Source organism: Rhinolophus sinicus, chromosome 14 (genome assembly GCF_057876585.1).
Source record: "Rhinolophus sinicus isolate RSI-liver-muscle chromosome 14, RSI-T2T, whole genome shotgun sequence".
Lineage (NCBI taxonomy): Eukaryota > Metazoa > Chordata > Mammalia > Chiroptera > Rhinolophidae > Rhinolophus > Rhinolophus sinicus.
Window position 1 is genome coordinate 137,543,066 of NC_142514.1, and position 140,530 is coordinate 137,683,595.

The 140,530-nt window shown below is 54.7% G+C and overlaps 3 protein-coding genes across 9 annotated transcripts; all 3 read right to left on the reverse strand.

The window, feature by feature from the left end:
* Positions 1-738: 738 nt before the first annotated feature.
* Positions 739-69,938, reverse strand: MYO7A (myosin VIIA). Of its 6 annotated transcripts, XM_074335726.2 has the most exons (50): positions 69,585-69,936; positions 64,759-64,872; positions 59,603-59,755; positions 53,971-53,988; positions 52,464-52,648; positions 51,832-51,953; positions 51,609-51,751; positions 51,253-51,366; positions 49,943-50,096; positions 48,787-48,863; positions 48,069-48,188; positions 47,134-47,276; positions 45,868-46,078; positions 45,222-45,357; positions 42,411-42,517; positions 41,609-41,662; positions 36,570-36,707; positions 35,080-35,238; positions 34,537-34,629; positions 32,352-32,446; positions 31,449-31,533; positions 30,680-30,898; positions 30,082-30,189; positions 28,896-29,105; positions 28,303-28,506; positions 27,904-28,080; positions 27,359-27,448; positions 25,906-26,033; positions 23,626-23,752; positions 22,762-22,881; positions 22,068-22,241; positions 20,970-21,197; positions 19,477-19,647; positions 18,255-18,372; positions 17,412-17,538; positions 16,032-16,201; positions 14,900-15,090; positions 14,194-14,318; positions 13,363-13,520; positions 12,261-12,414; positions 10,801-10,956; positions 10,152-10,257; positions 8,932-9,045; positions 7,813-7,900; positions 7,558-7,664; positions 4,754-4,939; positions 4,207-4,323; positions 3,029-3,112; positions 2,012-2,131; positions 739-1,393 (listed from the first exon to the last, which is right to left on the reverse strand). In XM_074335726.2, the coding sequence occupies exons 1-50, from the start codon at positions 69,732-69,734 to the stop codon at positions 1,304-1,306; spliced, it is 6,738 nt and encodes a 2,245-aa protein (XP_074191827.1). In that variant the 5' UTR covers positions 69,735-69,936; the 3' UTR covers positions 739-1,303. The 6 variants fall into 6 exon arrangements, with proteins under 6 accessions (XP_074191827.1, XP_074191825.1, XP_074191824.1 ...); XM_074335724.2 differs by lacking the exon at positions 41,609-41,662 and having other exon boundaries at positions 16,032-16,315; positions 69,585-69,938; XM_074335723.2 differs by lacking the exon at positions 53,971-53,988 and having other exon boundaries at positions 16,032-16,315; positions 69,585-69,937.
* A 13,404-nt stretch (positions 69,939-83,342) lies between these two features.
* On the reverse strand, positions 83,343-131,938 carry CAPN5 (calpain 5). 2 transcript variants are annotated; one of them, XM_074335730.2, is made up of 13 exons: positions 131,813-131,938; positions 117,982-118,225; positions 109,850-109,981; positions 95,030-95,238; positions 93,787-93,979; positions 92,730-92,923; positions 92,043-92,120; positions 90,180-90,375; positions 89,397-89,519; positions 88,055-88,251; positions 87,064-87,179; positions 86,352-86,488; positions 83,343-85,367 (listed from the first exon to the last, which is right to left on the reverse strand). In XM_074335730.2, the coding sequence occupies exons 2-13, from the start codon at positions 118,144-118,146 to the stop codon at positions 85,185-85,187; spliced, it is 1,923 nt and encodes a 640-aa protein (XP_074191831.1). In that variant the 5' UTR covers positions 118,147-118,225; positions 131,813-131,938; the 3' UTR covers positions 83,343-85,184. The 2 variants fall into 2 exon arrangements, with proteins under 2 accessions (XP_074191831.1, XP_019581974.2); XM_019726415.3 differs by lacking the exon at positions 131,813-131,938 and adding an exon at positions 131,426-131,636.
* On the reverse strand, positions 101,043-105,943 carry OMP (olfactory marker protein). The gene has a single exon (XM_074335731.2). The coding sequence runs from the start codon at positions 104,005-104,007 to the stop codon at positions 102,988-102,990; it is 1,020 nt and encodes a 339-aa protein (XP_074191832.2). The 5' UTR covers positions 104,008-105,943; the 3' UTR covers positions 101,043-102,987.
* Positions 131,939-140,530: the final 8,592 nt, after the last annotated feature.

Sequence of the window (140,530 nt, forward strand, 5' to 3'; positions counted from 1 at the left end):
AGCTGAGGAGCACAGGAAAGCAGTTCCTGTGGAGTTGTTGGGCATCTAGATGCAGACGACCTAAGACACTTGAGTGTGTGAGGGGAAGCAGGACTTAGCTATGCTGAAGTATCAGGGGGAACTTGAGGCAGATCACAAGCATGCCTACCTCAAGATTCTCCATGGTCACTTTTCTAGGCACTCACCCCAGCCACCGCGTCAAATCATACCTTTGCTGTCTGCAGTCCCCACCCCCAGACTTTCCCAGGTCATAGCCAAACTTGGCTGTTCCATCCTGGTCACAAAGTAATGTTTTACAGGGACCCACTGGATGTAAGGATTTAATCCAATGAGCATTGTTCTTGGGGTTCTTGGTGGTCTCTTGATCAGCCAAGGAGATGTTTCTGGTAGGAAGCAAGGGCCTCTCTGGCTCCACTGGCCCTAGTTAAGGCCTAGAAGCCAGTCTCTCCTCTAGATCCCCAGCCTATGCATGTTTAGGTCCTCACCTCCCAGGCCAGTGTCCAGCATTTTTCCACAACCATCCCCTTGAAGCCCCTTTCAAGCACACCTTGGGTTCAGGCATCCTTACCCCCAAACCCAGACCAGTCTGGCCCTGTACACACAGACCAAGGAGATAGTTACACAGACCACACACACACACACACACACATACACACACACACACACACACAGCCCTTTCCTGGCTCCACACACTCTTCCTTTCCCTCTTCCCTTCCCCCAAGAAAGACACTCCAGGGCCAGAAGGTGAAACACATGCTTTATGCCCTGAGGTGATCAGGGAAGCAGGGGCTCAGTACTCACACTGCAATATATAAAAGTGGTCTGTCATCCTCAGCTGAGGATCCTGGTCTCGGGGGAATTAAACCAGTTCCTTAGGTTTCAGAATATTCTTGGTTTGATCGGTTTGGTTTGGTTGATCTTAGTATGGAGAACTAGGTTGTCCTCTTGATTCCCTGTCCCAGTGGTACATAGAAAGGCAAAGAAGGTCGCCTGGTAGGGCTGGTCTGAGATAAGAAAAGCATCCAAGGAGCACAGGCTCTTACAACTGGGAAGGCCACAGCAAGCCAAGACCAGATCCTACCCAAGGGCCTCAGGGATGGCTGGAGGGGAGCTCTGTATCCCTGTGAGGCCACCTCACTGGACGAAGGGCCAGAGTCCAAGTTGGTGCAGTCACTGGTGGCGAGCCAGCCCAGCCTCCCTGCCCGATGGCCAAGGTCTTACCCCCGCTGCAGAGGTAGCTGATGGGCCTGAGCCAGCTGCTGCCTAGGGAGCCGGCACAGAGCCAGTGTCACCTCCCCACTGTTCACTTGCCGCTCCTGGAGCCCCGCTGTTTGCTCATGGCTGTGAGCATCTGGCTAATATAGGAAGTCAGGAGGTCATCCATCTTGTAGCCCTGGAAACAGTGGCAAGAAAATGAACTGAACACAAAGTGGGATAGGGCCAGCCCACTCAGACCCAGAACACAGCTCCCAGGACACTGCAGTGGACAGAACCCTGGACAAAGGCAAATCCTGTCCCTCTTTGGACTGTCTCCCCAGCTGCACAGCTGGAGAGCTGGACGCATCCAGCCAGATGTCTGAGGTTCTAAGCTGTTCTTACCCTACATTAAGGCCCTAGTTTGTGGGTCCCTCACATCCTGGATGCCTATGTCCAGGAGTGACTCCAAAGGCTCTACCAATTGAGTTATGTCTTGGAAGTTGAGCTCAGTCCAGGAGGCCTCACTACTAATGGTTCTGCTGTTGAACTCAGGGGCTGAAGGCTCAGTCCCCAGATACGGAAGACACTCAAACAATAGTTAATGAATGAGGGCTCTGTTCCTCAGCCCCAGATGAAGCCCCTCCCCCCAGACCTAAGCTAAGCCTCAAACTACCTGACCTTGACCCCGACCTGACCCTTGCTCCTGACCCCAGGCCCACCCACGCACTCCTCATGTTTGTTCCAGGGGCTGGGAGAGTGGCTGAAGCTGCAGGTGAGGCAGCGCAACCCGCCAGTCCTGGAAAGCGGCTCTCACCAGTGACGTCTCACAGAGCAGTTTGCTCCCGCGCACCAGGTTCCCAATGGTGATGTGGAAGTAGGTGTTGCCACTGCTCCAGTTGGAGATCTTGGTGAAGGGGTGAGTAGTCAAGATGTCCTAGGGGAGCAGAGAGTCTGAAGCTGCACAGCCTGGACCCTCTGGCCTCACTCCCCTCAGCGCCAGCACGCAGACACGACCCACTAGGAAAGGCCTCGGGCTCCCAGATGAGAAAAGGAGCAGGAGCGTAGAGGCCAGAGGAGCTGCCACGGAGCTGCCATGGGAGGCAGGTGCTTTGCCCCTCCGTGCCTTGGACCAGCTGGAGGGACACTCAGGGAAGTCCAGGAGACTGCTGGGTACGTGGGACGGGAATTGGAAACGTGGGAGGCCTGAAGGACCTGAAACTGTGGTCCTGGAGGAGCTGTTTGAGGGAAAGTTTGAGGAAACAGACAAGACAGGACAGAACCGTGGGGGACACAATATTTATGGGCTGGGTAGAGAAGACATCCACGAGGAAGGACCGACGGAGAGATGAGGAAAACCGGGAAGGTGGGCACATGAAGCCAAGGGGAAGCTGGTGGTCTCTGGCACCTGTCACCAACAGTGCAGTTGTACTCCTCTTGGGCACGTGGCGGATTGTGCTTCCTGGCCCCCTTGGTGAGGACAGCTCTGGCCCATAAACATGAGCAGCAGTTACCCCAGCCCAGCCTGACGTCCTGGCCGAGACGGGCAGAGAGCATTTTGGAAGGAGGGAGGGGATGGTAGCATCTGGTGATGCTGAAAGGCCAAGTACTAAAAGGAGTTCATTGGATTTAGTAACAAGGTGTTTGTTATAACTCTAGGAGAGCTATTTTGGTGGAGCAGATGAGGGGTAAGGAAGTGGAGCAAACGCAGACAGCCTGTCAAGGTGTGTGGCCAAGAGGGCAGATGAAGTGAGAATGGTGGCTGGCAGGGGCTTTTGTTAGCGGTACACACAGAGACGCCCGCCCCCACCTGCTCTTCCCTGTGACTGCTCACCTTGCTTCTGGGATCGATGAGGCTGACCCCATACTTGTTGATGGCAATTAAGAGGATCTCAGGGAAGTTTGGCTCTGTAGTTTGCTAGTAGAGAAAGCCAGAAATCATCAGCTGGAGGGTCCGGAGCAGGAAAAGCTGTGTATATTTAGGGCAGGAATGATGATGCCCCCAGCTAGGATTAAGCTGACCTTTCCTGCAACCTACTCGGTGCCAGGGGTGCAGCGCTGCTGGCAGCCCTGCCATGATCTCATGCTTTCCACCTCTGCTGGGCGCTCAGTGCTATGCCAGAACCCTTGCTGGGTCCCCAAATGACCCCCTCTTTCACTCAGTTTCATCGCTTCTCTCCGGCTTCTCTAGGAATCTCTGCTATCTCCTGTCAGCCCAAATGTCTCTCGTCTTCAAAAACCCTCCTTAAACCTTATACCTGCCTCCAGCTACCTTTCTACCTCTGTGTTCCTTGTATAGCAACGCTTCTCCAAAGGCCTCCCATCCTAGGTGTGTAACAAGGCCGTCCTCTCCTCTCCACCCAGACCTATCGTCTCATCTTCTCATGCCAGCCTCTTCACCATTCTCCTGCCTCTGGTCATGCCCCTCAGATCCACCCCCAACCCTACAGTCAGAATGGGCTTCTGGCCCCATCAGAACCCTCCAAGGCTGGCTGCCACCTGTAGGAGGAAACCCACTCCCCTCGCCTGCTTGCCAAACTGCCTCTCATTGCTGTCTGCTCACTTCACACCGTATGTGCTCGTCCTGTGCAGGCCTGAGCTCTCACACCTCTGGGTCTTTCTTTGCTCATGCTAGTCTCTCTGCCAGGAACACTCTCCCCAGGATCTTCCTGGGAAGATCTGGTGTCGCCTCCTCCAGGAAGCCTTCCTAGCCTTTCCAGTCTGAGTGGGCCTCCCGGGCTCTGCCGCCTGGACGAGAGCTCCCCACAGATCATCCACCATGATTCCGGCCTATTCACACAGCTGCCTCCCCTGCCAGGCTGAGCTTCTGGACCCTCTGTGTCCCAGGACTGAGCCCAGGGCTCAGCACTTAGCCAAGACACCTAAGGGGGCTTCCCTCCTTTCCTGGCCAGGCAGGCAGCAGAGGCCACAGTCCTAGGGAGGAGTCTCTGTGCCTTCTCGTCCCCTCTCCTTGGCCCCTTCCTCCTCTCTGAGAAGCTGCCCACAGCCTACCTTCACCTCGAAGAAGGCTGAGCCAAAGGTGGGCCACTTGAAGATGAGCTTCAGGAAAGCAAGCTTGGCCTCCTCCCTGGACTTCCCGGCGTGCTTGTTGAAGTAGGCGACGATGGACTGCAGGAGGAGGGGGCGTCAGTCCTACCCCGCTGCCACTCCTGCCCCATCTGCATGGTCAGCAGCTGTCAAGCTGGCATGGGCTAGGCACAGGGTGGGGGTCCTGGAGGCCATGAGGGGCTCCCCACTTTATCCCAGTTAGTAGACTCCTGGCCTCCCTTCCCGCCCCCAAGCAAATACGCCAAAGAGTATCAAGTAAGTCAGGTTACCATGGTAACCAGGACGGCAAATTACTGACCAGCTGAATCTTTTGCCTGAAAGACTGGAGACAAAAGCAGGTGGAGGGGAGCGTGGGAGGGTGACCTTATCACATACAGGCCACAGGAGACACTTCCCTGGGTTGCTGGCCAGCACCTGCCCCCTTCACCCCTGGGGTGCCCAGAAACCCATTGCAGGGGGACCCTATTCCCAGTGCCTCCCCCATGCTCACCCGCTTCCAGTCGTCAGGTGACACCTGCCGGATGAGGTCCTGAGGGACCAGCTCCCGCAGCAGCTTTGGGATACTGGGGAAGTAGGACTTGTCTTCCTCGAACTTGACCCTATAGATCAGTGCCCCCAGCTGCAGCACCTCCTCCCGCGTGCACTTATGGTAGCCTCGGAGATACTTGGGCAACTCCTGCCGGGACAGAACAGGTCACAGGTGGGGAGGGACCTGCAGGAAGGGGCTCCTTCCCTCCCCCCCAAGATGGGGTCTACTGCCTTACTCCACCTTGGGGCCCACCCACCTCTCCAGCCTCAGCTGGCATGCTCCTCAAGGGGAGATGGCACAGTACAGGGAATAGGCAACTCTGCCCGCCCAGATTCAGCATGTTGCAGTTTGAAAACAGAGCAATGTGTGAATATGATGTCATTTCCCCTCAAACAGTCCGGGGAGGTGAGCAGCCCCATTTCAAAGATGAAGAAACTCAGTGACCAGCTGGTGAACCTGAGACTATTCCCCTGACTTCCCAGATCTGTCCTTCCTTGGGAAAAGCCTCTCAGGCGGGCCTCCTTCCGTAGCGTTCCCTTGAGACCAGCTGGTTTCATCAGCAGTGTCAGCCCCTTCCCCACTGTGAACTTCCAGACCCAGAAGCAGAGTAACAGAATGAGGACTTACGCTTGTAACTCAAAAGCAAAGAAGAAGCCTCTAAAGGGCCAGTGCTGCCCACAGGCTCCTGGAGCCTTACAGCTATCTTATGTGGAGCATAGGGAAACTGAGGCTGGCCTGAGGACACACTGAAGATCAGACACCTGAGTCAATTATTATCCACCCACCTTTTCATCTACTCACCCATCTACTCATCCACCTACCCACCCCCACCTCCTCCCTGTCCACACCCATTCATCCATCTCCCTACCCAGTCATATGCATCTAGCCACACGCATCCATGTCCCATCCATTTCCCCATTTGTCCATCCATCCACCCACCCATCCTCCTACCCACCTACCCACTCACCCATCCACCAACAACTCATTCACCTTCAATCCTTCCACCCATCCATTCACAGAGTCACCCATTCATCTATTCACCCACCCACCAAACCAAAAAATATTTATTGAGCATCTACTATGAGCCATGCCCTTTAAGCAACAACATACATCCTCCCATGGAACTTGTAGTCAAGGCAAGACCAGACATCAGTCATCACACCAAATGAATGCATAATTCCAATTGTTGACGGAACTGTTCTCTGCTGTGAGGACATAAACCAAGGTGACCTGATCTACTCTTGGGGACAAGGAAGACCCCTTAAGATAAGATGATTGAATTCACATCTAAAAGTTCAGGAGGCAAAGAGGGAAAGAAATGAGGGAAGAGCATCCCAGAAGAGAGAACATTATGAAAGTCCTGTGGTGGACTTGAGAATTTACCATGTTTCCCCGAAAATAAGACCTAGCCGGACCATCAGCTCTAATGTGTCTTTTGGAGCAAAACTTAATATAAGACCTGGTATTATATTATATTACATTATATTATATTATATATTATATATAAGACCCCATCTCATATTAAAGACCGGGTCTTATATTAATTTTTGCTCCAAAAGACGTATTAGAGCTGATGGTCTGGCTAGGTCTTATTTCGGGGAAACACGGTAGAAAAATGCAGCTGGAGTGAACTGAGCAAAGGAGTGCCGGGTACAAGACGAGGCAGCAGAGGAGGTAGTGGCACCCACATGCAGGGCCACAGTCAGGATTTGGGGTTCTACCCTAAGAGCAGCAGGAAGCCACTGAGAGGATCTGGAAAGTATGATGACCACCCTGTGGAGAATAGATTGAAGGGGGACAAAAACAGAAGGGGGAGAGCAGATGAGAGAAGATGGAGGACTAACCCAAGTCTGCAGGGGTGACGGAGAGATCTGGATGGATTTTAGAGAAATTCAGGAGGTGAAGTTGTCAGGTGAATGATGTGGGACACGGAAGGTGAGGGAGAGGGACATGTCAAGGCTGACTAGGGTTTCTGCCTTGTGGAAACTGGTAGTTGGCGGTGCCATTCACTAATGGGTGCACAGGGTGGTGGGGGAGGCGTGGGGGACAGGCAGATCCCAGGTTTGGATGAGGGCAGCCCTTCTGACTGCCAGGCCAGGTTCTCTCTACCACGGTAGCCACCATCCTGGCTCCCCCGCCCTTCCCAGCATCCTGGTTTGTCTCTCGCACAGAATGGTAAACCAGCTAGCCCAGAAAAGATCACTGAGTCTGCAGTCACGCAGGCCTGGAATCAAACCCAAGTTCCATCAGCCCTGTGGTCCTAATTACATCACTTGATTGCTCTAAGTTTCTCCCTCAGTAAAATGGGAACAACAAGCCTAGTTGTTGGGGTTTGTTGGGAGGACAGAATGAGTGGAACGTGTCAGACACATAATAGAGGCTCAACATGTAAGCCTCACTCCCACTTCCCGCAGGCTCGTGTCTGTGCTGGAAAACATTTAGATTCACACTTGGATACACTCCAGTGCAGCAGCGGGACCTCGGATTCAGAAGACAGCCCCTCACCAAGGGAAGGGCCTGAACAAGTGGGGCTTGGGAGCGCAGAAGAAACTCTCCAACCCCTGAGGGACAGAAGGGGGAAAGGAGAAGGAACGGGAGGGCTGGGCTACCACCACGACCCCACAAGCCCCTGAGGGCCCCAGCGGGAATCTCTTGGAGGTGGTGCTGTTACAGGTTGCTCCCCTGGCAAGGACAGCAGGTGTCTGCTTTCACACGGCCACAGTGCAGGGCGTGGAGGCAACAGCAGAGAGGTGCTGGGAGCTCACCTGGTAATAGTGGAAGATGGAATCGGCCATGGGGTCCTTCCCTGGCACTGTGGTGGTCCACAGCTTCTTCATGAAGAACACCTGGTAGGTGAGCGAGGGCACGATCCCTGGGGCAGAGGGCACTCAGTCACCCAGAGGGTCGCAGCACCAGCCCCTAGCTTGGGTCCCACCCAGGGAGGCCTCGCGGTGTGGCCGTGAGACGGCACCTGCCCTGCTCTGAGCCTCAGATGACCCCCGGACCCAGCCTCACGTTACCATCCTTGACCGGCCGTGCTTTCTTTATCCAGTCTGTCAGGTGGCGAACAAAGTCAAAGAAGAAGTCATTCTCAGGGACGCTGATGACCTAAGGACATGGCCATTCTAGTCCACTCATTTCAGTTCAAGTAATACTGAGTTTTCTGACTTTCCCACCCAAAGCCTTCCCGGGGACCCCTTCACCAGAAAGCCTCCCACTGGCACCAGAAGGGGTGTCTTGTACCAGCCCACCCTGCACCAGCTGTGCCTGCCGAGAGTGACAGTCATTTGCATTCAGTCATCAGGCAAAGATGTACTTTCCCTGCCCTAAGGCGCAGGAGAAAGGCCAAGAGCAAGGCCCAGCCCCTGCTTTGGACGTCCTCCAGCACCCATGTCCTGCTCCTCCCACAGGCTCTGAGCAGCCTGGGCCAAGGTCCTCACTGGGATCGCCTCTGGGTCCCCAGTGTCCGGCACAGGGACCATCATGAAGTGAGGAGACAGACATGGATGCAGAAGGAACGGGGACGGAAGGGAAACCTGATCTGCCTGAGCTGGTCAGAGAAGGCTTCCCGCGGGAAGGGGCTTTAATGCTGGGCCTCTGACTGCCGTGGACAGAAAGTGGGGTGGGCAACGTGGGATGGTGGCAGGGGCGTGTACTTTGAAGTCAAACCCACTGAGACCCAAGTCCCTGCTGTGTGACCGTGGGTAAGTTAACCTTTCCAAGCCCAGGTTTTGTGATCTATTAGCTGGGGATGATCACTGTCTCTTCAAGGGTTATTTCAAGGGTTAATTGGCCTCTGCATGGCAGCTGGGGGACCAGTCAAATCAAACCTGTAAAGTATGTGTGTCGGGGCAGGGTGAGGAGCCTGGCATGTCCAGACATTGAGTGCCACACGGCTCCTAAGGGGTCTGAGGCCGTGCTGTGCCATGCCTTAGAGGAGAGATCTCGGGGCAGCTGCTACATGTCGGGGCCATTGCAGGGATGTAAGAAGGAGATGGGCACAATCGGGTGCTCCACGCAAGAATGCCTCTCTCTTCTTCGCTCTCTCCTCTCTCTCGCCCTGCTGCCCATGAGCTCCTATGGCTCCAGCACATTTCCCAACAGACAGACCCAACAGCAGGCAAGCAGCCCCCACCCACCTTGTCTGCAATTTTGACAAAGAGGCTGAATCCCTCGGAGGACTTGAGGAGCAGCCGGGAGGCAATGTTCTGGCAGAAGTCCTTGGCCTTGGTGCTGGACTCCACCTCGAAGGCCTGGGGGTGGGGTGGGGGGGCTCGCTTGGCTCTGGCAGGACCTCTGGAGACCCTCTGGCTGTGCCTCCAACTAGACCAAGCCCCCTCCCATGCAAGACACCCCTCCTCTTGCATGGGGGTTTCCCCATGGATCCAGAGCTGGGCACAGCATTTAAGAAAAGGAAAAGGCAACTCCGACCCGGGTGTTCCCAGATCACGTCCTCCCCGACCCTCCACGTGGGCCTGGCTGTACAAGCATGAGTGGTGGCAGAGGCCAAGGGAGCACAGACAGCACAGGGAGATTGGAAGTAGAGAGGCTGGAGGAAGAGGAAAGCAAATTCCAGAAAGGGGGAGGAGAAAAGAGAGAGAGGAAGCAGCCCAGACTGGGGTGGAAGGGATTGGAGTCTGAGGGAGTTTAGATGAGGGAGGAGGGTTGGGGGGGTTCCATTCTATGTCACCTTCCTCTGAAGGGGACGGGAAAGGATCTTAGAAAGTTTTTCTGTCCTTGTCACAGGAATCCTATCGTGGCATTTCTGAGGCTAATCTCCAGACAAGTTTTAAAACTGCTTTTCAAACTAAACGTTTTGATGTTATCTGAATGAGACGCTGTGCTGAGATGGGGTAAGGTGTGGGGATCCGGAGGTGGCCTGACCGAATAGGCGTGACAGGAAGACAAACAGGACCTTCGGACAAGGGGACCAGGGCGGAGAGGACACCCCAATCAGGTCAGGTGAGGAGGAGGGAAGGGGTCTGCAGGAAAGTGGGCTCCGGGCAACAGGGGAGGCCTGTGGCAGGAACAGAGCTGGCATCAGGTAGGTGGCACCAGCACAGAGTTCAGCTCAGGGGAAGAAAGCACTTTCCTCCAAGGCAGAGCCTCCTCAGAGAGAGGGAGGGTTGACCTTGTCAAGGAAGCTGCTCAAGGAGACTGCAGGTTGGACCAGGAACCGAAGGGCTCCTGACCCAGGGACTCTGTGGCCTCTTGACTGAGCCCTGACTCCACTGAGGGGCAGGAGGATGAGGGTAAATGAGGGGATACTGGGGGAGAGGCAACAGCACTGCTCCCTCTGTCCCCAGCGGTGCCTGGTCATTCAGGGGCATCCACAGACCAAGAAGCCAGCAGCCCTCACCTCATCGGTGTCATCAGGAAAGTAGACCTTGTGGAAAATCTGGGTGGTTTTGTGCTGGATGGCCTCCACCTCCACCAGGTGTGGGGGGTACTTCCGGGACCCATTTCTAAAAACCAGGGGTCAGGGTGGGAACAAAGTCAGGAACCATTGGGTTCATGGGGCCACGGGTAGTGAAAACAGAGGGAACTTTTGGAGACAGACCGACCCCACTTCTAATCCCTGTCCATCACTCCCCACCAGGGGACAGTCGCTTAACCTCTCCAAGCCTCCAGTTGCTCATCTATACAATGAGATGTTAATAGCACCCACCGCATAGGGCTGTGCAGGGGACGCAATGAAGCGGAGGATGCAAGTGGGCTTTGCGGAACATGAAATTCAGTCAGGTGCCTGCCTCCCCAGCAGACTTGAAGGCATGAACCAAGCCCTCCCGATCAACCAGACTCTAAAACTGCATCTAGAATGGGCACTGGGCACTGCACCCTTTGTCAAGCTGGCAGCTGTGGTACCCCAGGGAGGGCCCCGATTGCTGTGTGGTCATGTCCGCATCCCCAAGGGCCTTATCCTACCAGCCGGTGTGAGCCGAAGCCCATCCCAGTGCCTGCCCCCTAGCACTGTGTCCACTGTCTCTGCCCCTTGCAGGCTGCCGTACCTCAGGGCTTTCTGGAGCCGCTGCAGGCAGTCAATGGCCAACGGGCAGTGCTTGCGGGACTGCAGGAAGCGTTGCACGTGGGGCAGGAGGATGTTGCTGGGAGGGAAGAGACCCGTGCACAGCCAGAGCAGCTCCCAGCCCCGCTCCTCGCTGTACCTGCAGGAAGAGGTGTGGTGTTCAGCAGGGGTACCACAGGCCAACCACAGGGGTCTGAGCACCCCTGGTGGCTGCACACCCCTCGGCTCCTCACCATGGCAGCAAATGTTCTCCCTGACCCCCTTGCCAACCCCTGCCTGAGAACCAACAGGGACCCACCTCCCTGACAGCCAGATCCAATTACTGCTGTTAGGTTGGTGCAAAAGTAATTGCAGTTTAAAAGGTTAAAAATAATTGCAAAAACCGCAATTACTTTTGCACCAACCTCATCCTTAAGTGTGGTCAGCCAACTCCTGCAGGGCCCATAGTTACCAGCCACATGGAGATAAGGTGCTCATGCCAGAATGAAAACCAGCTGGTCACCAAGGACTCTGATTCAGCTAAGATTTTTTTCTAAGCAAGACTTTCCTATGAGGGAAGCAGTGTGTGATTTACATTCCGGCAGTTCTGTAACTCTTCTGTTCTTTGAGTAGCACTGAGTTAGTCAAGCACCTGGGTTTCCTCAGGCACCACTCTGAGCTCGTTGGGCCTGAGAGGGGGGAAGCTTGGAGGGCTTTCAGGAAGAGGTGGCGTTTGATCTAGGCTTTGAAGGATGAGACAAATTCTGATATGCAAAGGAGATGAAAGGTTTTCCTGGCTGTGGACACAGCATGTACAAAGGTTTGTCAATGTGAAAAGATATGGTGGTGGATAGATACGATGGTGGATTTGAGTAAGCGATGTAGAGAGTGACAAAGATGGGGCAGGAGTTGGGGGTCTGGGCTTAAGGGGCGATGACGGGGCTTCTCTCAGGCTCTGAGACTAGCCTGTGCCTGACTCCACACTCCTGCTGTGGTCTAGCCCAGCAGGGAGGAGAAGGCAGTCCCCTCCGGGGCCCAACGCCTTCAGCCCATGAGAGTTTTCAGCTAGAGCTTCCTACTGACAGCCAGCTCAGCTCAGCCCGAGCCAGGATGGAGATGTTTGCTCATGAGCTGAACCTGCAGGCAGACAGTGGAGTCTGGGCTGGGTGAGGAGGGAGATCCAGGCAAGGAGTGACAGGAAGGAAGTTAGGAGCTAGGGCTGTAACTAAGAGGACAGACTCGGGGTGCAGCCGCCACCTCTTGGATCTTTACCATCCTTGAGGCAGAGCTAGAATGTGAGGGGGCCTGAGGGCAGCTCCTTGCTCTGAGTGAGAAAGGACAGCTCCCAGGCAGAGCCAGCTGCTGCTTCCAGAGGGAGGGAGCCCCCAGTCACAACGGGTGCATGACCTTTAAGATTCCCTTCAGCCCCTCTGCCCCCACCCCACCCCCCACCCCCCGGCTCACCTGATGTGGTTGTCGGTCAGCTGCTTCAGGATCTGCACGTACACCTCGTCCTTGAGGGGCTCAGCCTTCAGGGAGCCCTCAAAGATCTGGTCGGTGAGCTCGTTGACGGAGCGCACCCTCTTGGATGGGTAGTCGCCCATGTACTTGAGCACAGGTGGGCAGCCGTCAAGGAAGGGCTCGTGGCTGATGGGACAGCACGGACCCGGGAGGCAGGAGGCTACACTGTCCCCCAGGGCCTGCCTCCGGATCGTGTGGCCCTGGGCCTTAGGCTGCTCTCTTAGGAAATGGGCATGACCTGCCCACCCTCTCTCCTCACTCCTCAGGACCCCAACCCACATCCCAAGTCCTCACAGCAACCAGGGTGCACGGTCCAAATCACTCATCTGACTGCCACCCCCTGCCCAGTGGCTCCCCACGGCCTTGGGACATGGCTCAAGCTTCTTAACAGGGCTTGGGAACCCTTTATGAGTCATTCCCCCCCATCTTCAGGTTCCCTCCTTGAATCTGCCCTCCAGCTGTGCTGACTTATTTTGGGCCCTTGAAACAGCTGTGCTCTGTTTTGCCTCAGGGCCTCTCTGCATGCTGCTCCTTCTGTCTGGAACACTCCCCAGCCCTCTCCCCTTTGACTGGCTAAGGTCTACTCAGTTTTCAGGTCTTAACCTAGACACCTCTTCCTCCAGGAAGCCCTCCCTGCCCTCTTCGAAGGCTGGGTCAGGTCACTGTGCTGCCGGCCCCATTAGAGCATGACCCCAGTCAGCATGTCTCCTCTCTTAGCTGTAAGTACCATGAGCCAGAGACTGGGTCAGGTCACCACTGTTGCCACACCTGGCCCAGCTCATGGCACAGTACACATCTGTCAACAGAATGACAGGGTCAGAGGAGACTATGGGTGAGGCAGCCACTTGCACACGATGAGGTGCTGGGTACATGGAGGGAGCCACTCCATCGGCGTCCCTCCACGTCTGCCCAGGACACAGCTGGGACCTCAGAAGGAAGTAGGCATCTAGATGAAGACTAGAGGCAGGGTCCCATCCCCCGAGACCCCCTGCCTGTGGCCCCTGCCCTGACCCTCTGTGTCACCTGCGCTCATGGGTTCGGATATCAATGAAGGCCATGCAGGCCTCCTGCGAAAGCTCCTCACTGCCCAGAATCTTCTTGAGCAGCGCCTGTTTGAGCGGCTCCCGGGTGTGGCTCCACAGCCGGTCCTTGCCTCTGGCCTTGGACACCATCACGCGGCTCAGCGTGTGCTTGGGTGGCGGCCTAATGCGGCACAGGGACAGTCAGCACTGATGCCCAGGTTGTGAGACCTCATCCCCATCCTCCCTGTGCCTGGAGGCTGAGCGTGGGGCACAGGCTCCGCGCTTCCCTGCTGCACTGCGTGGACCTGGGGTAGGTAAGTCACCAGCCCACCCTGGGCCTTCTCAGCTGGAAGACGGAGACACGCTCAGCTAGCTATGCCCCAGCCAGCCCTGCCCCCACCTCCCCCAGCTTCCTCGCCCAGGCTCCCCTCTGCTCTCTCTGCTCCTGCCTTGGCACATGCGGCCTGCAGCACTCCTCCACCCAGGTCACCCCCTGCCCAGCTCAACTCAGATGCCACCTCCTCCAGAAACTCTTCTGTCTGCAGTAGCCCCATCCCAGCACTGGGCACAGAATCACAGCTGCCTGGCTTTGTGCCTGTCTCCCCACCAGGACTATGAGCTGTGAGTGCCCAGGACCCCACCTGGGGTGGGCACAGTCATAATCTCTTACATGAAGGATAAGATGACACAACTCGAGAGGGGTCATCTCGGACAGAAACGGCCCTTGGGGTCCCTCTGACCCAGCCCCTGCTCACAGGTGGGGGCATAACAAGCAACCCTGTCTAGCTACCAGAGAGAATCACAGAAGCCTGCAGCTCACCATACCGGGGCCCTCTCTCCCCTTTCCCTGTCACCTGAAGTAGTCATAGGAAAATTCCTCCAGCGTGTAGGGCTTGGCGCGCACCTCGGGCTCTGGCGTTCGCAGCTGCAAGAGCCGGATAACGTCCTGCCTCTGATCAGGGGTCATGGTGACCAGGGCCTAGAGACCGAGAGATGGGGGAATAAGGTCAGCTCTCTGCTGGGGGCCCGTGGAGTGAACATAGTGAAGCCTGGAGCCTTCCCTACTGGGGCTGGGGTGCACACTGTGCTCCATTCTGACCCTGGGAGCCCCTTTTCTTCCATCGACCTCTGAAGTTAATGCTGCCTCCATCATGCTGGGATCAGCCCTGTGTCTGAACTAGGTTGGGTTAGTCCGAAAGCTTGGACAAGGCACAGGGACACGTATGAGAACTTCCCAGTGAACAGAGCCTGGCTCAGGGGCTGCCTGGAAAGCTGGACTCTGTCGTCAGTGCTGCGCTCCAGGCAGCTCCGGAAGAACCAGGACCTCTCTTCCCAGCTCTGCCCTCACTGTCCTTTCAGCCAGAACAAGGTGATGCTCCTCCCCCGCCTTCCATCTCCCACCACTGGGCAGTTCCTCATCTGATGCAGCTTCTAGGCTCCTCTCCATCTGGTACAGGTCTGACAGTTGCCCCAACTTTAAGTTTGTGGTCCCGCAAGGCCCCCAGATCATCTTCACAGAAGCTGAGCTTCCCATCCATCTGCCACCCCCAAGCCACATACCACAATCTCCCGCGGTGGCAAGGTGACAGTGGGCATGACATAGACACAGTCAGTGGGGAAGTCCCCACGCTGCTTGGTCCGCTCATTGATGCCATTGGCCCAGCCCGAGTTCATGACCTGCTCGCCTGTGTCATGGTCAAGGATGATGAGGTCTCCCTTGGCAAAGCTGAGGAAGCCAGACTCCTCACCCGCTGGGAGGCAGAAGTGAACAAGGCCATATGGGGGCAGAAGAGAGAGGCCGGGTTGGAACATCTTTATTTGGGTTGATGACCTATCAGCCGCTCCTCCCCACTAGAGAACTAAAGCCCTGTCCCACTCATGTCTGCTCACTGGTCACCCTGCCCTCACCGTGCCACAGCCCCCCACACAGACACAGCCATCGGAGCAGGCCACTCCCTTGCTCCAAAGCCTTCCTTGGCTCCCCATTGCCTTTAGGAGAACGCCCACTCTCCCTGACATGCTCGTAGGCCTGTTGTGAGCTGGCCTTCCTGGCTTCTTCACCTCACTTCTTGCCCTCACCTCACCCATCCCAGCCCAGCCCATCTCTCTGCAGTTCCCAGCCTCTGTGCTTGGTCCTGCACTCCTCTCTGCCTCAAACACTCACTGACACATATTCCTCCCTGAACCCCAGCTGCCTGGTGCCTCTCCTCCATGTTCCCACAGCTTCTGCACTGTCACAGGGATGTCACTGTCTATCTCCACCCTGTCCCCACTGAGGGCAGGATCCATTTCCTATCTCTCTCTTTTTACCGCTCTGCCCAGGGCTCAGGAGGCCCAGGGGATGGCCCGTCAGGGTAACATTATTGCTGCCATCATTTAAAGATGGTGGGTATTTAGAGAACACTTGAGGAGGAACCTCTGATCTCACTTGGAGAAGGTGACAGGTAGTAAGTATTGAAGAGGAAGGAAGTATTAACTATGGAGGAAGAGAGAGTAAGGAAGACTGCGCACAGAGTACAGACGGGAAGGCACACAGTTTGGCTATTTGGTCCAGCTGGAGCCAAGGGTGCCTGGGGAAAGATGGGTAACAGGTCCTAGCAGCCTTGAACACCAGGCTAAGGCCGAGGCGTGTGATCTGCCTGATATCCCCTGACCCCCCAGTGCCTGGCAGCCCATGCCAGGAGCCACTCACCAGGGTTGGGGTTGTCCTGCAGGGCCACCACGTACTTAGACCTCTTACGGAGCCCCTCCAGGAAGGTGACCACTAGGTCACGGATGTCCTCGGCATTGCTGGAGGTGAAGGTGTACTCATCCCCCTTGATGGTGGCCAGCGTGAAGCTGGGGGCTGTCAGTTTGGCTCCCCTGCAGGACCAACACGGAGAACAGGGCCCAGCCGGGGTCAGTCCTGCCCAGCCCGAGTGAGACGCAGCATAGCCCAGGTCAGAGCAGCCCAGCGAGAGCAAGACACGGCACTCCCTGAAGGAGAGCAAGGCCAGCCCAGTCAGACGCAGCCCAGCGAGAGCAAGACATGGCACTCCCTGAAGGAGAGCAAGGCCAGCCCAGTCAGACGCAGCCCGGCCAGGGTGAGACTCGGCCCAAGTCAGATAAAGCTCAGCCTGAGTCACACATGGCCCAGCCAAGGTCACACATGCTCAGAGGGAGGCCTGCAGGGACCCAGCTTACTTCCCCTTTGCTGCCTAATTCCTATTAACCCTCTAGGTCTCAGCTTAGATACCCTTTCCTCCAGGAAGCCCTCCCTGCCATCCCATAGCCCTCATCACACGAGTCCTGCTTTAACATGGCCTGTTGAATACTCATCTCCTCTCTCAACTGAAGCTTCAAAAAGGCGAGGACTGTCTTGTCACCACTGCATACCTTGTGCCTGGCACGTGCCTGCTCAGAGCTGGTCACGGCCCAACGCTGGCCCACATGGGACAGATCCCAGAGACACTCCTACAAGCCCCGGATAGTGCTGCTGAGGACGCCAGTCTACCCCAGGAACCTACCCCGACCCTTGCTCCCAGGTGCACTGCACTTTTCAATTTACAGAGAACTCGCCTATTGATGGTTGCGTGCATTCCTCGCCACTATCGAGGAAAGTATTAAGACCTCTATTTTGGGGATGAGGATGTGGAGATGAGTCCACCAGGCCCCTGAATCCCAGGCCAGGCTCTGTCTGTACACCCTCGACGGTTCCCGACTGTCCTAACGACCCACACCCATCTCAGAACCGTTAATCCACTGCAAGACCCCCTCCATCCCCGTGAGGGGGGAGGCACAGTGCAGCACAAACTGCTCAATGACGCGTGACCAGGAGAGGCCACTGCGTGCCTCTGCATCTCGGGGACGTCCTCCGTGATGCGGAGCCCCCCCCTCAGAGGCCCCATGACCCATAGGAAAGGTCCGGGCGCCCTCTCCTTCCCATCTGTCTGTCTGTGCCCCCACCTGCTGCTCCTCCCGTCAGACCGGGCTGAGTCAGGACGCTGCACGTGAGTCCCACGCCTGCCAGGGTCTCTGCAGCTTCACTGTCTCCCTGCTCCGCCCTGGGGGGTGTAGGGGGGCTGGGACTCACCTACTGCTGGACACAGCCATGATCTCAGGGAAGGACAGCTCCAGGAGCACCTGCTCCTGCTCGTCCACGAAGTAGACGCCCGTCCAGTTGACGGCCACGATGACGTCGTTCTTGGGGAGAATGGGGCCTGGGGCAGAGCGAGGCCCTGAGAGGGAGGCCTCCCCCGCCAACATGCAGCCCTTTCCCATCCTCGCAACCACCAGGGTGGAGGGTCTACGGATCTCCATTTTACAGATGGGGAAACTGAGCTTTAGCGAGCACCACCTCCCTGGAAGCCCAAACCCAGTGCGTGGTGGGAAGAGGGTGCTGAAACCAAGACACTGGGTGTGAGTCCATCCCTGCCACATCACTGCCCTGCAGGGAGGTGGAGTGTGGGGAGGGCTTGGGCTAACCCAACCCCAAGGTTCCCTCCAGCCTGATACTGGTGATTCTGTGAAGCCCCGCAGGAGCACGGGGCCTGGCATGGAGCAGGTACCCCAAAGTGACAGCCCGAGGATGGCTGAACTAAGGGCCTGTGTGGGCTCATGTCAGCCACTCCACTCTCAGCTTCACAGTCAGCCCAGCCTGTACTCTGGGCCACCCTCTTCTGTAGGTGCTTTAACAATCTCAACACTCATTCAGTTCAACCTAGTATGCCGTGGAGCACCTACTATGTGCGACAGAGCCCAGCTACACTGCAGGAGGCAGGACCCACTCAGCGCACTGGCCTGAAGAGACCAAGCAGCCCCGTGGGCAGGAGCCTGGCTGGGGCACCTGGGTCAGGCCATCCTCTCCCCCTGCTGTGAGATGGAGTCGTGGAGTGACAGTGGGAAGAGCGCATCGAGGCAGGAGAGCGGGGGGTACCTGAGAATTTGTAGGCTTCATAAAACCTGGAGAAGAGCAGGGGCCACTTGAAGCGGGCGTAATTGACCACATCTTCTTTGACCTTCTGGGAATCCGTTCTCCTCTGGGCATAAATTGCCTGGAGGGGGACAGACAGGAACAGGGGACAAAAAGACATCACACGTGCTCTGTCTGGAAATCAAACGTCCCTGCCCCCAGGCTAGAAGCGACCCTGGGCTCCGGTGCCCTCCTGTACAGCATGGCCTCGCCCCATCCCATCAGCCCCCCACCACCCCATCACTTGCCTGCCTCTTACTCAACATCAGTGAGCGCTTACTGAGGAAACATGGGTCCCTCCCATATGGAGCTCTCAATTCAGCAGAGTAAAGAATTACAATTGTAGCCCGCACAGGTGCAGGGGACGGACGGACGGGCTGTGGCAGCGACAGTGTGTAATGGAGAGGAGATTGCCCAGGACGGAGAGAGACGGGGGGTGGGAGGGAGGGCAGGGCCTTGGGGCTGGGCCACGCCGAGATACAGAGGGGTGCAGGGAGCCTTCAGGGAAGGATGGAGGCTTGTGGACCGCTCACCAGAGAAGGCAGAGGGCTGAGTGGGAGGACGCTGTGTGGGGAGGGGGTTCGAGACAGCTGATTTGTGAAGCTGTCTCGCAACTTGTGTGCAAAGATGATTCTGCTCTTAACACAACCAGGGCCCGGAGATGGGAGGCCTGGGGGGTCCCTTCCAGCAGCCAGGGTCTGCCACACTCTCCCCCACCAGGACACTCTGCTCTACTTGGCAGCTCCTTAGCCTGGAAGGGAGCTACTCAGGGCTGGTTATGGGCCTGGGGCCTTAAGCAAGGAGGTCGAGGGGGCCTGTACACAAAGTTCCGCAGGCAGGAAGTTGGGCCAGAGTTCTTGTAGGCAAAAGGAGGGTGCCTCTCCTAGAAGCTCCTCCAGCATGCACCAACTCCTGAGCGTCGCTCTGGTAAGCCCCTGTGCAAGACCAGAAGTGGGGACCCCCAGGACCCCTGGGCCATGGCTGGATGTGACCCATGGCTGTGTCCCTGGCAACTGCCCAGAGCAGATGACGAGTGAACTGATGTCCATGGTGGAGAAAGGCGGCCATCCTGTGCCCCCAGGAGCCCATGGACAGACACGTCAGGTGAGAGCTGTGACTCCTTTGACTGCCCGGGTGCTTACTCCTTGGCCCAGGTCTCGCCGAAGACCCCTGCCAGTCCTCCTACCTTTTTGTGGGCAGCAATGGCCAGCTGGGCCCACTTCTCGAGCGTCTTCAGGGGCGTGATCTCGCGGTCGGGGATGTAGGTGGGCACGAGGCTCAGGAGGCGCTCCAGAATCATCTCGGAGCCGTAGTCCACAAAGTACTGCTGGGAGGCCAGCTCAGCCAGCTCATCCTCCTAGGATGGGGTGGGGGTGTGTGTGATCTCGTTCATACACCTTCTGGGAAGCCCTTCCAAACCACCACAGCCCCCAGGCCCCTGCCTCCTGTAGCTCTCAGACCCATCCTCCGGGCCCTGTGCTCTCTCTCATTTACCAGGAGCTCTTGTCTACTTGGTGAAACCATGAGCTCCCTAAAGGCAGGGCCACACTCCTGGGTCCCTTCAGCATCAGGGGCACCTGAGCTGACCCGGAAAGACCCGCCAGCCCATCAGTAATGGGTCAGCCACTACCCCCTTGGCCCAGTGAGATAGCAACAGGGGCTGACAAACGTGAGAAAGGGAAAGGACAGCCCTGACAGTGGGGGACCTGGGTACCACTGGACACTGTCAGAGTGAGGAGTGCATCACCATTCCCTACTCCATCACCATCGCTACACCCCCTGCAGACAGTCAAGTATTGAACAACCCATAGGCTATAGTGCAGAGGCTTCATAGAGTCAGCTGGGCCCTGGGCATCTGTGCCTTCTTTGCTTGCGGCTGGCGCATGGCAGCCCCCGTGATGCCTGCCCGGAGCTCCCCAGGCTCTGGGAGCAGGGGCATTAGAGAAAGGCTCTTGGGTGCCTTGAAGGCAGTGGGTATTTCCCAGCTAGTTCAAAGTACTTCGGAGTGTTAGCAGCTGATGTGGCTGTACTAATACATTCTGCCTGAGTCTCAGCTCACCATCACCATTATCATCACCACCACCACCACCACTGTCCCCAACGACACCACTGTCACCACCACTAAGGTCACCAACACCATCGTCATCATCACTGCCTCCACCACGGCTACAGCCACCACCAACCATCCCCTTCATTTCCATCATCTCCATCCTGCTTCCTCCATCATAATCACCAACGGAATCGTAAGTGTCAGGAGAACCATCACCGCCATCATCAAAAACAAAACCACCACACCACTCCTGTCCTCAGAAAGAGATAAAAGGATACGCACTTGCAAACGCTGATCTAAATGAGTGGATCTCCTACTCCCTTAGAGCAGAGAGTTCTACACTAACTCAGAACAATACAAGCTTTGAAGCCTGTCCTCTGTACCGGGCACAACCACCACCGCAGTGTCAGAACACCTTCCACTGGCAGGACACAGGCTGTTCTTCAAAGCCCTCACTCCTGCTTGTAGTGAGACATCCAGGAGGGGCCTGGATCATGCTGGCCTCAGTCAGGCTAAGCTCTGCATTAGCTGATGGTGGGTGGGTCACAGACAGCAACACTCAGCCCAAACTCAGAAAACAGGTGGCTGTGAGCCAAGCAAGTTCAGCCAGAAGATTCGCTTGCACTCACCTTCTCACACCTGTATTCCCCAAACTTGACCCCTCGCACCACCTGCTGGTAGATGAGATTGGTGGCCACGTTGTCTTCCGAGGGGTTGTGCCAGGGCGTGAACACCTCTTTGCGGAAGAAGAGGCGCCACGGGGCATTGCGCTCCTGGGCACCCTGCTCCTTGGCATACTGCTCACACTGGGAGATGGCATCCATGACGTGGTCACTGCCACTGCCCAGGGAGGACACCTGTGGGCACAGGGCTGGAGGTCACCCAGCGGAAAGGTGAACAGGCAGGGAAGGACTACAAAGAGCCATCGGCTGTGCCAACTGTTCTCATCTGGATGCAAAGCTGAGGGTCAGAAAGAGGTAGGGAGGTGCCAGGTCCCTGAGGAGGCAGGTCAGCATGGGACCCCTGGATGCCAGCCACGGGTGTGAGCGGACTTGGCCACACGGGAGTTCCCATTTCCTAATGTAAGCCTTTTCTGACGCCAACAGACAAATGGTCACTGGAAACACAAGGGGTATCTATCTGTAGGAGGGGAAAATCCAGGCAAACTGCCGGACAACGTGGTTCTGCCCCTGGACCTGCAGGGTGGGGGGCACCTCTGCTGTGCGTGACGTTGCTGGGTGTAGAGGCAAATCACCTACCCCCTGGTCCAGCTCCACAGAGAGGGCTCCAGCCTGGATGTGCCAGGAATGCACACACTCCAGGTCGTCACTAAGGAGTGAGAAGAAACTACCACAGCAACCTGACGAGGAACTATATCCTCATTTGTAAGTGAGAAAACTATCTCAGAGAGCCAAGCGGCTGCGTGCTCCTGCAGCCCATCTGCCGTGTTCTCTCTGGCATCAGGCGAGGACTGACTTCACCTCACTGCATGACTGACGTGAGCTCTGGATTTCAATCTACACTGTACTGTTGGATTTCTCTTTAGGGATTCAAGAGCGCTCCAAAAAGGAGTTGGCCAGAGCCAGGGTTACTAGCTGCTAACAGAGAAGCCCTGGAAGCCAAGTAACCGCCCAGGTCACCTGAGCCAATAGGTGGCAGCACTGGGCTGGGAGCCGGTTGGCAGCTCAGAGCAGTGCCAGGACGAGGCACTTCAGGGCAGGCCATACCTTATCGAACAGGGCAATGTAGAGAGAGAACCCGAAGCGGTCCTTGAGGGAGATCTTGTCGGCAAGCGCGTTGCAGAGCTCGCTGGCCGTGGTGGCCGAGTCTGTCAGCAGGGTCTTGGTGGTCCCATCCATGAATGTCACGGGCAACATAATGGGCTTCTTAGACTTGGTGGCCTGAAAGTGACCAAAAAGGGTTTGTAGGAATCCTCTCACTGCAGACCAGCTCACCCCTCTGTGCTCCTGACTCCCTGCTCCCTATGGGGTTGGAGCTGCTCCGGAGCCCCCAGACCCCAGCATCCCATCAGGACGTTGCCTTTTCCTGGTCACAGGTGCCCACCACCCCAATAGGACGTCCATAGTCCCTGAGCCAGAGCATTGGGGCTGGGAGGTTGGCACTGCCACATGCCACATAAGTATCACAAGACCCTGTGAAATGAGTATTGTTACTGCCGTGCTGTCAATAAAACCATAGAGATATGGAGGGAACAACACCCAGTCCGAGTCATTTAGACCACAAAGCCAGCAGAGTCAATCATCCACTGGGGGCTTTCCCTTTCCAGTAGGCCTGGGATTCCAGAACTTGGTGGGTGCTTGAAGAAACACAGAATCCCGAAGCAGGGAATGTTTCTGGGGCACTGGAGTGCACTGTACACACACACACACACACACACACTCGGGGGGCCGGGGGCCACACCTGCAGTTCCAGCCAGCTGGGCGGCTGTGTCCGTGTCCCATTGACGAAGGTCCTCCTGAGCCGCTCCTCACAGTACGGGGCGTAGCCCGGGGGTCCCCCGTGGATGAAGTTCCGCAGGTACTACAGATAGAGGACCAGATGAGGGCACCCCCGCTCTGGCCTCCCCCACCTGGACCAGCAGAGCAGCTCGGCAGGTCTCCTGCCTCCAGTGCCTCCACCCACACTTAGGACCTGCTCCTCAGTGCACGTCTGCCTACGCCCCTCCTCTGCTTTCCATGGCTCCTGGCTGCCCTCAGAATCCAGACCCTGTAACTCAGCTCGGCGAGGCCACCACACCCCAGCCCCGTGTCATCTCAGCGGCGCCTGCTGCCTCCCCCCACACACCATACCCACTCTTCACCTAGCTGAGCTGTTGCTCCTCCTCCAGGGCCCACCCCCCTGACTCCTCCTGACCGACCGGGCAACCGCTTTTTTCCTCACAGCACTGACCAGCCGGGTTGGTCCTGCTGGCACCTGTGGCCATAGCACCCAGAGCCTGGCACTGAGAGCAGTCAAGAAAGAGGCTGAGATGAACTAAAGTACCTGCTCCAAGACAGTATGTAGAGGGCACAGGAGACATTTCTGTTAAATTCAGTCTCCTCATAAATAAAATAGGCTGAGGGGAGAATAGCATGAAGTGCTGAGTGCCTGGCAGGAGGGACCAGGAAGATAGGCCTGGTGACAGGCTGTGAGGCCTGAGAAGAGGTGACCCTGGTGGGGCCTTGTTCCCAAGCTCCTCTGAGCTTCTTCCCCTGCTCTCTCCCCACCATGCTGGGGACATGGCCGGCTCCCCTTCCCACCCCAGGGGCCTGGTGCCTGCCCTACCTTAACAAACTTCTCAGAGGGGGCGAAGCAGCCCACGCAGAGAGACACAAGGATCCAGCCCCGAGCGTAGCTGCTCTTGGAGGGGTTGTGGGTGAGCTGTTTGCTGATCTGGCAGTAGATCTCATCCCTAGGTAGGTGAGGAAGCACGGAAGGGGGGCTGCCTCAGAAGAAAAGCCTCCCTGCCAGCAGCAGGTGGGACACATAGGCTGCCCTCTCCTACTTGCCCAACACCACCCAGGAGGAGGCGGAGTGGGGCAAAGTAGGGAAGGCTGGGCTAGGGTCTGTTTTGGAAACGGGCTCATCAGGCATAAAGCACCTTCCTGGCTCCAATCTAGATCCATGGCCGGGGCCCCATGATCTGGGGGGTAGGGTGTATCTTGCTCTGGGGCACAGCAGCCACAGCCACTGGTGACCACTTTGGTGAGAAGCACAGGTTCCACCCCTGCCTCTTCCCTCACCAGCTGGGTGGCCCCAGCAGGTGAGTTCACTTCTCTGAGCCCAACCCATGGTCATGGCAGCAGGTAACAGTTTTTACTAATGCAACTGGCACTGGCAGAACGGAAACAAAAACATCTGGGGAGTTTCTCCGGGGGGATGAAGTCTTGATACATTTCCGAAATGTTTGAAATGTAAGTGGCCCTGTATCCGTTTTGTAATCAGATTAAAGCAATGAAGGTAGTTTTTTGCTTTCATTTTAAAGGGAAATAACAGGATTGCTGTGAAGAAAAATGAGTCCAGGCTTACAAAGCACCTAGCACAGTAAACCCTCAAACAATGCTAGCGCAGTTATTATCCATTGCCTGACTGTTCAGGGCCAAGAGCAGAACCCACGATGATGCAGTGACCACCAGGGGGCGCTCACTGCTCCTTGTCCTCCTCCCTCTCAGAAGGGACTAATTCAGGGGCTCCCCAGTGTGACCGTTGGATCAGTGCGTTTACAAAATAAATTCTGGAGGTTGCTAACTTTTTATCATGACAACTAAGGACATTTAAAACACACCACACACACACACACACACACACACACACACACACACACAACCAGCCCACTTTCTACATCATAATCATTTCATAAAACAAAGATAATTTTAATATTCAAAAAGTAGGAAGGATGAAGTCTCCGAACAAAGAACAGTCCTTTAAATAAATCAAATTTAGCTTTAGAAACATCCTTATTTTCCCATCTTTGTCACAGATCGGTGAAAACTTTGTCAGCTGCAGCTGGGAGCCCCTGACCCCGGTCGTTTTTTTGGATGGAAAGACTGAGACCAAGAGAAGGGAGGGGTCAGCCTTAGTACCTCAGGGAGTCAACCCCAGCCTTCCGGTTCTTGGTCCAGGCCTCCTGCCTGGCACCATGTCCTCCAGAAGTGACCACTTTAGGTCTGATTGTGAGATAATTGGGAGACACATTCTTGCCCCTTAACCACACCTTGGATGACTACCTTTTCTTCCTGGAGGCAGGTAACCCTGGTTACTGTGACCATCTCTGATAGTAACTGACCTCGAGGAGCAATGAGAGCAGGCCTGGCAGCAAGGCAGGTGGTCTGGAAGGCTAGTGAGCCCTGGGCAAGTCTCTCCCCTCTCAGAACCTCCGTTTTCCCATTGGTAAAATGGGGCTCAACCTTCCCCGCACCCACCCCATCCTGCTGCCCTCCCAGCCAGCATACACAGCTTCGTGGGATCAGCTCTCCTACTGACCGTCCTGTGCAGACAGAGTTGTCAGAAAGCCTATGTTTTCCCTCCACTGACCTAGCGGAGCTGATTCCTTAATGACTCCTGGTACCCCCTGAATCATCCCAACACCCCCAACACCCCAGTGAACTTCTCCTGGGCCCAAGCGGGGAAGGAGGCACTGTCAGGATTCCAGGCATGCTGAGCACAGGAGCCCTGCCCATGGCCCTGGGTCCGGGGCACTGACGGTGAGCTGGCAGGGATGGGGTTAAAGCAGAAAATGTACGCCAGATAATGATAACAATAGCTACCGCTTACTGAGTGCCTCCTGGGTTAGCTCCATGTAGTTTTATCTGCCCACAGCCTAGGAGGCAGGTACTGTTATTATCACCCCTTTACAGATGAACAAACTGAGACAGAGATGAAATAACTCAAAAGTCATACAACTAGCCAGCCCCAGAACTAAACCTAGGGCTATTTGGCTTAATCTGTGGGAAGGTGACAGAGCCACAGCTCAGCCACCAAAAGCCTTTCAGGGCTGCACTCCAGGAAACGCGGGGTGCCACCCAGCCAGCCACCACCCCCGCAGCCCTGCCCGTCACCGCTGACCGGAGCGCTGGCCGCAGGATGCCGTTGCCAATGACGAAGTGCAGCTTCTCCAGGTTGGAGGTGGGCCGGTCCTCCAGCATGCTGTTGCCCTGCACCGTGGGCTCCCCGTCGTGCAGCCTCTTGGTCACCTGGGCCACGGGGAGGGGAGAAGACTTGACCTGGGGAGGGTGACGTGAGGGGCCCTGCCTGGTGCTTGAGTCTGCCCACTCCTCCGGAGAGCAGAATCCTGGGCGTGCCCAGAAGAGCTGGCTCCCAGCACTGTCACACCCCCAAGTCCTGTCATATTCCACCCCATGCAGAACAGACATTAGATCAATGAGTGACCCACAGAGCTGGGAGCACTGGCCTGGTGACACCCACTTCTGGGGATAAGGCTCCTTGACCCCGTATCCCCACCCCCTACCCCAGAAAAGCCCTTTCAGCTAGAATAGGGACCTGCTCCTCCCACTACTGGCGGGACCCCTATCTCTCCAGGGTGGGTCCCCCACCCACAACTCTGACACCCAGAACACTTCCCAGTCACCATCATCCATCACCAATGCCCTGGCCCCTCTATGGGAACAGCCCCTGGCCCAGGTTCTTACAGATGCATTTATCCTCTCTGGTCCCACACAGCCCACAATGCCAGCCCTGTGCCTTGCCCAGAGACGCAGAGTGAGTGAGAAGGTGAGTGGCGGGATCGTGCCCCTACAGCTGGGAAAGGTGTGGGAGGCCCTCACATCTACTGAGCACCCACGGCCATCACCTTGTGCCATCCTTCCAGGAACCCATGGAATGGGCATTTTCTTCCCTGGGTGTCTCAGATACTCAGTGGCAAAGGTGGGATTCGAGTCTGGGGCTACGTGATTGCAAGACTGGATTCAAGCCTCAGATGGGGAACAGGACAAGGGCACAGGCAAAGTTGGCTGTGGAAGCCCCAAGGAGAAGTCTGATGGCTGTAGAGGGGTTCAAGGAAGCTTCCTGGAGGAGGTGACCCCCCCAGGCAGAGAAGAAGAGGAATTTTAGGCAGAGGGACTGGTGTGAGCACATGTAGGGGAATGGGGGAGCCAGGCTCCCTGCTCTGTAATGCTGTGTTTGGGTCTGTCTGCCCTCCCAGCCTGGACAATCCTGGCGCACAGGAGCAGGGTGGTGCCCAGAAAAGGCAACAAGACTAAATCCATGCGTTCAAACCAATCAGTAATGTTAATGCCCATGGGCTCTTATTCCACAGAAAGGTCCTTGGGTCAAACTCAATGGGTCCATGCCCTGGCAGGAAATGTCCTTCCACTCACCATCTGTCACCAGCCCTCCCCAGCTCTCAGGTCCCCTCCCCTGAGAAGCCCTTCCTGACATGGCCTCAGCTTGAGCTCACTGCCCTCTTGCTGTCTTCCCGATCACCCCCTATGCTGTCCTGCTGCCAGCCGTCCCAGACCCCGGGGGTCCCAAGACCAGGCAGCCCAGGGTCTGCTCTAACCTCCTCGGTCAGCTTTGACTTCTTCTTCAGGGTCAAGTGCACCAGCTTGTGCCTCACGCTGCTCTTCTTCTGCCCCTCAGGGAGCTGGACCTGAGGATCGATGGGGACCAGGGTCAAGTGATTGGGCCCAAAGTAATGATGAGAGAGTGGACAATGGGGCTATGGCTGGAGAAGTGTCTTACTGCCACGCTAATGTGTATGAGGGAGGCTCCCCACATTCCCACCTCCCTGCACCAGACAAGTGACAGATGGGAAAATGGAGACTCAGAAAAGTGCAGTGGCCTGCCCAATGCATCAGTATTAGCCCTGGTTCTGCAAAGCCCGTCTGCTCTGCTACGTGGCCTCACTCACTCGTGGCAGCACGTTACAGTTTACAAAACGCTCAGACATTTGTTTCCATGAGTAGACAGAGGAGAGCGGGCAGTTGAAGAGGTGAGGCAGAGGCAAATTTTAGGATGCTTCTTCTACACCCTGAGGCTGGGGTGCCAGGCAGCCCTGCCCACTGTCCTGGGAGGGACATCGGCTGGAGGGCACCGGGGCCTCACCTCACCCTCGCCCTGCAGGGTCTGCAGCTCCCTCTTGTACGTCTTCTTGCCCAGGGTCTCATAAATCTTGGTCATCACTGGGATCTTCTCGCTGCCGTCACTCATGGCCGTGTGGTACTTGGGCTCCGGGAGGTCCCCCATGAACCGGAGGATGGTGATCCAGACTGCCAGGGCCGCCTGGGGGCAGAGCCATGCGAATTAGAACGCCCACGCCCAGGGTATAGCTAAAGCCATCAAAGGAACCTGGGGGTTTGGGAGAGGGCTGGAGAAGCCCACCGGAGGGCCACTGTGTACACACCGTGTTCCTCGGCTTGGGGCTGGGTTAAGTCAGCCCTGGACCTGCCCACCAGGGACCCGCCACCTCAGTACCTGCACTGGCAGCACAGCCCCAGCCCTCACCAGCTGGTCGCCCTCGTCGTCATGGAACAGCAGCGGCTGCTTGAGGGGCCGCCGGCTGTACGTGTGTGTGGTCGTGCCCTGGAAGTAAGTGGCAGCGAACTTGGCGAATTTATACTCAGAGAGGTCCTCCTCATCCTCATCAGGCAGGGGCAGGGCTGCGTCCAGGTCCTCCTCCACCATCTCCCTCCGCCCGCGCTCCAGGTCCTGAGGAGATGAGAGGGGGTCCCTGCCATGGGGGCAGACTCGGGGCCGGGCTGCAGTCCCCCAACCTGTCCCTGGGGGGCCAGCTCTTCCTCCACAAGGGTGGCCTGGGTTCATCCTCTTCACTATCCAGACAGAGCCCGGTGCACGGTAGGTCCTCAATATACAAATGAATAAAAGTTTGTGAGTGGCCTGGAGGAGGACAGTGACTGACACAAGGTCACATGACAGGCTGGTGGCCAGACAAGGCCTGGGACCTGCGGCCCCTTGCTCAGGTCCCCTTTGCTCCTTCTTCTCAGAGGGGACCAGGTGGACTTTACTGCAAAGGGGCACAAGAGGAGGGAGGGCCATTACACTGGGGCTATCCCGAGTCCCTGTCCCCAGCCCGGTACCTCAAAGCCACTAGGTGCCTGGCCCTCCTGGCCTGGCAGGCCGCCTGAAGTCCCCAGAAAGCCAAACATCTTGTCCACCATGTCTGAGTGATTGATGGGCTCGTGGCGGGCCCTCTCCATCTGCTCCAGGAGCTCCTTCTTCCGCCGAGCCTCTTCCTTTTCCTTCAGCTCTCTCTCTGCGTCCTCACGGGCCAGCTGGGCCAAGCGCTCCTGGGAGGCGAGGGTGATACAGAGGAGACAGTTTCAGGGAGCAAGTCCTCCCTGGGGAGCCCAAGAGAGCCCCTGCAGCAGCCAGGCCATAGTCCCAACCTTCCCCTGGGCCTCCTGACCGCTGAGAACTGAGCCGCGGGCTTTCCCACCCTGGGCCACACCCTGCTCAGAGCCCAGTGCAGACAGACGCCCAACGGTAATGCCGCCTGCCCTTCAGGACTCAGCTGGAACGCCTCCTCCAGGAAGCCTGCTCATGCCTCCCCAGCTGGAGGGGACCAGCCAACCAGAAATCCCAGCTTTAGACCAGCACTGTCCAATGGAAATGCAATGCTGGTGATGGAAGGAGAACTGACTCTGGGTGGTAAACGCACAATGTATTACAGACTTGTATACTTAAAACCTATGTAACTTTACTAACCATTGTCACCCCAATAAACTTTAATTTAAAAAACAAAAAGAAAAAGAAATATAATGCAAGGCCACGTATGAAGTGTCTACACTTAAAATAGTGAAAAGAAATAGGTGAGATCAATTTTAATAATGTATTTAATTTAACCTAATATTTCCAAAATGTTATCTCAACATGTAATTAATATTTTAAAAATAGTAAGTGCTTTACATTCCTTTTTTTCTTACTGTCTTTAAAACCTAGCGTGTATTTTACACGTGGAGAGCTTGGTTATTTCAAGTACATCATTAGCCACACATCGCCGGTAGCTCCATCCTGGGCACTCTCACCCCAACTCAGGCTTTTTATCTAGGTGTTGTCTCCCTGCTAGAAAAAGTGCTCCTGAGGACGTGGACCCTCTCACTCTGGAGCCACAGCCCTCTGTCCTTTGTCCTGCCTGGCCCAGAACCAAGCACCCAGTGCACGCATGAAGGAAGGTTGCATGGACAGAGGATAGACAGCCTGTGTTGGGTGAAGGCTGTTGAACCAGTGAATGGACATCTAAGCGCTGGGACATTCTCGGCTCACCTGATGCTTGCGTTCAGCTTCCTCCTTGGCCTTCTTGGCGCTCATCTCCTTTCGGAGCTTCGCCTCCTCTGCCAGCCGCATTCTCTCAGCCTCCAGGCGCCGCCGATACTAAGGGTAGGGGCAGCCCGTGAGCACGGAGCCCGTGAGCACGCAGCCTGTGAGCACGGAGCCCTGACCGGGCTCTGGGGCTGGGAGATACTGTGTTAAATAATTTGGCAGATAGGGAAACTGAGGCATCTGAGAAATTATCCAGGTCACAGAGTGGGCTGGGGGCACCAATGATCCCAAAACCAAACCAGGTTTGCCTTGGCCGCCCAACGATTCACAAGAATGACTGGGGTCCCCAGCCCTGGCCTTGGCTGGGATGGAGAAAATGAGAGGTCTGGCACCAGTTTTGTCCTTCTTCAGAGGAGGCATAGCCCTAGCTCCCCTCCGTGGGCCTCAGCCAACAAGAGGGGGTGATTTGTCCTCCTGAGATGGAGCAGCACCCCGCAGAGGACACTCTCCTCATGGTGGTGGGAGCTGTGGGTCCTGTGGACTCAAGACCCCTCACCCCCGGGCTGGGACACGCGCGGGCGCTGTGGACTGGACCCCTCACCTCAGCTCGCAGGCGCCGGTGCAGCCTGCGGGCAATCATGCCCCGGGCGTAGGCCTGCACAGTTAGCACAGCCCAGAGGCGGTGGCGGAATGCTTTGCGCACCAGGTAGGCGCGGCAGCGGGCCTGGAACTCGATGATGCGCCGGCGGGCCAGGCGGTACTGCCGGTGCAGCTTCCGGGAGCGGTGCAGGGCCTGCAACCGCAGGAAGCCCAGCCGCATCTGCGAGGACAGAGCCCACTCAGAGCCCTGACTCCAGGCGGACCTTCACCCTGGGAGCCTCACCACACGGGGCCCACTCTGAAGGCCCCACTCCGTCTCCCTCAGACTAGGACTCCCCAGAGGTAAGCTCCACCCCTTTCAGGCAAGTTTCCCAGGGAGTGGCCTTGGCTGCCCTTGAGAGGGGCTCCTGAGAGGGTCCCCCTGAGAGGACCCCATCCTCAGACCACAAGCTGGTCTCCTTCCTGTCCACCTCCCCAGCCCCAAGTCCCGGCTACAGCCCAGTTGCTCCTCTGAGATCCGTGAGACACACCTGCTCCTGGCCCCCTCTGAGCTCTCTGATGACCCAGTGCTCATACCCACCAAAACATTCCAGAAGTAAAGCCCAGACTTTACTTCTGAAAGAATCAGACTTGGACTTTGGGCTGGAGGAATGGTAGGGGCAGGCTAGGGCAGTGGCAGGAGGCCACCCGGTCCCCAGGCACAGGTACGTCCTACTGCTATGGCAATGGGGCCAGGTTCAAAGGCCTTGTGGGGCCAGTGGCAGCCTCACCAGCCCATAGTTCTTCCTGCAGTTGTGGCCCCTCCAGTGCCTCTGGATGAGGGTGGCAGCGTTCTTCATTTTCAGAAAGTTGGACCTGAAACAGCAGCATGATGTAGGAGATCGTCCTAGCAGAGACTCGGCACCAAGAGGCAGACAGGGTACAGGCAGTGTTGGGAATCAGGAGAGCAGGGTGAGTCCCAGCTCTGTGTCTTCCAGCTACATAACCTGGGGCAATGACACATCACCTCTCTGTGCCTCAGCTTTCTCATCTGTAAAGTGGGTAGAATGATACCTGCCCTGCCTGCCTCACAGGCTTGTCATATGAGCCCCATAGGGAGCCTTTCCAAAGTGTTTATTGAATGAATAAATGTACGACTAATAAGTAAATAATATGATGGATGGATGGATGGAGGGAAGGAGGGAGGGAGGGAGGGAGGGAGTGACCAGATGAACTGCAAAAGCAGAAGGTTGTGGGATTTCTGTGGAGCCTGAATCACACTCCAAAGTCAGTCCTTCCCATTTGTGAATTGTCCCAGCTGTACACACGTTCCTTATATCAAATATAGAACACACTTTGTAATTTATAAAATCTCAAATTTCCTCTTTGAGAAATTTCATCAGGAATCCGAGACCACAGAGTGTTCACATGTACATGCCTCATGTATCCACATGTGCGTGTTTGTGAATAGGTGAGTGTACTGTGTTACTGAGTATACGTGGCACAGACGGGATGTGTGAATCATGGCTGTATGTTCATCCATGTGCTATCCATGTGTGTGCTGGTTTCTGTGGTGTACATGGATGTGCACGCTTATTCCCAGTGTTCACATGCAGGGCACAGAGGTAAGCCAAGCAGACGCACACGCACCCATGTGTGGGCTCCGGTGGGGAGGAGCATTTCCGGGCATGTACCTGTCTTTGAACCCCCGGATGACCTTCTGGAGGAGGATGACTCTGTCGGTGATGGCCTTGTCCCGCTCCACCTCCAGCAGCATGTCGTGGTGGTCCTGGAGGGCAGAGCTCGTGAGCAGTGTCCTACCAAGCTCTCCAGTCCTGGGGCTCGGGCTACCCCAGGTAGGCTCTCTCTTCTTTCACTCAGAGTCCAGGCCTAGGGCTCAACTGGGCCCCACAGGCTCCCAGCCCTGCTCACGGGGCAGCCTCTCACAGCCACCAGTACAGAGAGAGGTGACTGTGGCTGTTTCCCAGAGGCCTGGGTGGGACAAATGGAGCAGGAGGAGCCTAATTTGACTGGGTGGGATCAGCTGGCTTTACCCCTGTGGCCTTCCCTGCTGAGCCCCTGCCTTTCCTGATGTCACTGTCGCATCAGTTTCTGACCTGGGCCAGGCCACTTTCATAACCCGCCAGGATCTTGGCAGCCATGTCCTACCCAGTCTCCTGGCCTCTGTCGCTCCCCCTGGCCCTCCCTAAGGAGGTAACTTCCTCAAACAAGTCTGATGGTGACCTTACAGGGATACCCCCAGGTTCCCAGGGACTCCTCCCTGGCACCCAGGCCCTCCATGATCCAGGCCCTGCCGACTTCTCCAGGCTTCTCTCCTCCTCACCCCGAGCTCCCAACCCTCACTCCAGTTAGACAAGACTTCATCATTTATTCAATACATATGAAGTGAATGTCTCCATTGTTAGCACTGTGCTAGGAGTCTCAATGAACCAGGGAGACAGGGGCCTTGCCCTGGAGAGGCGGAGTCTTGTGGGAGGAGCCATATCCATCAGCAAATCACAGACCACATCTCTTGTGGACGGGGCTCAGCACAGATGAGCTGCTCAGCCAAGCCTTTCTGAATGAATGAATGAATGAATGAATGAGAAGTGGACATTGAGGCTCTGGAAACCACTGCCCATTTCTGAAGAGCCAGAGAGGTGAGGATGGGTCGATGATAGTCCTATAGGTGCCATTGTGCTGCATGCCTTCTCTCCCTTACCCACCTGGGCTGGGCACCAAATCAATTCAGGCTGGAAGCCCAGCACCTGACCTTGGGCAACTCCCTTCTCCTTTCTGAGCCTCTGAAATGGGCATAATAATCCTACCTCACTGGGTTGCTGTGACAACTAAATGAGATCATGGATAAAAAGCCCACACTGGGGTCTGGGCAGTTGTGAGATGCACAGGCAGGGAACAGTGGACACATTTTTCCAATAAGGAAATGAAGGCTCAGGGAGATGAAGGGACTGGCCCGTGGCCCCTCAGCCAGGAGGAAATTAGACCGGACCCCAGGACTCCCGCCAGCTCAGGGCCAGCTCCTCCCATCCCTCCACCCAGATGCCCTGTACTGACAGGGCTCCACCCAGTACCAAAGGAAGGAGCCCTGCCCCGTCACCCAGGACAGCCAGAAATGCAGTACAGCGGAAATGGAAATGGGGAAGCTGGGGTACTGGGAGCTCACACTCTCCCTGCCGCAGCTGCCCCACCACCATCAAATCCCAGCAAGCTCTGGACTCCCCATGGCCTAGTTTCCTTCTCTTAGCCCTGCTCCCTCCCCAACTGCCAGGCTCCAATGTCCTGCCCAGGTTTCTGTGGGAGCCAGAGAGCTCCAGGCTGCGGGGGTGGGGGGACACAGAGGGTCCTCCACAGCCCCAGATGAACCCTGCCTGACAGGAAATCGCAGGAGGAGACGTAAAGATACACTCAAGAGGGCTCCCCACTCCCAGGCACATCCCATTTTACAGATGGGGAAATGAGGATCAGAAAGGGCCATGACCTGCCCAAAGTAGGGAAGACAGTCCTCCCTGGATTGAATCCAGGCCTCCCTGGTGAGCCCACCTTGATCTTCTGTTTTCTCACCCTGAGTCAGTGCTCTGACCCCACCCTCAGGTCACAGATGGGCTCAATACCAGCTGTCCCTCCCCCACAGTGATACCCCAAGGTTCTGGAGAGGTGACGATGGGTCGATGATGGTCCTCAGAGCTGAACGAGAAGGCCTCATTCCCCACCTGCTTCTCCTATTACAAACTGCAGGGCAAGAGGATCCAAAGGCCCAGCACTGACCCCATCTGATGCTGTAGCTTCTCTAAAGCGGCCGCTTAGGGCACATTCCCACCCGTGATGGGACGTTCACAGCGAGTCAGAGGCTGTGCTCACCTTCAGAAAGATCTTGGTTTTGCCGATCTGCCAGTCATCATGAGTGCCCAGCACAGCCTCAGCCATGCGCTTGCATGTCCCCCGAAGGTCATCCTGGGGGGGGAGGTGCACAAGGGAATGGGCAGCCCCGCCAATGAGAAGGTCCCCTGCGTGTCCCTCCCGAGGCTGGGAGGCAGGGCTCTTGCTCCAGTTCTGCCCCTGACTCACTTTATGACCCCAACCCGGTCCTGCCTTCTCTGATCCTCACTGACCTCCTCAGCTCCACAGGATAACTGCAAAACCCTCTTCCACAGCTGACATCCAGGGCACACTTGGCAGCCCTGGTTTCATCCATTACACCACATGTGTGACGTCCACCCCTACCGAGCACAGCCATCAAAGCCTGCGGAGGCACTCCACTGCCTGAACCCCATTTTCCCAGCCATAGCCAAGGTGGCTGAGCCAATGTCATGTCCAGTATACTGTCCCGATGAGAAAACTGTGGCCCTCGCCCAGCCCAGAGTTGGGACTCCCCGTCCTGCCATCTATGCCCCAGCTCTGTACCTGCTTGTAGGCCGGCTTCACCCCGGGCAGCAACACTCGGTATCGCTCCACAAACTCCACAAAGCTGTAGCGGATGGGATAGCCAGCTCGACGGATTCGGATGGTCTCCATCATCCCTGAGTACCGCAGCTGGCGCACACACAGGTGCCGGTCGAACAGCTGCAGGCACAGAGCCAAAGCCATCAGCACGGGCGGCTCCTGCTGGGAGGCCAGCGCTGCTCTGCATTTCCCCAGCCCCAGACCAAGGCCACACAGCCCACAAGGAGCAAAGGTGGGACTGAACCTGAACCTGCAGTTCAAACCCACACAGCAGCACGACTGAGACCCTCACAGGGGGTGAGCTGGTGCTTGGGGGGCACAGAGGAGAGATGGCTTAATTCCCCCTTGGGACCTCTGGAGGGGGCTTCAGGGAGGAGGCAGTCTTTGCTCTAACCCTGACAGGAGAGAAGGCACTGGAGGTAGGTTAGAACATGTGCAAAGGTGTGGAAGCCTGAAAGTGCAGGACATGTTGGGGGACTTTACAGGGACTGAGGAGGCTAATTCACACCAAGGTTATGATAGCGCAGGTAGTGGGTGCCTTGCACAACCCCAGGGGGTGCCCTTCTTGTTGCAGGAATTATAGACTTGCAAGTATTCAGACAACTTTCTGGCTGCTGACAGTAAAGAGCCTTAAGAAGGAGACACATTTTTCTAACTGGCGCAAGTCATATTTGTCATGACTGCAGGGCAGAGCAGGGCCGCCTGGGGTTCCTGGAGGGGCTGGGAAAGCTAGGGAGGGAGCAGGGAGTCATGGGTTTGATTTGCGTTTGAGAATCTTGTCTCTCACTGTAGTGGGAAGGGGGCCTGGACAGGGAAGATAGGCTGCAGGAAAGCAGGGGAGCATCGAAGACATCCTGCTACTGAGGTCCACGCAATAGAGGCTGACATGTGGGTCCAGAGAAGGTTCCAGAGGCATCTGAGAGTGAGAGAGATGGTACCTAACTGCCTTGGCAACGCCCTGGCCTCAGTCCCCTGGACCTCCTGCCTTAGCCGGGGAGCTCGCTGGAGCCCTCTGTGACCCTCATGCCTCTGCAGACCTACCTGGTCCTGGGTCCAGGGGGACTGGCCAGCCCACTCTGAGGAACGTTTCCAGGCAGGGGACAGGGACAGTATGTGGATGGGTGGCTCCCGCCACCTGTTTCCTTTCCCTCCATGCACTTTCACTGGCCTCTGCTTCCCCAGACCCTTCAGGCCCCAGCTTCCCCCCAGGCCTCTGTGAAGAGCCTTGTGGTACCAACACCCTCCCCCCCAGAACCCTGAAAGGAGGGGGCGCCCAGTGAAGGGCTGCCCAGGCTCCCGGCTCTGTAGCCTCAAGCCCCTTAACTCCCCTGAGCCTCCTCCAGTCCCACATCTCAAATGTGTGAGCCATGGAGCACCCTGCCCCCCATGGCCCGCCCCCATCCCCACCCCCGGGCTGGGCCGGGACTAGCCCCCTGGCCAGGGCCGCTCACCATAGGCTTCTTGAACTCGTTGGGCTTGATACAGCGCACGAAGAAGGGCTGGCAGGCCCCCAGGGTACGCATGAGCAGCTCCAGCGACCGCTTGAACTGGCTGCTGAGTGTGGGCGAGCGCTTCCTGGTCTCCGCGCCCTGGGGGGACGAACCACAGCCATGGGAGGGGCTGACCTGCCCCACTCCAGCACTCCAGGAAGGGAAGCCGGAGGGAAGGTCGTGAGGTCAGGGCCTCAAGGAGAACCGCCCCGGGAAGCCGCTGGCCAGCACTGCACTTGGGGTTTTCTTGTGACTTGTCTGGTCTGGGCTAGAACTTGGACCCCAGACACCCTCCCGCGCCGCCCCCTCCCCTGTAGCCTCCTGGGACCTGGGCCAGGAGTACTACACGGGGAGCTGGGATGCCCCAGGTCCCCCACCCCCCTGGTGTGCTGGATGACCCTCTCTGAGTCTCCATCCTTCCTTTCCCAGAGTAAATGAGTGACCTAACTTAGTCACCTCAGGGCACTGGGATCGTCCATAGAGAAAGGTTAGATAGACCTAAATTCAAACCCTGGCCCCACTGCGTCCTAGCTGTGTGATCTTGGGCAGGTCACTAAACAGTGCTGACCTTCCCTTTCCTAAATGGGAATAGTGCCATCTGTCTAGCTGACAGGGCTGCGCAAGGTTGAGCACAGAGTATGTAAACAGCAACCTGGGATGTGGGGGTGTGGGGTTAGGGGCACGGAAGTGTGCTGCCTTTGCCCTCCCCTCCTGTGGGACTAGCCAGTCAGCAGCAGGCTGGGTGGGGCACATCCCCCCACCCCAATCAGCCTCCTAAGAAGGCACACAGCTGGCCGCCCACAGGGCTGGCCCAAGACCCAAGGCTCTGTGCTCCATCAGCTGCTCTGAGAGAGCAGGCCACTGACCCCTGCACCTCCCTGCCCTGTGGGGTCCCCTCTCAGAATACTGTGAGGGGTTTGTTGGGGAAGGACCTGAGCAGCAAACAAACAGGAAGCGGACCATCTCAGACTGATACCGAGGAAAGGCACATAGAACCCAGATTCGTTTCCAAAACATTTTGATGTTACTGTGTCCCTGGTGAAGATTTCTTATGAATAAATTTGATTCTCGTTATAAGATTTTATACTTTAAATGAATTTTAGCTGATCTCCTGTAGCACCAAAAACCAGGGGTACAGATATAGATGTGTGAGGCACGTGGGGGAGGCAGAGGCATTTAACCCGTAGACAATATGCCCCAGATTAAAACGAAACTTGCCAAGAACAGCAAACGCTTGCTATTCTGAAATTTGCCATGTTTTCTGTTTTAATTTTATTTGCAACATACTCTCGAGTTTTGCCAAGAGAAGCTGGGAGTATTTGCATCGGGGTAGGGTGAATGTCAGGTCTGTGGCCCCCACAGCTGCCCCCAGACCTGCCCCAGCAGCAGCGCTGGGTGACCCCCACTTAGAGAGGGAACTGTCCGGGTTGGGCTGTGCCCAGGCTACGTTAGAGCCCCTGCCCTAAGCACACACACAGCAGAGACACAGACACACACTCATACACACAGCACACAACACACTGAGCACACAGTGCATGGACACAGTACACACGTCCTAACAGCACACAAAAACACAACAGAATACAGCATATATACACACACAGCACACACCTGCACAGACACACAAAGCGCACACGTACACACACATACAACACACACTCTTCTTTGGGGTTGATCATCGCCCTGGGACAATTTCTGGTCTGTCTTCCCTGCTGGGCTGAGTCCTGTGAGGGCAGGCGGGTCTGCCTTGTTTACGGCTGTGTCCCAGGTCTGGCACGGTGACCGTCAACAACACTGCTGACCTGAAGTGCTGCTGAATTGGTTCCAAGTAACCAAGGGCTCCCGAAAATTGTCCACCTTCCAATTGCTCAAGCCCAACATCTAGGAACCGTCCCCAACTCCTCTTCTCCTCGATCCAGTACATCAGCAAACCTTCTTGGCTCCCCATCCAAAACAGATCCCGGATCTGACCACTTCTTACCACGTCCTCCACTGTCAGCCTGGTCCAAGCCTCCCGCATTCCTTTCAGATTACTGCAATAACCTCCAAACTGGTCTCCCTCCTTCTGTCCCCACACTCCACATGGCCCTCTACTCCGCTATGGATGCAACAGCCCGAGTGAGGCTGTTAAAACACGAACCCAGTCGTGTCTGCCCGCTCAGAACCCTCCAAGGCTTCCTGAGTCACCTGCATGAACACCGAGGTCCTTGTAAGGACCGACGATGTCCCACAGGACCTGGTTCTAGTGACTGCTCGTCTCCTGCACCCTGTGCTCTTCCTACACTGCACCAGGCAGGCTGAGGGCTAAAGATGCACCTTGGGGCTTTGCACTTCTGTTCCCTCTCTCTGTAACGCTTTTCTTCCAAAACGCCTGTGGCTGGCTTCTTTACCTCTCACCAGCATCTTGGTAAGGCCTTTCCTGATCTCCCTATTCAAAACTGCGAAGCCCCACCACCGGCATTCCCCACTCCTTCATTTTTCTCCATATCATATATCACCACCTGACATACTATATATTTTACATATTTATTTGCTTATTAACTATTTCCCCGTCTGCTGGAATGTAAGTTCCATGCAGACAGAGATTTTTTTTTTCTGTTTTGTTCACTGTTACGTCCCTGGGACTGAGGACAATGCTTGGCATACTATGGGCACTCAGTAAATATTTGTGATTGAATGAAGGAGTGAGTAAATGGGGCTCTGCAGCTGCAGAGTCTGCGGTCACTTCCCTGGCCACCTGGGTTTCTGTTTTGCTTTATTTCATTGAGGGGAAAGGTGCTCCTTTCGGATGTTGCTTGTTTTCTGGGATAATCTAAAGATATCTGGGGATGAGGTAAAGGCAGAAGTGAAAAGTCCAAAAGTCAATGTTAAATGACTCCACGGAGGGATCTGAGGGGCGGACAGACACCTGAGCATCATGGGAATGAGGCTGGGAAGTCACAGGCAGGAGAAGCCACTGGCACAAAGAGTGAACAAAGTGTCCTGTGGACTCAGGACCCTGGGAGCATGTGACTGGAGTTAGATTAACGGCGGTGGGGGTGGGGGGTTTGCTCAATGCCTTGGAAGAACTACCATCTTCATGGCTCAGCGGATCCCTCCAGCAGCAATGGACACGAACTCAGAACACTAGGGGGAGGCATCTGCGCTTCCACCCTGAGGAAAGCACTGTAGCTCATACACTGTATCGAATAAACTGACTTCACACTTCACCAAGCTGATTTCCACGTTCCTTTAACAGAGCGATCATGTTTCCAGCCGTTACAAAGCACTTTTTCTTTCCCAGAGGTGAAGCTTACAGAGACAGCATAGCACAGTGAAACAGAGCAGGGACTTGAAAAGCCTCACTTTAGCCCTCACTTGAATGGGACCTTGGACAAGTCCCTGTATCTTCCTGAGACAGACGTGGATCAAATCCCTGTGTGTTATAAGCTGTGTGACCCCCGAGCAAGGCCTCTCTGGGCCCCAGCTTCATTAGCTGTAAAACGGGAGCAACAGCAATTACTCGCAAGGTTACTAGGGGAGTGACTGAGGTGAGAAATGTAAGTGCACAGCTCACAGCCTGGCCCAGAAGAGTACATGTAATTGGTATCAAAGTGTCACGCTGTCTAATTCTGTGCTCCAATAACTCCCTCAGAGGTGGGCCATTCACGGAGACCTCAGGGTCTTATACTTGGCGCTCTCCACGGTTGCTCAGCAAGTAGATTCTAGTCCCAGGTCCAGGGGAAGGAGCCTTAGAACGGGAAACTTCACAGTGTCGTCTCCTGATACTTTGGAATGAGAGGAGAAGGGTAGGTGCAGAAGACGGGGTTCCGTGGTCTCCCAGAACTGTCCAAGACCAGGAGGAATGGGTGGGTCTGGCAGGGGGTGGTCTGGGGACCAGAAGAGGAGAGGAAAGAGGGGAAGAGGGCCCAGAGCCACACCTGTCCCCAATGCTGTGAACCTGCGATAGGTGTGTTCAGGGGTGGGCCTGCTGGGTGCTGGCGCTTCAGGCACCTGGAGCCCCTCTCTGGCCCTTCATTCACCCCATCTGCAGGAGGGGCCACAGTGTTGGCCTGGGGAGTGGGGTACCAGGGCCAATCCATGGGCAGAGGATAGAGACCACCGTGCAACAAGCTCCCTACTCCTGATATGTGGCTGCCCTGCTCTGCTGTGGCTTTTGGGAATTGTCCCAGAACTCTGTGAGGCACTGGGCAGCAGCGGGGTGGGGGGGTGGGGGGGGCAGATGTGCAGAAAGGAAGAGGGACTCAGCACTAAGACTAAAAGTAGGGGGATGTCAGTAGGCGGAGAGAAAACTGAGGGTTGAGAAAAGGGAGGCAAAGGGGATGGCAGAGCTATGCTTCTGCGCAGGGGTCCCCAGCACCTTTGGGACCTCAAGTGCCTTGGGAGGCGCAGCCTGAAGGTGGTGGTTTAGGACGTACAGGGGGTGATGTTCCAAGGCCTTAAGGCAGGAGGTCTGGGGACAATGACTTGTAGTGCCAGCTCTCGAAGGTGCTGGGCCTTGGGGTGAGTCACACCCATCTCTGAGCTTCAGTCCCCTGTCTGCAAAGTGCAGACAATACCACCTGCCCATCCTGCCTCACCGGATTATCACAGGATCTAACCAAATCGCAATGTGGAAACACTTAGCAGGACTTGGCTAAGTCAAAGACTCAATTCAGGAGAGGCTGTGGGTGACATGGGTTCGATTCCAGCTCTGGCCCTGGCTCACAGGGTAGCTGGGCCAGTCTTGTTTCTTTTTCTAGGACTCAGTTTCCTCCTTTAAGAAACCGAGATGCTTGCAGTACACACAACTCAAAAAACAAAAAAACAAAACCACTCCACAAACCACTCCACAAAAAAAACACATTCCAAAAAAAAAAAGAAAAGAAAGAAAAGCACCAGCAGTAGCAGCCAGCCCTTTCCCCAACCCTCAGTGCCACGGGAGCCAAGGACACAGCCCAGCCCCAGGGGCTGCTGAGGCCTCTCCCGCCATCCTCTGACCCCAGGTCTGGGTCTTTTACCTTCGCGGAAGCTGCTGACTGGCGGAGAGTGCCCGATGAATAACCACAGAGAAACTATAACAGGAACCACAGTGCAGGGGGAGATGGGAAGGGAAGGGGGCAAGGAGAACGTGGTGGGTCAGAAAACGGGAGGCAAAACCCACAGGGAGAGAAAAGGAGCCTCAGGGCAGAGGTCTGAGCTCCTGGGGGCCGGGGCAGCATGGGCATCTGAGTGAGCCCCAAGGGGGCAGTGGCTCCGCCTACCCGTGAGCCCCTCCGTGTACCCTCCAGGAAGCCACGGGACAGGAGGAGAATATGAAATAAAAAGGCATCTGATATGATCCTGCAGGAAAAAGTCCACCAGACTACCACTCTAGGGACAAAGGAAATGTAGAGGGTGGGACATTCTCTACCCCCTGGATGGGGTCCAGGGCTACCACAAAAATGGCCTTTGTGCCATTTCTTGGAACACCCACACCCATCCATGTCCTTGGGGCTGGACGTGCTCCCTTTGCCTGTGCTCCGTTAACGCTAGAGGTCCAGGTATGGGGACCCCACCTTAAACCGAGTCCTGATCTGGCTCCTCGTGCCCCCTCGTGTGACCCTTCCTTGGGCCTTGCACCCCACCTGCACCCCACAGTCAGTACAAGAGGAACAGATGGGAGGACCTTGGGGGCCCCCAAGTCCCTCCTGGAACAACAGCAAAGCACTGCGGCTAGAGGGGCTCAGCTGAAGCAATTAGACAAGGGTAGAGGGGTGTTAGACTCAGGCCTGGCTTCTGAGGGGCCCTTCCCACCAAATGACAGCCCCGTCCTGACATTACCATGGCGACGTCAGCTTGGAAGATCTGCTTGATGAACTTGTTCCTGGAGGAGTGGACCAGCTGGATGATGTCTCCATGTAGGGTGTCCCGGTTCTTCTCCAGGAAGCCTGGGCAGCGGCAAAGAGTGGTCACACCTTGCCAGCTCTGGCAGCCTCTGCCAGACAAGATTCAGCCCTTCCCCAATCCTCCCCAAGAGCCAGGTGGACCCTCAAAATTCACTTAGTTCAACCACATCCATGCTATAGTGGGGGATACGGAAGCCTGGAGATAAAAGCAGCTTGCCCAAGATCACAGAGAAAGTGAGGCACAGAGCCAGAACTGGAATGCTGTCTCCCCCAACACAGAGCCCCTCTCTTCCAGACCCCGTCAGAGAGAAGGGCAGGAGGTCTCAGTCCCCGGGAGGGAGCAGGCCCACTTTCCGGACTGAGACACCCAATGCCTGAAATGCCAGCCTTAGTCTTTTGAACGAAGGTGTCAAAAGCCCTTGTTAAGTAAATGTATCACCTGAGAGAGAATACATGTTGATCTAGTACCAGCTAGTAGTAAAGGAGTTAATTAAAAGTAGCTTGTATTTATTTGGACCATGCCTTATGTCTTACAAAGTGTTCTCACAGCTCTGATGATCACTGCCCCTGGAGACACGGGACAGGCAGGAATTATCTTCTCCTCACACAAAGGAGTAAACCAGTGCTCAGAGAAGCTAAGCAAGTTGTCTAATAACACACAGCCAGACACAGGCAGAGTTAAGACTCAAACCCAGGACCCTTGGCACTAGCCCAGGGAGATTCCCCTGCACCACACAGACCTCAGAGAGGCTGCCATTCCCAGGAACTGAGGACTTAGGAACTGGTTAATGGGGGGCCTTACTCGGGTGGGGCAGGAGACAGGGTGCCCAAGGGCTGGGGATGCCTGGGGAAAAGGAACCCTGCAGAGAAACAGCACCTTCTCCCCACTGCCCCAGCTGGTACCTGGCACAGAGACCCAGTGCCAGGCTGCCCACTGGCGTCTGAGGAGGGCAGAGTTGCAGGCAGCGCTCGGTAGGGCAAGAGTGGGCTCTGGAGTTGGGATGGAATTGTAGGTCTCTAATTAAAGCTCTGTGACAGACTCACTATGGGACCTTAGGAAGGTCCCCTCTGGGCCTCAGCTTCCTGTGAAATGGGAATGACAGTACCCATAAGCCCTTGCTTCTCTTCAGATCACCTAACACCACACCCATGTCATAGATAAAATGCTAGATTAAAACAGTACTTTTTGAACCAGAAAATGCTGGTAGAATTGTTTAAAGTGATTAGGGACTTAGGCAAGTCCTTTCCCTCTGTGGGCCTCAGTTTCCAAATTCATTAAAATAGATGACCCATATGGACCCTCCAGATCCAACATTCTGTAATTTTATAACTTCATATAGAGTTCGCTCATTTTCATTTCTGTATCCTCAGCAACAGCATGAAACCTGCTATAGCATAGATGCTTGGTGAAAGTTGGTTGAACAGAACTGAAAGACAATCCTCTATTACTCCAAACACAGACCCTTTGGTTTGCCCAACAGGCCTTCAAACTTAATGTTGGCATCCGACTTTGTAACAGCAGGGTCAGATCACGCATCCAATAATTTAGAGAGGGCTGGGCAGCCTTCAGATTCCATCCCTGCAGCATGGCTCACTGATACTGCCTTCTGGACCAACGCAATGAGGAAGTATGACACCAATGGTTCTTGGCTTGGACTGTGCAGGGGACCCTTTGAGACTGAACGGCAGGAGCTCAGTGTTGACAGATTCCACAACTGATGCCCATTCGCGGTCAGCCCTTTATTCTACAGTGGGAGGGGCGGGGTTGGCAAGGGCAGATGGCAGGCTTTTGACAAACCCTGTAAGAACTCCAAGTGGGTAGACTTGACTGTGTTCTGACCTTCTCTTTATTTCTAGCTTTAAAACAAACCCAACTGCAGTACAGCCTCTTTAAAGCTCACACTTGGTCTTGCTTGCTGAAAGAGTCCGGGCTGGTTCTAAGCCTGGCTTAGCCCCCAACAGACTATGTCATATAAGGACAGTTAACCTCCCTTCTGAGTGCATGTCTCCCATATGTGCAAAAAAGCATTGAATCCACCCAAAAAAATTGAAAGCAGGGTGTCAAACAGATACTTATACACCCATGTTCATGGCAGCACGATTCACAATAGCCAAAAGGTAGAACCAGCCAAATATCCAGCAATAGTTGAATGGATAAATAAAACACACACACACACACACACACACACACACACACACACACACACACACAAATATTATTCAGTCATGAAAAGGAAAGAAAGTCTGACACATGCTACAGCATGAATGAACCTTGAGGACATTATGCAAGTGAAATAAGTCAGACACAAACCGACAGATGTTGTATGTTTCCACTTATATGAGGTTCTTAAAATAGTGAAATACTTAAAGACAGAAAGTAGAGTAGAGGCCATCGGGGCTGGGGGAGGGGGAGGATGGGCAGTGACCGAGTAACGGGTACAGAGCTTCTGTCTGGGCTGATGATTAGGCTGTAGAAATGGATAGTGCTGTTGGTGGCACTGTATTGTGAATACACTTAATGCCACTGAATTGTAGACTTCAAAAGCGTTAAAATAGTAAATCTTATATTACGTATTTTACTACAATTTTTTTAGTCTCTTCTAAAAACAAAAGGGGAGCAGTGAGCCCCCTTTGCTGTTTCCTGAGGCCCCCTCTCTGTCCGTATTCCTGGGGTCCTTGTCCTGGCTGGAGCCCGGGAAGGGAAGGAGGGCACAGACAGAGACAGCCCCCAGCCGCCCGCCGGTACCTTGGGTCTCATAGTAGACGACACCAGCAAAGTGGTTGATTCCAAACTGGGTCTCGTAGTTGTTCTTGGGAGGAATGTAGTTCGTGTTGAGCTTGTGCTGGGAGTTCAACTTATGCAACATGGTGGTGTCCGTGCCCTGTGGGAACCAAGCAGCGGCGGCTGCCGAACCCCCCCTGTCCCCACCCTCCACCAGCCCCACTGCCTATCCTGCCCCACGTCTTCGCACCCTCTCTTCTGTCTTTCTCAAGAGCTTCCCCTCCCTTTATTTAAACCCCATACAGGAACCCTCCATTACCCCGTCTGTGAAGGGGCTGAAGTGGAACCACACAGCCTTGATAATACGTCCCAGTTTAGAAAATTAGTTCCACGAGTGACATCACTAGGTGTCTGAGCACCTAGTCTGGGCCGGCTACGTGCTCAGATCTTCATTGTTTGGTCCAGGACCCAATAGACTGTAGGTGATTCCCAAATGTCAGATGCATGCACTTGAATTGGCTCCAGAGCCACCCCGAGAGGCAGGTATCATCGGTCCCATTTTGCAGATGAGGAAAGCTGAGGCTCAGTGTGGAGGGGATTTGTGTGCCCTGCCCATTGCCCCCCTGGCCTGTATGCAGCCCTGGAGGACCCCACCCTGCCGCAGGCCCACCTTGGGGAACTTGCTCTCCTCGTCGATGAGGGAGATGATGTTCATGGGCTTGTTGGCGATCATGTCCAGGGCATCCTGGTTGTCGGTGAACTCGATGTGCAGCCAGTCGATGCTCTCCAGGTCGTACTCCTCCTGCTCCAGCTTGAACACATGCCGCACGAAGAACTGCTGTAGGTGCTCGTTGGCGAAGTTGATGCAGAGCTGCTCGAAGCTGCGGGGGGAGAGGGCATGGGGGACACAGGACAGGAGAGATGGGTGGGGTGTCACTCAAGCCCTGATCCATGGCCCAGGGGCCCAGCTCTGCCTCCATGGGCAGCATGCCCTTGGGCACTGGTGCCCATCGTGGACTCTCCAATCTCTTAGGTGGGGCGGGATTGTCAAGTCTAACTCCCTCAATGTGCACGAGAGAACCAGAGAGGGCAAAGCACTCACCCAAGGTCACTCAGTGAGTCAGAGGGAGAGTTAAGGCTAGGGCTGGGGGCTTGAAACTCCCTGTGCAGGACCTTTTTCCCTGCATGACCAAGCCCTGTAGGGAGCGCTGGCAGGGGGGCCCCAGCCCTTGGCAGAGCACCTGGGGTGAGGACAGCCAAGGCGCTGGGCAGGTGGACATAGAGAGGGATCCAGTGTCAGCAGCACCTGGGAAGGGGGCTGACGAGAGTTGGAAGCAGAGCCTTGATGGCTGATATCTCTGATTCACCAACTCTGTGCTCTCCCAGGTGACACTGTGTTTTCAATGTGGGTATTTTGGCAGTGGGGGAGGGCTTTGAGGCATGCAAGCATTACAGGAATTGAAGTGACTTGCCAGGGGTCACATAACTAGGAAGTGGGGCAGGGCCAGCTGTCTCCAGCCCCAGGATCTACCTGGGCCTGCTCCATCCATCTTGTCTGCCTCTCACATGGCCCCCAAGAGTATGGGACCTCAAGTGTGGCCAAGACCCCCATGTTGAGCTTGGCCCAGGCCTGGCCTCACCTGCTTTGAGGCACCTTGCAGTGTGGACACTGGGCAGATGGAGCCCATGATGGTATTACAGCCTCACCCCTTGCCTACCCGTCCCCTGCCCCCAGCTGGCCTCAGCTGACTCCTGGGACTGGAGGGGATGGGAAGGAAGGGGAGAGGGCCCACCAGACTAACTGGAATCAAATTTTCCCACGGCCTGGCAGAATGTGTTTGGCACCAACTAAATGTAGTTTAAAAGGAGAGATGTGACATTTCTTATGTCTGTGCTATGGAAGAAAATTCCCACAAGGCAGAGCCCCGCGTGGTACCTGTTCACAGCAAAGTTCTCGAACCCAAAGATGTCCAGAAGGCCGATGGAGCGGCGAGAGTTCTGCACCTCCTGGGAGGGGGGCTTGTAAATCGCTGCGTTGATCTTGTCCACGATCCAGACAAAGAGCCGCCCGTAGATCCCCTGAGAGGCAGGGCAGCCTCATTGGCCACTGGGCCCAGCCACACCCTCCCAGGGAGATAGGCCTGACTCCTGGGCCCTTCGTGGCCTCGCTCCCGCCCCTTCCGTGAAACAGCGTGCTGTTGGAAACTGCCAAGCCTTTCCTCAAGCTGTTCCCTCTGCCTGGAGCACCCTTTTCTGCTTGGAAAATTCCTACTCATTTTTCAAAGCTCCTCTGAGAAACCTTCCCTGACCTCACAGCTTGGGAAGGAGCCCTCCTTTGGGGTCCTATCTCTCCATCCATCTCTGTCTCCCCAGCAGCTCTGAGTATCTTGAGGGTTCCAGAGCCCAGCCCAGGGCCTAGAGCAGGGAGGGGCCCAATGGACAGCAAACACACGACTGCGGAAACAGGCAGGACTTGGTGCCTCCCCACCCGACCCAGCCCCGTTACTGTCTTCTTTGAAAAGATGGGAAAGGGTGGCCCCTGGGCTGGGAACAGCACAGCAGACTGAGGACCCAAAGAATATGGCCTAGCATGAGGCCCAAAGATGGTGGAGATCAAAGTATGCAAGGGTGGAGGGCCTGAGGGGACCAGAGCTGGCAGGGCCCCTGGAGGGTAAACTGCCCAGCCCCTTGTGGGACGAGTGGAGCTCAGGGGAAGACAGACCCAGAAAGAGCCAGTGGCCAGAGCCCGGACCTACGGGCAGACCAGGGTCAAGGCCCTCCGCCAGCTGTGTGGACTCCTGGGCTCCTGCCCGTTCAAACCCAGTCTCCTGATGGGCAGGGAGAGCCAGTGGCCACTCCACAAACGCCCACCTTGACGAAGGCATCTCGCACGTCCAGCGCCTGCTCCCTGCTGAGCGGGGTGGACACCGTCTCCCCCCGAGTGATGAGGGTGCGGCTGGTCAGGCAGTTCATCAGGTCTGGAGGGTTCACCTGTGGGGTGATATCCAGGCTCTCACCCAGCCCCCCGCGGGCCTGTCCCTCCCTCCACCGCACCAAGAACCCCCTCCTGCTTTCTACCCAGGCCTCGCGCAGACTGTTCCCTCCACTAAGAATGCGCTTCCCGGTGGCCTCACAGCCAAATCCTCCCAAGCCACTAAATCACATCCAAATGCTGCTGGGAAGGAATTGCTCTCTCCTTGACAGGCCTGTCCTGTTCCCCTGGCAGGTTACCTGTCCCTCCCAGCCTGGCTCTGACTCTGGCTTTATTTATCCCAGTTTTCCAACCCAGAGCAGAGCCTAATGTTTGCTATACAACTGACTGACTCACTCACTCAGGGCCCCGGGCCCAGGAGCAGCTGGGCTAAGACAGGCAGTGGGACTCCCAGACTCTGGGCTCTATTCCCCCACAGGCACCGTGCCCAGCACAGATCCTGCACACAGTTGGTTCTCAGGGTTGAACCTCTAGGACTCTTCAAGCAGAGGATCCAGCACCTTGGTCCGCACGTGTCCAGGCCCCTGAGCCTAAGGTCAAAACTCTCCCTCCGACAGAATCAGAAGCCGTTGTGGAGACAGAAGACCAGGCACTGACCTCGAGCAGGGATGCAGTGGTGGCCAGCGACGGGGAGAAGAGAACCTCACAGGCATCCAGGTTTTCAAACGTGCGGGCTGTGAGCAGCAAGAGGGCACAGTGTCAGGTAAGGGAGGGAGGGCATGGGGGAAGGGCGTAATCTAGGAGGACCAGGAGCCATGTCCACTCTTAGGGGGCCTGTCCTATTCACAGAGGGCATCAGCACTATGAGTAAATGCTACTCTGGGTCCATATATGTTGATGAATGTCCTCACCATGAGCTATGGGCACCATGAGGGTAGGAACCGTATGTGTCCAGCACCTGGCTTCATGCCTGGTGGCATCCACGTAGCAGACACTGGCAGTGACACCCATCTCCCCCAACCTCCACTCCAGACTCCCAGAGCAATCCGGGGCTCCTATGACACAGGCTTTGTGAACTTGCTTAGCTCAGTGCCTCATACCATCTGTCCTTCCCCAAATGTGCCCTGCTTTCTCAGGCCTCAGGGCCTTTGCACAAGCTCTTCCTTCTGCCTGATGCTCCCTTTCTCCACATCTCTTAGTCTTTCAAGACTTACTAGACTGTGAACTCCTTGGATCTGGGATTATTCATGCATTCACTGAGCAAACTTTCCCAGAGAGACAGTTTTGACGTAAGCTCAGGCTCTTACTCGTCTAGGGACCATGTTGACTACCCAGGGCAAGAGCAGAGTGGGACTGGTGGCTGCCTCAGAGAACCACCTCCCAGCCTGGCACATAGTAGGTGTCCAGGCAGTGTTAGACAAGTGAACATGTTTTCTTCCCTAGCCTTCCCCCTTTTCTGAAGATGGCTGTTTAGTCACTCACACCTTAGTATGAATTAATTCAAAGATTTATCCTCTCTCCAAAATATCTGACCTTAAAGAAGAAACCAGATTTAAAAGGGGTCTTAAAGGGCCCATAGTGAACCCTAGTATACTTTACCTGTACATCTCTATTGAGGGATTTCAGCACAGTGAAAGCACACCTGAGGCTAGCAGATCTGTTCAAATCTACCACAAGTGAACTCTCCACCCCAAAGAGGATATGTACGGGGACAGAAACTGAGCCACCTGGACCCCCTGGACAGCTAGTTGTTGTGCTGCCCTTGGAGTCAGTGCAGGGGTGGGGTGGGGAGTGTGCCATTCGGGCCCCTCACCCTCATACTGCAGGTTGCCCAGGTGCAAGATGGTGGCCAGGAGCTTTGAGATCTCCCAGTTCTCCGTGTCGGTGAACATGAGCACCTTCATGGCGGAACGGATGTTGGCGTACTCCTGGCTGTCCTCCCGGCCCTCACAGGTTATGCAGTTACCCTGGTGGGCAGGCGTGGGAGAGTGGGTGCAGAAGGGCATCAGGGGGGCCAGGGGTATCCCCCGAGAGGCCGTCCCTGGGCCGAAGGGCCCTCACGGCCAGGCCAGGCGAGCCCAGGGCTCCTAGCGACTCCTCCAGAATATCTAGAAAGCTCCTGCCTAGGCTTCTCAAGAACATGTTTCCCAAATCTGGAGACCTTGGATGCCCCCCAATGACCAAGTCACTGCTGTCAGGCCTGGCCTGTCACCCTGCCTGGCAGTCACAGCACCAAGGCCCTACCATTCTCCCCCCTTCCCCGATGCACACCCACCCTCAGGGATTAGAACCCCTCACCAAGTATAGCCTAGAGTGGAAGGAAGAGGGGTAACTGCAGACGGGCAGAGCGCTGACAGTCTGCCTTCTTATGTGTGCCTATAAGGTCTGTGTGCGAGTGTGTGTGTGTGTGTGTGTGTGTGTGTGTGTGTGTGTACAAGTGTGCCAGCTAACCATAGGAAGGGTCCAGGAAGGCGTGTCACACATACAACACACACACACACACACACACACACACACACACACAGCCTCCCTCAGGTGCCATAGCCCAGCCCAGCTCCAGACAACCAGTCATAGGCTCTCCCCAGGGCTAAGGAAGCTGGTGCCCCCCAAGCCAGCCTGCTGCGTGTATAGCCCCCCACCCGGTGCTGGGTGGTAGCAATGGCCCTGGGACTCACTTCTCCTTGGTGGCTTGACAGCAGCACGAGGCTGGCACCTGAGCCTTGCAACCAGCGAGCCCTTGAGGCTGAGGCCACAGGAGCCTGTACACCAGTCTCGGGAGCCTGGCAGAGGCCCCAGTCTTCACGTCCTCACAGACTGAACTAACACAGGGCTGTGTGCGTGTACACGTGGGTGCGTGTGTGTCTATGTCCCTGGTCTGGGATATCTATGCACATTTGTATGTCTGTGGTGAGAATCTGTCTGAATGTGTGTGCGAGTGGGTGTGTGCCCAAGTGAGGAATAGGCCTATGGCATATGCAAGCCCAGGGTGGGCTGGGGCAGGTCAGGGGACAGCAGAGAGCACATGGGAATTTGCCACCGCGCATACAGCTGGGGAGGGGCTGGGCTGCCCCTGACCTTGCTGGGATGGGTGTCCCCTCCCTCGGTGCCCCATCTCAGCCTCACCATGGCCAAGTAGTTATAGTCCGTGGCCTGGCCCAGGCCCAGCTTCTTCTTCTGGTCCTCACTCATGCCCTCCAGCATGCAGTAGAACACGTGGTAATTCCTTTCATCAGGGGCCTAAAAATGTGGGACAGGGGCAGGAGGGCAGGAGGTGGCCATCAGGAGTGAGACAATCAGGAAGACTGGAAATATAGTTTGCTATTTTAACGACTGGGTTTCATGAAAAAGCCCCCACGGTGTTTTCATGGTGGGATTTCAGGCACAGGCAAGCAGGCAGCCGCCTAGGGACCCCTGAGGCTATGCACAGTGTGTCTCACATGCAGCCTGAGGCTGGGGTCCTGTGCAGGGTTCGGGCCCACCTGGCGACAGACGCGTGACTTCTCCAGCAGGTACTGCTCAATCTTGGCGCCCTCAATGGCACCCCGTTTGTTGAAGTGAATGTCAATGTACTTCCCGAAGCGGCTTGAATTGTCGTTTCGGATGGTCTTGGCATTTCCGAAGGCTTCAGGGTGGGTAGAGGGTCACGGGCAAGGTCAGCCCCCACCCAGCCGCCCCGCCCCACTCTGAGAGCCCTGGACCTACCTTCCAGGATGGGGGTGGCCTCCAGCACCTGCTGTTCGATCCACGAGTGCTGCCCACTGATGGCTGCCAGGAACTGCAGGATCAGCTTCGTGCTCTCTGTCTTCCCTGCCCCAGACTCCCCACTGCAGAGCAGAACCAGAGAGAGGGAAGGGCCTCTCACAGTCTGCATTGTCCCCTCCCCACAGGGCTTCAGCCTAGCTGCTTTCTCTACCCATCCTCCCCCATCTGTAAAATGGGCTGACAATATGGACCTTTCGAGACTGGGAGACTAAAGGAGCTCAGTGCTCTGCCACAGCCAAAGGTTACTTTCCTTCCCCTTCATTCAGACATGCACACCCCTCCATCCACACTTGCCATAGACCATGGCACATATTAGATGCTTGATCAATGTTCTTTTACCCTCTGCCAGAGAGAGAACAGCAGCCTGAGATTTCAACTGACTATAACTTGACAGAAGCCATCTGCAAATAAGGTTGGCTTCAAAAGCTAACATGAGCTTTGGTAACATTAATAGAGATATAAGGCCTGGGAAAGGGGAGGTGATTCTCTACATTATGAGGCATCAGCAGAAACACAGAGCTGGAGCTCTAGAGGCTAAGCCTGGAGCTCCACATCGGTCCTAAGCCACTCACCTGATGATGCAGCACTGGTCACGGCTGTTGCGTTTCATATTGAAGTAGCAATTATCAGCAATGGCAAAGATGTGGGGCGGCATCTCCCCAATCTTCTTGTTGGTATACTGGCGAATGTGTTCTGGTGAGTAGATGGAGAGCAGCTGGTAGGGGTTCACAGCCACCAGGATGGAGCCCGTGTATGTCTGCAGGTAATAAGGAACAGAGAGCTCACCTCTTCCCATATGAGAGGCTCAGACTCCAGGAGCTCTCAGGCTCTATCCCTCTGAAAGGGAGAGCATTGGCTTTGGGGTCACATCGCTCTAGGGTCTGAATCCTGCCTCCCTAGGAGCCGGGGGTGGAGCCTTCAGACTAGTATTGGGTCTAGTTCAGAGTAGGTGCTCCACAACATTTGATGAAGGGAGGAAGGGAGGGAGGGAGGGTCTCTAAGACTCAATTTCCTTATCTTTATCTAGAAAATGGGTACAAAATAACTGTTTATGTAGATTAAAGAAGATGGTAGACTTTAAATTGTATAGCACACTGTAGGTTCGCCTCAAATGCCATCTCCCACTTTTGTCACCAAGCCCTGCAGCCCAAACTTTTGGAGCAAAATTCATAAACTAGACCTTTCCAGAGCAGAGGATGGGTTGGTGCGGGGGGAGTAAAACCAAGGTATAAAGAGCTGAAGGGGCTGGGGTATGTGGTTTATAGGCGCTGGGTGGGCCCCAGTCCCCGCAGCACTACCCATGTGCTCTGGGGACAGAGCACCTCCAGCCATCCTGGGCAGTGTAGGCTCAGGGGCCAGATGTACCTCAGGGAGCCTTCTGAGGGCTGTCTCTCCATGGGCTCCTCTCTTAGTGCACAGAATGGCAACCGGTGTGCAAAATTTCCTGCTCTGTGTCCGGGCTCTGCCAAACAGGGGACAACAGGCCTGGCCCTCTGGCCACGAGGGCACAGTGAGGCGCTCAAGGGTAACTTCTCCATCTTCCCTCCCCTTCCCATCGAAACTTGAAAAGGTCAGGCCCAGCCTGTAATTGGTTATGGATGCGTTGACATTTGGGCCAGGAGAGGCTGAAGGAAGATGTGACCACACAGGGAAAGTGACAGCCCCACCCATCCCTTCCCCTCAGGGCTCAGTGCCTCTACCAGAGCCACAGCCATGCCCCAGCAGCTTCAGCTAAGACTGCCATGCAGGGAAGGCACTGCTTCCGGCACTGCCACTGCATGCCAGGGGAAACGCCCACCCCTGGGCCAGGTGTGGCCATGCAAAGCAGCCCTGGGCTGGGCATCCAACATCCAGGCTCTAGTCCTGGCCAGACACTGCCCTTCTGTGGGCCCTGGAGGGCCCGCCTCTCCCACCCAGGCTGTTCCTCCAAGCAGCCCACTCCAGAGCAGCTGGGCCTCACTGTGCTGACCGCCTGCAAGAGCCCAAGCAGGAAGAGATGGGGCCGGATGGGGAAGTGGGCAGGAGAGGGGTCAGGCGGAGCACATATGGAGAGATGGAGCAGCTCTGTGCCACACTCACCTGCCCGCCACAGCTGGTCTGAAGTCGGAAAGTGAGGAGCAGGAGAAAAGGAAACTGGTCAGTGGGGTACGGGATGATGACGGTCTTCTGTACGAACAACAGCCCAGGGCTGGGCTAACAACTTAGAGCAGAACTTGCCCACCTCCAGCCCTGGGATGCCTCAGCCACCGTCTCCTACAGCTCAGCCCTGCCCAGCTGTGGGACAAGCTAGACTGATCCCGGGTTGGGGGAGTGACCACAAGGAATATCCCTTTGGCAGATCACTTCACTTCTCTAAGCCTCAGTTTGCTCATCTGTAAAAGGAGGATGGTAACGTCCACCTCCCAGGCTTTGACAGGCGCCTGGTGCAGACTGGCTGTCCATGACCACCACACTTCCTTAAAAACGTAACATTCAACTGCCTGGCCCATGATCACCATGTGGCATGAGACTGGCTCCAGGCAGCCACTCAAGAACCCTTCACTGAGAAATGAGGGGAGGTTGACAGCTGCTCTCTTAGGGGCAGGGAGGGAAAGCCTGGGGCTGTGGGAGCTCAGAGGAGGCCCCCTGGAATCTTCAAAGGGGGCTGGGGCGTGGGAGGTGGGAGAGGGAGAGTAGAGGGCTCTCAGTGGAAATCAAACACAGAGGCGTGGAAGGGCGTGACGTTTGGGAAGTCTGCTGGAGAAAAGTAACCCTGGCCGCTGTGTAGCTTTGGGAGGCTCGATAGCCGCTCCAGAGACTGGAGCTGGAGATACTATTTCAGACCTAATGAACCACTCAAGGGAGGGGGCGGGGGAGACAGGACCACACGGAGGTGGCCCTGAGAGCAGGCTCTGCCACCAAGCGCGTGGCAGGGGCAATACCAGAGAGGGCCAAGGGCACCATGTACATGGCGAGAAGCATTCCGAGGACTGGGCCTCGACACTCTTCGCTCACCCACGTCTCCCACAGTCCTCTCTGTTCTGCCCACAGCTCAGAAGGCTCTCCCGTGCCCTAGGCGCCTCAGCCCCCGCCTCCGCCTCCCGGACCTCCCCACTTAAGGTCCACCGTCTGTCCAGACCGGAACTCACCCTGCCCTTCAGCCTCTCAGCTCAGCCAACAGTACACGATCATTTTCACCCAGGGCCGGACGTGGGAGGTACCTTGCTTGATGCCTCCCTCTCCCTCACACCAGCCCTCCCCTCTCCACTAGTGCAGCCACCCCGCTGGCCCAGTCCTCCATCAGCTCTCAGCAGACCATTGCAGGCACCTCCCCCCTGGACTCCCCACTTCCACACTGTCCCCTACGATCTATCCTCCACTGGGAGCCAGGGTCAGCTTGTAAAATATCTGATCATGTCATCCCTGCCTCTCCCCCCAAAAACCCTCAGGCAGGTTCCTGTGGCTTCAGGACAAAGCCCATGTCCTTTCCCGCCTACAAGCGCTGGCCCTGACCAGCCACATCCCTCAGCCAGAGCTCCCTCTATAGTAACCCTTCTGTTAAAAGCCCCACAATCCATCCTCTGCCCCTTCACCAGCTAATGTCTGCTCATCCTTCGGGTCCAAGCTGAGATGACCACCCTGCAGGAAGCGGGCCATCCTCCTGTGTGATCCGTCACAGCCCACATGGTCCCTGCACTTGGCTCACCTGACTCCTCCATAATTCTGGTTCAAGGGCTCTGCCCCCAGCCTCGCTGTCCCCCAGAGCCAGGGCCAGGCACCCTGCACCGCATGTAGGATACTCAGCAAATCTTTGCTGACAGACTGAAATGAATGGGTGGAGAAGAAATGAACGGCTGCCCACAGGAAACAGCAAGGAAGGGAGCTGAGGGGATAGGCCCATCAGCAACACTGGGGCAGCCCTCTACGCTGACAGGAAGGACGGCCCGGGCATGCGGCTAGTGGAAAAGCACAGAGCAGCATGTGGAACAGTGCTACCATTTGTGTAGAAGAACATTTTTAATTATATCTCTATATAGTTTTATATCATGTATATGATTTAGTCACATGCACAACGGCCCTCTATATCTGTAGGTTCTGCATCTGCAGGTTCAACCCACCACGAATCGAAATCATTTGGGACAAAATGTTACGTTGTGGTTGACGTGTACTGTGTAGTTGGGCCTACAATGGTTGCATCTGTACTGAACGTTTTTTCCTTGTCGTTTTCCCTGAACAATGCAGTATGACAACTACTTACATTCATTAACATTGTATTCAGTATTGTAAGTAATCCAGAGATGATTTAAAGTATAGGACAGGATACGTATAGGTTACATGCAAATGCTACATGCACCGTTTTATACAAGGGACTTGAGCATCTGAGGATTTTGGTCCTGGAATCAATAATGAATCCTCCACGAATACCAAGAGGCTATTATATATAGTATGTAGTCTTTCTTCTGAGGATAGATTAGAAAGTAATAGCAGCAGTTCTCTGAGCGGCAGAAGGAAAACTTCCAATTTGTAGCACATATACCCATTTCCAAATAAATAATAAAAGCTAGGTCTCTTCCTTCAGTGAGAGGACCCTCCCCAGCAGAAGGGCAAAGACACACCAACTGCCAAGAAGACCCCTGTGGGGGCAGGACTTTGCAGCTTCCGCTCCATGTCCCCCTTTCCTCTTCAGAAGGCCACTGTGAGGTGTGGTCACATTCCTTCTCAGACGGGAGAACTGAGCCTCTGAGAAGGGGAGGGACTTCAAGCTCATATAGCAGCAGATAAGCAGGGAGTGGGATGAGCAAGGGACCCTAGCACCAGAGGCCCAGCTCCTACCTCCCCGCCTGGACTTCCCCAGCTGCCAGGTCTGTACCTGCGGGACTGTGGAAAGGGTGTAGGGGGAGTGGAAGAAGCAAGGGGCTTGGCCACTGTCCGTCTCTGGTCCTCGGTGCCCACCCATCCCCTGGGACTCTCAGCACGGCTTCCTGAGCCCCCTGGCCCTCTTTCCCTGAGAGTCCACAGTCAGCAGAGGGTTAATGCCCAGCTGCCCAGTAGAAGCCTCTTGCTCAGATCTCCAGTAATAAAACCTGCTCTGTGGGGCCATGGGCTGGGGTGGGGGAGAGATAAGGACTATTCCCAAGCACCAGACACAGCTCACAAGGTCCCCAGGGGCCTCTAAATGCCCAGGAGGAGATCAGAGGGCCTCCTTAGGAAGGAATCCATTTTACCCCAAGCTCCACCTCCTCCAGGAAGCCCCCCAGGCCTGCTAGCCTGGGGCTTCTACCTTAGCAGGCCATGAAGACCAAGACACATATCTTAGGACACACATCTTCCCAGAGCCACAGAGGCGTCCATCCAAGGAGTCTCCCCATTGTGCCAAAGGGAAGGATGAGACCAGAGAGTAGCAGAGGCTCTCCAAAGGCCACATGGCAAGACCAGGACTAGGCCTCCCAGACTGGGCTCCAGCCTCTGTTCAGCACTGGGGAGTCCTGGGTCCCTATCAGCCTGCCAGCTGTTCCCTGCAGAATCCAGGGATGGTCCCAGGCCTCTGGGACCACGCAGTGAGAAATTGCTAGGTGTCCTCTGAGGTCCCTCTCCCGCTTGGGGTGCCCAGGGCTCATTTGTGGCTCTCGGTGCTACCCGTCAGGATCCTGGGAGCAGGCCAGCTGGAGCAGGCAAACACAGGGCAGACAGCGAGGGACAGAGTGTCCGCCTGGCTCACGGCTGTGAGCAGCGTGGTAATCTGAGGAATTCCTGGGTGTGCGTGGCTGTGCCCAGGGTAACCCAAGCCATGAAGTGACCAGGGGTTGCCATGGTTAGGGACAGGTATGGTTTCTGGGTGGGACAATGGCCTGGCTGCTTCTTCAAAGCCCTGCTCTAAGCCTGCCTCCTCTATTCAGTCACAGAATCATGCAGTCAGCAAGTCGAGGGAACTTCCTTGAACCCTGTAGTTCCTGAGCATGACTCTCCAAACCAACAGACATGCAGAATCAGGTCTACGGATTGTCGCAGCTGGGACCTTCGAGGTGCCATGGCTTGGTTTTCGGACCACACGGCTCTGAATAAGAAGGCAGCTAAGACACCTCTGCTCAGTTCCATCCCATGTCCCCTCCCCACCCCACCCAGAAAAGTGGTCAGAAATCTTATTAGTGACACTGCTAATAAATGGTATAGATCTCCAGGTTTTCTGGAGAACCCATAAACCTTTGGAATTCTTTTCTTTGACCCCCTAGGTGGCCCCAAGAATACAATGTCCAGGCTGATTGCTCCACTAGCTGCCAGCTTATCAGTCTACCCCCCAAAATTTCACAAATAATATTCACTGATCCCAGACTGAAGTTTCTTCCTCCCCTCATCCTTATGAATTCTGCTTTTGCCTTTGCTCCTTGATTCGGTCTATTAACCATCTCCTCCGGACAGGAAAATGGGCCAGGATATCAGCTCTGGTTGTGGCCTCCATGGAAGGAAGGTGGGGGCTCCTCGTTTACCTCCAGATCCAAGTGTCAGACTTCACTTGGGTCTGGGCAAGCGGCCATAGAGAGCTCCAGGACCCCGCTGTGTCCACCTTCCATCCAGGGAGGGAAGCAGAGACAGAACTGCCAAGAATTGGGATACAGACACCAGTGGGTCCTCATGGGGTATCTCTGGCCTTGGCTCAAGTTCTAGCCGCACCCCCCAGTTAGGGGACACTGCTCTAGGTGGGAGGTGCTGTCTGCATCCTGCCCCACTCTGGGTGAAGGAAAGAGTAAGAGGGGCTTTGTCAGCACCAAGTGCTCCCTGTGGAAGCCACTTGCTGTACCTATGCAATGCACAGACGTCAAGGGCTTGGACACAGCCTCTCCTTGGGAACCCAAAGTCGCAGAGGGACCCAGAATGGGGAAGGTAGTGGAGGGCCTCCCAGGCAGCGGAGGGGTCACAACGCCAGGACTTCTAAGGGGATAGATCCCTGGCCTGAAAGCATCTTACTGTGATTCCTCAGGGACAACCCCCCGGGCTCCCTCACACTCTTCCAGCTCTGTCCCCCTGACTCCCCTTCACATTCCTGACAACCTGGTGACTCCATGCTGCTCACCTGCCTGGCATGGTCTTGCCTCTGGCTTTCTATTCACGTCACGTAGTGCCCCTTCCTGAATGCCATCTCTACCAGCCAACCTCACACACCTAAGGCCAAAAAGTGTGAGAACCTCTAGACTCAATGATCTCTGTGGTCCCTTCTTGTTCTGATGGTCTCTGAGCCCACCTCTTGGGATCAGCTCAGTCCTAGCTGCGTGAGACCGTATTTGTCCTGAGTTTTCAAGGTGAAGTGTGGGGTATGTGTATGACTGTTTCTACTATCAAGGTTTTGGCGGGGGGGGGGGGGAGAGGGGCAGCAAGGGTCATGTTCCCTCCTCTATCCCCTTCCTGAGGCAGGCCCCAGCCTCACAGCAAACCCAGAGACGGCAGCAGTTCCCCTTCTCTGGGCAAAGCACTGAGCCTCTCACCGACCCCTCCCTGGACGCCCAGTGGTTTCAAGGCCTGCAGAGCTACATGAACCTGCAGTGGCACAAAGCACAGAAGCTATGGCCCGAAACCACAGACCAAAGAAGCTATGGCTCGAAAGAGAAGATGAGCCAGATGGAGGGATACAGCCAGATGAGTCCCTGGACCCCAGTGTCCGGCAGCAGACCTGGCAGTCTCAGGAGGCGGGGCCCCGGGTGGTGCGGGTGGGGCTGTGGGCCGGCGGGGTGTCACTCACGTAGATGAGGTGATCCCGGTAGCGGATGAGCAGGTTGCGCAGGATGCCAGCCTCATTGAGGTCCCCCAGGCGGATCATGTCCTCCACGCCGTGCACCGAAGTGGGGTGCATGGGCTTGATGTGCGTGGCATTCTGTGGGGAGATCCAGTGTTCCTGCGGGGAGGCCCAGCAGCTAACGTCAGGTTACTCTCCTGGAGCAGGGACTGTGCACTGCTGGGGAAGGGGCCCAGGAAAGGAGGGGACCCCCAGTCTGTGAGACCCTGGTAAGGGCCTCGTCCTCTTCTGTAACCAAACGCTATCAGTTTTAGCAGGTTTGAGTCTATGAAGATGGTCTGCCCACCCCCAACCCCATGGACCGCTCCTTCTCCTCTTAGGGGATTCTCTCTGCAGACCTAAGAGGTGGATGGCCAGGGACTTTGGCCCCACCTTACAGTTATCATAAAGGGGATTAGAGTTCCTCGGTCACACTGCAGGATGGAGTGGAAAGTGTAATAATTAGAGGTAGACTTGGCTTCAAATCTAGGCTCTGGTAAGCAAATGCATAAAAAGTAATGCCAGCTAATGCCAAGAATAAACAGGCACACGGGATGAATTACCAAGGTAGCTACATTAGACAGGGTGGTCAGTGGCCACCTCTCTGAGGAGATGATGTTTTAGCTGAGACCTGGATGATGAGAAAGAGACCCCTGTAAGACGTGGCGTTCCCCGGGAGAGGGAAATCGAGGTCTAGGGAACAACAAAAGCAAAGGACCTGAGGCTGGGGGAGACCAGGCAGTAGCAGTGGGGATGGGGAGAAATAGACCCACTTGGGATATATTTCACAGGGCTTGTTGGTGTATGTGGAGCAGGGGTGAACTTTCAGTACTGGTGAGCTGAAGGGGCAAATAGGACAGGTTGTCCTCTGGCTCCCCCTACTTTCCCCTGCAATATTTCCTGCTGCCACAGGGTGGAGCATGCAGCCAACAGTACTGACGCAAACAGCTTGCAAAGCCCTGTTTCCTTCCAGCACTGGAAGCCTCCCCTCCCCAACGTGGTCTCCAACACTGCGCACAATCCCAGCTGCTCCGGCAAGTGAGAGTCTGACCTGTGCTCTGGAGTGTGGCTATCGCCTGAGTCAAGCCCCCACGTCCTCTGGCGCCCTCTCCCCCTTTCCAAATGACAGAACCCAGAGAGCCTCAAGACCAATAGGAACCTGAGTTTTGGGAAGGGGATGTAAAGGGGACCCCTCTGCCACCTTCCAGCTCAAGCCCTCAGACTTGCTGAGTAGGTGTGATGCACTTGTCATGAACTCTCACACTTGCTTCTCCTCCGGGTCCCCTCTGGGATAACCAACCCCAATGGCTAGATACTAGCAGGAATCTGGGCATTGGTCCCCCCATCCCATCCCACCCCCAACCCCACTGTCACCCATTCCTACCCATTCAACCCTCTAAAGCGCTGCTGAGTGGGCAGTGTCCTCACCGACCTTGAGTCCCTACCCTGATCCAGACCAGCATCGCTCTTCTGGCCCCTGCCCCTTGCCGCCCTTCACTTTACCTCCAGCTCTCCCCTGCCCCCAACTCGTCATCCTCTGGGGGTTTCCTCAAGCACCAGTATGATCCCAGCACTCTGGGGCTTTGAGCGCTTCCCTGACGCCCCCCCCCCCCCCCCTGCTCTTCAGGCTGGCATTCACGGGCCCACATGAGCCGGACACAGGGACTGCTAACGCTCGCTCCAGTTACCCTTGTACTTCTAACCAGGGCAGGTTGGCCTCCACTTCCCCAAACACCTCTGTGACCTGCTCATGCTGTTTCCTCTACTTTCTTTCCACTCAGCCTTTGAGGCTCAGCTTTCTGAACCTTCTATGACAACCCTGCCCACTCTCACATGGTCCATCTATGCCACCTCTACGGCAGGCCAGGTGGGGGGTCTCCCCTGGGTTCCCACGATGACTGAGTCTCCCATTGCAAGGCAATGGTCACCCTGGGCTGCTGTTGTCTGAGAGCAGTTCCGTCCCTGACCTCCCGATTTGCCCCAAGGCTGGGAGTTCCTGGAGGCCAGATTCCATGTCTGCTACATCCCTTCCACAGTGACCAGGACACAAATAACATGGCAGGGAATCTCTAATGGGACCTATAGCCAGCTGGTAACTACAGATTGAGAACCAGGTATGAATTAGAAGCAGAAGTCCTAGTCCTGGAGAGGCCTTACAGGTCCCTATTCCAACCCCTTCACTTCACATGAGAAACTAGGATCAGAGCAGGGTGACAGCCTGCACAAGGCCCTCAGAGGGATCAGGGACAGGGCCAGCCATTGCCCACAACTCCAGTTTCCCCAGCATTTCAAGACATCTCCAGGGCCAGAAGCATCTATATACAGGTCAGGCCCTCACACAGCTCTTCCTGAGGCATGAATGGGCCAAGTGGTGAGATCAAAGAACCCACCTAGACTTTCCAATCCCAAGCGGAACATTCCTCTCTCCCAGGCACCCTATTTCTTGACACAAGTTGATCCAACTGGAAAATTCCCTCTGCTTGGTCCCTGCTCACTGACTGGGTCCCAGGCCCCAGCGTGGGCCAGAGGGAGAGGACTCCTGGGAAGGCTGTCTGCCTTCCCCACTGAACCGCAACTCTGGTGCCATCATTTCCCTCTCCCTCGCAGTTCAGCACAGAGTTAAGAGGAGGCTCAGTCACTGCATGACCCTGTAGCCCTGTGCTTGTCACTTTGCTTCCCTGGGCCTCCATGCCCTCATCTGTGAAATGGGAATTAGAATAATAGTTGCTTCTGCTTAGGAGGTTGGGAAGATGAACTGATATAATAAAGCCAACCTTCGGTTTACACCTGCCAGGTCTAAAAAGCACTGGTAATTGCTCAGCCAGTGCTGGGTATTATTATTTGAATGCTTTCTGGTTTTACAAAGGAGATGTATGTTCTCATTTGCTCCTCGTAACAGAAATACCGGCCCTGTTTCACAGTGAGGAGTCACACTCAAGAGGTAAAGTGGCTCCCGCAGTAAAATGGCGGAGCTGAGCCTCTCCCACCCCTTTCCTGAACGGAAGGTCTCCCGGCTGAGGTCAGCACCCCTTGGGTCAACGTCCACAGGCACCTACAGCAATGACTAAAGTGTAACCAGGGCAGAAACCGAGGCCTGGCCCTGAATGGATACCAGAGGGAGGGAGGGAGAGAGAACGTGGCCAATTCCAGGGACTGGGGACACATTTGAGAAAGAGCTGGCCTGGCACTGAGCTCAGAGAGACAGGGACCACATGCACTGAAGAGAAAGGGAAGGAGGGGTGCATCTGGCAATGGGAACAGCTTGGGCAAAGGCAGATATTAGGATTCCAGTAAGGACTGGAACCACAGCCTCTCATTCATTCATTCAGCAAGTCTTAATGAAGAACACCCTCTGGGAAGACCCTTTGTTGAGCTCTGGGGAATGAGATGTGACTTACTGGGCCCTGCCCTCAAGTTGAGGGAGTCTATGGGAAGACAGAGGAATACAAGAGATGGCCTGAGGAGAGGAGGAGGGCATGGGAATGAGAAAAGCTTGTGAAAAAGGAGGCCAGAAGCCCCGGGGGCTCAATTCCACTGAGGCAAACGCAGCCTCCCTCATCTGCTCGAGGCCAGGCAGTCATGGCCCTCCCCACTCTGTAGCCCCCACTGTTAGGGCCTTAGTGGGGGTATGTGGGAGGGGACCTCTGGGATCCGGTGACACAGTTACGGGACACCATCTGACAAGCAACATGACCCAGGTGAAACTCAAGCCTGCAGGCAGAGTCCCTGGGCCCCACCCTGGGGGCTGTAGGAGGTTCATGGGTCTATTTGTGCAGCCAGCCCCCCTTCTGTGGCTGCAACCTCAGGGTGGCTTCCTAGAGAGTCCTCAGACTGGAGCCTCTGGAATGACATTGCAGGCACTCCAAAACCCAAGGGACAAATGCATGGTTAACAGAACTTGAGCCCCCAAGTTGCCAAGGTGATGTTGGGAGGGGAAATGCATGCAAAGAGGCCAGAGGGCGTGGGTCCTAATCCCAGTCCGGTCACTTACTAGCTGTGTGATTCGTCCTGGTGGTCCCTCTATGTGCCCCAGGTTCCCATGGGATAACACTGGCTTCCCTCCCTGCTTTCTCAGATGCTGTGAGGACCCAAAGATGGAACTGGGGTAACGGACACCCTGAGGGTGTGTCCTTGCCCCCAGCAGAGCCTCCTGCTCCAAGTGGCTGCACTGTCTTTCTCCCTGTCAGACTAGGAAGCTAAAACAACGACTCGGTTCCATTTCTACGTCCCCAGCGCTGGTGGAACTGAATCTTCCTGGGCACCTCATGTCCCTGCTAAGCTGAAATCGTGTTCTCTGTACCACATCCACATGTCCCCACATCCACATGTCCCCGACACACACACATGTAATACCTGTGCACATATGTGCAGAGGGCCCACACGTCCCCTCTGGGCCCTCATCCAGACCACCCACCTGCTCCAGGGCAGGCCCCTGACTTCAGGCCTTTCTTTCCCACCCCAAAGCCCCACTCTCACTACCTACCAACTCAGACTTCCTGTGTCCCTTTTCTTCAGGGCCATAAGCGATAAAGGGTTAATCTTTTAGGCTGATTCCCAGGGCAGCACCAAGGTAGACAATGAATTCACATGAGGCCATAACCTAAGTGTATTGTCAGTCTCTCACTCTACGGAGGTGTTCTCCACGGGTGAGCTCACTTGTGGGTCAACGTCCTATGAGATCGTTCCTATCATCCCCATTTTACAGAAGGGGAAACTGAGGCTCGGAGGAAAAGAGACTTGGTGAAGCTTGCATAGCTAGTAAGTGGGCAGGATCAGATTTGACTCTAGTCTGTCTGACCCTGGAGCACCCCTGTGCCGGAGGAGCTACCAGCGCAAGCATACACACACACATGCCCACACAGACATAAGTCTCTAATACTAGGCAGAGTGAACTGAAGTGCTAATGGAAACAGAACATGTAGCCTGGGACAGAAGGGGAGGCTTCCTCTCGCAGGGGTACTGGGGAAATTTCCATGGAGGAGGGGGGTGAGAGGCAGAAGTGGGAGCACAGGCCCCGCCTCTACCCCTTTCAGGTAGGTCACTGCCTGGCCCCTGCCTCAGGTCGCCTGTCAGCCTACGGGCTCCCCACGGCATGGGGGCGGGGGTGGTGGGGGGCTACTCACATTGCCTTCATCGTCTACCACTTGGATCTGCCCAGAGTCGCAAAGCTTCACCACCGCCCCGATGGGCACATCAAACTCCTGTCCAGATCTCAGGTCCATCCAGACATAGTCCCCCTGTGGGTGAGAGAGAGTGCCAAGACAGGTGAGCAGGGACAGGGCTCAGCACCCCTTCCAGGCAGTCCTGGGCCATCATGCTACCACCACTAGAGGCTCTCATGCCAACCCCAGGAGAAGCAAGAAAAGGGAACTTGACCTTGCTGAGTCATCTGGAGCCAGATCCTGGGTGGGCACTTTACGCAATGTCATCTACCTCTGCTCTGTGGTAGCCATTCGTGTCCCCATTTTACAGATGAGTAAGGAGAGACTCAGAGAGAAGAAGGGCTGAGACCACACAGCTGGGCAGCTTCAAACCCAGGCCTGTCCAAAGGCCGGCTCTTCCCAAACTCTACAGCCTACACATGTACAGCAGACTCATCAAAGTTTAGGCTGAAACACCAAGACATCCCTCTGTCCTAAAGGAGGCATTCCCACAGGACACCCAAACCGCTTCCGTGGCCTCCAGGATTAACTCTCCTAGTCGTAGTTGTGGGTTCCTCCCAGTGACACCACTCTGTACCGGGCGGGCCCTGTGACACAGGTTCAGCCTCACGGCCTCCTGCCTTGTGAGGAGAGCCCCGACCTTGAGGGAGAGAGCTGTCACATTTACATCCCCTGCAGGGCCTGGCACAGGGCCTGGCTCTTACTACACGCTCAGCAAGGACACCTAGAAGACAAATCTAAAACCCAGAGTCAGAGAAATGGACTTAGAGCAACCACTTTCAACAATGATGCATTCAGTAAACATGCATTGAGCACCTGCTGAGTACAAAGCACGGATTGATCTAAATGCTGGGGATTGAGCAGTGACCATGGGGTCTACATTCTTGTTGGGAGGAGACAGAAAACCAACAGCTGAGTAAGTATATTAACATGATCACACTGAATCGTGGTGAGTGCTGTAATGGCAATAAGCACCCCAATAGTGGAGAATGACCGAGAGGCCAACCACAGATGCAGTATCCAGGGAAGCCATTCTGTGGAGGAAATCTTGGGAGCTGAGACCTGAACAGCAAGAAGCAGCCAAACAAGGAAAGAACAAGGGTAGAAATCTGGGCAGAGAAAATGACAAGTGCAAAGGCCCTGAGGCAGGAAGGAACAGCAAGGTGGTTATTGTGGTAGGACCTGATGAGAGAGAGGAAGGTCATAGAGGTGAGCAACATTCAGGACACAAAGGCTCTCATTGGCCTGGAGCTAAACATTTGGATTTTATTCTAATCCTAATAAGAGTATTCTTTGTGGGTGGTGGTTCCCAAATTCCCCAGGAGGGTTATAACAAAAATGTAACTTACTATCAAGCAGCAGTTAGAAACAATAGCTGATAAAACTGATTCACAATGAAATCAGCCCATAGGAATAGGCCAGTGGAAATAGCTCTGGTCTGAGAGTCAGGAGACAGGGTTCTAGGACATGTTTGGTCTTAGAAAGTCACTGACCTCTTTGAGCCTCAGTTTCTATATGTCTCAGTGAGGGATGGGCTCAGTGGGTCCCAAGGCCAACTCGTCACTATTTCAGCCCCGTCCTGTTCCCATCAGAACCAACTATTTTTCAGCCACAGCTGCCACTATGGGCCATTACTTCATGAGAGGTTAGCGCATGTTAGAGACAAGCTTGCTCCAAACCCAAGTTTTCTCCCAGAAAAAATAGGAAAAATCAGACAGCCTCTGGAAGGGGAGGAGAACTCACGTGTTCACTGAGCATCTGCTGTGTTCCCAGGGCTGCATGGCTGCTCTCATAAACTGCCCCGGGCAATCCTCATGACGGCTTTAGTCCCGAGCCCAAGCTGCACCCCATGCTACACTTCTCACCGACTCTAAGTGGCCCTTGGACCACCAGTCACACCCCTACTTGGACTGTTCTTCTCTACCTGCCCCCTACCCCGCCCCACCTTTCCACTGACTGAACACCCACCCATCTGTCCAGACCCAGAGCAAATCTCAACTCTTCCCTAGATCCACACCCTTCCCCTCTTCCTCCTCTTCCTCCACAGCTCCTGAAGAGTTTACTCATCCATTCAGCCCCTATTTGTGAAAAGCCCCCTGTAGGTGGGTCCTATTCCAGACTAGGGGGACACAGCAGTGAGCAGGCAGCCTGCTTGGAGCCGTGAGGCAGCCCCAGGCTGGAGCCAGGTGAAGGGAGATGTGGGCAGGCGCCAGGTCACACAGGCCCTGTAAGCCACGGACAGGAGTTGGGCTTTCTTTTAAGTATAAAAAGAAGCCATTGGGAGGTTTTAAGCGGGAGAATGGTGTGATGGATTTACATTTTCAAAACTTCACCCTGGCTGCTCAGTGGAGAATGGAGCCACCCTCCGTACAGTCAGCACCACGCTGGTCCATTGGGTCATCACCATCTGTGTCCACTCCCCACTAGTCTACAGCCTCCTGAGGGTGGGGCTGGGTCTGAGTCTTTCATCTGTGACTCCCCAGAGTCAAACACAGAAAAACAGAATTTGTCTTTCAGAGAGAGAGAGAGAGAGAGAGCATATATATGTGAGAGAGCGTGTATGTGAGTGTGTAAGAGAGAGCATGTGACAGAATATGTGGAGAGAGAGAGAGAGAGAGAGAGAGAGAGAGAGAGAGAGAGAGAGAGAGAGGAGAGGAGAGGCTGACTCCTGGAGGCCCACCATGGACTGCCGTGGCCCCAGGACATTGCTCTGTGCTAACTCAGTTACCCTCACAATGGGCCAGGTTGTGAGTTAGATGCTTCCCTGAAATTAACTATGTCATCAAACCTCATGATATCTCTTAGGCAGAAGATTCTACCTCCACTTCATCTCCTCAAGGATGTCAAGAAATGTGGCCAAGTTCACACAGCTGCTTTGTGGTAGAGCCCGTGCTCTACCCAACATCCAGTGCCCTCTCCCAACATGCCATGGACCCAGCCCTGAACCCAGCTCTGTGAGCAGAATGGGAGGCTCTGTTAGGGACCCTGGCCATAGATGACTCATAGGCCCAAAAGGCAAGCTTGTAGCTTGGGCTGAGGGGAACAGGAGGGCGGGGTCTCTGAGTTACCTGTATCTCCTGTCCCAGCACAGAACCTGGCACACAGAAAATGCATCCCATTCAGGGAACATAACATCATCGAAATAAAAGACCTTGTGTCAGCAGGAAATGGAGGTTCAGAGGGTGAGGAGCTCAGGGCCACATAGCAAACAGAAGTGACTAGAACTCTCCTACCCAAGGAGTGACATCAGGAGGGCAGTGACTTCACTGTCTCTGCTTTAGGTCAGAACTTGAGGAAAGGGGCTAAAACGACATCTAACGAGCTTCAGTGAGAATTCTGGGGCCTGAGGGTGAAAGCCCCATGGTCCCAGGGAAAGGTTTTGGACATTTGAATGCAGCCAGGTTGTTAGGGTCTGCATTTTACAGATGAGGAAACTGAAACCAAAGACAGAAAGGAACTTGGCCAGTCACTCATCAGATCAGTGACCCATAAGACTGAGCATCTGCAGGGCAGAGCCCGAACCCAAAACAGCGCGGATCAGGAGTCAGTGGTTGGGGGAGGGAAGGAAGGGAGGAAGGAAATGTAAAAGAAACGACATTTTTTTGAGGGGCAGGGATGAGAGGAAAGGGGCACTGGGCCCCAGGTTAACCCCAGCAGCCACTCTCATCCCCATGGCCAGATTCATGACTGCTTCTGGCTCCATTCCTACCACCCCACTGGGAGGGGTGCCCCACTAGGTACCTCATCTTAAATCAAAAATCTCATTTGTGGTGTGACACATACCTCAGTGTGGCTGTGTAACTTCGGACAGGTTCCAGCTTCTCTGCTGTCACATAAGTGGCTGGAGCAGAGGGTCTCTCAGCCCCAGAGTGGTGATTTCCTTGAATGGGTCTGTCTAAAAGTTCTCAAGGGTACCCCAAAACCCCAGTGGGCATCTCATCAAGGAAACTGGCACACATCCACAGTTCTGCCACTAACACTGTGTGAGACTTCTGGTGTCTCAGTCTCTCTGGGCCTCAGTGTTCACTATCTTTAAAATGGAAGGAGTCAATGCCTGAGAAAATGAGAGAGCCATGCAAATGCAAGTTTCTCTGGATTTCTCCACCTTCCCTCCCAGGCACGCGCCCAGTCTCCAATCAATATTAATTCCCCAAGGGGGCCTCAGCCTTTACGCCTCTTCTGTCCTCTGAAGCAGGGCCTACCTGAGTCCCCGTTTATGGAACAAAAAGAAGTCTGTTTCAGGACATTTTCCTCTCTCACTTATCCTCATAGTCACTCTGGGACACTGGTTTTATTAGCCCCATTTTCACAGATGAGAAAGGTGAGCCAACCAACTTGCCAGGGGCACCTGTGAGCAAGAAAGTGCCCAGTTGCTAACCTTAGGTGATAGAGGGGACCTGTGGGCGATGTTTTCCTTTTACTTGCCAGTTCGCAAATGTCTACCCAGGCCCCTGGGGCACCCGGAGGGCTCCCTGCCCTGGGGCATCTCGAGGGCTCCCTGCTCTGGACTCCGGAGAAGGCAGGGAATCCCTGTCCTCAGGCCTGACCCGTCCACCTGGGTGAATACAAAAGCTTCCTGCCCAGTGAGAGACAGCTGGGGCCAAGTTCACGCAGGGAGTCAGGGACCCCACGCGGCACCCGGAGGCCTCCATCTGCACGCACCCTGGGGCTTTGCGAACCTGCGGTCCTCCTGGCGCCTAGCGGGCGAGGAAACTGAGGCCTGAGCCAGGAACTGAGGCCCGGGCGGTGTCCTGGGCGCGCCCTCCCCCTCCTGGCCCGGGCCTCACCGGCATGACTGCGAAGGTCTTCAACATCTGGTTCAGGTTGCGCACCAGCGCCCACTTGCCGGGCTGCTTGGAGCGTTCGTCGTCGGGGGTGGAAGGGTCATCGGGGGCGGAGGGGTCCGCGGAGTCCGCGGGGTGGGCGGGGGGCTCCATGGCGCACAGGGTCTGGCGGCGGCTCCGGCGGCGGCACGGCTTGGACTCCCTAATTCACCTAATCCGGTGCGCACTGCCCGCGGGGAACCCTAAACCGGGCCATCTGCCGCGGGCCCATGGCAACGGCGGCTTAGGTGACGCCCGCGGGCCGGAACGGGGAGGGGGTGCCCGCGCCGCCCCGGCCCCCTCCCATCTCGGCGGGACCCCCAACATCCCAGCATCGTGGGGAATACTCTGCTGGCTTCACCGGAGACCGCAGCAGGTGGCAACCGAGCTGCAGGCCTCAGTGTAAACTAGGCACCGGGACTCTCACCTTGACTGCAGTTTTGGAGGAAATCAGTATGTTTTCTATGAAAAGAAATGTGCGGATGTTATGGAGTAGAACACAATAAACTTTGTGAATTTTTAAGACTAAAAGGAAGGTGTCTCAAAGATCTTTCTAGCTCACTGGCTACCTCTGCGGAGTGAGCGCTGATACAAATCTTGAGGAGGAGGGGGAAAGCCCCCAAGAGACTGTCCCTGTGATCCTCCCCAGCCTCCGAAGCCAGCCAGCCAGTCTGTGATCTCCAGCGCACAGAGGAGGCACTGAGGCCTGGGGGAAAGGAGGCTCCTGGCTCCTGACTACATGAAGCCACCGTTCATGGGTCAGAGCTCACCCCACAGTGAGAACCAAGCCACGGTGCCACAGCAATGACCCCATTTGGATCTATGCTGGGCGGTGAGCCACCTTCCCACCCAGAGGGGGTGGAATGCCCAGGCCCTGTGACTCCTCCCACCTTCACCTTCTCTCCTCTCTGTACTTATCTTTCCTCTTCGTCCCTTCTTCCCCCCTTCTTTGTCTTCTCCCTTCAAAGCCTCTTCTTCCTTTTTTTGGCCCTCAGCATCGTCTGGAATCCTGGAAGCCCAACTGCTCCTGGCACAAACAAGCTAACCACCTCGGGGAGTAGAAGGAATGGCCAGGAAGTAGACAGTGATGCCTCCCCCAGAACTCAGAGCTGCCCTGTTGGACCCAGGCTCCCTTCCACCCTAACACCTGTCCCAGCCTCTGAGACCCAGTGCTCTGGCACCCAACACCAAGTGGACTGACTGCAGTGATTCCCAGCCACTTCCTGGGCGCTCTCAGGAATGCTGTTCTCAGGAGGGGTCCTTCCCCCAGTCACACCCTGAACAAGCACACCTACCCCTGCCCACCGCCCACAGGTGGGAGTCCAGGGGAACAGGAATCAGACACAGGGAGGTGCTGGTGGTGGGCTTCCAGGCATCCTTCCATCTGTCCATTTAACCAACCATCACAAACTTAGACTAAAGCTGGGCTACACTGTCCTCAGACCTCCCAGCCTGGGGGTGGACAGACCCAGACACAGATAAGGAAGATACCACCAGATAAGGCACAGATTAGCCCTGAAGAGACAGGATAGCATGCCAGTAAGAGGTTGGACTCTGGAGCCAGATGGCTTAGGTTCAATCCAGGCTAGGCCACTCACAAGCTGTGGGACCTTAGGCAAGTTCTTCAAACTCTACGTGCCTTTGTTTCTTCATCTGTCAAATAACAGGATTAAACAGGTTAACATATGTAACTCACTCAGATTGGTACCTGTTAGAGCAAATGCTATAGGAGTGTTGGTTGTTATTAACTGAGCAAGACACATTAGGGGTGGCACCTGGGTATCGTGAATTTTTTGGGAGGTATGAGGGAGGACTTTCCAAATGAGGGAACAGCAAAGCACAGAGAAGCAGAAGGAAGAGATGATAAAAACAAGTCTGGTGGATGGAGAGAGGCCTCCTGGGGAAGATGCAGCAAAGGACTGAGAGCTTGGCCCTGCCAGACCCAGACCCACTGCTCAACCCCTCAACCCCCTGCAACCAGATGACCCTTAGCTAAAGCCTGGGAATAGCCCCGTTCCCTTCAGGTGGCCTGTGTACCAGGCCTGGGAGGCAAATCTAATGCCCCTGTGACCTACTCTGGCACCACACCAGATCCTCTCCCAGAACCAAGGCTCACTGCTGCTCCATCTTCATCTTCTGCTGCCCTGACCACACAGGATAGGGTCTCCCACCTTTGCTTATGCTGTGTCCTCTGCCAGAAATGCTTCATCCCACTATCCTCTTCCTGCCCCCACCCAGCCACCAAGGCTCCACTGAGCCATGAGCTTCCTCCCCACTACCTTCCTTTCCCTTGATGACTCACACAGATCCATGGTGCGCCCCTCATTGCACTTCCATCCAGTCCAATTCTGGCCACCCATTTTACAGATGGGGAGACTGAGGTTCAGAGGGGGTTGAAGGAACTACCCAAGGATACATAGTATGTTGGGACTAAAAGCTTTCAGGAACTAACTGCCAATTGTCATCAGTAAGTAGTATCAGTGAAGATGGCTGAGTAGGGAACTCCAAGAACCCATCCTCTACAGAAGCACACCAAAAAAATGGCAAAATCTGTCAGAATCAGCTTTACTGGAACGCTACAAAATATTCAAAGATTTCCAGTAACCAACTAAACATTTAATGAAGAGAAAGGTGACTGAAATCCCGCAGGTGAGCTTTGTGGTATTTTAACCTACCCATCTCCCTCACACCCACCTTGGTGGCAATCTTAAAAATGGCAGCCTGCATCCCCAGTGTGGGCATTTGGGGTCAGAGGGAGCAGAAGAGACCTTATTATCAAGGTATTATGGTTATTTTAACCTGTCTGAGGGCTCCCTGAAGGAATAATGCAAAGGGTTTGCCTTTATTATCCTAACTTAGAACTCCCCCAGGGCAGAGAAGCAGATACAAAGTTCATTGGTCAAAAACATCGAAAGGCAAATGAACTACCCACTGCTGCCTGGGGGAAAAATATAATCAATTGAAAACAAAAAATAGACACTCTGAAAAGCCTGGAGGAATGGCAGGGGAGTGAGATGCTTCTGGCAATAAGGGCTTTGAAAAGCTCCTACACTTTTCAAAGACCACATACATGCCCAGGGTTGGAAAAATGGTCAGAACAAGCCTGAGAAGACCCTAAGCTCTCACCCCCACCTGCACTTCAAGCTCCATGCGGACAGGAAGTGAAAGTTAAGGCAGAGTTGTAAATGCCCTGACTCAGCATTGAAGGCACGCCCCAACACACACACAGGGCCCATTCACAAAGATCTGGGGTTTTGTTTTGTTTTGGCTCCAGGTGTTTTAGCAACGGCAGTAACTACACACAACAAAGAATACAGTCTTCACAAAAACAATTTAGAAAAGGCACTAAACAAAACTAGAACTCACAACAAGCAGCAACAAACCCTGGGGAGAGGAGAGAATCTGACTTCCAAAGGTATCACGTTATAATATTCAAAATGTCCAGTTTACAAAACATCATGAGGTATGCAAAGAAAAAGAAAATATGGCCAGTCACAGAGTAAAAGGAAATTAACAGAGAATTTCCCTGAGGAAGCCCAAACTTTGGATTTTTAGACAAAGACTTTAGTCAACTGTCTTAGATATGCTGAAAGAAGTGAAGGAAACCATCTCACCAAATAGAGAATATCAATAAAGAGACATAAATGATCACAAGGGACCAAATAGAAATTCTGGCGTTGAAAAGTACAAAAACTGATATGAAAAATTCACTAGAGGGATTCAACATAATATTTGAAGAGGAAGAAGGAAGAATCAGCAACTTGAAGATGGATTAGTTGAGATTATCTAGTCTGACGAGCAGAAAGAAAAAAAGAATTAAGAAAAATGAGCAGCGCCTAAGACCCCTCAAAAAAATCTACACTGAGACACATTATAATCAAAGTGTCAAAACACAAAGACAAAGAGAGAATCTCAAAAGCACTGAGAGAGAAATGACTCATCATATACAAGGATCTTCAATATGATTAACAGCAGATTTCTCTTCAGACACCGTGGAGGCCAGAAGGCAGTAGGATGGTATATTTAAAGTGATGAAAGAAAAAAAACCCGTCAAACAAGAATTCTATATCAGGCAAAATCGTCCTTTGAATGTGAAAGAGAAACCAAGACATTTCCAGATAAACAAAAGCTGAGGGAGTTTGTCACAAATAGACCTGCCTTACAAGAAATGCTCAAAGTAATCAGCTAAAATTAAGGGGCACTAGACAGTAACTCAAAGCCATACAAGAAAACAAAGAATCTTGATAAAGGTAACTACATAGGTAAATATAAGCCAGATTATTATTATTTTTGGTTTGTAACTCCTCTTTTTTACCCCCGTTTTTCCTATGTGATTTAAAAGACCAATGCATAAAACAACAATTACAAATCTATGTTAATTGGCACAAATGTATGAAGATACAGTTTCTGATAATAATATAAAGAGAGAGGGATGGAGCTGTAGAGGAGCAGAGTATTTATATACTATTGAAGCTAAGTTGGTATTAACTCCCACTAAATTATAAATGTAAAGTGTTAACTGCAAATCTCAGGGTAACCACTAGAAACACACGTGCACGGACACACAGACACACACACACACGCCTCCACACACACAGAAGAGGAAATGAGAAAGGGAATCAAAACAGAACACTGGGGGGGAAATCAATTAATCACAAAACAAGGTAGTAACAGAGGAATTGAAGCAAAAAGACATAACATATTAAAAGTAGCAAAACAACAGAAGTCTTTAAATAGAAATGAATTAAACACTCCAATTAAAAGGTAGGGGTTGGCAGAATCGGTTAAAAAAATTCTAACTATAGACTATCTACAGGAGACTCACTTTGGATCCAAAGATACAAATAGGTTAAAAGTGAAAGGACAGAAAAATATATTATATGCAAATAATAACCAAAAAAGATCTGGGATAGCTATACTTAGGAAGTGTGACAATTAAGTTCGTGAACTTGTTGCAACAATGTTGTTAACTTTTATAGAGGGATTATTCATTATGAATTTGTACCAACTGGACAAACAGTTCACCAAGCTTACTATTTGGAAGTGCTGAAAATGCTGCGTGAAAAAGACAAAAACGACCTGAACTTTTCGCCAACAATTCATGGCTCTTGCATCATGACAATGCACCAGCTCACAGGGCACTGACTGTGAGGGAGCTTTTCGCCAGTAAACAAGTAACTGTATTGGAACACCCTCCCTACTCACCTGACCTGGCCCCCAATGACTTCTTTCTTTACCTGAAGATAAAGGAAATACTGAAAGGAAGACGTTTTGATGACATTCAGGACATCAAGGGTCATATGATGACAGCTCTGATGTCCATTCCAGAAAAAAAGTTCCAAAATTGCTTTGAAGGGTGGACTAGGTGCTGGCATCAGTGCATAGCTCCCCAAGGGGAATACTTCGAAGGTGATCGTAGTGATATTCAGCAATGATGTATGGAGCACTTGTTCTAGGATGAGTTCGCAAACTTAATTTTCACACCTCGTATATCAGACAAAATGGACTTTAAGTCAAAAATTGTTGCAAAAGACAAAGAAAGACATCATATTTTAACAAATGGGTCAATCCAACTGTTATCAACAGCCCACAAATTTATCTTCAAAATTCCCTTCGCCTGTGAATCTGGGCAAAGTACATTCAGTCCCTACTCTGGCCCGACCACGGAGCCAGAAATCATATCATATTGAAACACAGCAGCCCTCACTGAGGTCCTTAAAGAAGTAGATCATATGCACCGTAGAACTCTGGGTTCTCGCAAGCACCAGCTGGCCTTGCAACCTGGGGCAAGTCCCCCCTTCTGAGATCTCAATCTGGACCTAAGGGACTAGTATAAAAGCCTGGGCGTCTTCCCTGGCACACCCCTCACCACCTCAGGCATGGCAGAAGCTGCCCCCATCCCAGGTTCCCTCCCACCCCCCTCTACTTCTGCCATCACAGTTCCGCTCATGGGCACCCTTGCTGTGTTTCTGAGCCACCTCCCCCTTTCCTCTGGTAACTCCTCTAGGACAAGGAGCAGTCAATTTATCTCTGCAACCTTGTGCCCAGCCTCGTACAGAAAAGGGGCTCAGGGCCGCTTTGCTGGGTAGGTGAGTGAGAATGTGGCTGGAGGACTAGGAATCGCCAAGCGCCCCCCACCCCACTTCTGAAGCCGTCAACACGATGGGTATTCCCAGACCGCCACAGGAGCCCTAGGAAAGAGCACATGTTCTGCAAATGCCACCCAGCAGGGGCAGTCTGACTTCTCCTCCCCCAAGCCCTGTGCCTGCTCCTGTGTCACACCCCCGTGCCCTGCTGGTCTCTCCCGGCCTGCTGCCCACCCCTCACCATCATGGCTCCCTAGCCTGTGTGGCCCTGCCCAGCTTATGTCTAAATTACCCTATCTGGGCTTCAGTTTCTTCACCTGTGATATGGGCATGACGATCCCTACCTCACAGACTTGTGGCAACAAAATGAGATCATGGATGGAGACTGCCTGGGGATGTTACTTTGAAGAGTTAGAACTCTCAATAAATGAATACAATTCTCTCTTCATGACTGAAGAGTTTTGGATTCTTAGTTCTCTTTGTGAAGGTGTTTCTTGTGCCTGGTGCCCTGTGGGGGCTCAGAAAGGGTGGGAGGGAGGGAGGAGGAGAGGGAGGGACGGATGGGTGACTTCCTGTCACTGATATGTCCCACATGGGGACGCTCTATACATGGGAAAGAGCCACTATATCCTTCAAGGTTTCCTGAGATTTTTATCCCAAATAAAGTGAGAGAGAAAAAAAATGGGGGAATTCTCATACATAGGAACACGACTAATATGGTTTTATTAGGAATAGTCGCCATGGCAGGTCCCCTTTGGTGAGCTGTGCCCAGCATTGGGCTAAGCAGTGTATATGTGTTATGATAGTTTATTCTCAAACGTCCCTTTGAAGTAGATACCATTGTCCACTGTACCCCCTCAGACCAAATGAGGGTGTAATGACCTTCATTCATTCAGCACAGAGCTCCATCTCGGAGCAGGCTGAGGAGACAGTGGGGAACAGGACAAAGGCTGTCCCCCATTTCCAGGAGGGCTCACAGGAGGCCCCAGGTAAGCAGGGGAAGAAGGTGGGCTGATTGGGACTGTAATATGGGCAGTCCAGTGAAAACTCCTGAAGGGAGCAGTGGCCATGGTGAGGTCCGAGGAGAAGTCAGCCTTGAAAAGGGGAGACAGAGCACCCTGGGCCGATGTCCAGATGTGAGAGGAGAGGAAGGGGTGGCAGGAGACGGGGAGGAGGGAGGCAGACCGGGGAGGCAGGTGAAAGAAGCAAAGAAGCTGCTTTGACTAACCCCCTCATGGCATTTTATCTTTCCAACGACTATCCTGGGCAGGGAGGGTTTTATCCTCGTTTTACAGGTGGGGAAACTGAGGTTCAGGAAGGCTGAAGACCCTGCCCAAAGTCTGCCCACTTGTCAATAGTGGAGCCCAAGGGAGCCGAGGTGCGTGGGCTTTGCCGGTGGCACTGCATAGCTGGCTGGCTCCCCAGAGGTGGGACCATTTCAGAACCAAAGAAGGAACAGCGATGTACTTTCTGTGTGCGTGGTGGGCAGAGCTGGCGTTCACCTGCAGACACCTGCTCCCAGCAGCGGCCACTCGCAGGGTGAAGTGGGCCAGTGTTCATGGGGAGGGGGGTGGCGGAGAAGGGACAGTCAGCCAGAGACCTGCCTCAGAGGTCCCCAGAGGAAAAGCACCCTTGGAGGGCTCTGGATGGCCCAGGCCCCCCCTCTAGGGGACTGCACATGCCCCCGCCCATCCAGCCCTACCTGCAGTGCAGGCCCTGGCACACAGCAAACACTCAGCGACAGTGACTTTCCTTCTCTTATTGGTCCTGACTGTCCCTAATGAGCCTTTAAATAGCCTCTCAGGCCAAGGGGACAAGGGGACGAAAGGGGGTCTTCTCTAGCCCCAGGAGGGAAGACTGTCTATCCTGATCCTGCCCTGATGCCTGCCTTCTCACATACACAACACACACGTTCACACACAAACACAGAACAGCAGAACAGGCTACCCCTCGGCCTCCGACGGTCCCAGAGGATGTGAAGCCACTGGCCAAGCCCCCACGGCACACACCAAGCCTCAGGCCTGGTGCCAGGCCAGCCTGGCCCAGGGCCCACATTCCTGGCTCTAGAGACCAAGAGCTCATTAGAGCTTCAGGCTGATCACGGGGAAGGGCTGAGGGCCAGGGGCCACTGTAGCCCTGGGGAACACGGGGGGCTGGCGGATTCAGCTGGAGGCAGCACCTCTGTTTCTTCCCCATATTACCCCCAGGGGACTTCCGCTCGGGCTATGTCACCCTCCACTCACTGCTCCCCAGTCAGGCTCAAGCCTCTTTCAATCTGGCTCCAGCAGACTTGCCAACTTCCTCTTCCCTTTCCCCAAGGGCCTTCCCACATTTTGGACTTTGCACATGCTGTTCTACTGCCTGGAATGCCAAAGGATTCAGAGATGTACGTGAGTAAATAATTGCTACCCAGTGGAGTCAGTGCAACGAGAAATAGAAAGCCCATCAGACACATCAGAGGGAGCAGTTCCAGGCTGGGCCTGGGACAGTCAGGGAAAGTTGCACAGCTTGGTTTTGAAGCATAGCTCGGAGTTTTCTGAAAGAAAGGATTGGGGAGGTTGTCCTACAGGTCAGCGTATGAATGAGTCACCCAACAGGGTTATTCCTGGCACAGAAAGATGGAGGCAAACAGGGTGTGGTGAGCACTCACCTGCTGAAGAATCACCATTGTCCTTTGTCAGATGCTCCTGTTGCCCGTTTGGCCAGACACGGTTCTGCAGGGGAAAGACTATGTCAAGCCTCTGAGCAGACCACCTCCAGCAGCCTTGAACCTGGCCGGGGTCACCTGGGCTCCTCCCAAAGGCCCAGCCCCTCCTCCCCCTGGGGAACCCTCTCAGCTTTTCCTCCTCTGGTCACAGCCCAGCCTGGGTGACTGAGTCTCACCTGCCGCCACCAGCTCCACTGCCTAGAGCAGCTGAGCTCTTCTGTCAGTCACTGTTATTAGAAATTCCCAGAGGACTCCTAGGAATTAGGGAGCACTTCCTTTCCCTAAACATATGGGCAAAGGGGACCAAGATTTGCCCAAGGTCACCCCGCAGGCCAGGGCAGGTTAAAGTCTCAGGACTCCTAATTCAGAGCTGCCCCAGGAGTGTTGGGAGACAGGGGAAGCCTGGCCCAAGGGGAGGGGTATGGGCTAAGCATGCCTAAACCCTTCGGGAACCCCCAATACCCTCAGGATGAGGGCGCGAAGCCCCCAGTCTCCTCTGGCTTTTAAGCCCCATCACTATGTGGCTCCGACAGATGCCTCAGTCTTTCCTCTCACTGCTTTCTTCCTTCTCCATCCCTGCACTTGGGCCATCCTCAGTACTCACTATTCCTGAAATATGCCAGCCCTTTTCATATGCTTGGCCTTTGCCTACACTGGCTCATCTGCCTGGAATTCTGGCTATTAAATTTCCACCTGTGCTTCATTGCTCAGTTCCTATGGCACCTCCTCCCAGAAGCCTTCCCTGACCACCCCTAGGCTGCAAAGAGTCACGATGCTTCCTTCTTTCCAGCCCTGACTCTATGCCTTATGTTGTCTGGTTGGGGTCTGTCCCTACCTCTGTCCCCAAAGTCGGGGAGTTGATCCAGGGCAAGGTGTGGGGTTCAGCCATCGCCTCACACAGCACAGAGCTAGACCTGGAGATGGTTCAGGAAGTACTTAAGGGGCTGAGTGTGGTGACCCAGGGCAGCCCCAGCCCCCAGGCCCTGGCATGAGGCCCCTCCAGCCCCTTACTCACCCCCCAAGATGAGCATCAATTTTTCACAAGGCCCATTCAGAGGCCTTGGGCCATTTGATCCTCTGCCCATGACACTGCCTGACACCTGAGCCCTGACCCCTGCCCCAGAGCTGGAGACCTGCACCAGGTCTGGGTGCCTGGCAGGGAAGGGAATTCAACAAGGGCCAGCCGGCAGCTGTCACAGGGATCTATGCCCGAAGAGCATGCCTGGCCATCAGGCTGGCATCCTGCACCAGCGTGAGCCACAAGAGCCAGGGGGCCGAACCAGGGTTTTCATTAAGATTCAGCGCTTTGGGGAGGTGGAAGGGGGTGACGAGGGCATAGAAGTTAAGGGCTACCACAAGGAAAAATCTACAAGATCGATTTTTTTGTCCTTCTAAAAATAAGAATTAGTCCTTGTTCAAGTTAATTGTTTTTTCACATTGACAACAGGGAACACAAAACTGCATTTATATTTCAGTGTCATGTCTGATTTACTTTGTTCCCATAACAACCCTGACTGGTGAGGTTTCATATTCCCATTTCACAGATGGAAACTTTGAGGCTCAGAGGAAGGAAGTGACTTATCCGAGGAGCGAGATAACAAAAGAGTGTCAGAGAAAGGCCAAGGAGACAGAGAGACAGGGACAGAGGACTCTCTCTCTGGGACCCCCAGGATGTCTGTTGTCCGGTCCCAGCCCTGGTCAGAGACAGTTCCATGGACACCATGCCCCTTGGCTCTTCCCTTCTCCAGGGTACAAGCCTCCCATATTTCCAGGTTCAGGACAGTTGATTTGATGGCGACTGTGGCTGAGTCCCTAAAGGTGGCAGGAAGCCCAGACCAGGAGCAAGCGGCTGTGGGGTCATGGGCTCCAGGTTGGCCTAAGGCCATGACTCCCCCCGAAGTCTAGCTAACCCTTCTCCAAATGCCCAGGACAGTGGGTGGCCAATGCTTACCTGGGTCAGCTGCCCACTCTCTGCTGCCCACCAGCCTGGGTGCAGCTGCCACCTGCACGGAGGGCTCTGGAAGCTGGGGTCGCGGGTCTGGGACAATCTGTAGACACACGTCTCCTTTTCCTCTGTTTTGCTCCAAAGCTTGCTCTGAGGGTCTCTCTGGGTCTTTCAGTTTTTCACTGTGTGACTCTCTCTCTCCGTCTCAGTCTCTTCCTTTCTTTCCTACCGAGGTCGGCTGCCCAGCCAGCACTGCTGCCCTCTCCTCTGCACTCCAGGGCCTTCCCCCAGGAGGCGGAGCCAGAGGGCCCTCCAAGGTCTAGATGCCATGACATCAGTGTGGGAGGCGGGTTGTGCTGTCCAGGGCTCTGTGCAGAGCACTGGCCACCCAATGGGAGGCAGCGCACGGGGGTCTCTTGCGGCTGTGCTGTGACCAGCGTGGGACCCTGGCTGGGGCCACCCAACTTGGCCTCATCTGCTTCCTGTCACTTAGAGAGACACCACCTGCTCTCTCAGCACCAGGCAGGAAACCATGTCCGGATCCCGACTTGCTCACAGATTTGCTGAGTCTCAGCCTCTGCTTGCCCTCCGCTAAGCCTATTTTCTCCTCTGCAAGTGGCTGTTGGAAACTCGGAGAGGAAAAGACCAGGCAGGGCAGGAGGTTGCAAGACCTACATTCTAGTCCTTTCTCCCTTGTCCCTGTACACATACGACCCTTGCCCCAGACCGCTCCCCGAGGGCTCCCCTCAGATGTGCCCCCTGAAACTCATCACTTCACCGCTGCCCCACAACCTGTTGTGGGCTGCAGGGACAGGGCGGGGAGGGGGGTGGGAAGGTGGGAGGGTGGGAGGGGGAGATCTGTGTTGTCTATAATTATCCAGGAAACTTTCTCAAACCAGCTGACTTGGAGCAACCCTGCATGTACCAGGGACACATACAAATTGAAGTAAAATGTGTGGTTTGAAGGGCGGAGGGAGATAAACAAGGAGAAGTAAACAAGATGTTTGTTATTAGCGTGGCAAAGAAAGTCACATCGAGGATGCCCGGCTGAGATCCAGCACTTCGTTGTCACCACCCTCTGCCTACACCCACCCTGGCAGCTGCCCTGTCCCTGCGGGCCTCTCCAAGGGCATCTCTAGGCCTGGGCGGAGAGAGGCCCTCTTTTGGATCCCCAGCTTCTGTAACTGGGGCAGGACTGTAGGGAAAGGGCCACCCCAAAGAACGGGGTGTCCCCACACTCTTGCAGGACCAGCGGTCCAAGTGAGCCCCCTGCTGGGCACAGGCATGGCTGCCCTACAGCACCCCCTTGGGAGCAAGGCTGAGCATCCAGCCTCTGCCTGAAAACAGCAGGTGGGAGGTGACAGTGGGATGATTCAGCTTCTGCAGGGGCCAGGGCTCCCTCTGATCTGACAATCCTGACCCCTGAAGACCCTGGGCTGCTGGAGCATGCTGGGCTGGGTGTTCTGACAGGAGTTGCTCTGGAACACGGTCTCAACTCCTGAACTCATGCCTGCCATAGACAGGTACCTACCACTCCTCCAATCACCTCCCTTGCTGAGCCTCCCAGGCTGGGCAGGCAAGTGGTGTCAGCCCTACACAGCCGAGGAAAGTAAGCCCTGGAGAGGCACGTGATGTCCAGGGCAGAACGCAGGTCTGAGCTGTGAGGGATGGGCGTGGAGTGGTGGGGAGTACACGGGTATGCAGTGATTTCCAGGTATCAAAATAGCCATCATTTATTCAGCACCCGCTAGGGTCCAGGCTCTATGCTAAGGTGGGCACAGAATTCCTAATGTTCTTTTCTCACCGTCCTATGGGAAAATCTAGGAAATGGCCTTAATTCATTTCCTTTTCTCCCACTCCCCAACCCAACTCAGCCATTACTGAGTCATCTCTAAAATTTATCTTAACCATTGCTCCACACTGCCACTCCTGGCTTCCTGGCTCAGGCTGCCCACTCGGGTCTCCCCACATCCATTTGTGCCCCCAGAAGCCCATCTCCTCTGTCCGATGCCCTTCACGTGGCTGCCTCCCTCTATTTCACAATTGGATCAGGACTAGGCCTTCCATCCTCTCCCACACCGCCCTGCCAGTAATTCTCTGCGTGGTGTTTGTCTGGATCAGAGTATTTCTGTTATCTTCCCCACCAGTCTGCAAAATGCCTCACAAGGGCTGTGGCTGGTTCCCCGCATCCCTAGTATCTGGGATGGGTCTTAGGACAGATCAGCTGAGGGAACCACTGAATGAACCCAATGATCCCAGCTCACAAACGCACTGGGCAGGCAGTGGGGTCCAGCCTCAGCTGTAACGCCTGAGTCCTCCCTCTCGTCTCTCTGACCACAGAACAGTCACCCAGGCCTGGGAAGTATTCCCTCCATTGTCCCTTACTCCCAGAGGGACACACAGACACAGGAAGATCTTTCTGGCATTGTGGTAACGTTTATTCTGAGAACAGGACAGGTCTCTACTCACCGACCCCATGATAGGCCCTGAAGGAAGAAAACCCAGACAGAGTGGGATGGATCCGAGGCCCCGCCCATCTGCAAATGGGGACTTGGAGGCACCTGTGGCCTGAAGGTGCATCAGGGAACAGAGCAATCGTTCTCCCCATCCATCATCCAGTCCCAGCCTGGAAGAACTCGGACCTCATCTGCCTTGTCCCCAGGGCCTCCTGGGGACCAGGGATTTCCGCATAGCCAGGAGCCAGCCTGGCCCATGCAGAGGGGCTGCCGAACAAACTGTTGGTGGAGGTTCAGGGCCCCGTCCCCAGGCTGAAGCCCACACAGGTCGGCCAGATTGTCCTGATTCGTCCCCATACCCCAGGTAGACGTGGCTGAGCAAAGACCCACGTGTCAGCCCCAGAGGCCCCAAGCAGGCTCATGCAGCCTCTCCACCCTGATTCAGGAGTGTTCATTCGAAACAGATATTGAGAAGTGATTACATGAGTGTGTACAATGTGCACGCATACAGAGAGAGATACACAGAGAAAGAGTATGATTTTGCCCTTATTCAGCACTTGTTAGTAAGACTGCTGACAAACAAGTATCGTTGGCCCCACTTTGCAGAAGGGGGAAATCGAGGCACAGGAGGTTTGAGTGACTTGCTCCTGGTCCTGGGCAGAGTCCTGGCCCCAGGCCCAGGTTCCTGAGGGGAAGTCCGGGATTTTCCAGGAGCCCTCTTGTTTTCGTCGTTCAGGTCCTGGCCCAGGGCCAGGACACAAGAGCGGAGCCAACCACCGAGGAGGCAAAGTCAAGAATCCAGCACCTCCAGCCAGGACACTGGACCAAACAGCCAGATCTGGAGCTGAAAATCCAGGTTCCCAAATGAATTCCCAGCAAGACCACAGGAATTCTTGTTCTTGAACCAGATGAACTTTCTCATTTACGTCGCTTGGTCAGGAGCCCAAGGAGGGCACCGAAGAGACCCTAAGCGGGTCACGGTATCAACATTTGCCACGGACACAGTTGCTGCCAGCTTGCAAACATTCTAAACACCCTCTGCATCCATCTCCAGACCTCCTCTGAGAGGGTATGACTTCTCCTTTTCCCTCCCCAAGCGGAATCAAAATAAAATCAGAGGACCATAAGAATTGAAGTTTAAGAAGAAAAAAGGGGTTCAGGCTTTCACTTTTCCTTTAAAAACCCCTGGTTAAAACTGAGAGCTTTAAAACAGAGAGAATAAAAATGCTGAGGAATAAAAGGAACATTTTGGTCTGGCCAGCAAGAGAGCTGTGGCCTCATTGGCTGTGTGTTGGGGGGAATGTTGGTGGAGGAGTCTATGGTCAGGCGATGGGTTTACCGTATATTCTGCCAAGCCCAGTGGGTGACCTGACCCTGCTGGACCTGCCATCACCATCCCAGAGTCCCTTCTCCCAGGAAAGCTCAGGTCTTACAGTAGAAGGGGGCCTGAGAGCATGTGCCTCCCCCTTAGGTCCCCACGTCCCCCCACCTCAGCCCCTGGCCACTAAACCAGGCACACTCCTTCCAGCATCAGGACAGTGAAGACAGGAAACGCCCTTCCTCTCCACCACTGCCACCAACTCTCTTGGGATCTTAAACCAGAGGCTAGAGATGAAATCAGAACCTAGAATGAGAAGGTAGCTACAGCTCCTCTGAGCATCTGGGCATCTGCCTGAGGGACCCGAGAGCAGAGATGAGGCTCAGAATGGACACCGGGTCTCCCAGAGCTGCAGCAGGGGTCCAGCTCCACCTGGGGTCTCATGGGCATTGCTTAGTCACTTGGGAAATCTCTATGGAATAAATAAATGGATGGGTGGGTGGACAGGATTAGAGAATGAACAAATGTCACCTGCACATTTCCCCAATTCCAGCCTGAGCAGGAACCCAGCAAGAGCCAATAGTCCTCTCAAGGTGGCTAGAAAAGCAGGTGTAGGTAACAGGGAAAGCAAGGTCTAGGACACTGGGGTGGGCGGGGTGGGCCCCGGACAGGAAGGGCAAGAGTGGGGCTTGGGATATGGCAGTTTGTGTGTAAACAAGTGACATCTTCTTGGCACTCCGTTGGCAGACAGCAGAGCCTTGGGAATACATTTTGAATGGATAGAGTTCCTTAGCAGTGATAACAGTTGGGGTAAGTAAGGAGGGCTATTTTAAATCTCAGGCAAGAAGACTCCTCCATAAGAAAGTAATGCTTTGGGATCCTCAGGACACTGAAGCCCAGAGAGGGGCAGACACTTCCCAAGGTCACACAGCAAGTCAGTAGAAAATCTGAAAAAAGGACCCCAGCATCCTGGATTCCAGGAGAATCCCTGGCCTGGTTGGGGACATGCAGGTGATGGTGAGAACTGTGGGGGCCAGGTAGGTGGGCAGATATCAGACAGCTGTGAGGGAGGCACTACTGAGGACATGCACAGCAATGGTCCCTGGCAGGTCGCTGGGCTGCCGACTATTTCGGTCTCGGAGGTGGAGGGTGTGCAGGGCTTGGAGGTCATCTGGGTCAGCCTTCAGGTGCACCTGGCCCAGGAACTCGTCCTTCAGGACTCGGTGGTTCCATATCTGGGAGAAGACAGAAGATCGTGGGGCCCTCTCCAAGACCAGGAGTTGGGGTGCTCGTGCTGGTGACAGGGCCTTGAATCCCTTTCCTGCAGTGCCAGTCTGGCTGAGCAAAAGGAGCCCTGCATTGCCTCTGCCTCACCATGAACCTTGGGCAAGTTTCTGCCCCTTCCAGAGCCTCAGACTTCCTCCCTTGTCAAAGCTCCCTTCCATGTAGAAAGTTAAGTCTGTTATTCTTAGTTCTACTACTGACCTTGGGTGACCTTAAAAAGTGATAGAACCCACCCCCACCCCCCCGCCTTGGTTTCCCATCTTTAATATGAGGGTATCAATAGCCCCTAAGTGTCCCATGGCCCCAACATCCATGGGTCTGTGATTGGATCCAGTGGGACCCAATGTCTGGAAAACCTACAGTGCCTCACCTCCCCACCCCCCGGGATACCTGAGTGTTTGTTTACAGATGGTTTCTCACCCTGAGAGGTGCTGGCCTGGGCCCAGGGGACAGAGGGCTTCCTATTAATGAGCTCAGAATTCTCATCTACCGGCCGCCTTGGCCTGAGAGGGGAAGGAAGCCCAGGCACAGGAACCTGGTTTTCTGATTCTGCTCTCAGGAGGCCACCCCACCACATGCCATCTCAGCGCAATTTTTCCAGATGGACCCACCTACAGGGGAATTTAAGGAACAACTCCCAAGGCGTTGGGGCAAGGTCGGCAGAGATGACCACTGTCCATGAGCAAGGGACTGACCCTACTGGGTCTCAGAATCACACCAGCTAATCCAACTCACCCACCCCACAGAGGGGACTCTGGGGTACCAGGAGGGCAGGCAGGAGAACTCCCAAGAGCACACCGTGTCATGAACAGAGTGGGAACTAGAACCGAGCATTCCTGGGTCCCCGCCATAGGCTCTGCCACCGAGTCCAGCTCCTCTAATGGGGACGCATCAGGTTAGGGGCACAGGAGCGGCCCCGGGACATGCAGACCCACCTGGACGGTGATGGGCTGGCCCGGCTTCTTGCGGTAGAAGATGCCTTTCACGTTGTACTCGGGCGACGAGGTGCCCTTCTGCACTGCCGAGCGGACTTTGTCCCCCTCACACTTGATGATCACATAAGAGTCAGCCCCTGGAGAGACAAGGGGCGATGGGTGAGGGTGGGGGCGAGGGCATGGCCCGCATGGGACAGATGTCTGGGAGGTGAAATTGCCTCCCAGAATAGAAGCCTGGGCTCATAGATTCAGGAGAAAGGAGATTAGAGCCTGATTCGCTTTCTGACTTCCAGAGACAGGAGGGGACACACCGGTCATCTCCGGCCTCCAGGCCTTTACCCATGCTGTTCCCCCTTCTGCCCTACTTGCCTTCACCACACTCCTACCTTAACACCTCAGCCTGGAGAGAGGCCACTCCCTCCAAGAAGCCCTCCCTGAGCCCTCCCTCCCAGCTGCCTGTCCCTCTGCCTAACATTCCCACCGCACTGGAAGCCGCCCAAGAGCAGGAGGCAGAGCCTGTTCCTGTCTGAGCGCCCGCTTCATCCCAGGGCTGGGCCCGAGGAGACATCAGGGAAGGTTTGCTCATTAGCTGAGCAAGAGCAGGAAAGGTCTGGAGGCTGAGTGTCTGAGGCTGGGGTGGGGGAGGAGACACGGGGCAAACTCCGAGGGTGGTGTGTGGGGGGGGAGGCGGGATTTTCCTAGTCGAGCGCACCTGTCGGGGAATCCTTGAGACCAGCAGCCCCCAGGACATGCACCTGTGTCACCTGCTGAGGGTAGCCACACAGCGAGCTCCAGCAGGAGTGGGGGGGCTCATCCAGGCACAGCTCTCTGGTACAGGGCAGAGGAGAAAAGGGGGGAGTCACAGAGTGAGGTCAGGAAGATGAAAGGTGAGGGGGTTTCAAGAAATGGGGAGGGGGAAAGAAGCCATCTTTAGTCCAGACATTGCTTTTCCTGGGCAAACCCCCGGGGTTTCCTGCTGCTCTATCGCCACCCAAGGGAAAAGCAATTTATTGAGCACCTAAGGTGTGTACCAAGCCCTCTGTGGGGATGTTACAGGAATTATTTTTAATCCTTACAAAGCCCTGAAGGTAAGTGACTATTATGCCCATTTTACAGATTAGGAAGTAGCAGGCTCACTAGAGGAAGGGACTTGCCACAAAGCTGGTGGAGCCTAGGCTGGTGGGATCGAGGTCGACTTGTTCCACCACACAAGCTGCTTCCCCGGTCTGGGATGTGGGCAGGCAGTACCAAATCTGGGCTGCCTACCCAGGTGGGAGGGCAGTGTGGGGCCCATTGGGTCTGCACCCCAGTAGGAATGAGGATGGCTTCAGTAGTTCACCTATGTTAGTGGTTGCAAGACCTTGGTAAATATCCCCAACTTCAATCCCCAATTCTGATCCATAAAACGGAAGGGTCAGACCTCCCAGTCGAGTTTCGGGAAGAACAAATGAGGTGAGTGAAAGCTTCTTAGTAAACTGTGAAGTGCTGTGCACATGAGAAGCTGTCCCTTTACGTGGCCAAGAGAGGCTGGCACAAGCAGAGGAAGGGAGAGGGAGGAGATGGGTACTGGTGTCCGCCGGGGAGGCTGGAGGCCTGGGCTCCACGCCTGGGGCAGACACCAACCATCTCAGCCTCAGATTCCAGGCCAGCCCAGTGCGGCCCTCAGCTGCACCCACCCTGGCCCTGAGCCAGCCCCCACGCACCGGCAGTTGGAGGGCACGTCAGTGAAGACTCGGAGCAGGAACTCGCCAGTGTGGCCTGGCTCGAAGGTGGTGGGAATGATGACGTAACGGCCCTCGGGCTGGTCCGTGCGCAGGAAGACGCTGCGTGAGTTGATGTAGATGGAGCTGGCGGCCTTGTGTTGCAGGCTGTGCATGCGGTACTGGCGGTTCTCCTCCACCTGCGGGCAGACGAGGGGCTGGTCACACGGGACCCCCCCACACACACAGCCCCCATCTCAACCTCACTGCTGTGAAAAGAGCGACAGAATCCACTTACATGGAATGCCCAGAAGAGGCCAGTCTACAGTGACAGAGCAGATGAGTGTTTGCCTGGGGCTGGGGTGGGAGGTACGTGGGACTGGGTGATGATGGCTAAAGGGTGGGGGTTTCTTTTTGGGGTGATGACAGTGTTCTAAAATTGATTGTGGCAATAGTTGCACAACTCTGTGAACACACTAAAAGTGACTGAATCGTAAGGTATGTGAATTCTATCTTAATAAAACTTTTTAATTGGAGGTTATAGGAATCCCCCTGATAACAACGTCGGTGGGGTTTCTATCACAATAGGATCAAGTATCACTGTCTGCCCACCCAGGTCGAAGCATGTGTCCACGAGGTGACATCGCCAGCTGGCAGGACACACTAGACAATACCTGGAACAAGTACCATGATAAGCTATAGTAACATCGGTGAAGGTTGTGACATGTCAACGTCACAACACATCACCACACAATGAATGGACCAACACAGTGACATGAAGAAACCATCATGCCATGACTGAGCATATGAACGTCCGGAACTCAGCTCAGACCACGCGCCTAGCACACCCGTGTGATTTCATTGGGTTCTTGGTGTAGGGCATGGTGTCACGCTATGCTATCGTCACACACAGAGCATCGAATGTGCGGGGGCTCGCAGGTCCCAGGCAGGACAAACAGCCAGTGGCTCTGCCCAGGATGCCTCCTCCATGTGCCCAGAAAGGCCTCCAGCTCAGGGGACCCAGAGCCCTGAGGGAGGGGACAGCAGGGAGCTCCCAGAACCTGGTCCCATCCACCAGAAATCTCCCCCTTCCCCATCCACCCAACAATCCAGGCCTGTGGGTCCAGGGCAGGAAGAAATCAGGCTGAGTGTTCCCCCGGGAGCCAATCCCAGCCGGCTAGGCCCTCTGTGGGTACTGCAAACAGGGCCCATGCCACAGCACACTCTGGCGTCAGCTAACGTGGTCAGGGCAGCAGAGTGACGTCAGTGCCCAAGGTGTTCACCCTCGGGTGCAGGCGGCCCAGACTCCAACTCCCTCACTCTCCTCACCCGGAGCAGACCTCACCTTGTAGATGTCAAAGCCAATGGCCAGATTTTCACCCTTGCCTTGCTGGCGGGTGGACTGTTTCGGCCGCTGCTGGATGGAGATCAGTACTTCGTCTTCTGGCTTCTTAACGTCAAAGACGTACTGTAGGTGTGGCCGAGGAAGACAGACACCACAGTGAGACCATACTGACAACGGGCTCACTGGGGCCTGGAAGCATGGCCCCGAGCCAGGCCCCAGCTTAGCTGTGTGGGCTTGGGCAAGTCACAGCACCTCTCTAAGCTTCGGTCGCTCACCTGTAAGACAGACCTGCACTGGCTGCCGAGATGAGGGGTAGGAGGACTTGAGTCCGTGGATGCTCAGCTCAGAGCCTGCACGTGCTCAGTGCTCCATGAAGGCACAGCACATGTGAGGACTAGGCAGCTGGCGGGGTCATGACCGAACTGGCTACAGGGGAGAGGTCCGGGGGGGGGGGGGGGGGCTGGCCAAGCTCCCCTGGAAGGAGCAGCATTATGCATGTGGAAATAAGAGGATTGTGCCCCCAGCTCAGCCTCTACATGTCCCTGTAACTCTAGACAAAACACTCAGTCCTCAGCGCCTGTTACCCCAGTTTTACCAACTGTGGGTCAGATTGTGAGTTTGGGGGTTACATGACCACCCAGAGGAGCCATCCAAGCCCCACTGTGGGTCTCCCCACAGAGGGACAGAATGTGCCCAAGGTCATGCAGGCATCTGTGGCAGGACAGTAGCAAGGGGCCCTGCAGCTGCTCAAAGGACAGGGTGGGGGGCCCTGACAAGGCCCACCTGCGGATTCTGGAAGAAGGTGTCCTTGTGGTTGATGCAGCCCCCACTGCGGTTCTGCCGTGGGTCCTCATGCCGTGTCCAGGCACCGCGCAGCTGGGCCTCCTCCCACGTCTTGTGGATGCTCAGGTACGACGTGTTGATCAGGCGGCATTTGATAATGTCCGTGAAGTATCGGCACACGTCCTCAAAGGTCATCCTGGGCATAGCGAGGGGCTGAGCCGGGCAGGCCTGCGCTGGCCCACCACCCACCGGCCTGCATGCTCTGAACCAGGGCTCACACAATAAATACCAAGCATGGACATGGCATCACATGGACCCTTCACGTCTCTTTTGGTGTGTTTCCTGATTTGTAAGTTGAGAATTAATTTAACAACAATTGCCTATCTCACAGAGTTAGTGTAGGAATTAACTAATGCAGTAAAAGCTTGTCATACAACTTCCAGCAGACAAAAGGAGTTGGCAAAGGCTGGCTATTACACTGGGGGTGCCAAAAAATGTATACAAGTAGACATTTTGTCAACGTTGCTGAAGCAGTAGTTCGCCGTAATCAGAAGTGTCTGGACGCTGATGGTTAACCACTTTGAGCACCTCTTGTGATTGTAGAAGTCAAATGTGACATGTATTCATCTTTTGTTATCCGTATATATTAAGTATTACAATTTTAACACAGTTTTCCTTTCTTAAAATGTGTGTACATTTTTTTGGCACCCTCTGTAGTATGAACAACTAACATGTGCAACCCTTCACAGTTTATGAAAGATATTTCCATCCATTATCTTCTTCCATGGCTGTTGTGAGGCCTGAATAAACTGGTGGCGAGAACCCCTTGGAAAATGTGCTACGTACACCTCCAGGAGCCTGGGTGGAGAAGGGGGAGTGGCCACCCCCCTTCAAATGTGCACACATGTGAGAACATGCACATATATGCACCAAATGTGAGCATATATGAGACAGGCCTTAGGGAGAAGCCTTTTCCACTGATGAGGGATTTCTACTGCTGTTTTAATTCAAGCCCTGAGCCAGATTGGGACAGTGCATCTCATCCCCAGGAGCCGAGACCAGAGGGCCTGGGGGTCCTCCTGCAGGGGGCTCCCTTGACACCCACAGCAGGGGTCCTCACTGGGGTGCTAAGGTCACTGCCATCTGCCTCTGGGTCTGCCAGGGGCCCTCACTGTATCCACCACACACAGGGTACCCAGTACCCCTCCAGGAAGTAGATGAGTCTCCAAATCAAGTGTCCTGCTGAAGAATGACACTGATCCTGGCACACGGTTGGGACTAAATGAAGGGGGATGGATGCAGGATGAGTTGATGCAGGAATCACTGGGCTCTAAGTGACATTGCTGCCATCTTCTCAGCCCACCCCACACCCAGGTGCCTCCCTAAACTCACTCTTCCCAAACGTGGTGCGCTCTCTGACCTCTGCACTGGGTCTCTCTCCCCGCCCACCAACGGCTCTCTGCACCCCAAGTCTCAGCTTAGGAGGCAGCACCCCTGTGAGGCCTTTCCTCTCCCCTACCTGCGCTGGGAAATCAGGCTGCCCGCATGTCCTCTGTGCTCTGGTCGGTCCCCCACCTGCTGGCATCCTGGCCTAGTTGCCAAGGGGTCAGCCCAGTTTCCAGAGCAGCCTAGGGTCCCTGAGGTGGGCAGAGGGGGCTGTGGAGATGACAGGGCCGCCCAACTCATCTTACAGAGGAGGAAACAAGCTCAGAGAGATGATGTGACTTGTCCAAGGCCACGCAGCAGTTGAAGGTGGAGCATTTGCTAGAGCCCTGGTTCCCGCCTCCCCATTGGTGCTCCCTGCCCAGCACACAGGAGGTCCTCCCTTAGCCCTGGACACCCGGCTGGGGAGAGAGCACTCACCAGAACTCGCCATCATCCTGCACGGTCACACCCATCTTCTCCCGCTCACTTTTGCTCACCTTCTGCCACTCCTCTGAGCTGGAATGTGAGCACGGGGGAGGGGAGAGAAGGAGAGTAAGTGGAGGGACCCACCAGGGCCAGCTTGGCCAGGGCAAGGAGAATGAGGGATGCTTGGCACTTGGGCTCCATCAGTGTGGGTGTGGTTGGAGGCACCTGAGCCATCCCCAGCCGCTCTCCAAGATGCTCTGTTTGCCCGCTCCCACAGGCAACCGTGGGCTGCTACCATGCCAGGGCCCAGAGGTCTGGGAGCAAAGCTGCAGGCTGGGGGGCAAGACCCTTAGTGGAAGGGCTCCTTTACTGGGGGCCTGTTCTCTGCTCACCCCCATCATCACCTCTGGTGGCCTCCCTCCCTGCTTTTCTCTCCCTTCACTCTCCAGACTAGTCTCTATGTCTGTTCCAGGAATCAGCTCATACCCAGCTCCAGGCCTTTGCCCATGCTGCATCTAGCCCCAGTGCCCAGTCCAGAGTAAATCTCCTCCTAATGTCATCCTCCCCCCAAATCCTTCAGGACCTAGACCGGTGCCACCTCCTCCAGAAAGCACAACACGGTCCTTGTCCAAACCCTCGTACCAGGCCACCCACAGCCTGGGGTTGGCCCTGTGCCTGCACCCCCGTCCCGGGCCTCACGTGTCGCTCCAAGGCCCGTTCCACTCCCGCTCGCCCCAGGGGTTGCGCAGGCGGATCATGTCCAGCTTCTCCGACTTGAAGAAGGCCAGCAATCCGTGGCCCAGGCGCACCTTGCGCACATCGGTGATGGCATAGGCGTGGCCCTTCACCAGGCCACAGGCCAGGCGGGCCTCCATGTCTGCCGCTGTCACTGCCTGCGGGAGGACACAGCTGCTCAGAGGCAGTGCAGTCAGACTCCGCCTGAAGCCAGAGAGCCACACTCACTGCCCCCTACAGGACGCGGAGGGAATGGCAGGCCCGCACACAGGGGAGACCTGGTTCCGGTGCTTAGGAACTGAGCTCAGTGTTCAATGGCCTTTTACAAAGCCTCTGGGAGCAGCAGTGTGGAGAAAATGAAGGCACCTGCAGTGGGGTCGGCCCAGGGGTGTATTGGAGTCTACTAGCACTGGCTCAATTTTGCAAGCTGGCTGCTGAAATGTTAGCTTGACATCAGCCATGGTGGGAGTATTTACACCACAGAAATCAGCAAGTGCTACAAATCAGGGCTTTTCATTTTTCCAGAAAGCCAGTTTATGAACATACCACTGGGTCAGCCAAACCTAGGTTAAAATTCTGCCTTCACTGAGACCCAGCTTTCCCACCCAAAACATGAGCAATTAATGAAATAAGACTCTTGAAGCGCCCAGGCCTGTGCCAGCAGGCAGTTGGGGCTTCCTCTCCTCTTTCAGTCACCTCAGAGCTTGTGATGCCTCCAACCTTGACTTGGGGACACTCAGATGCATAGACATCCATTACCCCAATATGAGAGGGCCGGAAAAGGGGGATGCTGGTGAAACAACGTGGGCAGGGCATTTCATAATGTAGGGGGCTTGGGGCTTGTGGGCTTGTACCTTCCCACTGCTCCCCTCCCCCCACGAGGCTGAGAGTCTGGATGTATGAGCCAAGCTGGGCAAGGGCTCTGCCTGGGATGCCACAGCCACCTCTGCCCCCCCTCTGCCCCCAATCAGGGTTGATGAAGGGGAGGGGCCGCCTCTGGGGTCTGGCTCTGTGTTCTCACCTTGATAGAGGCACTGATGAGGCCTCCCCGGCTATGCACCTTCAACACCCGCTCAAAGAGCTGGTTCCTCTTGGCCTCGTCATTGGTGAGGTCACTCTCAGTCAGGTCAATGGGCTCGGAAATGCCACCTGTGAAGTCCACCAGCGCATCCGCCGTGTTGCCTCCATCCAGGGCCTGGTAACAGCCCGCCAGCCTAGGGAGCAATGTGGAAAGAATTCCCAGCTCATGCATTCCAGCTGGTCTAAATCCTTCACGTTATAGGGGAGAGTTTTGAGACTCAGAGAGGTCAAGCAAACTGCTAAGGTCACACAGCAGGCCACAGCAGAGCCACCACTAGAACCCAGGTCTCTGACTGCCAGGCCAACAGTTGTCCCACTAAACTATACCACTTTATCACTCAAATTCCCCTGAGTGGCTCTCTCAGAGAAGGAGAGTGATCTGTATCAAGGACCACAGAGACGTAGTAACCACCGGGAGCGGGGTTGCTTTCTTAGGATTAAAAAATGGAACCTGCCAAGGTTGTTTTCTTGGGTTTGTTTTTGATGTTGTGAGTTTTTGTTTTTCTTTTTTCTTTCTGTCACACACACATTGTCCAAGAGACAGACAAAAAGGCCTGGGAGGAGGAAGCAGGCTCTCACAAAGCTCAGCAAACCTTTGCTCGTGCGCATGCTGGGGACCCAGGGGCTGGCACAGAGCAGAAGGAGGTGGTCAGCGAAGACAAAAATGGATGGACAGTCAGTCTGGTAGACAAATGAATGGGTGGACGAAGGGGAGGCCCAGTGAGCAGGGAAGGCTCCATAACCAGCCCAGGCTCAGAGATACCACATTTCCAACAAAGCCTCCATGGAGGGCTTGCAGCTTGGATCTTTGGGAAAGAACCACTGACCTGAATGTGAGTGCTGGCTCTGCCCATGGCTACCTGCAGGAAACTGTCCTGGGCCTCAGTCTTGTCAAGTATAAGTGGGAATAACTATCCCTCCCTATATGGGTTGGTTGTGGGGCTTGACACCCAGGTACCCAGAGGACCTTCAGTCTAAGTCTCCACCCCATCCAGTGTGGGCTTAGCTGGCCATGCCTGGGGAGCCTGGACGCTGAGCACTCTGTGCAACTGTACCAGCCCCTGACATCTCTGTGCCTGGAGCTCTGGCTCGAGGAAAACCCATGCGGAACCCATTAGCAGTGCCACCCCAACCATGCAGCCCCAGCCTGGCCACCCGCCTGCCCACCTACTGCTGGCACCTACTTGGCATAGGCCTTCTCCACCAGGGCACACCAGAACTCGTTTCGGGAGTTGGAGTGGCAGTAGATCAGCTGGTTGTTGACTGTGGGCAGCTGGTCGTCAATGACCACATCCACCCACTCCCCAAAGCGCCAGAAGTGGAAGTGGAAGATGCCCGCATAGGCGTCAGGCTTCTCAGGGTCCCACTCCTGCTCCTTCCAGTCTGGGATGACCTGGATGAGGGGGACAGGATGGGAACACATGGAGGGTGACATCTGGCTTCCTGAAGAAATGGGAGTGCATGCCTCCAGGGACTCAAAATGGAAAGGAATGCCGGGTTCGATTCCCATCTCTGCCATGAACCAATGTAGGATGTGGGCGAATCCTTCTCATCTCTGGGCCTCAGGTTCCCCATCTCTGCAGTGGTTGGAGGCTCTCTTAGGCTTCTTCCAGCTCTAAGATTCTATGAGCTACCCCCTCCCTTCCTCATGCCTCCATCTGCATCTTCCTTGCTCAGAAAAATATCATGCACACCAGTTCCCAAGTGGTGATTGGTGGCACCACCCCCATCCTTCCCCTTCCAGCCTGAGCTGGAGTTGGCAACTGGCCTCCTCCCTTTCCCTCTCTCCATCCGATCAGGCCAGTCTGAGCTCCTACATTCCACTAACATCTGTCTCTTCCTCTCCATCCCCCTGTACTACCCTGGCCTTGTCCCATATCTTCTTGCCCTGGGTCATGGTAACAGCATCAGCAGCCACATCTGCCCCCACCCCACACAGCAGCAGAATGATTTTTCTGATCATGTCACTTCCCTGGAAAATAAGGTCCAAACACCTAAGGTGTTCTGCTCCAAATACCACTTCCCAGACTTGTTTCTCCATCCCCTCCCTGCTCCAGGTTCTTTCCCTGGTCAGGAACTCTGTACCTGCTCTTCCTCCAGCTGATTCTTGCTGTCCTTTAGGGCCTACCCTCCTCCTCCAGGAAGCCCTCCTTGACTCTTCAGACTAGGTCAGGCCCCCTGTCCATGAGTCTCATGGCCTCTGGTACTTTTCTGAGACACTTACTCTAGTTGTAATTAAACAAGTGTGTGATGTTTTGTACAGTTCTGATACTATCACTATCGTGGGAATGTCAGCTCTCTGAGGGCAGGGACACATCAGTCTTGGCTACTGCTATCCCCAAGCACCTAACCCAGGTCCTGGCCCAGAGAGGGTGCTTAATAAACATGCATTAACTGAATGAATAAATTCACAGGCACTGACTGGGACTCCCAACAATATTATTTATGGAGCATCTTGGAAATGTCACCACGTGCCAAGCCTGTGACTGCCATAGGTTCATCTCAGTTTAATTCTCACAAGAACCCCATGAGTAGATGACTGTTATCCATCCTTACTTTACAGATGAGAAAATGGAGGCTCAGAAAGGGCAAGTAACTTATCCAGGATCACACAGCTAGAAAATACACACATCCTTTATCAGCGTGGACCACGCTGCCCCTGGCACCATGTTGGCACTGAGGACCCAGATGAATCAGACCTAGTCTCTGCCCTTGGGAGGCTCCCCGTCTGGTGGGAGAGGTGGGCATGGAGGCAAGTGCTGAGGCTGACATGGGACATCTGGGCCCGTGGAGAGAAGGGAGTGATGGGACTGACAGTGCTGGGCCAGCAACAGCTTCTGAGCAGGTGTCCTGAGAGCTGGCAGTGTGTGCCCCCCAAGCAGAAAAGGGCAAATAGAGGCAATTTGGGCAGCAGAAGGTGAACAGGGAGGGGAAAACCCCTCACTCTGCCGAGTCAGGGGGACTGCTATTCCTGCTGAACATGGGACCAGAGGGGCCAGGCCCCGTCAGGACCACGGACTGTTCCTTCTAAAAGAAAACCACTCGCAGTATAGAGGATTGAGTGGTAGTGGCGCACAGGTATCCAGGCTGAGGAGCCAAAGATGCATCAGGAGCCTACAAATCCCAGGACCTGGGACAGCCTGAGCACAGAGACTGCAGCCAAAAGCCATTCCCCAACCCCCATGCTCATTAGAGACGCTTTTGTTTACACTCCTTGTACTATCAACAGGGACATTGGCAAAGAGAAATGCTCCCTAGTGGGACATTGGAGACCAAGAGAATGAAAATGCAAAGCACAGTGAGAGGTACCTCACAGAAGAAGCCTGCTAGGTGCCGGGTGTGGGACCAGCTGCTTACTCCATCACCCTAATCCTCACTGCTATCCTGTGGGGCAATGCTATAGACATCCGTGACAGAGACTGCCCATGGGCACGGGTGAGGGAGGCAGGATTCACACTCAGGGCTTCTGAGCCTGGCGCAGCATCAGGAACCCAGCAAGGGCTTGATACTGGCTGCCCTTTCCCCTTGCCTCCTTTCCATGTCCTTTCTAAGGAAAAACTCTCAGACCAGCCTCTGCCCTGAACCCCAGCACTCTTTCCTACTAAAAATGGGGCATGTGCAGGGTGTGGGTATCATCCCCACTGCACAGACAGGAAGGCTGAGGTCTAGACAGGGCCAAGAGCTGCCCAAGGGCACAGAGTGATGGGGAGGCAGAAGCTGAGAACATTGGCCCGGCCACTACACTCTCCTCCCCTGCTCCTGGCTCTGAAAGCTCTGGACTGCATGCGGACACACGGGGGGGGGGGGGGGGGGGGTAGGAGGGAGGACGAGGAGCCCCCACAGGGCACAGGGAAGGCCTGCTGGGGCTGCGGGAAGATCATTAGCCAAACCTTGGGCTTGGCTCTGAGCCCTCTGTGGCTCAAGAAGCAGCTAATGAGTCTCCAGGGCCTGGAGATCCGACAGAGATCCCCATGGGCCTGACTTTCCCTTTCTGCATCACAGCCATTGGACCCGGCAGGAGGTGGACCCCAGGCCAGCCTTCTTACCCTTCGGCCCCTCTGTTGCCAGCAGAGTACAAAGCAAGAAAGATAGAACGTCCGGGAAGGAGTACTCCATGGGAATACACACTCAACTCCCTTCCACACCACATCCGGTCATGCTGGAAATCAAGGAAGCAACCAAAGCGCCTGGGGCCACATCAGAGGATCCAGGACCAACCTGAAGAGGCTCCCACTGGCCAAAGGTGGGCCAATCTGAGTAGCAATAAGGATAACAATTTCGATGGATGAAACATATCAAATGTGTGCACATCCGTGAGATCATGATACATAATTAGTCACCATCGGAGGCTGGCAGGGAATCAGCTCATTTTTTTTGAAACTGGACAATTAAGGGAAAGAATGGAAGATCTATCCTGCTTTTTCCACACAGACTGTACCAGAGGGTAACCAATCGCAGATAAAGGGAGGTTGGTATCTGGAGATGAATTCCAGCTAAGAAATTAGAATATCAGACTCTCACTATTTTGCAATCACTGACAAATAATGGATTTATGCAATTATGGCTTCTAATATCACACAAAAGAGAGACAACCAGATAGTATGAGCCTCCTGAGAGAATATTGCCTATGAGGCAGCTGAGCCAAATAAAACTTGTGCCTGAACCTTATCCAGCCTCTAGAGCGACGTCCTAGCTTACAGGAAATGCAGGGCACGGAGAACATACTAAATGACACCATGGAAACAAAGCCAGACACAGTCGTCCCCTTATCCATGGGAGATACATTCCAAGATCCCCAGTTGGTGCCTGAACCCTACACATATTGCGTTGCTTCCTATACATACATACCTATCTGGAGGGCTCCTAGGATCTTCCCCGGGGGATTCCCACGTAGACCCAAGTGGCTGGGCTTAAATGCTGCTGGGGCAGGGGCTCACCCAGAGTCTGCACAGGTTTGTGACAGAGGAGACACTGGGAGGGTCAGAACCCAGGGAGGGAAGCACTGCTCCGGACCCATGTCCAAGTGGGTGTGCATTTACATGCATGTCAGCCTACACGAGTACGTTCACACGCATGTATGTGTGTGCACACATGTGAACATCAGTGTGTGTGTGTGTAGGCATAGCACAGAGAGGGAGTTTTTCACACATTTCTGCCTGGGACCCCAGAGGGTCGGCATGAGACATTCCTGAACAAGGCTGCAGGGCTGTGGGCTGAGGGGCTGCAGGTGACGGGGTTTCCTGTGTTACGCGAGTTGGGTGAGGTGAGCCACAAGGCCGCTTGGACTCCTCAAAACCAGAGGGTCCTTGGTTCTGAGCATCTGAAGTTCCTCACTTCTCAGCTTCTGATTCCAAGAGTCTCAAATTCCCGAATTTCAGCTACCATGACTGGAAGAGGCCAGGAAGGTTGGGTGCTACTCCCTGCCTCCTCTGGAGAGCAGGACACTGACACTCGTGTAGGGGGCCCCAGGTATTCCTGTTCACAGGGCAAGGAATGCGCTCAGCCAGATGCTAAGACCTGGGTGGGAACCCCAGCCTTGGGGCTGGCCCCTCCCTCTGGGCTCCCCAGCTATACCGTGAAGGCTAAAGGTATCCTCAGCTGGGCCTTCTGAGCCTGGTGTAGAGAGAGAAGAGAGGATCTCCTCCCAAGACCACTCTCTCTGATCACAGAGCCAGGCCTGGCCCCAGCCTGGCCCTCTACAAGCATCCAGCTGCTGTGTTGCCTTGGGCAACTCACTTCACCTCTCTGAACCCTGTGCTCCTCCGCAGTTAAAAGGTTCAACTAAGACCCTCCTCTCAGAAGAATAGTGAAAAGTGACACCATGTGTCTACAGTGACTGGAGAGTAACAATGAGCAGACGGAGACAGGGTGCCCATGTGCCAGCTTGTGAAGCTCAGCGCGTTACTCACATCTACTCAGTTAACCTTCACCACGACCCTGTGAGGGAGGCACATTATTAGCCCCACCGACAGAAGAGGAAACAGGCCCAGAGCAGTTGCCCAGGGCCACACAGGTGGTCGGTTGGTGGATGAGCACGGCCGGGTCCCTCGCCACCACACACACTGCCTCAGTGGGAGGCAGAAGCTCAGGAAATGGCAGGTATCTTCGCTCTACGGTTTCTCGTGATTTCCAAGGAAAATGGATCATTTCACATTCCCTGTACTCCTCCCGATCCAGTCTCGGGAGTGGAACCAGGCCTGTACTGCTGTCCAGGGGTAGGAAGGAGGAGGACAGGGAGGTGAGACCTGGCTCAGGGCAGTATTTCGGAGCAGGGGTTGTTACCAAGCAAAACTCCAAGTGTGGCCTCTGCAGCAGAGCCTGACCTTGGTCTCTGGGAAGAAGCCGGCCTCTCTTGGGCCTGGGACCACAGGTGGGTGGGGGCATCACCCCTGCCCATCCCAGGGGACCCGTGTCATGTGGTCAGAGGTCCACAGGCCCAGAAGCCTGGTCCACACACACCCTCTGTGACTGTGGGCAGGCCACCTCCTCCTCTGGGCCTGTTATCTCTGTCCAAAACCTGAGTGACCTGGAGAGAAATCACCAGGGGACGGAGCTCTGATGGGCCAAGTGGGGCACTAAGGTGAGACGGCGATGTCCGTCTTAGCTGGTCAGAAGGACAGGGCTGGAAAGGACTTCACCAAACCAAGCAATTCCCTCTGGAAATTCTGAGGCTAGAACAGAGTCAGGGGCTGCCTGAGGACAGGCAGCAAATTGGTGACAGCTGGATGACACCTGGGTACAGGCCTGCCCCCACCTCACCCACCCCTGGCTACTCCCGTTCCAGCTTGCCCCTGCCCGGCCACACCGGAAAGCTGAGCATGGTTTGGTGTATCCTCACCCATCCCCTCTGGGCCCCACCTGCCGAGGACTAGATGGCACCTCTCTGTGGCCTCAGCATTGCTCTCTTCATGCCCCGACAGAGGCTGGTCTGGGGGCGACTGCAGAAAAAGCTGTAAGGAGTGTTGGTTCCTGGTTGGGTATCAGAAGACCTGGTTCTAAACTCCATCCTGCTGTCTGACCTCAGGCCAGGTACCTCACTGCTCTGAGCCTCATCCCTGAAAGCCGCGGGGAAGAGGGGTTGGGAGTATGGGAGAAAGTCGGGGTGGGGGGTGCTCAGGGCCGTGAGGGGACAGGGCTAAGTCAGAGATCCTGAAAGGGAGGGGGTGGCTCACGGTGACAGACTGCACACCATGGAAGCATGAGCACATAGGCTTTATTGGGGCCACACAGTGGGCACAGCAGCGGTGCTCACACACCCGCAGGGAAGATGTGGTGGGGCAGAGTGGGGGTGCAGGCAATCTGCACCAAGAGGATCCAGAGCTGCAAGGAGAGGTGAAGCAAAGAGGCAGAAGGGCAGGGATATCCCCAGGGGTCTGGCCTCCCCCAGTGGTCAGTAGAGAAGCAAGGCAGGCAAGCCAGGACATTGAGCACATCTCAGAACAAGCCAGAGCCGTGCGTTTGGGGACCATAGCTCACACCACAGCCAATCTCCCACCCAAAGAATCCAGACTCCCACACCCGATCCTGCTTACACGCCTCCTAAGTGGGGGCCCACACTCCCCGCAGCCTCGGCCAGTGGGAATGGCTCTGACCCTCCATCTCTCAGTGCATCTGTTCTCAGGGTCCTGTGCTGACCCCCAACCCCCACCCCAGGTAGCTATGCTTCGTTAGGGCACGTCCCTGACAAAAACCAGGGCTGACCTCGAGACAGGGTGTTGCAGGTACTTCCTGAGGTGCCCTCAGCTGATGCCAGGCAAGTCAGGCCACTCCCTCAAATGGGCTCACTGGCCCTGTGCAGTGTGAAGGGGGGTGAGGCTTGGGGGCCAGAATTGAATCTACTGATAATCGTGTCTCAGTTGCCCTGTTTGGGGAGTGGGTTGTGCGCAGTGGCCTGAGGCCAGTGTTCTATCGTCACAGCACATGCTCCCTCCAGCCCACTTTTGACCATCAGTCATCGCAATTGCCCTACCAGGCCGTCCCACCCCACCCCTCAGCTCCACTAAAGATGCCAGGGGTGCCACACTAGATGAAACAGTCACCTTCCCTGACCAGTGAGCTGGAAAAAGCCTGAAGTCCCAGAGGGGGATACCTGAGTCCCCAGAGAACCTACTGTCCCCAGCTCCAAAGCTCTGGACCCCTCCATCCAGGTTCTCCCAAGCAGAAGGAAACCCCTTCACTATATTGTTTCTGCTTCACTGTGTAAACCTGAGTCTCCCAGCTCAGGAAATCTCTCTCCCCAAGATCAGCCTGATCAACCCCCTGCTAAAGGCCACTTGGAACCAGCTGGGCAATTATATAATAGATAATCTAAAATCAGATGTGTCCATAGGGCAGGTATAGACTCTATATCCATGTGAATATAGCGTGCTCTCTCTCACTATATATGTATATGTATAGGTAGATACATCCCTGTATGACTTTATGTCCCCCCGCCCTTCATTTCTCCCATTCTGGTCATTCTCAGGAGAGCGAGAGTTGGCCTGCACAGCCTCCAGCATGCCAGCCACTCCCCACTGCCCACACCAATACCCGCAGCCACCCTGTCTGATGTCCTGAGGACCCCGAGGCATCGTGGGACCATGCCAGGCCCATGCCAGGAGCGGTGCTTTCCTGGATCCTCAGGTTGGGCATTCATTTTTGGACAAAGGGCGCTGTGGCCAGGCGGGCAGCAAATGCCTGTTTGCTGGATTCCCAAGGAGGTTGCTGTGCCATCCCCAACTCCAGAGGAAGCCCGATGGCTGTTTCTTTGGATCTCTCTCCCTGTCTCTGTGTCTCCGTCTGTCTTTCTCTTGGTCTCCCTCAGTCTCTCTCTCCCAACGATGAAGCAGAGAAGGCAGACACCCCTTGCCCCTCCATCTTCCCACACTAGCCCCAGCCAGGCCTCTGTGGTCTACAGCAGAAGCAGAGGCAGCCAGGCTGCCAGTTCAGCTTCTAGACTACAGAGCCTTTGTATCTCCCTCCATAAGCGAGGGCACCAGCCCAGGGGGAGGCGAGAGGAAGGATGCGGGCACAAGGGTCCTGGCAAAGCTGAGTACAGGTCAGCAGCTAGAAAAATGTCCCCAAATACACACCTGGGGGGAGGGGGTACAGGCAGGGCACGGGGCAGGCGGGTGAGAGGAGGGGCAGCAGCGAGCCGCTGCCGTCAGAGCTGGTTAAAGACCACGGAGGCCTTGAGGTCGGCAGGCTCCAAGCCCTCGCCGAAGGTGATGAGAAAGTACATGACCTTGCGGATTTTGGCCAACTCCGACAGGCGCTCCCCGAACTCTAGGGCGTCGGCCTCGTTCCAATCCATGACCTCCGAGTCCGAGTCCTCCTTGCGCCAGAAGATGGCAGCGGGTTCCAGCAGCTGGCGTGTCATGAGGTTGGTGAGGTCGGGCGTCCAGTTCTGGGAGGTGCCCGTGATGGTGACCTTGCCCGGCTTGTCCAGCACGACATCCCAGCGCTCAAACTGCAGCTTCTGCTGCTGGGTGAAATTGAGGTGGTACACGAACTCGGCTGGCCGCAGCAGCTTCTCGCCATCCTGGCGCTTCTCCCCACGCTGCTTCAGGCTCTCCACACGCAGCCGCAGCTGCTGGGTCAGGTGCCCATCCAGGACCAGCGGCATGCTGAGCTGTGGCTGCTTTGGCCTGTCCTCTGCCATGGTCCAATTACTGATGCCGCCTCTGCCTCTGCCTCTGCCTCTGCCTCTGTCTAGGAGCCGAGTGGGCTGGGGCCTCACAGCCAAGGCAAGAGGCCACCAATGAGGGGCCCTGCCTACCCTGAGGCCCTCCCCTCTTGGCACTGGCCCTTCCCAACCCCACCCAGTCCTCAAAATAGGGTGCGTATGAGGGTGGGAGTCCCCAAATGCCTCCTCTGCACTCCAGGCAGAAGCGCTAATGGAAGCACTGCAGGCCGGCAGGAGGGTGACAGGCTCCTCGGGGACCAGACTGCTGATGTTCATTGCTGTGGCAACCGCCCTGACTACCACCTCCACGGATGGGCTGGGAGCTGGCTTATTTGCGAAGAAGAGAGCACTGCATCCAGGCAGTAAGAGGGGGTGAGGGTGGGGAGCGGGTGAGAGGAGAACCTGGAAGACTCCCTGGTGGGAGGGTTCAGGGGCACAAGGACCAGAGGGCCCGCTGGTTTGAGATCTGATGTCACTCGAGCCAAACTTGGGAGCCATCCTTGCATCAGCTTCCCCCTGACCCCTCCACACCCAGTCGCTAAGACCTATTGATTCTGCCTCCCAGACACCTAGAGAACCCTCCCTGCCCAATAACCCCCACTGCCAGGGCCCAGGCCAACTACCGTCATCTCTCACCTAGACCCGTGTCCTCAAACTTTAGGGGGCATGAGCGTCACCAGCAGGACTTGGAGCACAGACTCCTGGGTCCCAGCTCCAGAGCTTCTGGTTTAAGAGGGCTCTGATGAGGCTTGGGAACCTGCCTTTCTCCCAGGTTATGCTCCTGGTCTAGGGACTATGCTTGGAGAATCACTGACCTAAACGGTTCTTATCTGCTGGCCCTGGCTCAGCCCTGCATTGCAAAGCAGCCACATGCCCAGGTTTCTCTCCTACTAAAACCCTACCTCTTATTCTACCTGTATCGATCCTCAGTTTCCCCCAGGAGACTTGTGGCCTCAGAAGAATCTGACAAACGTCTATATCCCCAATACTTAAGGCAGAACCAGGACCTCGGCTATTATATGTGGGCCAATGGAAGAACTGGAGTATGTGAGTGTAGTGGGGGGTGGGAGAGAGGGGAAGCTGCTACGACATGCCCCACAGATAAGAGGACAGAGGCCCGGGCCAAAGTGTAACACCTGAAAACAATGTGAATGGTCTAGTGGACCACAAGCACCGTCATTTGCTAGATGGAGGCTAAGTAAGTCAGTGGCATCTTGGACCCCATGAACAGCAGCAGGGCCTAGAAGAGCACCTGGTCCTGTCAAGCCCTGGGGTCAGCTCTGGGGGTTGCTGGCACCAATTCCCCAAGAGTATTCGAGAGAACCATAGAACGGAGATGTGAAACTGCCTGACCCTCATAGAAACTTTTACTTTGTAGCTGGAGGGGTTAGAGGCGAAGAACCTGGCTGAGGAGTTACTGTTGGGGGGGGCTTCTCTTTCCTTCATAAGGAGGAACGTTCTTTCCTTCCCAGCACTAAATTTTGCTTTTTATTTGTACATTTGCTAGTTTTTGTCTGTGATGTCTCCCCACTTACACCGTAAGCCCAGAGAGGGCAGGGACCATGTCTGTCTTGTTCATCACTTTAAGCGAGCACCTAGAACAGGACCAGACACATAGGAGGCCCCCAGAAAATACTTGCTGAATGAATGAACGAATGAATGAATGAACGAATGAATGCATGGTGAGAGAATGGTTGATATGATGGACCATGGGGCCCAAGGTCAAGGACAAGAGGAAGAAGATGGGCAGATGGGGAGAGTACATGGTCAGTGACCAAGGTCAAAATGCGTTTTAGGGACAGGTGTGCGTCGGAGTGGAAGAGTGGCGAAGATGCTTGGAAAGTGAGGCCAGAGAGATTGATCCTTCAATTGAAGACTTGCAGAGAAAGCAGATCCAGGCGCAGGCTGTGGTCGCCATGGGAACACGAGTTCAAGGCAAATGATGGTGAAGGCTGATGGAGATGTAATCAAGAACAGAGGCCAGCGTGATGAGGGCAGGGTGCCCGCACAGGGGCATAGTAAACCCTGGGACACAGCACCACTGTGGGTGGAAAAGGCTGGGAAATCGGAGGTGCCAAGGCCTTGGGGGCTGGGTGGCAGGCCAGGGTAGCTACCTGGCAGTGGACGACAATAAGGTGGGCTGCGCTGGCAGGGGAGGGCAATGGCAGCAGCCTGTAGGGGTTCATATGGGGAGGGTGTGAGCTGGAGGCAGTACTGAGGGAAGAGAATGCCTGCCCCATCCCTGAACCTGCAGGACATGGGGGAGGTGTCCTATTGATGGGGACCAGGGGCCACAGGACCCTAGAGAGAGCCTGGTCTCGGCCTGGGCAGAGGATTCCAGGCCTGCAGGGGGAGGCTGAGGTGGAGTTTGTTACCAGGGCTTGGGCGTCACAGACAGCAGAGGGCAGGAGAGAGGGACCAGTGAGAGCCAGGAAACGCCAGAGGAAGGAAGGGAGGGAAGGGAGGGGAGGCAGGAGGCTGCAGGTGGGGCTGGGCCCACTGCTGTCCACACACCTCTGCTCAGCCACCCGACACCTTGACATGAAGGCTGGATATAGGAACGACAGGGAGGAGAGAAGAAGCTCCAGACTTGCAGATGTGATTACAAAAATGTGTATTTTAAAAAAAGCACACAAATAAACAAATATCTCTTTAACCCCAAATGGAAAGAAATATAGAAAACCCCTAACACTGGTTGTTTCTGGGTAAAGAAAGCCTTCAGTGGTTTTGTATTTTTCCAAATCTTTTGTCCCCAGTACCTAGAATGGTGCCGTGGCATAGTTGGTGCTCAGTTAACGTGTGGTAAATGAACTACTACTATACAACTAAAGGGCATGAACTGCTCATACAGCCAGGGCAAGGGCAGGATGGGAAACATTTAAATGGAACCAAAAGAGAGCCTGGCTCTACCACCAGGTTCCTCCCCCGGCCCCACCACAGGACTGCCCACCCCCCAACACTGGCTCTGCCATCCGGCACTCTACTGGGACTCTGCTGTTACATCTGCTTCCTAGGGCCAGGGGCACAGCAGCCCATGGCTCAGACCAGGGATCAGGCCTGCCCTCATGCCCAGGCCTGTGCCAGGCTCTGGGGGAGGTGAATTTCCCTGGCTTGGGCCAGGCCAGGCCTGATGGCAAATGCCCCTCCCTACTGTCACATCCTTTCAGGTCCACCTGAAGTGCACTTCCCTACCATCAGGGAATGTACAGTCAAGTTGAAGAGACCATAATGCCCCCAACAGGGATCCCATAGGGGGAAGGCCCGCTGCCAAGAGGTGTCTAGCAGAACAGAGAAATAGATGGGGGCCCAAGAAGGGCACAGAGGGGGGTTTAACAAGTGTGGATTGCTCCTTATACCATGGGCTTGCCCCCCACGGGCTCCTTTAATGCTCTCATAACACTGGAATAGAAACATCATGTTTACGGTGAAGTCAAGAGAAGGGACATGACCTGCTCAAGGTCACATAGCTAGCAAGGGACCCAGTCAGAAAGAAAGCCAGGCCTGGGTGGTTTAAAATCATTGACCCCAGGTTGCATCAAGACTAGAGGTAAAAGAGTGGCTTCCTGGAGGAGGGGGCATGTGTGTTGAGGGCGTCATGCATCCGTGTCTGAGGCTCAGCATCCCCACAGTGAGCTGGGTGGGGGGAGCAGGGGTGCAGGTCAGCTTGAGTACCCCCATTCCGTGGAGAAAACACAGTGGGGCCAGGGAGGCCCTGTAGGGCAACGGGCCCAGAAGGTGAGGGGTGACAACAAACAGGGCTCAGTCAGCAGGGACAGGAGGGGAGATAAGGCACTGTAATGAGCTCCCTGGGGCCTCGTGCCTCCCTCTGGGACCAAGGGGCTGTCACCACAGCAGCACCAGGAAGCAGACTGTAATTGGTCCAGAGTGCCACAGCCTCCAGGGGACATAAGCTCCTGGCCCTCAAAGCCTCCAGGCAGGCCAGGTGCCCCAACACCCTGCAGGAGGAACCTTTGGCCCAGAGACAAACACAGGGCTGCCATGGCCCGATGACAGGCCTCCCCCCGGGCAGGTTCTGGGCCCCTCATTCCACTTAGATAAGAAGCTGTACTAGGGGACCACCTGAGGCCAGGCCCAGGGCAGGAGCAAGCTGAGGCTTCTCGCTGCAAATGACCAGACAGCCATTCCCCAGGAGGGGACACAGCAGGTCAGGCTTCAGCCCCATTGAAGGCTGCAGGAGGCCTATGGCCGCAACGTTGGCTGTGGGGCTGCTGGCCAGTGGTTGGGTCCCACAATTTGGGGAGGGGCTCAAGAAAGTTCTCAAAACTTTCTTGAGCCTTCTCTGTGCCAGGCTCCCTGCTGGGCTCACAGGGAAGATATAAACTGGCCTATCTGCCCATGGGGAACTCAACTTGGGAGAAGAGGCCACAGGAAAACACACAGCTATAGGGCAGGATGGGAGATACGGGGCCAGCACTAGAGGATTCCTGTGTGCCACCTCCAGCCTCAGACTGAGCCCTGACCTAGCTGACAGTGGGGATCGGAGGCAGGGGGACCTTATTCTTGGCTCAGAGAAGGGTGTTAGAGCCTGGAGGCAGGAGGGTGGGAACAGCTCCCAGCCCCAACGCTCTCTGGGACTTGAGGCCCAGGAGGAAAATGCTCCCACGAGGCCATCCCAGCTCAGACACCCCAGGACTACCTGCATCTACGGGCTGCAGCCGTGGCCTTTGTAAGGGCCCTACAGCCTGCAGTTACCCCATCCCCACAGGACCATCAGGGGCCAGGCCCTTGGGATGCCCACCCCGGGGCGGCTTTGAGAATCACACTGCATTCAGAAGACACGACAGCAGGGCCCCACCACAGTCCCAGCCTTGGCTGAGGGCACAGCTCCCTCTGATGGCTGAGGAACGTCTTAGAGAATGAGAACAAACTCTGCTCCTTATGCCCTGCTTACATGAGAATACCCATTATGATCTATGAATATTCATGGCACACAGCACTGTGCAAGGCCTTTTAAGTACCGTGTCTCATTTCACCCTCACACCTCCCTGAGAGGGAGCTACCCTGATATCCTGATTTTTTGGATGAATAACCTGGGGCTATTTATAAAGCTGCCATATGGTGAGGCTGGGGCACATCCGTAAGCCTGTATGACTGAGATGCCCAGTGCTCTTAAGCTCTGCTGCCCAACCCTAATAGGAACAGCAGGAAGGGCAAGGATGAGAAAGAGGCAATGACTCTATTTGCTGGCAGGAGAACCCAGGGTGCGATCCCTGGGTAATTCTTGGAGAGCTTAAGTCCAGCCTCTACTCCAACGTCCCCGCCTCCCGAGGGCAGAGGTGCTGTTTGATTTAAGGGCTGCACTGCCGACTGATGCCACAAGAGGGCGAAGTGTCGGGACCAGAGCCCGTTCTTTCCACCCTAAACCCTTTGGCGCTGATCCAGACCATCAGCAGCTTGGAACCGTGAATCATGGATCATTCCCACTGAACAAATGAGAAAATGAAGGCTCAGGGAAGGACAAGGACTGGCCATGTCACACAGTAGGTACTGGCAGGGGTCTCCTGAGCCTCAGTTAGTAGTCTCTCCACACTGCATGTGATTCAGGCCGTGTCCACATTTCTCAGGTACGTATTCTGCCATGTGACTCCAGGGACACTGTGGGCCCCCATTGTGGGGAGGGGACATATCAGAATCCCACTGGGAGCTACACAGATTCCCAGCACCCACCCCAGTTGGCAGGTGAGGGGAAGGTGATTTTAATGTCAGCCAATGCTGGGGAGCCCCGGTGTCACCCCACCCTACCCCCTGCACAGGTTTCCATAAAGTCTCATCAGCACGTTCAGGCTGCACCGCCTCTGTTGGGCAGTGAGGGCCTGTGGGGACAGAGCCAGGAGTGCAGTGTCCAGGCTCTCGGCATCAGGTAGTAAATGGCCATCAACTGTGATTGGATGGCCATCGGCTGTGGCTAGTTGGCCGTCAGCTATAACCAGTGAGCCATTGGCCACTAATATAACAGCCGTGGCTACGTCAGCAGCACATGGGGGGCTAGCAAGAAGATGGTGGCTGAGTTGGCAGGCGCAGATTGCAGTTAGCACGGCGGATTGCAGCTAGCAAGTAAGGTTGGTTGGCAGAAAGAAGTGGACGGCAGGTTGCAGATAGTGTGGCTCCTGCTTCCTATGTCTCCAACCCAGCTTCCAGTGAGACTACAGTGGTATGACTTCCCTATCTATGGCTCCGTGGGTGTTCCTTTTTGGCCTCACCATGTCCTGCGTTCTTATGTGGGGAGCGGAAGCTGAGACCCCGCAGGCCACCCCATGTGACAGGGCCACAGGCTGAGTTCACATTCCCTGGCAAGCCCCTGCCCGACCCCAGGCCTCACCTTTTGCCACAAGGTCTCTCGGGAGGCGAGCGATGAGCAGGCTGCCACAAACCAGCAGTTGCCCACCTGGCCCTGGTGCAGGTCGTGGGAGCTGATGCCATCCACAAAGAGGCGGGGGTCCTCACAGATGTCCTGCAGAGAAGCCGAGAGGAGACCTCACTGTCAGCGTGCAGTTTTGCCTGTCTTCCCTACAGACTGGGGTCCCCTCATGGCTAATCAGTTTCCCCAAATCCAGCTTCCCCCAGTTGCTGCCTGGAAGGCCCTTCCCTCCTATTGGCTGAAGAACTCTGCTCTTCTGCCAAAGGTTCCACGATAACCGAATACTGAGGAAGGACTTCAGGGGCTTGGACCCTGGGCCACCACCTTTCTCCTCCCCTGCACCAGCACCAGCAGCCCTGCAGTGCCCACCCCAGCCGGCCCTCAGGAGCCCACAGTCAGGGAGCAGGGTGGGGTGCAGGGTGGAAACACACACCAAAAGTACCTGTGATGAGTACAGAGGGTGGGGAGAACCGGGGAGCTGATGTGTCTGGCCCCATATGGGCACATCCTCAGGCTGTCTCATCTGACCCTCACCCCACCTGAGGAGTGTGGCATTGCTATTCCATTTTATGGGTAAGGAATGAAAGTTCAGAGAGGGGCAGATGACTTGTCAAGAGCACACAGCAAGCAAAGTCGGAGCAGAGCTGAGCAGACACCCACAGAGCTCCCAGAGGGCCCACCCTAGGCCCCTCCTCCTCATCCATCAGCATCTTCACCCAATAGAGCTGAGAGGGAGTGCCTGCTACCCAAGAGGGGCTACGGTGGGAGTGGGGGGAGGTAAACACTGAAACATACATTTCTAATGCCAGGCATCCTGCTGGCACTATGATCAACCCTCACCATGGTCCTGACAGGTGGGCACTGTACTTATTTTACAGACGAGCAAACTGAGGCCCAGAGACATGGAATAACATGCTCCAGCCACACAGCACGAGCCTGCCACCACTTCAGCAGGTGCTTCCAAGCTAGTTCAATCACAACAGAACTAACGAAATCCTACTGCAGGCGGCCAGCAGAGGGTAGCAGAGTCAGGAAGAGAGAATTCAAATTCTTCCCCATCTCCTGGCTGTGCAATTTTGGGATAGTGGCTTAACCTCTTTGAGCCTCCGTTTCCTGCCCTGTGCAAAGGAGGTAGGTTATTATCCTTGCAGGGCTGTGTAAGGACTCCACAGGTCATGGAGGCACAACACTGAGGGGGAAAAATGGGGAAAAGGGCTATCGGTTTTCACTAAGGTATCTGGGACCCCTGTTGCCACCATTGCCTGGGAAAACCAGTGTTTTAGAGGGCCACGTTGAGGGCTATAATTCCCCTGAGGACATGAGTGACTCCAGATGGGACTTCAGGGTGACAAGTTCAGGGCCAAGCTGCAAGGTGGCTTCCCCAAAGCATGGAATGCAGGAATATCGCCCCAGGTCACGGAAACCCGGCCAGGCAGCTATCAGGAAGCCTTGCCTCCCTCCCTCCCTGCTGCCCTCCGTATCTTATCTCCCAACCCAGCACTCTGAGCCAGAGAGAGCCATGACTTAGCATCTGCCTCCCTGGGGTCCGGAAGGACAGGCAGGACAGGGGTAAAGGGGAGCTTCATATTTGGCAGACCCCAGCCACAGCTCACCATGGGAAGAGATGGAGCTACCGCCTCACGTCACCAGGCAGTGACCTCAGAGGTGCTCCCCCCAGCCAGGGCCCTGGACAGAGACATGGCCGCCCATTCCACAGAGAACACTGAGGAGGAAACAATGACGCCCAAGGTCATGAGGCAAGTAAGTGGATCAACAGGACAGAACCGAGGTCTTCTGGGCTCTCCGCCCTGAGGTCTCCTCCTCATGGAGCAGCAACTGTCTCAGCCTGGCCCTGCCACCCCAGAACAGGGCCCTGGTCCTAGACACTTCTCTAGTGTGCGCGTGAGAGAGAGCGAGAGAGAGCAAGAGAAAGAGAGAGAGATTGAGAGAGAGAGCGAGCTCAGGAACCAGCGAGGCCCAGGTTCCAGGCCCAGCATTGCCCTGACCTGCTATGGGGAAACAGGAACCTGGGGCAAATCCACCAGCCTGGGAGCTAGTAGAGAGGAAGGACAAGCACAGGTTTGCCAGCTCTGACCTACAGAAACTGTCCAGTCCCATCCTACATGCCACTCTGTCCTCCCTCCCAGGGCTTCTGTCTGCAGCCCCAGGGGAACCTGCCAAGCCCTGTTCCTGACCCTGGAGGCGGGCAAAGTCAGGCCCAGGCATCTGAGAGTGGGAGCACCTGGAGTCTGTCCTGGAGTCCAGAGGCCACTTTGGGGACCCTGAATGGAATAATCACAGAAATAGCTCATAATGACCGGCACTACTATGTGCCTGGCACTGTGCAAAACAACCCAGAGAGACAGGCACTGTAGCATCCCCATTTTACAGGTGAGGAAACCAAGGCACAGAGAAGTTAAAACATTTGCCCAGGGCCACCTAGGAAGAGGTGAACTGAGATTCAAATTCAGGCAGCTGCCTCAGAGCCTCCTGCGGGGCTAGGATTTATGAGCGACAAAGCCACCCTTCCTTCACTTGACCCCTGCACCTGTCCCTAACCCACCTTAGGGGGTCTCACTATATAGTAATGAGACCAAGGGATCAGGGGCCACCCAGACCCTTACCCTCACCACCACAGGGCCAGGGTTCTCAAAACAGTATTTGTCCTTCCACCTTTTCTGGCCCATCAACTAGGCACAGAGCACAGAGCTGGGCCAGGAGGATCCCAGCCTAGAGGCAGAGCCCTTGAGGAGGAGAAATTAGTTTATGATCCTCCATGTGAACACAGCTGTGATAACAGGAACCCAGAGAGATCAGAGGAGGCTGCCTGGAGGTGGTGACACCAGCAGGGCAGGCATGGAGAGGGCTGGTCGGCAGGAAGGCTCCAAAGGGGAATGGGGCCTCCAAATCTGCCTAAGACACAATCCAGCCACCCTCAAGATAGCTCCCACCTCTGACACCATCCTCCTAGGATCCCGGCCACTTGTGCTCCCTCCATCACTGTCCACAGTGAGCTTTGCCTTGGGGTCTCCCGTGCAAGCTTGCAAGCTCCAGGGCAGGGCCTGGGCCTAACTCTGTCCACCTCCAATATCAGGGCTTGGCAGATTCCACTGGGGCTGCAGGCAGGAGCCCTCAGAGGCAGACAAAGTGGCATGCAGGATGGGACTGGACAGGCACCTGCTGTGAGCCCTGGGCCAGGCTATCCCTTAGGGCTGGGGGGTGATGGTTTCTCTGGTCAGCAAACCTCTCTCTGGGGCACAGCCTTCTGCACCTGCAGTTACCTCTCAACCCCTCTGTCATGCGGGGGACCCTGCTCGCTGCGCCATTTGTAATGCAGGGCGGCCTGCGGGGTCTCTGCTCCCGCTCCCCATACAAGAACGCAGGATATGGTGAGGCCAAAAAGGAACACCCACGGAGCCACAGGTAGGGGAGTCATACCACTTTATTCTCTCTGGCGGCACTATACTCTCACTGGAGGCTGGATACACACTGTCCGCAAACCGCCATCCACGCTTGCCAGCCCAGCCACCATCTCCTTGCTAGCCCCATCCTTCTTCTCTTTCTCTTCCTCCTCTCCGTAGCCACAGCAGTTATATTAGTGGCCAATGGCTCACTGGTTACAGCTGACGGCCAACTAGCCACAGCTGATGGCCATGCAATCACAGTTGGCCATTTACTACCTGAGCCAGCACCTGTCTATGTGAGGCTGAGAGCCTGGAAACTACTCTCTGGGGCTCCGCCCCCACACCCTCCCAGCCTGTTAGACCAGTTCCACTGGACACAGGTCACAGCCGTAACTACCTCCCTCAGCAGCATAACAAGAATTTCAGGTTTCCAGGCCCGGTGTACAAACAGGAATGCAGCAGCAGACAGCGGATCCAGGGTACTTTCCGCCCCTCCTTCCCTCCCCCTCCTCATCCATCCACCTTCACCCCAGTCACCTCCTCCTGGAATCTAAGACCACAGTAGGACTCAACCAGACAAGTGGGGCAACAGGCTGAGGAAGGAAGCAGGACGTCTGCCTGTGACAGGAAACAAGGGCCATGTTCTCAGGGGTTATAGATTTGCCTGCAACAGATTTGCCTCCCTCTCACATGCTCCCCGTCTCACCGCCTATGAGTATAAGCCACACAGGGGATCACTGCTGGGCAGGGCAGAGGTCCAGGTGGGTGGCCGGCCTCAGTGCAAATTGCTTGTTTCATGGCATAAAGGGGCCGCTGTTTAGCACAGCCAAGGAATGGGCGTCCAGGTGCTGTGAGATGAGCGTGAGCCCCGGCACAGGGCTGGGGACCAGCAGGCCACCTTGGGAGAGTTCTGTTTGTCGGCCCTACTTGGTTCTACCAAGGGATCTGCAGACTCACCTCCAGACATGGGGGTGGGGGAGCAGAGTGCTGGATGGGGGGGCACTCTGCCCCCTCAGGGATGAGAAGGGGCCCTACTAAGGCCCTGGGCCTGAGGGGAGGAAGCTTCACCCTACTGATACAGGTTAGCCAGCATGTCCCTAGGTAGACAGGGAGGTCCCTGGTGGAATAAACAAAAGACAGCCATATCCTAAAACTCCAGGTTTTGAAATCACTCCTTCGCTCCAGGACATAATGTAACAAGGCCTTGAGGTTAATTGTAAAATTCCTTTTGGACAAATAGAGCAGATCTGATAGATAAGAGTGGGTAATTTTGCTAATTCCTTTAGGATGGGCAAGCAGAGCAAACCTGGTAGACGAATTTCATTAGAAGGCGCCAGTTCCCTTCTTCAAACAAGTTCCCTTCTTCAAAGAGCTCCCCTTCCCCAAGCAGGCAAGGGAAGGTATAAAAGTAAGAGCTTTTGCCTCAGTCATGGGGCACCCCCCATTCAGGATCCCCTCCCGCTCAGGAGCTGCAACCTCTTCTCCTGCCTCTAATAAACTATCCTCTTTTTAAAACTTTTTGCCTCTCCCTGGTCCGTGTTTCCATTCTTCAGCTTCACGAGACACGATCCCGGCCCGCACTCAGAAACTGCCGGCAGATCCAACATCACCTACATCATTTGGGGAATCACAGGAAAAATATTCCTCCATCACTACCCCCGGCCCCTTTACATCCATAACCTAGGATTCCCCCTGAGTCACTGGCCTTCCTGACTGACAGTCCCTTCTCCTCTTATCTCCCTCGCCAGGCCTGTGGGGGAAGCCAGCAGACGTTTACTGAACTGGAAGGAACAAGGAACCTGAGGGGAGGAAGAGGGTGTGGACCCAAGGCAGGTGTCCTGGATGGAGACTGAGGAACATGAGGCCTGGTCCTACCTGCAAAGTCCATAAGAGGCGGGACTTCCCAGGCAGGACCAGCTGTGGAGGGTTGGCAGGTGGGCAAGAGGGGAGCCAGTCTGTCATCTGCCTGCCATGTGTCTAACACCATGATGCCTGAAGTCATTTCAATCTCCAGAAACCATGATTGACAAGAATTATTCTCTCTGTTTACAGATGAGGCAACTGAGGCCCAAGGAGGGGAAATGACTTGCTCAAGGTCTCACCTCCCATGAGGTAAGGCCAAGTCCATCTGGCTCAAAAACCAGCCTCCTCTTTCCATTTTGGAAGAAAGAGGCCAGTCAGCAGGGAGGCTGGCTGAGAGCTCCTCTAAGAACGGAGGCCACGACTCTGGTACAGACTAACCTGGAGAGAAGGAGCGGAGGTGGGTGGGAGTGAAGGAGGGCCTCCCCTGGGCTGTGAGAAGGTTGGCGTTTTGCTCTGTTTGTAAACAGTCAGGTCACAGGACCCAGGAAGTGAAACTCCACAGAAAAACAGCTGCCTCCGACCAAAGTTCCATCTCACTGGCCAAGGGCCAAGCAGCTGGGAGTTAGTGGTCACCCCACTGGGCCAGCCCCACCCCACCCACTGTGGCAAGCCTGAGGTCCTGCTCCACCAAACCCCATCCTGTCAGTGGAGTGACAGCCTGCCAGGAACACTGGCCCTGCCACCACCCAGCAGGGACTGCTGACACACTCTGTCACAGCCTGGTCCACAGGGTCTCACCTCCTCAATGTACACCCCTCAGCCAGCCATGCCTGGCCTTGAGCTGCCTCCCCAACCCAGAACTGACCCCCCACAGCCACTCCTGCATCCCACTCAGACATCTCCCTCTCAACACCAACCACCACATGCCATCGGTCACCGGCTTCCACATCCAGGACAGGAGCTGCTCTGTTTCACCTTTCAGTGTCTAGAAAGGGCCGTGCAGCCAGCCCAGGGAGGAAGTCAGTGAAAGAGGGGGTAGTGTGGCAGGACTCCTGAATTGGCAAGGAAAGAGGCCCAGAGAGGGCAAGTGACTCTACCAGGGTCACACAGCAGGAGGATGCTGAGCCCGGCCAGCCTGGCATTTCTTCCTCTCAGGGCACCAAGCCCAAACTTCCCCAGCCAGGCTTCACTAGCGTCCTTCAAAGCCATGAATCTTAAATGTCTGGGTGATGGCAGGAGGGCAGGAGAGGGTCAGGAAGGGGCATTGAGACAGTGGACTGAGAGGAAGACAGTGAACTCAAGTGTCTCTCTCCCACCCACTTGCATCCAAGGCTTCACAAAGGCTCTTTGAGTGTGGCCTCATTCCCCACCCACTAGACAAAAGAGAGAAAGGAAGTCATGGGGGGGGGGGGGGGCCCAAGAGGCAGGAATCTTGTGGCCTGGCCAGGAAACTCCTGGGAGTTCTAGAGAATGAAGAAAGGGTCCAGAGATTCTAGTGCGGCTTGAGGGGCTGAGGTCAAAGGCTGCAGGGACTCTTTATCTAATGTCAGGGAAGGGGGCTGAGGGCGGCAGGACTCCTGGGTCCCAGCCCAGCTCTGCTGCCAGCTCGCTGGGCAATCTGGGCATCTGCCTTCTCCTCTTGGCCTCAGTTTCTCTTCCTTACTCAGTCCAAGAAAATACACAGGATGTTTTGAGTTAGAAGGGACTTGAGATCATAGATCATAGGAAAAGAACAGAAAACTAAATTTCATTTTCCCCAAATGTCCAGGGGCCGGAGGGAACTGTACAAATGCTAACGTGTCCCTGTCACACCCTGCTGAAAGCCTCACCTTTGATGGCTCCTGCTATCCCAGAGCACCAGCCCTGCCCACCCTGGCTCCCTCTTCCCCTCACTCCCTTCCACATATTTTATGATCCAGCCACACTGCCATGTCCCAAATAAGCCTTTGTCTTCTTCACACTGTGCCTTCTGCCTGCACAGCGCTTCCTGCCAAACGCCTTCTTTGATTATTGGGCAGTGGGAGTCTCCTCCCGGCCCCAAGCAGAGCACAATCTCCTGTACCAATGTCCCTCCTGTGTGACCAGCCCTCAGTGTGTCACCAGCACAGCCGTGGAGACTGGGGCGGGCCCTGGGGCGCTGACCTCCAGCCACCTCCCCGTCACCCAGGCCCCCAGGGGGACCCACCCTCACACTCAGGAATCGAGGTTAAAGAAGATGAAATTACAGCACAAGGACAAACACTTCCGTTAAATACATTCTAGCCTCAGTGACCACGGCCAGGACAAGGAGAGCAGCCTGCCAGCCAGAAGCTGCATAATTCACCATTCTCAGTAGTGAGGGTAAGCGCTGCCTGTACTGGGCGCTAGGCTCCACGCCAGACTTTTCCAAGCATCGTCTCTTTCACTGCTCACAACAACCCTAGGAGGCTGTTATTTTTTACTGCTATTATTATGGATTAATCATCATCATAAGTACTTTTCATTTACAGCAAATGCCTATTTCAAAATCGTTATGATAATAATCAGCAAAGCAAATTCCTCGCACCAAAAAAAGTTCACATCCACAGCTACCTCCTTTTTATCCCCAAAAAACGATCCTGGGAAGAGGGGGGTAGGGAGGGCAAAGGGGCCTGTTTTCCCCATGAGGAAGCTGAGGCTTAGAGAGGGGCTGAGCCCTGGCTGGGCAGTGCCGGCCACAGACGAAGGCCCGTTCTCCTGGTTCCCCTTCCAGATCAATCCCACAGCAGGAGGGCCCAGCATCAGCCCCTCCACTTTCACTGTCGCCTGGGGCCCTGGGATGACCTCTCCCCGCCACCCCACTGGCCCCTGCAGACTGGGTGGGTCTGGGCCGGCTCACCTCAGCTCCATTTCAGACCACACACTGACCTTGGGCCGCTTCCACCTGACGGCAGAGCCCGGGGTGCCGTCATAGTACAGCGAGTCGGCAGTGGCTGGGAAGTTGGGGTCCTCGAAGAGCACCTTCCTGCGCAGACAGGCCCGCTTCAGCGCTGAGTAGCTCTGGTCTCCGTAGGGCTTCACACACGAGAACATGGTGGCTGCTGCCCTTGGAGGAGAGGCTAAGACAAGGCAGCGGAGGGCTGGGCGGGCGTGTGGGCAGCTCTGGCGGCACCTGGGAGGATAGAAGGCGAGATCATCACTTCCTGAGGGCTGGAGGCCCCGAGGCACGTGATCCCCATGTGCACTCTCCCTGTGAAGTGGGCAGCCTCATCCCCATCCCACAGGCCAGGCGTGGAGGCTCAGAGACCGAGAAGACCCACCCAGGGTCACACAGCTGGTACACACAGAGCAGGAATGGGAACCAACTGGCCTGACTCCACAGCCTGAATTCTCTCACTTCTGAAGCGTAGAGGGGAAACCAGGCCTGAAAGTCAATGGGCCAAGGGCACAGCCACACAGGGCTCAGGGCTGTCCGGCCGCCCCCGCCCCCATTTCCTTTGTTTCACCCGCCTTCCCTAGACCGCTCAGCTGAATCAGACTAGTGGTGTGGCTGACCCACAGCTCCCTGGCCGGTGTCACACCCACAGGAAAGCAGCAGCACTGTCTCCAAGTGTCTCCCGTCTGGACCATCATCACGCCTCAGTCTAGAACGGCACAATTCTGTCCTGTGTGGAAAAACCTTGACCCGGGGCCCATCCAGCCATCATCTACATTCTCTCTTTCCCCCTTCCTCCAGCACTTCTAGGATAAATGTCTCCAATTCCATAGGCAGCACTTTAATTGCTCCTCAATCACAATGACCTAATTCCCCTGAGGAACCCCCACCCCCATACACACACTCCTTACCTTGTGGCCTCCCAGTTTCCACAGCCAGACTCTCCCAGAGCCTCTCAGACCTCACAGCGGTGTCTCACAGGCCTGAACACCGGGGCTTCAGGAGCATCTGGGGCTGGTTCTGACCCTTCCCCCGTCTCTGACCTTCCCTCCCCTACGGAGGTCCCCAGTGGTCTGTTCACCTCTCCACTGCTGATGACCCCTGTGTTCAGCCTGGACCCCTCTTCTGGTCCCCCAACCAGCCCACGTGCTATGAGGAGGACCATGGACCCCTCAAAGACACCAATCCCAAACTTAACATCCCATCTCCCCACACACCTTCCCCAGATTCCTCAGCCCAGGGACCAGGACCATAAGCACCCCATGGACCAGAAGCCCCTTATGGCAGGGTCCACTTGGTTTGGTCCTCTTGCACATGCGGCCCCTGGCACAGAGCCTGACACAGGAGGTGACTGTACATGCCAGCATCCTCCCTTCAGCTCCCAAGGGTCCATTGGGGCCCAGCCCAGTGCCCTGAACCTTGTAGCCACATGCCGACCAAATGCAAGGGACACAGACTGAACTGACAGGCTAGAAAACCTCTGGGAGGGAGGGCAGGGTGAGGAGCAACAGCCAGCAGGGCCCGACATATCAGATGCCCTAACAGATGCTTGGACAGCCGGGCACCCAACTGACAGGCCCACCCATGACCCCGTATCTCAGACTCCATCTGGGCTGCTGGCAGAGTGCCATACTCCCCGAGTCTACCCATCCTGGGGCCTGCCCAGAGCAACACTGCCACCCTGCCGAGGCACAGCTCCCAACTTCCCAGCCCAGCTGAGGGCAACCGAAGCAAGATAGGCTGGCTTCTGAGGCAAACAAGTTTGAGAGCAAGACTGATGTGGGTGCCAGTCCCAGCTGCACCACTCACCTGCTGTGTGGCCTTAAACAAGTCACTCAAGCTCTCTGAGGCCCCAATTTCTTATTTCCACAGTGGGAACAAAGTTGCCTCAACATGATTATAACTAGGCAAAGGCCAAGGAGACTGTTCAGCGGGCCAGAGGGAAGAGGGACAAGAAGAGAAGTGGTCAAGCCACCTCTCATTTCCGAGACAGATTCCATTCCTCTGGCACCTACAATGTACCAGTCACCTGGCTAGAGGTTTGTGTGTGGTATTTGCAAACAGCGCTGGGTAGGCCTTTCATTATTGCCATTTTTCAGAAAAGAAAACTGCGGCTCAGTGAGGGAAGGCAACTTGCTCACTGTTCCACGGCAATCTGGACTCAAAGCCACATTCTCCAACTTGCTTGCCTCCTCCTTGGCCTGGAGATCCCACAATACACCGGGCAGGGCAGGGCTCACCCCACACGCACTCTGGGGGAGCCAGCCTCCCAGGAAGGAAAAAGGGATTCCACAGGGAAGGGAGAAGCAGGAAGGAAAGCTGGCAAGAAGGGGCGGTAAGTGTGGAACACAAATGGAAAACAGGGAGAAGAGGGAGGGCCCATTGTCCCTGCTTGCCTGCCAAGCGGCTGAGAGCTGGTATGTCCTCTGCCTGAACCCTCAGTCACTTCACCTTTCGCCCCCACATCCTACTTGGGCCCCTTGCTCTGTGTTGTGTGACCTCAGGTTGGCCACTTAACCTCTTTGGCCATCCCTCTACCCAGGAAAGCCAATGATCCTGCCCCCTTCCATCCCCCCGCCCTGCCTTGGAGGCCTGAGGGAAAGAGAAGTGGGAGCCCAAGCCCTGGGAGCTAGCCCCTGGGCTTCTGGCACAGAGCCACCCAGGAGAGTCATTAGCATAGTTTCTGCAAGGCTTCTCAGGAAGTAATTTAAGCTGCAAGAATTAGATCAAAGAAGCTGAAAGCAGGAGCCCAGAAATCAGCTCTAGCAATGCCAGTGTTGAGAACCCAAAGGACCCAGGAAGAGGGAACAAGCGGGCTGACGTCACACAGCCAGGCTCCTGGAGAATGAGGGTTCTGGCGGCCTTCCAGGCTACAGAGCAGCCAACATTGCTGGGAAGGTTTGCTCCTGAGGATAGAAGGGAGGTGGGGGTCAGAGAGGGGAAATCTCAGCTGGGCCAGGGCCTGGGAGAACCCAGGCCAGGCCTGGTTGGCTGAGGGTCTGACCCTATTCAGCCATCTCTCCTGCCTCACCCCTGCCAGCCAGGCTGACCCTGGCCTACTCATGCCAGGCTCTTCTGGCCTGGGCCTTTGCACCAGCTGTACCTCATGCTGACTACCTGTCTGCCCCAAGGTCACCTCCCACTCATCCACTGGGTCAATACCACACGGGGTCACAGAATCACCAGCCTCTGAGCTTTGCTCTCTCCCTGTAGTTCCAGGCATAACCATGGAAGTCGGAAAGCTGGGCCTCCTTTGTCTGGGCCTGAGCTTGTGGCCCTTGCACTGCCTGTCTGAATGTTTTTACTTTGTGTTTGAGCTGGGCACTAACAGGACAGTCCGAGCTTCCCAGCTGCCCCTCAGCCTGCCCTCATCCCTCCACCCCTGCCAGTCTCACCCCACCCCCACCCCCGACCCCATTTCTAGTCTCTACCCTGGGCCAAAGTTTCCGTGCTGTGAGCTCCTTATAGTTCCCTAAAGCTGTTTACTCAGGGTCTTCACACTCACTGTCCTGCCACACGTGCATACTTTACGACTCAGCCCAAGTACCTCCCCCCTGCCTCTGACATTGCCCCTCCATCTGCCTCAGCCATTACGCTGTACCCCATCTTTGTATGACTTGTCCATCTCCCCCGCCCAGCCTATGCCCCTCCAGGGGAGGGTGCCTATCCAGCTCCTCTCTGTAACCCCAGAGTCCAACATCAGTGGACTGATTAAGTAAATTTGTGTTGAATGAACCAACGTAGGTGATACAGGAGGAATTATTTCAGGGATGGGAAAAACAGGCTCAATGAGTGGCAGGGACTCCCAAAGGGGATCAGCTTTCCCTATCAGAGCTTCGCCCGCTCTCAGTTCTCCTGAAGGCCAGGGCCTGCCCCTTCCAGTCGATCAGGCCTCTCGCCTTCCCTCCCCCTCCCGATGGCTGGGTGCCAGCCAGTGCCCACACCCCCGCTGTCCAGCAGGAGGTGCTGCTGCAGCCCTGGCACTCTGCTGCGGCCCAGCCCTTCTCCAGCTCCTGTGGAGACTTGGCTGTAGTTTCCTAACATCTCCCAAAGCTGTGTGACCCTGAACAGGCCATGTTGGCTCTCTGGTCTGCATGGTCCTTGTCTGGAAGGAAGAGATAACGTGCCAGGGCCTCTGGGAGGATCAAATGAGAACCACCGCATGGAACAGCAGTTTGTACATTCAATGTACTGTGTCCCTGGGGTGTCAATATCAACGTCTGGTACATCTATAAAGTTTCCAGACCCCGACCAGGAGGGTTACAATAATTCAGGGTGCCAGCCCCCAAGGAACTTCATGATCTAGTGTGGCTGATAGACACAAGACAAAATGAAAAATGTGTCATTTCCGAGGTTCCAGCAAGAGGGATGCAAGGAAGCCATTACAAAGGCCGGGCCCCAGAAGTTGGCTGTCCGTTAGGTGAATAAGACCTTTCCAGGCAGAGGGAACAGCTCAAGCAAAGGTTCACAGCAGGAAGTATAAGGTGATCTAGACCCGGCCTGGCATAGTGGGGCCCTACGGACTGAGCATGAGGTGCTGAGCTGGGGCAGAACGAGGGCTTGCAGGGAGCTCAGAGAACACAGGCTTCCAGCAGGTCAGTCAGACCCAAGTTAGAGTGTCAGCTGCAGCGCTCACACGCTCAGCGTTGTGTGTCCGTGGGCAAGTCACTAATCCCTCGGAGCTGGTATCAGCCCTACCTGGTTCTAGCCTCTAAGACGGCAGAGTAAGAAAGTAGCATCTGCCGTGGGCCTGCCTTACTGGAGTCTCTGTACTCGCCTTGGAAACAGTGTGAACCCCCTTCAAGAAGGCTGTGACCTCGTCTGCTGTTCTCTGGATCTGCTGGAGGGAGCGCGGACAGGCCAGCTGTGCCTGGGGCAGAGAAAGGGCTCATTTTGCAGCAGGCCACGCTGAGCCAGCTGCAGGAGGGGACTGACACCAGGGAGCCTTCCCTGGACACTGTAGCCACCACAGCCAGGAAGAAACAGGAGAGCGAGTTTTAGCCCCATTTTGTAGATGAGAGTATCAAGGAACGTGCCCCACATCTGTGGCTGGTGAGCTGGATCCCATGCTTCCAGACTCAGTATCACACCAAGGCTTCCCAAAGCAGGGCCCCAGGTTAAAACTGTTAACATCTGAGGGGGTACGCTGATATGGCAATAAAACAGTTGGCAAGAAAGTTATTCCCTGGCCATTTTCTTCTCAAGGAGAAGTCAGTTTGGTCCAGTGAGTCTTGAATCCCTCACGGCCCTTGCCCATCTCCTTAACAAGGGAAGAGCTGGCCTCAGACTCAGAGCAACAGCACCTCGTTAGAACTAGATGGATTTTTCTGCTGCTTTTACTTGATCTTTCAGATTCTACCAGTTACCTTGTAGTTATGGAGAGTAATGCTGACTTTCCATTTATAGTAAACACACAGTTTCCTTTAAGAAATAAGGAAAAAAGAAGTTGATTTAAAGAAAACTATTAAGTTCCTGGTGGTGTAGGTGGGGAAACAACATTACACCAAGCCAGGGAAGGCACGGTGCTGCAGAGGAAGAGCTGTGTGGCAAGGGCAAGTTACCTGAGCTCTCTGAGCTTTGGGGCTCTCCTCTAAGAGGTGGACAATGGAGCCAGCACACAGAGGGCTGTGAGCCGCCAGGGCCATTTGATGAAGAACAGCTGGAGAACTTGCGCTGACAAGACCTATCACAAAGCTCTGGTAATTGACACAATGTGGGGTTGGCACAGCGTAGAGAAACAGCCCAATGGAACAGAACAGAAAGCCCAGAAAGAAGCCCCAGGTAGGACACCTTATTTATGACACAGGTAACACCACAGTGCGTTGGAAAAAGGACGGTCTCTTCAGTGAATGGTGCTGGGTCAACTGGCTATCAGGATGGAAAAAGCTTCACCTTGGCTCCTTCCTGCCGCTATACACAAAAACAAGTCCACATAGATTGCCAGTCTGACAAATAAAACAATAAAACTTTTTGAAGAAAATGTAAGATAAAGGGCAAGTCCCAATGGCCAATTAAAGGAAAGAAAAAGTGCTTGACTTCACTAATCATCGAGGAAATGCAAATTAAAACCACAATGAGATATCACCCCAGAATGGCTACAGTGAAAATCTCTCTCTCTCTCTCTCTCTCTCTCTCTCTCTCTCTCTCTCTCTCTCTCTCTCTCTCTCTCTCTCTCTCTCTCTCCCCCTACCTCCCTTCCTCCCTGCCCCCCCCCAGATCTCCATTGGTGGTGGGAGTATAAGTTGGTACAACCACTTTGCAAAATCATTTGATCATATCTACTAAAGCTGAACACACACTCTGTCCTTCAGTGATTCTACTCCTAAGTATATTCCAAACGGAAACACATGCACATATTCACCAAAAACATGTACAAGAATTTTATCACAGTATTTGTTTTAGCTGAAAATGAGAAACAACCCAAATGCGCAACAAAAGAGGAAAGGATAAACACATTGTTGTAACGGAATATGATACAGTAACAAAAATGAACACACTATTGTTAAACGAAATTCCATGAACGGATCTCACAAGCATAATATTAAACAAGAAAAGCAAAACTGCGATTCCATTTATACAAAACTGAAAAGCAGGCATAACCCATCGATGGTGAACAGAAGGCAGGAGACTGGCTGCCTCTGGGGGTAGTGGCTCGAAGGCGCATGAGAGGACTTCTGGTGATACCGCTCCTTGGTCTGGGTGGTGGCTACGTGGGTGGGGTCGTTGAGCTGTGCATCTAGATTTATGCAGTTCTATAGGTCAGTTATGCTTCAATAACAAGTTTTAAAGAGCCAGTGCAGTGGCTGTAGGCGGAGGGTTTGGCTGAATCTAGTGACTGATCCTACCAGTTCTGAGCCCCTCGCAGCTCTAACCCTGTCAGGCTGGACACCACATACCTGGAGGGAAGGACACCGGGCTGGTCACGCGTACAGGCTGTGTGACCTTCTGTGAGCCTCCTCCATCTCAGAACACTGTGGCTTTCACACTTGGAGTGTTCAAGTCCAAGAGAGGGCCTCATAAGGTGAAGGTGGCGCCCTCATGCCCCAACTGGGCACACACCTCCAAAGTTTCCTCTGCATCTGAGAAAGGGGTGCCAGCCAGCCAGAGACCATCCCCAGGAGACATTCTCAGCCCTGAGGGCAAACATGGTGCTCAGGGAGAGGAACTGAGCCAACGCAGAGTGGAGGCGAGGTGGGGAGATGCACAGGACCCCAGTCAGAGGTCCTGGCATGCCGGCCACAAGAATCAGGCCTCATCCTGAGGTGATGGAGAGCTGGGGAAGGGTGCAGGGCAGGGGAGGGACTTGAGATCCACCTGGCTGCCCCATGGAGAATGCACTAGAAAAGGACAAGACTAGAGCAGAAAGACCAGAAGGAAGGCCAAAGGACTTGAATTGGTGAGCTCAGGTGTGAATAGGGAGGAGATGGGGTCTAGAGTTGTGTGGCAGGAGACCCAACTCTATCTGTGGCTAGCCGGTGGTGGGGGTTAGAGGGAGAACGAAGGAAGGCCTGCTGGGGACCCCGCCTCTGTGCCCCAGTTCCCCACACGCCATGGTGGGTGCCCGTTGTACAGCACGGAACCAGCAGAGTGGGTATCATCCAGTCCCAGGGGAAGGAGCCAATGACACCCCACACCCATTAGCCTGGCAATAAAGCCCCTCATCTCCCTCCCCTCCCTTCCTCAACCTCCCACTACACCCCACTCCAGGGAACAGCGCCCCCTCCCCTTTGCCACATAATAAGGGCAGGGCTGAAGAGCTGTGTCTTATAATTCAAGGGACATGGTCTATTAACAACATGCACATCTTCACTGATACCCATTCTGGGCTGGCTCTGAGCTGACGGGGTCAGTTCCACAAGGCAGTCCCAGGAGAGGACGGGGCACAGAGTCATGGACCGGACTAAGAACTAAACCAAAGCGGTCAATGCTCCCAGGAGGAAGGCGTGTTGCAGGAAGCGCTGTAGAAGTGGGAAGCATGGTGGTGGCTGTTCAAGACGGAAGCTGAGCAGGGCCTGAAGGCGAGGCCGGAATCATCAGTGAAGAGCAGGCAGCATGCGCTTCGGGTGGAGGGAAGGCGGGAGGGCACCGAGAAACAGCCAGAAAGCCAGGGTGCAGAGCTTTGATTGGGGGAAGCTGGCAAGACCAGCTCTGCAGGGCTCTGAGGACAGAGGAGCCAGGGAATGGGTGGAGCGGCAAAACGAAGGGTCAGATGCTGAGCAAAGGGGCTGAGGCAGCGACCCGGGCACAGGAAGGCCTGATGCCAGGGAAGGGGGCCTGGAAAGGGTAGAGCCGCGGAGTCTGGTGGCTTCCTGGTTATTTGGGTGTTTTTGTTTTTGTCAATGTATTCATTCCCTCTTATCCCATTCTCCTCTTGCCCCACAAGCCACAATTCAATAACATGCTGAACAGGTATCTCTGTCCTATTATGAGTACATTTTGGTTTCCCAGGACCCCATCTTCTCCATGTATTGTTACTGAGGAACGGATGGCAGGGCGGGGGAGGATGAGGGGGAGGAGGGAGACCTGGGCTGGGGCCAGCGGGTTCTGGGCTCTGGGCTCCGGCAGCAGAGCCAGGGGCCAGGCCCAGTGAGTCAGTGCAGCCAACGCCAGGCAGGCTGGCACCGGGGCTGGGAAATCCTGTCTTTCTTCTCACTCCCCACCCCTTATCTGTCTGTGTCCAATCTAGTTCCACCCAGCTGCAGTGATCTTTCTAGCACATAAACCTGATAAGTTGCTACCTGCCAGGAGACACAAAGGGACTGAAAGGCAGGGCCAGGGGTTTGGGGCGCAGGCCCTTTCTCTGGTCCTGGGGGATGGTGGTCCTCAGGCACCGACATCCCTCTGGCAGCATTTTGAGGGAAAATCCAGCCTCCGGGCCAGCTCGCTGTGTGGCCTGGCTGAGTGCTGAGGCCCCTGTGCCACAGCTGCTTTTCACTGGGATTTGGGTCCCGCCATAGGGTTTTGGGGAGGTGGCGGGAAGCCTGGGGAAACGGAATGTACCTCGGAGATGAACCTCCAAAAGTGCCTTCCAGTTAGGGGTCCTCCAGGGAGGGCATGGACAGGAAGAAGCTGGGAACCTGGCCATGCTCTTGGAGGCTGGGGCTTCCCTGGGCTGGAGCAGCTAAGGCTCAGTCTCAGGCAAGATGAGTAGCCTGGCTGGTGTGGGCACTGAAAGTCCCATGTCCCCAGAAACCCAGGGCAGTGGTCACCCTACCCTGGGCCTGCCAGCCCAGCACTACATCCTGCCGAGAAGGTGCAGAGGTGGGGTAGATGCAGCTGAGCGCCCCCAGCAGGGGCTGTTCTCTAACTTACTGGTGGAGGAGAACACCTGGAGCTTCAGCTGCAGATGCTGCCGCCCCCACAGGGAAAACAACCAGACAAAATGTGACTTGATCAGATCATGAAGTCATCTCTGCTCCACTGAGCTGTGTGACCCCAGGCAAGCCCCTGCCCTCTCTGGCCTGTAGGTGCTCACCAATGAATGGTGGCGAGGGGGACACATCTTGCTCTTTTCCTTTTGCAGGGTTTGTCGCCAGGACAGCCTCTTTTCCTGCTTCCTGCATGGGCAGTCTCTGCCCCCAGCACCGCCTGCCGCTAAGACTCAAGGTTGGAAACCTGGCGAGAGGGGGTCTATTTCTCAGACTGGGAAACTGAGGCTTGATTCCTAGGTCAAGCCCCTGCACAACCTCAGAAATGAGCTGTACTGTTTTCACTGCACAGATGAGGTCCAGAGGCTCCGAGGGAAGAAGCGCATTCAGGACACAGCCTGGAGCCTCTCCACGTCAAACCTCTGCTCTACCTGGCACACCTTCACTCACACCTGCTCTGTGCCTGAACAAGGGGGCAGCGAGGAGTCAGACAGGGCTCTGCCCTGAAGGTCAGCCTGGTAGAGGAGAGAACAGCCACCCTGGTACCAGCCTGAGAGATCTGCTCTGAAAGGGGAGTGATTCATTCAGACGGGGCAGGAGAGACTGCATGCAGGAGGCGGTATCTAAGCAGGATCTCAAAGGGTAGACTGTGATTTCAAAAGATGGAAGTAGATGGATTGGAGGAAGACAGAACATTCTAGGAGGAAGAAACCATTTTGGCAACACTGGGGGGCAATATATAGGAGAGGGAAGTTGGAAAAAGTGACGAGCACAGAAACACTGCCACAGCCGGGTTACAGCAATGATGAGAGCCAGGCTAAGACTCAGGAGTATGCGGAGGTGTGAGTGGGGCTACTGGACGATTCACAAGAAGATGGGACAGAGAGGCGGCCAGGATGCAGGCAGAGAGACCAGGCTGTAGAAATGGCCCCTGACAGAAGCAGGGCCCCATATGGCCTGGCCTTGGCCGTGGGGTTGTAATAGAGACCCACACTGGACAGGGTCTGCAGCATGCAGACCAGGGATTCTCTGGGGGGCTGGTTGGGGGTTCTTCCTTGGAGGTCCCAGGAAGCTCACCACCTCCTAGCATGGCAACCCGTCTCTGGGGAAGTGGTGTGCTGGTAGCACTTCCAGGCTGTGGGCACTTCTCTGCACCACATCATGGGCCTGCCCATGGCAGCCTTGAAAGCCAATGCCTCCTTCTCCCCACGCCCGTCAGAGGACGAATCAGAGCCTCAGAATGTCCTTCCAACATCCTCACCCTCAGATGGGGACACTGAGGCCCAGGGAGGGCAAACCAGTAACCGTCTTTGTGCCTCAGATTTCTCCCCTGGAGCCTCCAAAAGCAACCAGCCTGCCCACGCTTTGATTTTAGCCCCATAAGATGCATTTTAGACTTGTGACCTCCGAAACTGTAAGAGAATACGTTTGTGTGGTTTGAAGTCACTTGGTTTGTGTTAATTTGTCACAGCAGCAATAGAGAACTACGATTGTTTGTAAAGAACAGTGTGGGTGGGTATGTGGCCTCACTCCTCCGTCCTGCTCAAGGAAGTGAGAGAGTGAGTGAGGGTAAAGTTACACCTTGAATTGCTCCAATGTAAAACAGTCACCCAAACTTCAGTGTCTTAGTTACTATTATTAGTAACAAACCAGTTAGGTCCCATCTCACCTGACTGGCAGAAGTTACACGGTGAGGGGGAGGGTGGGTAACAGGGCAGGGACTGGCGGGGCAGAGGCAGGCAGAGCAGGCCTACAGGCGCTCTGCTTTTCATGCCCCAGACCTTAAGATCCTGTGGCCATCCCTGGGCACACCCCGACAGTGATGGTCAGCTGGGTACCAGTGCGTGGGCTTTGTCTGCTCTGGGCACCAGCAGGGAAGTTCTCCCACATGCCCCATTGTGGCAGGTAACACCATTTAACTTAATCGTCATTCCCCAAAACCCTGCATTAGGCAGCATTTATTCCCATTTCACACAGGAGGAAACTGAAACTCAAAGGGAAGTTCCCTGCCTCAAGGTCATGTGCAGAGCCAGTCTCAGCAAGAAAGAAGCTTGGACACAATGACCCTAAAGGCCGAGGTCCTGCAGGTAGGAAGGGTCACAGAGAGGTTTCCCTGGGCCCACTGGAGGTCCAGGAGGCCCTCCTGTTCAGGAACCAGGGCTTCAGGGTTGTCCTGAGAGCCCATGGGGAAAGCAGGGCCAAAAGTAGCCAGAGACGCATTGGTCTGGGAGCAGTGTCCTGGATGGCACCCCCAAAGCCCATAGGCCCCTTGCAACCACTGTGTCCAGCCCCCACCTTGTCAACTTCTCCCAGACCTGCTCCACCGCCAGTGGTGGCCCCATCTCAGATGTGGCTCCCTGACCCACCATTCCCCAAGCTGGGACCCTATGCAGCCCCTAGCACCTCCCATTCACCCTCACTTCTGTTCTGGGAACCCCTATCAGATCCTCTCCAATGGGGAGCTGGGGAGGGGAGAGGGGAGGGGAGAGAGGAAGAGGGCTGTCCCTGCTCTGGCCTCCTCCTCACTGCTCTCTGCATCGACCCACCCACTACAACAGCCAAAGATGACCCTTCTCAGATGCACAGCTGACTGTTTAATGCGCCTGCCCACAGACTATCCTATCACTCAGTTTCACACCTCCAGGCCTTTACTCATCTATTCCCTGGGCCTGCAGGACCCCGCCCTTTCTTTTCTGCTTGGTGAACTTTTCATCTTTGGAGACCCAGCACCCATGTATCTGCAGTGAAATCTCCCCCAGCTCCCAGGCAGGAACTGACCCCAACCTTGGCTCCTAACAAGGGCTGTGGGCAAGGGTTCATCTGTTGACCCACCCACCTCACCAGACAGTAGAGCAGCTCCTCAGGGCATGACCCCACCAGAGCACCTCTTTGCCCTGGCACGGAGCACTGGCCTGGCTTGAAGCACCCCAGCTGAGCCCACTCTACCCCTCCCAGTCCCTCTGCCAGGGAAAGCATCCACGCCTCTCACCACTGCCCCAGACTTTGGGGATTGGAGCAAGGACCAGGCCCAAAGACCCTGGGAGGTGTCAATCCTTGCAACTGAACAGCGGTTCCCCCAGGAAGCCTCACACTAAAAGCTAGGCTGTACCCCACCCTCAAACCCCTTTCTTCCAGGAAATCCTCTCAGATTTCTCCCTCCCTAGAATCCTAGGAGTAGTTGCTCTTGGCACCTCTCTCTCCATGGCAGGTGCAGGGAAAAGATTGTGGCTTGAGAGCCAGGCTGAACCAGGTTCAAATTCTGCCTCAGGAGCCCTGAGAGTAGCTCGCTTCACCCGTCTGTGGCCACTCTCCTCACCCTTATGGAGTCTGGGGGAGAATCCCACCACGTGAAATTAAGCCTGGAGAGAACTTGGCACCTGTTAATGATATCCTGCCCTACTTCACCGCTGGACCCCAGGCGGGTCTCCCCAGACCCCCAACGCTGAAGGGCGAAGGCAGGATCAGAGAAGCCCAAGACCCACTCTCCCAGATCTCCCCAACCCTCCCCCCACTCCTCAAACCACACCCAAGCCCCTTAGCCCAGGAAAAGGGTCCCTATTCAGCCTGAGAGGAGGATCAGGAAGGGCATCTGCTTTGCCAGGTTTCCTAAGCCTCCAAAGACCCGGGATGGGAGTCGGGGAGGGCACCCAGGAGGGGTTGTGGAATTGATGGGTGGAGGGCTGGAAAGGGAAGGGAAAGGGAAATTGTGAGGAAGAGGAGGTCAAGCCCCGGGGGTTAACCCCGGAAGAGTCTGAACTAGGAAATCTGCTTCAGAACTGTCAGAGGCGTGTGGAGTATCGGGGGTCAGGGAGGCCCCTTGCTGCGGGGTGTGGGTTGGGTGGGGACGAACCCCGGGGGCCCTGGCGGATGCTCCATGCCCGGTGCCCCGAAGCTGAAGGCCAGCGCTCACCCCCTTCCTCCCCGGCCTGCTGGATGTGCACCCCCAGACACACTGATCTATGCTCACAGGGCACGCACTGGCCCACGTTGCACCCGCACACACATCCTGAAACACACACATGAACACGCGCGCGCTCGCACACGCCTCCCTCTGCGCAGCGCCTCCTACCTGCCGTGTCGCCGCGGGTCGAGCTGGACTCTGGGATGCAGGCACAGCGCGGGCACTGGATCGGAGGCTGGAACGGCCCGGGGCAGCCGCCTCCGGTTCCGGCCCAGGATCAGATGGGGCTGGCCTGGGGCGGGTGCTCCAGAGGGGACTCCCAGGCTGCAGCCCGCCCCGCCCCGCTGCCTCCACCCATTTGGGGATAGAGGCGTGGTCTTCAATGGGGCGGGAGGGCCAGGACCGCTGCGCATGCGAACTGGCCCCGCTCTGTGGGGCTAACTGGCCGGGAGGTGGCTGCGGAGTTCTGGTTGGGAAATAGGACGGGATTTGGGGGCCGGCGTGGCTCAGCCCTACCCCTCTGGGCCCGATCAGGCCCTTGTTTTCCCTGCTTACCTTCCTCTCAGCCTCGCTCTGTCGGCTGTGAAATATCTCTGGGAGCCCCCCGCCCCCCGCGCCCTCTCCCGGGTATGAGTCCAGGTCAGCAGGTGCGGGAGGGTTCCGTGCAAGCCCCGCGGAAGGCGTGCAGGCCACCGACCTTTGGACATGCATTTTGTACGATGAGTGCGGCAAGGGCCAAGGCCGGGGGCTGGGAAAAGGACCTGAAGAGGCGTTCCCATCTCAAGGTTCGGGGTGGGGCGTGTGAGGGGTCCCCGACCCCTGGAGGCGCGAAGAGAGCCCTTGTCAGATGGAGAAAGCTGCCTCCAAGCCTATATTGATCATTTACGTTGCTGTGCTAGGACGGCAGCAGGAGGGGCATGTGTGGGGAATAAGACTGAGCAGGTTTTTAAATGACCATTCCTGGCACACAGTAGGGGCTCAGGGACGGCGCGCTTCCTCTGCACGGCTCTAGGACCACAGGGCGGACGCGCTCTGATCCGCTCACGGGAGGCCAGTATCAGCCCGCTTCGCAGACAGAGAAACTCAGGTCCACTCATCTTCCCCTCCAGTGCTCCCAGTCTGGGTTAAAGATTTCATCCACCTCTCAGTCAGTCACACTAATTGGGTCTCTTCCACCGCCTCACAGCCTCTGTCCAGGCTTCCCAGATGTTTCTCCCCTCGGTGTAGCTCCAGCCCCCTCAGGAGCTTCCTATGGAGCCAGAGAAGATTCAGCTATGCAACCATGACCCACCACCCACAGGACAATGTTCCAAGTCTGTGCCCCTGTCCGACTCCCCACCTGTACCCCATCCATCACTGCCTGTGCCCTGGGCTGCAGCCTCCCCAGGCCTGCAATGCTCCTCTCAAGTGCTCTCCTGCTCTCACAGCCTCAGACCTTGTTGATGTTATCTGCCCCCGTCTGAAGGCTCTTCCTGTCCTCTCCAAGGTACCTCCTGACATCAGGCCTCAGCTCTCCTGCCATGTCTCCACCGTGAAGCCCCATCCCGCCCTCTTCAGCATCCCCACCTGGTTGGTTGTGTCTCTTCCAGGACCAGGACCCTAAACTCAGGCTGCCGGTCTTGGAGTTAGTGGTGGAGTCTCCTGCGGAGCGACGCTGAGGCTCATTCTGGGGAAGACTTAGTGTCTGGTGATGCCAGGCAGCTCTGGCTCCAGTCCTCTGCTGGTCACACAATTAGGAAATGGCATAACTGTCCTGTCTGACCCCACACTTGTGCCCTTTCCCTCCTCTTCCTCTTCTCTCCCCCAGGGAAAAGACACTTCTGAAGGGTCCTTGACTGGCTTTCCAACTTCTGCTTACATCCCCCTGTAACTGGGAGCTCATTCCCTCACAGGGCAGCCCTTTCCACTGTACTTGGGAGAGTCTTTAGCGCTGATTCTCCTCCCTCTTCCTCGTTCTGTGGGACCCATACCCCCCACCCCATCAGAGCCCTGGGCACAGAATCTTCTCTGCTGCAGGCTAGAAATCCCCTATCTTCATTGCTCCCGTATATGACAGTGTTTCCCAGGTGAAACTCATATAATAATAATTTATTTTTAAAACCCCAGCAAATTTAATTGCCTAGCTCTTGTTGGAGAAACCTAAAGGAAGCCCCTTGGGAGAGGGAGTGGCTCAAAAAGGGAGGCTCCTACGGCCTGGTGTTTTGGGGTGGAATATTCAAGTAACCGTCTTAACCAGTTTCAGAGCCAGATACACCGAACTCTGAGGTTGGGAGTGGCTGCTAATGGTTCTCTCCTGAGAATTCAGAAATGGGAGGGTCACATTGGAGGGTCACATTTCTAACTTTTCCTTGTCTGTAAGTGTTGCTAGCTCATTGTTTTAATTTGTTTTTTGTTGTGATCATTAATAATTTGAAGGATCTCCTCTTATTCTGTTAAATTTCAGAGTTTCCCCTTCTTAACGTAGATGTTGCCTCTTTCGCCCAGCTTTCTGTTGGGGTTTTGGTTTGTATATTCTGGACGTTGCTCCGTTGTGTGCTTTAGATCATACAAATGTCTCTCCCACTGTCAGCCTCTATTACCTTTGTTCTTCACTGAACAGATATCTTTCCTTAGGCTTGATACATTCAAATTCAAGCTTTTTGAAACGAATATTACATGCCAACTATAATTGGAAAAGTTAAAAAATTAAAAAAACAATTCAAGCTTATACAAATCTTCCATTTATGAGTTTGAAATCTGTTTGAAGAGTCCTTCCTCACCCCTCGGCCACAAAGACGTTCTGTACTCCCTTCTGTTGTTTTTATAGTTTTACATTTCACGTTTAGGACTGTCACCCAGCAAAGGTACGTTCCTCACTGCAGCGTTAGGTAAGGACCCAGTGGTACGCGCACTTCCTCCCATAGCGTGGGCCACACCACCCGCTCCACAGGGAAATCCGCCCCACACGTCAGGCTCCTCCCTGCACAGGCTGCCTCTGAGCTCTCGCCTCTCTTCAGCCTGTTCCAGCTTTAGAACCACACTGTTTGGATCATCATGGCTTTGTGGTCATAATCGAGTAAGACAAATGTCTCCTCTAACTCTTAAGTTTCAACAGTGACTTAGCTATTTGCTTACGTTTTAGAGTAAGGTTACTGAGTTTCTAAAAAAAAAAAAAAAAAATCCAAATGGAGAATTTTAATGAGGGCTGTACTGAATTTAAAAATGTGGGAAGAATTGACGTCTTGATAATATTATGCAGTTCCATCCAAGAACATGTACTATCTTTCTATTCAGATCTTCATCTCTGTCCTTTATTTATGTTTAAATTTTTTATTGGGGAGTATTGGGGAACAGTGTGCTTCTCCAGGGCCCATCAGCTCCACGTAGTCCTTCAATCTAATTGTGGAGGGCGCAGCTCAGCTCCAAGTCCGGTCACCCGTTTTCAATCTTAGTTTCAGGGGGCGCAGACCACCCCCCCATGCGGGAATTGAACCGGCAACTCTGTTGCTAAGAGCTTGTGCTCTTACCAACTGAGCCATCTGGCCGCCCGTCTCTGTCCTTTATTAGAGTTTAATATTTTTTCTCCATGGAGGCTTGTATGTTCACTTAATTTCTAGATATTTTATATTTTTGTTGCTATTGTAAGTGGTATTTCCCCCCAACCTTTTATTTTTTTTTAATGTTAAAATAAGAGAAAAGTGGTAAGAATGATGAATACCCTTATATCTTTTACTTGAATTCACCAATTGTTAATATTTTGCCACATTTGCTTTATCTCTCTCCTCTCTTTCACATACACTCACACTTTTTTCTGAACCATTGGAAAGTAAGCTCCATACATCATATATGTATGTTATCCTTTATAAAAATGACATTTTCTAGTTGCTTATGTCTGGTATAGAGAAATGCTATTGGCTTTTGTATGTTGATCTTGAATCTGGCAACCTTATTGTCACAAGGTTGCTGACATTTTTTTTTTTAAACCACAATCACAAATTAGAAGTACATTTTCTATCATGATCCTATCTTTACCATTTGTGATTCACTTGGTATTTCTATTTTGTTCTGTTTAATTTATTTTTTTAATGTCGGTTTCAGACTCTGAATTGATTTCATGACCCACTCATGGATCTCAGTTCACAGTTTGAAAACTGCTGCTCCAGACAGGGTTGGGGACCCGTCGTCTGTGCTCCCACAGGCAATACTCCCCCAATATAGGCTCTGATCAGACTCCAGCGTTATTCTTTGCACAGGTGAATGTAGCTCTGCCTGACTGAATTCAGGGGGCCAGGGGCAGACAAACACAGTCTTCACCATTCAAACCCAAACGCGTCCCCTCCTCAGGGATGAATTCTGAGCTGGGGTCAGGCCTGGCCTCCTTGTTTGCCACAGCCCTGCTGTGTGATGCTGAGCTGGGCCCACTTTCCCATCCATTGGGGGTGGGGGCAAGGAGGGCATCTCTCAGGGCTCTTCAGGCTCTGGCTTCCAGTCTCACCATAATCATTATTTGCCCTTTTCTTCTGGGCTTGAGGGAGTGGCTAGGTAGGACATTGGGGTGTGGCCTTACCTCTCACCTTCTGCCTCAAAGGGCTGCTGGCTCCTGCTCCCAAGTGCCAGTGAGATGGGTGGGGCTGAGGAGGTTTTCCTCCCACTGAAGGTATGAATAATGTTATGTCTGTGTGTGTGTCACCAAATTGCCACCTGCCTCCTTTTCTCTGGAACTCAGAGATCTGACCTCTGGCCTTATGCAGCTGCAGACTTTGGACTCTGGGTGTGGTTGACATCAGGAGCCTAGGGCAGTGGTCAGGGCCCAGGAATGACAGGCAAGAGGTGCAAGCCCAGCAGACTTGTGTGACCTTGGGCAGGTCACTCCCCTACTTGGGCCTCAGTCTCCACATCTGGTCAATGGGATGATCATAATCCCTATTCCCAGGTTGGAGCGAGGGTCCAAGGAAGTCAGGGGCATAGAGGAGCTTTATAACATGATATTGCTCTACATTAATGTAGATGTTTAAAATAATACCTGAAAATAATTTTTTATTATTTCTTTGCATATTATTTAGATTCAGTCCTAGATACCTTTTTATTCCTATTCTAAATGCTACTTTTGAGAAATGACTTTTCCTGACTGCTCAGTACTACTATATAGAAATTAAATTGATTTTGGTACATTGCTTTTATATCTGGAAAAATTGATACATTTTTTATTAATCTAATCAATTATATATGTATATAGGATTTTTGTGTGTGCTTTCTGGTGGGTTTTCTATGTAGACCAATGGTTCTCAGTGGTGCACAGCCCCATGGGGGGAGATTTGGAAACTTATAAGGGAGTTTTTTTGCTGTGCTCAAGAATTTACATATCAAAATTCATATTATTTTATTTAAAAGTATTTGTCTTTTATTAATATTTTACATTAAAATTAAATAATTATATTGATTTTTTTAAAATATATTTGTGGACAGGTTGTATTATCTAATAATTTCATTTTAGGATAGGGCATATGGCATTAATTTATTAGAGAAAGGGGAAGTTGGATCTGACAGAGTTGCTAACCTCTGAGGTTTTGATAGTTTTCTTTCTTTTTTCAAGGTATTCTATTTTTGAATCTTTATTTTGCCTTGCTGTGCTCTCAAGTCTTGGACAATGTTGAACAGAAGTGGTGAAGATGGGCACATCTGGTCTTGTTCCAAATCTTAAAGAAAATTCTTTAAAATGCTTCCATCTTTTACTGAGATTCTCTTTAAAATCACAAATGGATATTGAACTTTAGAAAAAAAAATTTTTTCTCTCACATCTGAGATACTCAAATTTCTCTTGATATGATTGTACCTCACTGACAGATCTTCCTTTTTTATGCATATATTATGCTTTTCTAATGCTAAACCCACCTTGAATTTCTGGGATAAACCTATTAAGGTGTTGATGCATTCTTCTTTTTTCATATTGCCACATTCCGTCTGCTCGCATTTCGTGTAGGATTTTGCATCTGTGTTTGCGTGAGACAGATCCATCATTTTCCTTGCTCATGACATCACTTACGCCGGCAAGGTAAAGGGAGTTGGCAGCATAGTCTCCGGGGGGGTCCAGGTTTATACCGACTCACGGACCCGCCGCCTGTCTCCGGGCAGAAACCATGTGCTAGGCGCGCCCCCTGGCGGTCACGGGCCGCACGAACCCGATGAGCCGGGCAGGTGAGCGGGGCTAGAGCCAGGCCAGGCGGTGTCAGAGTTGCATGGGCCGCGAGCCTTTGCTGGGCCTGGTAACATGAGCAGCTCAACTTCAGAGACGAGGTGATCAAAATCCAGTGACACAGCAGGCTTGTAACTGCGCCGCACTGACCCTTCTGAGCTGTGAAGTTTCTGAATCTTAATCTCTTTACCTGTCAAGTGGGGATAATCCACTTGCCTGTCAGGGAAATTGGGAGCAAATGGTTAAAGCACAGAATTCAGGCTTTCCCGACTGACTATACAGAGGTATCCTCTCCAAACCTCAGCATTCTTGTTTTCTTGTCTGTTGCAAGCGCTTGAGAAACGGCAGCTTGAGAAACGGCAGAGGGAAGGGACTTCAGGTTTAATGAGCCTCAGTTGTCCAGAATGAGAGTTTACATTCGGCAGGTCTGTGTGAAGGGAGCACATTTGGTCATTTATTCACTTTTGTTCATTATTTCATTACTGTTCATTTATTTAACAAATATTCATGGGACACTGTGATAGGCAAAATAATGGCCTCCAGAAGACGTCCGCGCCCTGATCTCAGGGACCTATGAACATGTTGGGTCACATGGGAAAGGGGAACTAAGGTTATAGACAGAATGAAGGTTGCTGATCAGCTGACCTTAAGAAGGCAAGTAATCCTGGATTATCCTGGTGGGTCCAATGTGACCACAAGGGACCTCAGCAGTGTGGCCCTATTCAGCTACTGTAAGCCGGGAGCTGCTGAGCCAGGGCGGTGGGCCTCGCTCTCCTGCGGCTCCGTCACCCTGGGCTGCTTCATGGCTTGGTGGTCTCAGGGTTCCAAGATGGTGAAGGCGGAACCTGCAAGAGCTTTTGAGACCTGGGCTTGGGAACTTGCATCCTGTCACTTCCACTGCATCCTGTTGGTCAAAGCAAGTCACAAGACCAGCCCAGATACAAGGGGTGAGGCAGAGTTTCAAACACTTGTGGCCATCTGTGACCTACTAACGGGTTTTGAGGAGGTAAGTTGTCTCGGAAAGCAAGGAGTAGTGTAAAGAGGGAGAGGGCACTCTGGGCAGAGGCATAGAGGTCTGTCTGGGAATAAACAAGACATGTCTGGGACACACTCCAGGCTTAATGTGGTTGGAGGGGTAAATACTGAGAGTTGCAGGTAAATGAAAGGTACCCTGAAGGGACTTCAATGTCATGCCTGCAGTCGTAACTTGAGTGTTTGAAGGTTTTGACAAGTCCACATCTGTTTGCAAGAGTACGTTACAGTGGCCCATATGGTGGGCTAGAGGCTGGAGAGAGCAAGCCTAGAGGCAGGGAACCCAGAGGGGGCGGTACAGTGATCCACGGGAGAGAGGGGCGGCCCTGGCCTGAACTGGGCAGCTGCTGTCAACATGGCAGGGATGGTGTCCTCGAACCTTGGTGACTTATGGGGTACTCTGCGAGAACGTTCACGTCTCGGGCTCCTTGTCCTTCTCGCTAATTTAGAGGGGCCTGGGGGGCGGCGGACGTCTGGATAAGAGAGAGGTATAAGAATTAGGGGGGAAGCGAGTGGTGGGAGGATAAAGGACTGAAAGACGATGGAAGCACCAATTAAGTCTGGGGCAAATAAGGGCAAGGGTGCAGCCCCAGGGAGGGACCTCACCATTTTCCTCCCCAGACTGAGCCCCTCCTGTCCCGCTCATGGCTCAGAGCCCATTGGCACAAAGCAGGCATCTATCTGTCCAGGTTGGCGAATGACTTAATTTTGTTAACTCATTTTCGTCAAACCTGCTAAAAACTCATCTTTTCTGCTTAGCAAAAATGTCTTTTGGGAAGTGTGTGGATAAATTGAAGTGGGAAGAAAGTTAAATGGGGGTAAGTTTATTGGAGTAAAATGAATAGGCTTTAGGACAGGCAGCTGTGACCTCTAGAAAGGTTCTGGAATGGCCAGGGAGGAACTTGGTGAGATGTATGCAGTTGGTGGGTGTGGCAGGATGTGTACTGTTCAGGAATGGAATGAAAGCAACCCTGACTCCTTTTCAGCCCTCTCTTTTACAATGGCCGGGTGTTTTAATCTAGTGTAAAAAGTCCAGTGCTTGTTCTGCCACAGCCCAGTCTGGAAAAACTGGGGTGGGTTAAGGCAGAGGCATCTGTCCCCACGCCAAGACAAACAGATTCTGTGGACACAGGCAGGTACCTGGTGACCAGGAAGGAGAGGAAAGTTGGATGGTCCCTTGTTCCAGGTTGAACTGGCCAGTGAGAGAAGGATCTAGAAGAGGGGTTGACTTCTCAGGTTTGTCCAGAAGTTTTGAGGTACCCCCGGCAGGCCTAGAGGAGGCACTCTTACTCTTACAGGAAGGATCCTATTCAGAAAACCCATTATAATTAGATTCATACTACACCATGGTGCTAACCCTCAAGACAACCCTACACTTGACAGATGTAAAATCCAACATTTAAAGTTAAGTGACTTAGCCACATCACACTGCTTTTCAGGGGGGGACCAGGATGCTAAGCCAGGTCTGCAGACGCCAACAAGGATGGAAGTAGGTAATAGCACGTTGCCAGGACTAACGCTAACGGGCTTCAACTCAGAACCTGCTGTCTCAGTGTAGCATTGGGTCGGGGTTAGTGCCGTCCACCCCTCATGCCTCGCAAAGGGCCCTGCCCACGACAGTCCCCAGCCCAGCCACTGGCATCCACAGACCCTGAGCAACTAGAACTCAGGCCCTCACTCCAGGTGTCCTTTCTAAGTGACCGGTGACTCTCCTTGGTTGGAGGTGCCCTTGTCCTTCCAAATTCCTCTACCTAATCCTTCGATGGTTGGTTTCTAGGACTCAAGTCTGAGACCCTCTCTTTTCTTCCATGATCTCATCCAGTCCTATACCTTCAGATATCATGCATGCTTTTGATTCTCAAATTTATGTCTTTAGCCCAGACCTCTCCGCTGAGCTCCAGGTCCACGTTTCCTGTCCTGGAGCTCTCCACCAGGATACAGTAAGTCCTCACTTAACAGCACCGATAGGTTCTTGGAAACTGTGACTTTAAGCAAAACGACATATAAGGAAACCAATTTTACCATGGGCTAATTGACATAAACAACAGTTACGTTCCTACTGCATAGTT

Excerpts from the sequence above, each read along its gene's own strand:
- MYO7A (XM_074335723.2), bottom strand. The coding sequence starts at position 69,734 with ATGGAGCCCCCCGCCCACCCCGCGGACTCCGCGGACCCCTCCGCCCCC. Across the intron at positions 51,954-52,463 it reads GACCAGTGCTGCATCATCAG|TGGGGAGTCTGGGGCAGGGA; the intron begins GTGAGTGGCTTA and ends TCTGCTCTGCAG. Across the intron at positions 28,507-28,895 it reads AGGCACCTAGTGGCTTTGAG|GACCTGGAGCGCGGGCGGAG; the intron begins GTACCGGGCTGG and ends TCATCTCCTCAG.
- CAPN5 (XM_074335730.2), bottom strand. The coding sequence starts at position 118,146 with ATGTTCTCGTGTGTGAAGCCCTACGGAGACCAGAGCTACTCAGCGCTG. Across the intron at positions 93,980-95,029 it reads GTGGAGAAGGCCTATGCCAA|GCTGGCGGGCTGTTACCAGG; the intron begins GTAGGTGCCAGC and ends ATTGCTCCCTAG. Across the intron at positions 92,121-92,729 it reads AACGGGCCTTGGAGCGACAC|CTCAGAGGAGTGGCAGAAGG; the intron begins GTGAGGCCCGGG and ends CTCACATTCCAG.
- OMP (XM_074335731.2), bottom strand. The coding sequence starts at position 104,007 with ATGGCTCCCAAGTTTGGCTCGAGTGACATCAGATCTCAAACCAGCGGG.